At 34.9% G+C, this 131825-nt stretch overlaps 2 protein-coding genes across 5 annotated transcripts; both read left to right on the top strand.

The window, feature by feature from the left end:
* Window positions 1-21936: 21936 nt before the first annotated feature.
* Window positions 21937-68995, top strand: LOC143239065 (uncharacterized). 4 transcript variants are annotated; one of them, XR_013021012.1, is made up of 9 exons: window positions 21937-22083; window positions 26140-26201; window positions 26889-27391; window positions 40929-41090; window positions 41347-41379; window positions 43477-43578; window positions 63764-63775; window positions 66372-67711; window positions 68013-68995. XR_013021012.1 is itself a non-coding variant. In XM_076479858.1 (8 exons), exons 3-8 carry the CDS (start codon window positions 27065-27067, stop codon window positions 66402-66404), a joined length of 669 nt encoding a protein of 222 aa, XP_076335973.1. In that variant the 5' UTR covers window positions 21937-22083; window positions 26140-26201; window positions 26889-27064; the 3' UTR covers window positions 66405-68995. The 4 variants fall into 4 exon arrangements, 3 of the variants coding, with proteins under 3 accessions (XP_076335973.1, XP_076335974.1, XP_076335971.1); XM_076479858.1 differs by having other exon boundaries at window positions 66372-68995; XM_076479859.1 differs by lacking the exons at window positions 63764-63775; window positions 66372-67711; window positions 68013-68995 and adding an exon at window positions 47403-51219.
* An 11611-nt stretch (window positions 68996-80606) lies between these two features.
* On the top strand, window positions 80607-125425 carry LOC143239064 (uncharacterized). Its single transcript, XM_076479855.1, has 8 exons — window positions 80607-81331; window positions 86241-86330; window positions 98223-98295; window positions 105676-105765; window positions 117804-117839; window positions 119542-119687; window positions 120242-120327; window positions 121337-125425. Exons 1-8 carry the CDS (start codon window positions 81218-81220, stop codon window positions 121392-121394), a joined length of 693 nt encoding a protein of 230 aa, XP_076335970.1. The 5' UTR covers window positions 80607-81217; the 3' UTR covers window positions 121395-125425.
* The last annotated feature ends 6400 nt before the right edge of the window (window positions 125426-131825 follow it).

Below are 131825 nucleotides of genomic sequence, written 5' to 3'. Positions count from 1 at the left end.
ATTCCCCACCCAAAGGGTCGCGGGGGACGAAGAGGAACTACAAAGTTCCTGAGCCCCAGTTGGAGAGAGAACTCTTCGATTCTCTCTCTCTAAACTGAACCCTGCCACGTTAGTTTAGTTTTAGTTAGATAGGCCTGGCATGGCCTAGCGCGTAAGGCGTGCGACTGGGTCGCGGGTTCGAGCCCGCGTCGCCAAACATGCTCGCCCTCCCAGCCGTGGGGGCGTTATAATGTGACGATCAATCCCACTATTCGTTGGTAAAAGAGTAGCCCAAGAGTTGGCGGTGGGTGTTGATGACTAGCTGCTTTCCCTCTGGTCTTACACTGCTAAATTAGGGACGGCTAGCACAGATAGCCCTAGAGTAGCTTTGTGCGAAATTCAAAAACAAAACAAACAACAAACAAATGAAGAGATTTGTTTGTTTAATTCTTGTAAAGTACAAAGCTAGACAATGAGACATCTTTGTCCTGATCATGGCGGGTCAGAGTCGTAGGAATTTTTAGTTATCTCAGAAGCTTCAGGTTAAGTTCGTGTATTAGCTCAAGTGAAATAAATGTCTGACAAAATGTTATAACTTTCTAGTTAGTAAGGATACTTAATTTTTTTTACAACTATATGTATGTGTGTGTGAGAGAGCTTTAGCTCCCTAGCTTAGTGCAAACGAAGAAAAATTAGTGCTTCCAGGAAGAAAACAAAAGAAGAAATTTAATATGTCTATAAGTTTACAACTTTTCGAAATTAATGAAATATTGCCATAAATTAACAATTACTAGGACTTCTTCTTGTTTTTGATGTTCTTGTTTTTTTTTTTTTTTTTTTTCTTGTTTTCATTTTGTCGTTACAACGAAAACGCTGGACACACACGCAATATATTTTGCAAAAACAAAAGATTAGGCAAATCCTATAAAGTAAATATAATTTACTCGCATGTTTTGGAAAACATTTTTTTTTATTAGAAAGGTGAGTGTATGTTTTATTTTAGCGAAGCCACATCGGGCTATCTACTGAGTACACTGAGGGGAATTGAATCCCCTGATTTTAGAGCTGTAAATCCATATGCTTATCGCTATACCAGCAGGGGGCGTTCTTAGAAAGGAGAATGAGTATCAAGTTGACTACTGACTGAGAAATCAACACGTTACAAGTGACAACACATGTCATATTCCAAAACATAAAGTTTTTGTGTACTTTTCATACTTTTAATACAACAATATTTTTCTTCAAAAATACTTAAGTAAAATAAGAGAAACGTCTTTAATTTTATTGAAAATATCGACAGGTTAAGTTAGAGCAAAGATGTTTTTTCATATTACCAGCATCTAATTACCTTAGAAATTCATTCTGCACACTTATTTACATATTTAAATAAGTGATATGTCATTTCTATTTCCATTAATTCATATTGATAAATACCTATGTGAATATCTGATGTTATTCATCTTGATAAATAGCTGTGTGAAAATAAGCTTTTATTCATATTGATAAAAAGCTCTGTTAATGTATGTTTTTATTCATATTGTAAAATAGCTGCATGAATGTGTGCTTTTATTGGTATTGATAAACATCTGTGTGAGTATGTGATTTTGTTCTTATTGATAAATACTTGTATCAATATGTGATTTTATTCATTTTGTTAAATAGTTGTGTAAATATCTACTTTTCTTCATATTGATAAATAATTCTGTGAATCTGTGATTTTGTTAATATTGGTAAATAGTTGTGAAAACATGTACTTTTATTCATACTGATAAATACTTGTGTGAAATATGTGCTATTGTTCATAATGAAAAATAGTTGAATGAAATTTGTTCTTTTATTCATATTGTTGAATAGCTCTGTAAATGTATGATTTTATTGATATTAATGAACAGCTGTGTGAATATGTACTTTTATTTGTATTGATCAATAGCTGTGTGAATGTCTTTTATTCATATAGAAAAGTAGCTGTGTGCAAGTGTGCTTTTATTCATATTGATAAATAGCTGTGTCAATATGGGTTTTTATAAATATTGATAAATAGCTGTGTGAATGAGTGCTTTTATTCATGTTCATAAACAGCTGTGTGCATATGTGCTTTAATACATATTGATAAGTATCTGGGTGTAAGTATGCTTTTATTCATATTGATATTTAGCCATCTGAAAATATGGTTTTATTGATATTGATAAACTACTGTTTGAATGTTACCTTTTATTCATATGATAAACATCTGTGTGAATGTTTGTTTTAATTTATATTGATAAGTAGCTGTGTGAATAGGTGCTATTTTTCATAATGATAAATAGTCATATGAATTTGTGCTTTTATTCATTTTCATAAACAGCTGTGTAAATGTGTTCTTTTACTCATATTGATAGGTAGCTGTGAAAATGTCATTTTATTCGTATTAATAAGTAGTCGTGTGAATATTTGCTTTCATATAAATAGCAGTGTAAATATATGTTTTTATTCATATTGATAAATTTCTAAGTCACTATGTGTTTTTGTTCATATTGATAAGTAGCTCTGTGTATGTGTTCATTTATTTATGGTGGTAAATACCTGTGTGAATATCTGCTTTTGTTCATATTAACAAATAGCTGTGTGAATGTGTGCTTTCACTGATATGATTAAATAGTTGTATGAATATGTACTTTTATTCAAATTGACAAATGGGTGTGTGAATTTCTGATTTTATTCAAATTGATAAATAGTTGTGTGATATATGTGCTTCTCATTCATGTTGGTAAATACTTGTATAAATCTATACTTTTATTGATATTGAAAAATAGATGTGTGAGCTTTTATTTCTAATGACAAATAGCTGTGTTAACATGTGCTTTTCTTCATATGGGTAAATATTTGTGTGAATGTGTACTTTTATTCAAATTCGTAAATAGCTGTGTTAGTGTGGGCTTTGATTCATATTGGTAGATAGCTGTGTAAATATGTGCTCTGATACACACTGACAAGTAGCCGTATGTATGTGTGCTTTTATTCATATTGATAAATACCTGTGTAAGTATGTGCTTCTATTCATTTTGAAAAATAGTTGGGTGAATTTGTGCTTTTTCCATATTGATAAATAGCAGTGTGAATGTGTGCTGTTATTCATATTGATAAATAACAGTGTGAAAGTGTGTTCTTATTCATGTTGATAAATAGCAATGACAATGTGTGTTTATTTATATTGACAAGTAATTGTGAAAATGTATGCTTTCATTCATATTGATAAAAAGCTGTGTATATATGTGCTTTTAGTCATATTGAGAAATAGTTGTGTGAATGTGTGTTTTCATTCATATGAGAAAACAACTGTGTGAATGTGTACTTTTATTCATATTTATAAGTAGCTGTGTGAAATATGCTTTCATTCATATTGATAAGTAGTTGTGTGTATGTATACTTTTATTCCTGTTGGTGATAGTTGTGTGAATATGTGCTTTTATTTATATTGAAAAATAGCTGTATGAATATGTGGTTTTATTCATATTGAAAAATAGCTGTGTGAATGTGTGCTTTTATTCATATTGATAAATACAGTGTAAAAGTGTGCTGTTATTTATATTGATAAATAGCTGTGACAATGTATGCTTTCATTCATATTGATAAATAGCTTGTATATATGTGCTTCTAGTCATATTGATAAATAGCTGTGTGAATGTGTGTTTTCATTCATATGAGGAAACAACTGTGTGAAAATGTACTTTTATTCATGTTTATAAGTAGCTGTGTGAAATATGCTTTCATTCATATTGATATGTAGTTGTGTGTACGTATACTTTTATTCCTGTTGGTGATAGTTGTGTGAATATTTGTAAATATCTGTGTGAATGTGTACTTTTATTCAGACTCATAAATAGCTGTATAAGTGTGGGCTTTGATTCATATTGGTAGATAGTTGTGTAAATATGTGCTCTGATACACACTGACAAGTAACTGTGTATGTGTGCTTTTATTCATATTGATAAATAACTATGTGTATGTGTGTTTTTATTCATATTTACAAGTAGCTGTGTGAATGTGTGTTTTCATTCATATGAGGAAACAGATGTGTGAAAGTGTACTTTTATTCATTTTCATAAACAACTGTGTAAATGTGTTCTTTTAATCATATTGATAAGTAGCTGTGAAAATGTCATTTTATTCGTATTAATAAGTAGTTGTGTGACTAGGTGCTTTTATATAAATAGCAGTGTGAATATATGCTTTTATTCATATTGATAAGTTCCTAAGTCACTATGTGTTTTTATTGATATTGACAAATAGCTGTGTGATTGTGTGCTTTTATTCGTACTGATAAATAGCAGTGTGAATGTGTGCTTTTATTTATATTGGTAGATAGCTGTGTGAATGTGATTTTTCTTTATATTAAAAAATAGCTATGTGAATGTGCATTTTAATTCATATTGATAAGCATCTTTGTGAATGTGCACTGTTATTTGTAATGATAAATATCTGTGTGAATATGATCTTTTATTCACATTCATAAATACTTGTGTGAATATATGCGTTTAGTCATATTGATAAATACTTTGTGACATACATGCTTCTTATCCACATTGATAAATAGCTGTGTGAAGCTGTGCTATTATTCATATTGATAAATAGTTGTGTGAGTGTGTGCTTTTATTTGTAATGATAAATAGCTGTGTTAATGTGTGTTTTTATGCATATTGATCAGTAGATGTGGGTAGGTGTGCTTCTATTCACATTGATAAATAGTTGTGTGAATGTATGCTTTTATTCATATTGGTAAATAGCTGAGTGAATATGTGATTTTATTCATATTGATAAATAGGTTTCTGAATGTATGCTTTTATTCATATTAATAAACACTTGTGTGAAGGTGTTCTATAATTCATATTGATAAATAACTGTGTGGCTATATGCTTTTATTCATTTTGGTAAATAACTGTGTGAATATATGCTATTATTCATAATGATAAATAGTTGTATGAATTTATGCTTTTATTGATATTCATAAATAACTATAAATGTGTGCTTTTATTCATTTTCATAAACAGCTATGTGAATGTTCTATTTTATTCATAGTGATAAGTAGATGTGAAAATGTCATTTTATTCAGATTAATAAGTAGTTGTGTGAATATGTGCTGCTTATTCATGTTAATAAATAGTTATATGAATCAATACATTTATTCATATTGATAAATAGTAATGTGAATGTGTGCTTTTATTTGCAATGATAAATATCTGTGTTAATGTGTGTTTTTATTCATATTGTTAAATAGCTGTGTGAAGTGTGGTTTTATTGATATTGATAAACAGCTATGCATATGTGTGTTTTTATACATATTGACAAATAGCTGTATGAATTTGTGCTTTCATTCATGTTGACAAATAGCTATGTCAATACTTATTTTTATTGATATTGATGGATAGCTGTGTGAATATGTGCTTTTATTCATATTTACAAGTAGCTGTGTGTATGTGTGTGCTTTTATTCATATTAACAAGTAATGTGTGAATATGTGTTTGTGTTTTCATTCAAATCAGGAAACAGCTATGTGAAAGTGTGCTTTTATTCATGTTTATAAGTAGCTGTGTGAATTTATGCTTTCATTCATATTGATAACTAGTTGTGTATATGTATACTTTTATTCCTGTTGGTGATAGTTGTGTGAATATGTGCTTTTTTTCATATTGATAAATAGCTTTGTGAACATGTGCTTTTATTCATACTGACAAATAGATGTGTGAATGTGTGCTTTTATTTATATTGGTAAATAGCTGTGGGAATGTGTGCTTTCATGATATGGATAAACAGCTGCGTAAATGTGATTTTTTATTCATATTTATAAACAGTTGTGTGAATGTGTGCTTTTATACATTTTGGCAAATCACTTGTGAATATGTTCTTTCATTCTTATTGATAAATAGCTGTGTGATTATGTTTTTATTAATATTGATAAATAGCTGTGTGAATATATGCTTTTATTCTTATTGATAAATAGCTGTGTGAATATGTGCTTTTATTCATATTGATAAGTAATTGTGTGTATGTGTGCTTTTATTCATATTGATAAATAGCTGTGTGAACGTATGCTTTTATTCATATTGATAAATAGCTGTGTGAACGTATGCTTTTATTCATATTGGTAAATATCTGTGTGAACGTATGCTTTTATTCATATTGATAAATAGCTGTGTGAACGTATGCTTTTATTCATATTGGTAAATAGCTGTGTGAACGTATGCTTTTATTCATATTGGTGAATATCTGTGAGAATTTGCGCTTTTATTCATGTTGAAGATGAGCTGTGTGTTTGTGTATTCATATTGATAAATAGATTTGTAAATAGTGTAAATGCTTGCTGTCGTCAATACATTTATATTATAGTGGTTTCTTTGTTTTTTCGTTTATTCTTTCTGTGTGTAAAATCTAAGTTATCGTCATGATTCGTTGGTTGGTTGGAATTAAGCAAAACGCTATACTATTCGTGCTGGCGGGAAGCCAACTTGAAGTAAAAATGTACCTCATCTTGAGGTTAACTTTTTCTTAACCTGAAGATAACGTAAGAAGATCAAAACGTTGATATTTACTTTGTTTTAATGACAGTTTTAATACCCATACCAGCCTTTTTTGAGATACAAAGCTATACAATAATCTGTCTGTGCTGTTTACACCACGGGTATTGAAAACCTTTTTCTTGCGATGTAAGACTGCAGACATACCGCTATGCCATTGGGGAGCATAAGTCATGAAGCGAATGGAATCTGACTTTTTATTAAATTTTGAGACTCAATATTATTTGAAAATAATAATATACTTCTAAAACCTTGGAGCTAAAGAATAATTGTATTATATATTGTTATCAGTATTTAAGAGTATAAATCGTACATCTTTAACTGGGACATAAAAACTTCTTGGTAGAATTAGTGATGGTAGATGAAAACTAAACCACAAAAATTCTTTTGGCTGGAAAGTAGGTGAAAAAACAAACTAACTAATATGTTTTCAAAGAAACTGTAGTAACGAAAAATATTGTTTTCACCAGGACTTGGAGTTGTGTAATAAGAAAAAAGAAAACTTTTTAAGTGACTGGTAGCTAAATAGTCCCTATAAAAACTGATATCTTCAGGACTCAAGAATGCACTGCAAGATAAAATAAAAGGTTTTCCTCAGAGCTTAAGGTTAGTGGTAAATCAAAATAAAAAGTTTACTCAGAACTCGAGGCTAGATTGTAAGTCATAAGAAATATTTCTCCTAAGGAATTAGGTTGAAACTTAAGGCAAAAGAAAATATTATCTTCAGGACTCAGTACTGTACTGTATGTAAGTCGAAAGAAACAGTTGTCTTTAACACGCTAAGGTAGACTGTAAATCAAACCAAAACAGGACTTGAGGATGACAATAAATTAAAAGAATTATTCTAAAGACTTCAGACTGGAACATAAGTTAAAAGAGAATGTTCTCCTGAAGACTTAAGGCTGAATTATGAGTAAAAGAAAAAAAGGTTTGCATCGCGACTTGTAGCTGAATGTTTTATAATTTTCGGTTCTTTCATTCAGCAGTGTAGGATCTAGACCTATCAACAACTGGGTGAGAAGGATCCCGCGAGCAAGTGCTTAAGGGGATGTTAGGGAGTTGCATTGGCTTTAATTGGCTTCTGACCTCTTTCTTCAGCATACATTTGGTAATTAGATTACAAAATGAATGTAAACCAAAGATCAATATACAAATATATAAAGTGGATATTTGCACATAAATTGTTTTTATTGTGGCCAAAAGGGGGAAGGGAATAAGGCCATCTGAATTAGCCACTGCTAAAACGTTCTTATTGGTCCAAGTACAAAAAACATTTCCGTTATTGAATGAACGTTATGATGATGAAGCTTGAAGTAAAACCAGTGAATTCAGATTAAGGCTTGAAGTTAAACGAGTAAATTTAGGTTAAAATATGAAGTTAAAAGATTGAATTAAGATTAATACTTGAAGTAAAATCACTTAAAATAATTAATTTCTAACAGCAATCAATTGTTGTATAATAAATCAAAAATCTTTGCCTAAAATCTTAAAGATTATTAAGGACAAAATGCTCCTAACAGAACTTAAGAGGGCCTGGCATGGCCAAGCGCGTAAGGCGTGCGACTCGTAATCCGAGGGTCGCGGGTTCGCACCCGCGTCGCGCTAAACATGCTCGCACTTTCAGCCATGGAAGCGGTATAATGTGACAGTCAATCCCACTATTCGTTGATAAAAGAGTAGCCCAAGAGTTGGCGGTGGGTGGTGATGACTAGCTGCCTTCCCTCTAGTTTTACACTGCTAAATTAGGGACGGCTAGCACAGATAGCTCTCGAGTAGCTTTGTGCGAAATTCCAAAACAAAACAAACAAACAAAACATAACTTAAGATTGATCAATAAACAAACTGAGGATGACAAGTAAATAAAAGTAATCTTCTTCCCAACAAGATCTTTAGTTGAAAAATAAAGATAAAGTATTTCTTGGGAAAGATTTGATGTTGAACAATAAACAAAAAGAAAGTTTTTCTGAAAAGGAATTGAGGTTGAACAATAAAGTGGTTATAATAGAATTTGTGTGGAATCATGAAGAAGAAGAAAGTAAGCGGACATGAAAAGAAAAGTCAACGTTGCTAATAAGATTTAAAATTGAAACGAAGAATGAAGTATGTTTTACGCACGCATGTAGTTGAGATTTTAGAAAAAGTTATACTTAATTTTGAACAACTGACAACTGAAAGACAGCTAGCCAACAACGTCCACCTCTATACGTATAACACGCCCATGGCTAAAGGTATGAAATGTATTCCTGTCTTGAGGCCTGGACTGTTCGAGCTGCATCTCGGCAGCTGACCACTAGGCCGTGTCTAGCTTTATCTACAGACCGAATCATATCTCAGCTGCAAAGTGGATAGACTGAAACTTAGAAACAATTGTTTGTGGGAATATGGCATTCAAAGTTTGTAAAGTAAATAAAGAATGACTGGAAATTATGCGATACACGGAAATACAAAAGGATAATTAACGTTAACAAAAGAAGTCATTATCTATGCGAATCATTAATGGACAACTAGAAGACGTTGCATTCATATGTATAATATCATTTTCAATTACACTGTAAAAAACAGTTACCTTTCACACTAAAACGAAAACAGGAACATGATATCACAATTGTATGTACAGAAACCTTTAAAGATGGAGTTAAGAAAAAGGCATTGATTACGCCTGTTAAGAAATTTAATATAAAATTTTATGAAAAAGAAGATAATTCAGCTTAGCCATAGCTGAAAGAAGTGAAATTCACTGTAATTCCTTTGTTTCAAAGCCGTAATATAATTACATTTTTACGAACTACTTTATGAAGAACCATGTCTAAAGAAGGAGAACTAGGCTTAAAATTATGTTTTTAAAATATACCAACTCATTTATCGTGATAATTGTCTTGGTATTCCTTTACTAAAGAACTTGTTGAAATAAAAGTTACTAAACCTAACGCCCCCTGGCATGGCTAGGTGGTTAATGCGCTTGACTCGCAATCTGAGGGTCAGGGGTTCGAATACCCGTCGTGTCAAACATGCTTACCCTTTTAGGCTTCCCTATAGTCTCTCACTGCTAAATCAGGGACGGCTAGCGCAGATAGCCCTCGTGTAGTTTTGCGCGAAATTCAAGAAACAAACAAATAAAGCCTAATGTCATTCTCATGGGCGTAATTTACATTTGGAATATGTTCCCTCACATGTGACAGTAATGGGAAACTGATCCATTCTTATTCCAACAAATATAATACTAAGCATTGGATGAATTCTTCCGCAGTATGTAGAACAGTATTTCCTCTTTTCCCACACTTTAGAAACCAGAACTTAAACCCCGGTTATCGTCAAATACATGCTGAATTGCATATTCTTATTACACAAAGGTTTTGTATTGTTTTTTATTCAAAATAAAACATCAAATTTGTATATCATAATAACTTACAATAGATATAACGCGAAACTTTGATTTCATACTGGCATTTAACTCATTCTTGTTAAATAATTAATAACTGTTGTCATGTACACATTTTAAACAAACTTCACAACAAAGGTTTTGCTTCTTGAACGCTGTTGGGTGTTTCTTATAGAGTTTTGGCTGCTGATCACGAAAATCACATCCAAATTTGCCCATAACGTATCGTTTCATCGAAATCTTCAGTTTTGTCATGTTTTTCCTTATATTTGTGTCCAAAAATTTTTGTTTCTCCAAGAGACTTATGAACAATGTTTTGTGCAGTCTGGGCATGTCCAGGCATGAAATCAGGCTAGGTTGGAAGCTGTTTTGTGGAAGTATGCAGCCCGGGCATGTCTGGGCATGCCGTAGCCAGCTTGACACTGTCTCAGCAGGCTATAAAGTGGCTTGCATACACAGATGCTGCTCATTGGATTAATATAGACCTTACAGTGTGTACGTATTGTTTCAGAATATAGCATTGCCTCAGTAGCACTGTAACAAGTAAGTTAGATGTTATAGACGTTTTACAGGACGATTGGTGTCGATCAATATGTCACATCAATGTCGTAACAGCCGCAATACATTCTGCTATATATGTGGCAAGTATACGCTTGTTCATCAGAGACACTCATGACTGCTTTTGTGAAGAAAGCATATCATCTGTACTTCGGTTGTAAAATTGGTGATCAAGACCAGGAATGGGCGCCTCACATTTGTTGTGCAATATGTGCTGTCTGTCTGAGAGCTTGGCTCAGAGACACTCGAAAGACAATGCCGTTTGCTGTCCCGATGATATGGCGAGAACAGAAAGACCATGTGACGGACTGTTACTTCTGTTTGACTAATGTGTTTGGTTCCTCTGCCAAAAACAAGAAGTCAAGTGAATACCCTAATCTGCCATCAGCAAGGATACCCGTGCCGCATGACGACAGTCTTCCAACTCCGAAACCACCAGAGGAATGGACCTTAGACGAACCAGATGAAGAAACTACAATGCAGGGAACTGGCAGTGACATTGATCCGGATTTTGAACCGTGCTCCTCAGGCGATCCACATTTCATAACACAGTCAGAATTAAACGATCTGGTCAGAGATTTGGGTCTGTCAAAAGCAAAAGCCGAATTGCTGGGTTCGAGACTGCAGGAATGGTGTTTGCTATCACCAGGTACGAAAATTTCTGTTTTTCGAAGCCGCCAAGATGATAAACCAAATTCTTTGCACAAGTTGACAGTCTCTATTTATGTGTTGACATCGAAGGATTGTTCTCTGCTTTGGGTTGTGACCATGACTCGCAAGAGTGGCGTTTCTTTATTGATTCATCAGTGTTAAGCCTCAAAGCTGTTTTGTTGCACAATGATAACGTTCATTCTTCAATACCTGTTGGCTATGCAGCACACATGAAAGAAACTTACGAGAACATGGAAATGTTGCTGAAGCACATCCAGTACAGCAAGTGCAACTGGAATATCTGTGGAGATCTGACAGTTGTTGCTGTGTTACTGGGACTTCAGCTCGGATATACAAAGTACTGTTGTTTCATCTGTGAATGGGACAGTCGTGCCAAAGAGTCATATTATTTCAGACCGAGCTGGCCACTCCGTAAAAAGTTAATTCCAGGACAGAAAAATGTGGCGCATGAACCGCTTGTCGACCCGGCAAAGATTTTTTTGCCTCCTCTTCACATAAAATTGGGACTTATGAAGAATTTTGTGAAAGCAATGAACAAAGAAGGCGAAGGTTTTCGTTATTTAAGACAGATGTTTCCAGGAATAACTGAGGCCAAGATCAAAGAGGGCATTTTTGTTGGCCCTCAGATCAGACATGTTATTAGTGACAAGCGGTTTGAAGATCTGTTAGTTGGGCTGGAAAAGATTGCCTGGAAAGCCTTCAAAGATGTTGTTGACAATTTTTCTGGCAATTACAGAGCCCCACATTACATTCAGCTGATAGACAAACTTCTCAAAGCATATAAAACAATGAAGTGCAGCATATCACTCAAGATTCATTTCCTCCACTCACACTTGGACTTCTTCTCCGCAAATCTCGTTGCTGTCAGTGACGAACATGGTGAAAGGTTTCACCAGGACGTTGCTACAATAGAGAAACGATATCAGGGCAACTGGAATCCGTCAATGCTTGCTGACTACTGTTAGATATTGCAACGTGGTGCACCGGACATTGAATACACACGAAAATCAGGAGCAAAACACTTTTAATTATGTTGAACTTAATAGCGTATTAGAAACATAAACGCAATTAAATACGTTATTGCCGGTAAACAGTTAACTGTCTATTCCTCAGAGTTCCTACGTGATGAAGTAAAACCAAAAATATATGTATGCATACCCACCAGGTACCTGTCACAATCACCAATAACTTTTCAGGAAGCAAAACTCTTCAAAAAAGTTGTTGTGCAGTGCAATCAGTACACTAACTCCTTTGGATATTAACTTAAACATGTTATAAAGAAAGTAAATAGTAGACGTGAAAGTTTTAAGAATGTCGGGATATTCTGTAAAGCTTTTGAACCCGTAACGAATAGGAAGAAAATATTCTTAAATTTTATCACAGATCTTTGTGTTGAAATACCCAGTGAGGAAGTTGGTTAGTTAAACATGCGTACCAAGAAAATAACGGCGCAAAGAAGTCTTAATTTGATCGCAAAACTGAATGAATTTTGTAAGAAAATTTTGTTAAGATCAGGATGAGTTATGTCTGTGAAGTTTTGTAATGATGAACAAATTCCATAGTATCTAATTAGCTGTAAATAATAATACGACCTGTGGCCCGGCATGACCAGATGGATTAAGGCGTTCGACTCGTAATCTGAGGGTCGCCGGTTCGATTCCCCGTCACACCAAAATATGCTCCCACTTTCAGCCGCGGGGGCATTATAATGTTACGGTCAATGCCACTATTCGTTGGTAAAAGAGTAGTTCAAGAGTTGGCGGTGGGTGGTGATGACTGGCTGCCTTCCCTCTAGTCTTACACTGCTAAATTAGGGACGGCTAGCGCAGATGGCCCTTGAGTAGCTTTGCGCGAAATTCAAAACAAACCAAACAAAATACGACTTGTTTGTAATATTTATAACTTCAAAATTAAAAATGTTTGTTTGAGTGAAAACTTTGAACTTGGCATTACTGATACCTAAACTTAGGTAACGTGATTTGTTTTTAGTGAAAGAATGACCTTCGTAGACACAGCTATATCAAGAAAACCTTGGTAATTAGCTATCGGAGTGTTATCAATATGTCTACAAGTGCGACTGTTGTACAAAGCCTTACTATAGTCTTTCTTACTAAGATTTGTTATGTATGAACATTCCGGTTTGAAAAAATATAAATATGCAACATGCAGGCTGAACTTACTCCATTGGAGTTCCTTCTATTTGTTAGAAGACAACTTGTACAAATGTGTTGTCAAATAAAAATAGATAGGTTGCAATAATTCATTCAGATTTTAAAAAAGTTATAATTTTTTGTGAGTGGCATTTTCATAGAAATATCAGTAACTCCTGGCCTAGAGCATTAATTTGCCATAATTATTAAAATACCTTGAATTACATATATATAATATAATATAAAAGAACACAACGCTAAAATAATTACACAATAAATAACTTATTAAAACAGAAACCAACCTTAAAACGATTCTATACACTTTGGTGTTGTTATGTCACCCAACATCTTCAGAAGTAAACCAAAGTCATGACCAAATTTCAACTCTTACACCACCAACTTCAGAAGCAAGAGTTGAAGTTTAGTCATGACTTTAGTTTACTTCTGAAGATGGTGATGTAATAACACCGAAACACGTAGGGTCATTTCAGAATTGGTTCCTGTTTTGATAAGTTATTTACTGTGAAATTATTTTAACGTTACACTGTTTTTAACTGTTCATATGTTGAATATTTGATGAAAGACTTTTTTTAATAATTACTGAAATCAAATGTTTTCATCGATTTAGCCTTAAAGTCTCTAACCTTCTCTTCATTTCAAGGTAGTGTGTGTGTGTTATTATAGCAACGCCACATCTGCTGACTCCACCGAGGGGAATCGAACCCCCTGATTTTAGCGTTGCAAATCCGTAGACTTACCGCTGTATTAGCGGGGCCTTAAAGTAGAAAGGGAAAGATGGTTAGCTAAAACTAAACACATTTAGCATGCATGCAAGTAAACCATCGGATTATTTCATTTTTATTTGAATGCAAAGGAAATCCCTTATGAAGTAATTATCAGTACAGTTTTCTCTTGTCGTAAGTACTTCAGTATAAGACCTTTTCGACCAACGTCGACCGTCTTATTTTAGAACATTGAGTGTTCATCTATTTACAGATAAAATATTCTTATTGCTCCTTTAAAACTATATATTGCATTTGCTACGAATAATGTACTTCAATATAATTCTTGCAAAAATCACTTTTTTTTTCTAAGTTTGCAAGTCTTATAAATCTTTTAGATCAAAGTAGTAATGAATCCGATCACCGCGGTGATTTCACATTTTAGAATCCCAAAACCTCAAGGACTGATCCCTGTCACAGTGCAGACAGGTCACCTGTATGTAGTTTTGCTCTCAACAACAACAAAAAAAAAAAAAAAAAAAAGAATAACGTAATTGTGGGGAAAATGTGTTAAAGTGACAACTCGAGCTGTTCTTGTCTGATCGAATAGTGGGTTTTGATTATCACTTTTACAGCACACTAACATTCAGGGACGTGTTTTTAGGGCAAGACTCCATGACTCGTGAGCCGTTAGATTCACAGTCCGAACATGATAACCAATGGGTCACGCTTGGCATTGTAAATAAATCCCAAACATTTATATGTAAAAAGTGTTATATACGTGTTTTATACTTCTCGTGAGCAGTATAATATCAGACCCTCCGTATTAACGGTTTGGTTTGAATTTCGCGCTGTGCTAGACGAGGGCTATCTGCACTAGCCGTTCCTAATTTAGCAGTTTATGACTAGGGGGAAGGCAGCTAGTTGTCACCACCCACCACCAACTCTTGAGCTACTCTTTTACTAACGAATAGTGGGATTGATCGTCACATTATAACGCCATGATGTCTGAAAGAACGAGCATGTTTGGTGCGACTGGGATTCTAACCAGCGACCTTCAGATTATGAGTCGAATGGATTAACCACTTGGCCACCCGTATTAATGGTCTCAAAACGCTAAAATCCGAGGTTTCATTCACCGTGGCGGAGAGAATACATATGGCTTAATGTGTAACTTTCTGTTAGAAAACAAACAAATTTCTTATAAATAACCATCTTAATGTAGAAACTATTGAACAACGCTAGCTTAAGAACGAAATCACAAAGTAATATTATCTTAAGGTATTAACTACTGAAAGTTATAAGTTAAAAATATAAAACTGAACATTGGCAAATGAAAGGAAGAAAAAGGAAACGAAGCGCTGAATATATTAACAACTGGTTATTGTCAACTTAAGATAAAACGTTGAACACTCCCAGTTGTATAAATCAGTAAATAACACATTCCGGTATAACTATTTGTTTTAGTATTGTTTGCTTCATATATTATTTTAAAGCATACGAATTGGACGTTTGTTGACGTATAAGTTTATCATAACGTTTGTACATTGCCCCATGACTTATTAGACTTTTAAATTTGTACCTGTTTCCATTTAAGTGTGGAGAACGTTTGGAATTTTATAACTCGCGTTTGTGTATCAAGAATAAGGTGTTCGTACAAAATGACTTTTCTTCACCTTCTTCAGCATAATAAAGGTGTCGCTGTTTTTCGTTTGTAATGTTCTTATTGCTTGTATAATACATATCCAGGCACGGCATGGCCAGGTGGGTTAAGGCGTTCGACTCGTAATCCGAGAATCGCGGGTTCGAATCCCCGTCGTACCAAACATGCTCGCCCTTTTACCCGTGGGGGCGTTATATTGTGACGGTCAGTCCCACTATTCGTTGGTAAAAGAGTAGCCCAAGAGTTGGCGGTGGGTGGTGATGACTAGCTGCCTTCCCTCTAGTCTTACACTGCTAAATTAAGGACGACTAGGGCAAATAGACCTCGTGTAGCTTTGCGCGAAATTCAAGAAACAAACAAGCAATAAATATCCAGTAATTATCTCCATACTACCATATTCTTGGAATACTGCTGCCACCTATAAATATGTTGATTTGGGATTTTTAAAGTTTTTTTTTTTACTTTAAATAGATACCTCATTACTAATCAGAGAAAAAGTCGATAAATGAATTCGATTGTTTATTTGTTTTGTCGTTTTTTTTTAATTTCGTTGAAGCTACACGAATACTATCTGCACTAGCCATCGCTAATTTAGTAGCGTAAGACAACTAATCATCCCCATCCACCGCCAACACTTTTACCAACGACCAGTGGGATTGACTGTACATTATAATGCCCCACGTCTGAAAGGACGAGCATATTTGGTGGGACAGGTATTTGAAATTGCGCGTCGATCACCATAATGATATGGCCATGCCGGGTCATTTAATATTAAGATAGCTGAAAATAGCTCACCCGTTCGTCAGTGGCTAACTTGCCAGATTATTGATTAAAGTGTTTAGGGTACGAGGTGTAATGGTAATTAAATAAATACCGCATTTGAGCAGGAAATAAAAGTTACAGTCAACTTTGTAATTCGATTGTGAGAACCGACTCTTAGTCTTCGTGAGGCGTGTGCTACTGCTGGTTTACTGTTCTGTGGTTAGTAGTTCAAAATTAAGAATGATTCCATTTGAACCCTTTTTTAGACCACGCGCATATAAGATGCCATTCCGCAAACATAGTAATCTTTGTTTAAGAGGTTGTTTGTTTGTTTGTTTGTTTTTTAATTTCGTGCACAGCTACTCAAGGGCTATCTGCGTTAGTCGTCCCTAATTTAGCAGTGTAAGAGTAGAGGGAAGGCAGCTAGTCATCATCACCCACCGCCAACTCTTTGGCTACTCTTTTACCAACGAATAGTGGGATTGACCGTGACATTATAACGCCCCCACGGCTGAAAGGATTAGCATGTTGGGTGTGACGAGGATTCGAACCAGCTACTCTCAGATTACGAGTCGAATGAATGCCTTAACCACCTGGCCATGCCGGGCCAGCATGTTGATAGTCATAGAACTAACATACCAGAAGTCTAGGGGTTTACACAAGTTATCGAAGTAACTAAATATTTCATTGGCCACAGTAAAGTATTTAGGCTAATCTCAATGATTTTTTTTATTCTTATGGATCAAGTTATCACTTCAAACTTTCATTCTTTTCTCACTAACTTCATCAGTGACTTTTTTTTACAGAAATTATAGTTGTTTCCTTTCTCCGTTTTTAAACTTTCATTAATTTTTAAATGGAAGTTGGACTGAAAATAGATTAAGAAAAACGAATATTACAAACAATTTGCAAGATATCTAGTTTTCTTAGAAGAAACTGTTTGTCATTGTCTGACGTTACTTCACAGCATTACATAAAGGGCTATGGTTTTGCTTGCCATCACTCTGGACATGTTTGGCTGTATTAAAATGTAAGCGGTATATAGTGTAGGACGTTTCAAGTAACTAGTAAAAACGCGTAAGAAAACATGTGTACATCAATGAGTACAAATTCAATTGTCATTATTTTATTGTGTCTTTAAGCCTCTATATATGGTATTGTTTAGATAATTCTAAATTAAGTTAATAAGATAGCGTTTTAATTACCCTGTCTGGCCCGGCATGGCCAGGTGGGTTAAGGCGTTCGACTCGTAATCCGCGGATTCAAATCCCGGTCGTCCCAAACGTGCTCGCTATTTCAGCCGAAGGGGGGGCATTATTATGTACGCTCAATCCGTTATTGGTTGATAAAAAGTAGCCCAAGAGTTAGCGGTGGGTGGTGATGTCTAGCTGCCTTCCCTCTAGTCTTACACTACTAAATTAGGGACGGACTGCTAGCGCAGATAGTCCTCGTATAGCTTTGCGCGAAATTCAGAAAAAAAACAACAACCCTGTCTTTACTAGTCAAATTACTTACTATGTACTAAACGAAATAAGTGATTAAATTGTATTTAGTAATGAAAATTCCTTGTCTACTAAACTTACTCTATGTACTGGAGAATTACCACAACAAGAATAAAACGTTTATTTTAATGGATGATCTAAATCGGAGCGAGAGCGACATGTATAAAAATACGTCAATATATTAAATGATTAAATAAAATAATTTTAATTTATAAGGGTGTCATCTAGTGACAAATATAATAATTACAGAAATATTTTATTGCCCATAACTATACATAATTCTACCTTTCCCAAGCATATGTCATCCAAGCCCCTGTTCAATAAACATGATTTCTCGCGAACTCCCTCTCTGTTTGTAAATGAGTGATAAAGTAGGTTAAATGACGAGACATAACACACATATACATATTAAAATGCTATACGTGTTGTAGTAATTACTTATTATTATTTAAAAATATATTCAAACTCTTTATTTTCTATATTGCATTATATTCCAAGAGATCACTTGCGCCACCCGTGTAGGGAGGCACCTACACTTTAGAAGTGCTACATATTTATTTATACGTAATCTAAAATTAGACCAGTCTCTTTTTTCCATTGAATTTGTACTTAGTTACCACCAAGAAAAGAAAGTTCATCAAAGCACTAGCTTATCTCTTTGAATTGATGAAAATTCAAATACTGATATGGATAAGAATCACACATATATATAGTTTGTTTTTTCTACTGATGAAATGAACTAGTGATTTATTTCACCTGATATAGCTCTATATTTTGCTTATTAGGTATGTAAAATATTCTTTAGCTTATAAAGAACCACAAAATTTGTACGAGACTAATAAATCTGTGACGTAATTTGTTTCGTGAAGTCTTTCGTACAGCAGGTATGACCGTGTGAAAATCTCCGAAAATGGATTCTTTAATGTATTCTTTGGTTTTTAAGTGTTATTGTTACTCAGAACGATTTGTTTGTTTGTTTGTTTTTTTTCACTTTCGCGCAAAGCCACATGTGGGTTATCCCTAATTTATCAGTGTAAGACTAGAGGGAAGGCAGTTAGTCATCACCACCAACCACCAACTCTTAGGCTACTCTTTTACCAACGAATAGTGGGATTGACCATCACACTAATAGCCCCTTAGATTATGACTCGAGCGCCTTACCCACCAAGCCATGCCTGAGAACGAATTACATTATTATTATTGAAAACAGATGTCCAAATACACAATCTCTCAGTAAATCTTCCCCTTATACATTATTTACTGACACATATTGTTATGTTAACATTATTTACCGACATATATCTTTGTTATTAGAAAAGATTGTTTGTTTGTTTCTTTTTTGAATTTTACGCAAAGCTACACAGGACTCTCTACGATAGTCGTCCCTAATGTAGTAGTGTAAGACAAGAAGGAAAGCAGCTAGTCATCACCACCCACTGCCAACTCTTCGGCTACTCTTTTACTGACGAATAGTGGGATTGACCGTACATTATAACGCCCGCACGGCTGAAAGGGCGAGCATGTTTGGTGCGACGGGGACTCGAACCCGCGATCCTCAGATTACTAGTCGAACGCTTTAACCCATCTGGCCATGCCAGGCCCTTTTAGAAAAGAAACCGATGTACGCTTCAAGGTTTGCCGCAAAGAAACGTTTTCGTTCATTCTAATAAACTGAACACAATCAAGTTTTTTCTAAGTTAAAGTTTTAAAACTTTCTCATACTTAGAAAGACAGTAAAATTAAAATAAGCACTTTTATAATTATTATATATCTCAGTCAGTGGCCAATTAAATATATACTTATCAGATTACGTACGTCGTGTATTATGTTATGTCATATACTGGTGGTGAGAGTGGGTCTGTTTTGTCGCTGTCTTTCAAAATTTGTTATGCATACTGTAGGGATTTACAATTTTGATAAAAGTTAGAGAAAAACTACTTTTACACTCCAGATAAATATAAAATAATATATTTTTATTTAAACCAACGTTGCTCCTCAAAGGATAAGAAGTTATATAAATAAGGGTGACGCAAAATAACTTCAATGACGGTGTTTTTACCAGGTACGACTAGACCAACCTGTGCAAAAGTATAGTGTTACAGCGCATTCACGTGTTTGTTACAATTGTTTGAACACGTTGGTAGTCTGTTAGTGCGAATTACGTAACAGTTTGCTATACGAGTACTTTGTCCTGTTTGCGTGTTTGTTGTTAAGTGCAAAGCTTTACAATGGGCTGTCTGTAATGTGCCCAACACATGTATCGAAAACTCGAGTTTTAGCGTTATAAGCTTTGTTTGTTTTTTCAATTTCGAGCAGATACACGAAGGCTATCTGCGCTAGCCGTCCCTAATTTAGCAGTGTAAGACTAGAGGGAAGGCAGCTTGTCATCACCACCCACCGCTAACTCATTGGCTAATCTTTTACCAACAAAAAGTAGGATTGAACATCACATTATAACGCCCCCACAGCTGAAAGGGCGAGCATGTTTGATGCGACGGGAACTCGAACCCGCGACCCTCAGATTACGAGTCGAACGCCATAACCCACCTGGCCATGCGTTATAAGCCTTCAGACTTAACTACCGCTAAGCCACCGATACTAGTACTTAGTCATGGATATTAATCTTAATTATTACATACATATATTCTCATCTTACAGTCGTGACGTTATGATAACGTAATAATATGGCCTCTGATATTATCTCTATATACAAATCTGAGTTTACAAATACCATGGCCACGCAATCATTATATATATATATATATTTATTTATTTATTTTATTTTTTCAAATACACAAATCTATGTATCTCCCCATTAATCACTCTGTTTAAAATGTGTTTTAACAAAACTCTTGTCCCCCTCTAATGCAGTGGTAACTCTACGTATTTACAATACTAAAATGAGAGGTTCGATTCCCCTCGGTGAACTCAGCAGATAGCCTGATGTGGCTTTGCTATAAGAAAAAACACACAAACAAAACCCTTCTATTTTTGTAGCAAGTTTCACGGAAAAGTAAGATCCATTTTATATATTCAGTTAGCTATTCATTACTGCTAGAGTCCCCTATGTATTTTGCAAAGAAAATTAGTAATTTTGTGTTGTTTGTTTTGTTTTCGAAATTCGCACAAAGCTACTCGAGGGCTATCTGTGCTAGCCGTCCCTAATTTAGCAGTGTAAGACTAGAGGGAAGGCAGCTAGTCATTACCACCCACCGCCAACTCTTGGGCTACTCTTTTACCAACGAATAGTGGGATTGACCGTAACATTATAACGCCCCCACGGCTGAAAGGGCGAGCATGTTTGGTGCGACGGGGATGCAAACCTGCGACCCTCAGATTACGAGTCGCACGCCTTAACACGCTTGGCCATGCCGGGCCTAATTAGTAATTTCTCCACATTTTTAGGTAATGTTCTTTACATTATTTGTTTGGTTTGTTTTTGAATTTCGCGCAAAGCTATACGAAGGCTATCTGCGCTAGCCATCCCTAATGTATCAGTGTAAGACTAAAGGCAAGGCAGCTAGTCATCACCACCCACCGCCAACTCTTGGGATACTCTTTTACCAACGAATAATGGGATTGATCGACACATTATAACGACCCCACGGCTGAAAGAGCTAACATGTTCGATGCAACAGAGATTCGAACCCACGACCCTCAGTTTACGAGTCAAGTGCCTTAACCATCTGGCCATACTAGGTCCCCAAACGTTAGGGAACAGCATAAAAAAAAGTGAGTAATTGGGGGTTAATTTTTCGAAATATCAGAAAAATGTCTTTATGATTACTACTATAAATGATAAATTTATATTTACTATAGGAAACGTTATATTTATCTGTCATTTATTATTATGACATTTCAGTAGTTTTATGCTACATAGTACCACAAAACATCACCAAAATAAAGCGTTATATACCATAAAATTCCTTTCTAATTAAATAACGATTTTATAAGGCATAAAGCGCCCTCTATAAACAAACGATAGATTACACGTTTATCTACAATTTTTATAATGGAGGACAATGGGGAGTTAAGTATCGAAGCTGTTAGGCAATATTTTATAAGTAAAGGTGGAAAAGTAAGAAATCAAGATTTAGTGAAACATTTCAAGAAACACTTTTTTTGTGAAGATCAAGCAAGACAAAGTAAGTGGTTTATTAAATCCATAACATTGTAATGGTGTTACTACTAATTGTGGTATAGTGTAAATTGTAATGCTACTAGTGAATTCACACTGGCACAGTAACTAAGGGATACTGGTAGTATTACTATTAATGGTAATAGTAAATAACTAAATTAGTGTTACTAGATAACATAGCAGTTTTTGATTAATGACTATGTTATTAATTTTGACAATTTTCCTAATCTTTCTAATATATGTCACTACTGTGCTAGTAGTATATTATTATATATATTTTTACACAAGTATAATTTAAATTGAAATCAGCAAGGAACTGTTTTTCCGCCTAGGCTGTTCCAATTACTCGATTATATTTTAAATGAAAATAAGACACTCAAAGCCAGTACTTATCATTTGGATATGTTCACACCTTCATTTAAACTGTGCTCACTACCTGTAAAGCAATTTATTCCAAAGGTCAAACACACTAATATTCTCATGATAAAATATGAGAAACTATGATTTATCAACACTTTAACTCTTGTTGTTCAAGAAATTTTCCTCCTCTGAACCATTTTTAATAATTTAGTGTTCTTTATAAGGTAAAATGTCTAAGAATGAGCAGAGCATAATTCTCCACATTTGGTCTAATCAATGATCTATATTAATGTGTGTTTTATGGAACTCTGGGGATTCTGTATTATATATTTCCAGAGATTATGCAAGAAAATTTTGTGTAATGTATTCAGACTAAAAGAGTAAACCAAATACAGGTATGACTTAAAAGTTTGTTAACCCAATACCATACTGTATTCTCTTTGTCAACGACTATTTTGTTTATGGACAGGTCTAACTGATGACTCGCTGTAAGTTAGTCTTTAGTGGTAGTCAATGCAGTATTTCAAGGAAACAAGCTAGTCTTAAGTTTGTGAGTATTTTGTAAGATTACAGTGATTTCAGATATTGATATTTTTTAGCCATGGATCAGTGGCTAAAAGAATAAACTTTAAAACAAAAAATAAATTATTCTGATGATAATTTTTCATGGTTTATCTTCTTAATGCAAGGATGTTTCTTAAGGTTTCCATCAGTAGTTTTAGAGTTCAAAAGTGTTCTGCCTAAAAAGTTGGGAAACACTAACCTATAAAATGATATGATAATATCTTTAGACATATATTCAGCATGTGACCTATAAAGTGATATTATATCTTTAGACATATGTTCAGAATGTGACATATAAAATGATATTATAATATCTTTAGACATATATTCAGCATGTGACATATAAAATGATATTATAATATCTTTAGACATATATTCAGCATGTGACCTATAAAATGATATTATAATATCTTTAGACATATATTCAGCATGTGACCTATAAAATGATATATCTTTAGACATATATTCAGCATGTGACATATAAAATAAATATTATAATATCTTTAGACATATATTCAGCATGTGACGTATAAAATGATATTATAATATCTTTAGACATATATTCAGCATGTGACCTATAAAATGATATTATAATATCTTTAGATATATATTTAGCATGTGACCTATAAAATAATATAATATCTTTAGACATATATTCAGCATGTGACCTATAAAATGATAATTATAATATCTTTAGACATATATTCAGCATGTGACGTATAAATTGATATTATAATATCTTTGGACGTATATTCAGCATGTATTATAAAATGATATTATATCTTTAGACATATATTCAGCATGTGACGTATAAAATGATATTATAATATCTTTAGATATATATTTAGCATGTGACCTATAAAATAATATTATAATATCTTTAGACATATATTTAGCATGTGACATATAAAATGATATTATGATATCTTTTGACATATATTCAGCATGTGACGTATAAAAGGATATTATAATATCTTTAGATATATATTCAGCATGTGACGTATAAAATGATATTATAATATCTTTAGACATATATTCACCATTTGTAAATACACATAAAATCCTATCCACCCTACCACTAGTAACAGCACCTTTATTTGATGGCTTAAGAAATTGTTCAATTAGAAGATCAAGTCTTTTTTCTTCCATAGTACTGATAAGGATATTTCCATCAAAATTTTACTTATACATAAAATTATATCTTGCATGCTTTACCTTTCATTTATTATAATTCAAGTTCATCTGCCATTTAGTTGTCTAACTTACCAAACAATCCAAATCCTTTTTTTATAAGGTAGTAGCAACCCCTTGGCATCCAGCAATACTAAAATCCATAGTATCAGCAAATTTAAATAATGTGTTGACCATTCCTTCATCTCTGTCAATGATGTAAAATTTAGCAACTAGTTTAACTAATTACATATGCTCTTCTCACATTATTACTTATATTATAATGCATTGTTTTGTGAATTGTGTACTTTTGCTGTTGGCAATAATTTTGGCTGTAATCCCAGTAATGTCTCATAAGGCTTGGTAACTGTAAAATGTTTTGGTTAATCCTAAATCCACATGCTAAGTGAACAGTACTAAAAAATCTCTACAATAAAAGTACAATAATAAAAAATTACAAATAATAAAACTACATATATCAAACAATATGATTGATAATGCTGATGGAAGTAACACTAAAGAAGTTTTTCATGCAGTGTCAAAGATTTAATGTTTCATGAAAAGCTAAGACATCGATATATGACAAATCTTCCTAATAGTGTTTTGTGAACAATGAAAGACCTATAAATAGCTTTGCCAATGTAACTTTAGAGTAGCTTGACAACCAGGAGAAATGTCTATAACATTACTATTCAGTTATAAACAGTCAGATAGCTAGAAATTACAGGTCATACATCAAACAATCTAATATTTATGAAAATAAACAAATAATAAATAAGAGTATCATACAATAAAATGCAATGATACTGAAATTAAAATACAATAAAGTTTAACTGTAATGAAAAGAACAGTAGTAAACTAAACATATAATAGTGTATGTGTCTAACAAGACATGCAGCTCTAACCTCTCACTTTAAGTTAAACAAGGAGTGGGCAGTAGAAAGTAATAATTAAAGTGTAATGAGAATCAAAAGAGCTCGTAGTGTTAATAAGATTTAGAATAGGACGTAATGACAGTAATTAGCAGAAACTAGTGTAACTTAATTAATGATGTAATGTTATGCTACATAGAAAATGGTTTTACAGGTTGTATTAACTGTAGTATAGTGAGAGCTTCAAGAGAGAGATAGAACAAATATTAGTCACCATGCAATAGCAGCTTGTTTTACAAATCTCTAAGTAATTAAAGTAGAGGTAAAAAGGCTGATAAAATGATTTGTTTTGTTAAACTTGTTATCCCACAATTGGTAACATGAAGATTGTTGAAATTCTCACAAAAATTAATCTTGTGTTTAAAATACTGTCAGAAAACATTTATGAAAATGAGAGTGAGTTTGTGAGCTTCATCTATAAAGTCTCATAACTTTGAACAAATTCTAGAAATGACTAGATTAATAGGCTTTTTATCTTCATTAATTTGGTAATTTCTTAAGTAACATTATCATAGGAACATTTGTGTTTATGAAAGTAAAACATTAATTTAGAGGAATGTTCAAAACATCTAGAAATGGCTAGATTAATAGGCTTTCTATCTTCATCAGTAGGGAGATTCTTGTAAGTATTACTAAAACTGAAAACTTAAATTGTTTTTGCCTTAAAGCTTTTTAAATTTCTCTTTACAATCTGTGTGAACAATTTTAATGAACAGGTTAATAACAGCTCTTTTATTTATAATATCAACATATTTTTTAAAATTCTCTGTACGATATTTTAATACAGTACCTCATAGAATTGACAAATCTTAATGTTGGCAATACATCTGTATTTTTGTATGTTGTTTTGTGTAGTGTTGTTTTATGAAATGCTTTCCACTATCTGATAATACAGGGATGTGTTCCTATATCTTTAGTAGATGCAGGTCATTTTCATTCATGTTTTTAAAAAAAAAGATTGCTCCATGAAATGGTTCATAGTATATATGTTTGCCAAACTTACTTGTAATTCATTGCACTTTATTTTTTTATTTCAGTTGAAGCTAGAAACCACTTTAAAGATTATGTCAATACTTTGGCCACAATTAAACAAGAAGAGGTAAACACACTATGATTTCATTGGCATAAAACTTTTCTAGTTACTTTTAATCCACTTATTTGATAATAATGGTATACTGTCTCTTTTTTATTGATATATTTGTTGTATCTCAAAATATAAGATATTGTTAATGATATTTTTATGGAACTTTCTTAAAAGTTCTGTGTAGTATGTAAGGTGTGAATTCAACAGATTCTGTGAGCTTTATTAAAGACAATAAAAATAATAATTATAGTGAAACTAATTTAAAACCAGTGTTAGAACAAATTTTTAAAACATAAACTCATTTATTAGTTTTATGTTTGAGTTCTATTTGCAGGATAATTCAGTTATTGTATCATTGAAATATTTATTACTCAGCATATTAAGGCCTTCAACTTTCTTACACATATTATTGCTACATATACCAGCCTCTCAGGGTATGTTGTGTTTCACTGGGTAACTTTGTAATCAGAAAATAAACCAGAGCTCTAAGTGAATTTGACTAAAGTACAATATTGTATTAACCACAAAAGATCAGTCCACATGTATGTGTATGTATATATGGTGTTGTATAATGTAAAAATGTAATGAAAAATTGAAATCAACATTTTCACCTAGTCGTTACATGGTTATATTCAAATACATGTAATAGATTCTTTATATATGTATATATGTTTTAATGTGTTATTTTTTTATTTTTCGTAGGGTGTAAAGTATTTGACATTGAAGAAAAAGTATTGGGACATTAAACCTCTAGGTCAAGTATGCAACCAGTTAAGTTCAAGTTTTGAAAACTTGTCATCATTTCAGTCTCCTCAGACATTCAATCAGAAACATCATGAAATCCTGCCAGGGATCCTACAGAAAACAAGAAATATCATATGGAAGTAGAAGAGATGTCTCCTGAAGTTTCAGGAAGTTTTCATTCTGCTTGTAGCCAGTCAAGTCCAAGGTTATTAGAAACTGTGAAGTTAAGTACCAATACAGCCGTTAGTGGACCTCCTTCAGGAAGTCACATGCATCATTATGCTGTTGATAGCCCTGGTAAAGTTGTGACTCCACCTGTTACAAGACTTCAATACAACGACATGCCACCAAATCAACCACCACGTCCTCCACCACGACAGAAGAGTCTTAAGAAGGAGAACAGAGGAACTAAAATTGAGGAACGAGTTAAACAGTTTAGTGAAGAAAGGCAGCTAGTTCAAGTATGCTATATCTACCCATTAAATTAATATGTTATGATCATTTTGTGTTATTGTTTTTTGGTATTTGTATCTTTAATTATGGGGCAGATCTGAAATTAATATTCAAGTATGGCAAAGATTAGTTGTGCTATTTCAACTACAATACTTTTTGGTAAAATTACTTTCTCTCTTACAATACTTTAATTTTTCATGTCTGCTTTACTGTACTTTATATTTTAAGTTGGATAGAAAGGTTATGATAAAACAGAAATTGTAAGAACTGAAATATCTTGCAGATGGCATCAACCGATGGTCACAAGAAAATACATGTTTTAGGTCTCCTTCCCTCATAAGAGTTTAATATATCTGCAGAATTATAATTTGCTCTAAGCTCTAATGCTCGAATATGATGAGTAGTAATAAAAGTCATGAAAAATGACTTTCCTATTTGTGGTTAGGGAAACTGAAATCTAAATCATTTGTAACAAAATTAAATATTCAAATTAATTAAATAAATGGGTAATTGATTGAAATGATATTAAATTACCAATGACTTAAAATCGGTATTTGATGGAATCTCTCAACTAGAGCTTTTGTTATAAGTTTTTTAGTTTGGCTGTTGTAGAACATGAAGTGAACACACACTGCTGCTTTTACCTGACTTCTAACATTTACTTGTTCACTGATTTCATCATGGATGTAATCTGTTTCTCATCAATAGGCTTTTTTAAATGCTTTTTCTATCACATTACCTTAAATTAAATCTTGCCCCATCAAAGCCTATGTTTCCTATTTCTATCAGTATAGGTTTGGTACACTTCATAAGTTCTTTAGTTTTGGACTTTAAGCTGTTAGATGGTTTCCTTTAATAAATAATTTTGATCTGAGACATCCTGTTATCAAAGGACATTTTTTACAACTTGTAACTTAAACTATTTTTACTTTAAGTTTGCTCCCATCAGAACTAAACTTCAATACTGTGTCCCTGTTTTTCCACATAGAAAATACTAGGACTAAAAAATCTCTAGCCTTCTATTCTAAGATAGTTTTAGAGTAGAATTTTGCTTACATGTTTTTGAAAGTTGTAACAAATGCATAGACAACTTGTTTTAAGATACAGAAGATTTGACAGATGTCTGTATCTTATTTTAACCATATGGATGATGAATATAGATAGTTGTATAGTTTACCAACAAATATGTTTTGAATTGGACGGCATAGTTGTAGTTGAGTATTTTCCTTTCCTGGTTGTTCTATAACTAAGTATGGTTTTATTGGAGTAGCTCATTTTTAAACATGTTTTCATCATAATATGGCATGGCTTGCTCTTTGTTGGTTGATATTCACTATTACATATGTATGTGGACAATTGTTATCACCTTTCCCAAAAGATCTTTCTCTTGGGCAATTCTGAAATGTAATTGGATATGTTTGTAAATTTATCCAAGCATCATCTACATCATGTTTGTATTGTACCAGTATTTATTTAGGTTGTACTAATATTCTGATAAAACAGATGTCTGATATTCAGACCATCAAGACATGCATCACACACTCGTACTGTACAACAGTTCTGTCTGAAGAAGTTTTAGTTCTCTTAATATATTTCACATAAAACATCAACAGTAGTGTGATACAAATCAGAAACACTGGTACAGTATGATTATTTTACTTCTTTGTATCTTATAATCCATCTTTTGGTTACAAGACAGGTTTAATATTGAGTCTTTTTATTGGCTAATTCATCACTGCTTCCTGTGTTACAAGTAGTTTCTTTGTGAGTGAAAACAAATTTAAGTTATAAAAAAAGAGAAAGTATTCTTCGTATAATTTTCCAAAATTGTCTCATAATAAATGAAATGATAGAAAAAAATAATCAAATTATATGAATTTATATAAACTTCAAATACAAATTATTTAATTATTTACTGCCCCTGCCAGTCTAATGGTTTCTAGTACTGGACCAAAACACTAGTTATGGCAGGTGGAGTGGAACAATATATTAAAACATTCTCCTTTACTTTCACTCAAATATTCTTAAAATCCTGTTGAAAGTTCGTCCTAATTCTTCTCCAGTAGAAATTCATCTCTGAATTGAATTTTTAAGGTTTGCTTCGCGTACTTTTTACATCTTTTTTGTTCTTTGTTGTCATGATCGTGTGTGACTGTTTTTTTAAATTGAAAAGTGACTAACATCTGATTTCACAGTTCCTTGTTATCTAATATCTAGTATTTCTGGTTAGATCATTTAGCCTTTCAATCTTCATGTTGCTAGTATGCGCTTGTCTAATTTTGAATTCAGGGTTTGCGTTACCGTTTTTGTTCATGCATTCCAAAACAAACGTACCTTAAAATTTGCGTTTGTGTCGCGTGAAAATATATAACTCCGGTTTTTTTTTTTTATAAAATTAAATCTTGTTGTTTTTGCCGAAATAAACGGTTTTAAGCATGTAAATATAATTGTAAGTAACTTCATGATATGTCAGTATGAATCTGATAACTTTGAACTGAGGCTATCCTAAACCATATACACTGCTGGCCAAAATCTTAAGGCCAATGAACATAAAAAAAAAAATATATTTTGCGTTGTTAGACTAAACCACTTATTTGAGTAGAGCTTCGAAAGGTGAAAATAAGAAAAGCTCTACTCAAATAAGTAGTTGAGTCTAACAACGCAAAATGCATATTTTTGCTTTATGTTCATTGGCCTTAAGATTTTGGCCAGCAGTGTATATCACTCAGGGTATATGTTTTATCACGTACTGTACGATAAATTACACAGATGAATCAGTTATTTGAAGGTTTTTAGGCAATAAGAAATTGGTACGAGTGTAAATTTCGTTGATTTATGAACAGTTTGTCTAGAAGGGCGTCACGGATTAATACTTTGACCCCATGTTTGTGCGCATGCGAGGTACCTGCACATTGATCTGAAAAATTCACTGATGCTAAGTATATATGTTCTCTAGATCTCGTTCAAAGTTAGTAATAGGTTACGTTGCTCACCAAAAAATAATACGGATTAAAATTTTAAATTGTGTTGAACAAGTTTGATTCATAACTTGAAAAACTATTGTTTTAATAAATTATACATTGATTTTTAACCCACTTTAAAAATTGTTACTTAATAAATAATTTTAAATAAAATTCTATCAGGTTTAATTTATTTAAGTTATAGAACTGATTTTAATTAAAATATTTTTTTTTAATTTCGTAATACATTAAAGCTATTTTTCACTATTTGAAGTCAGGTTAAAGTAAGAAAAGTAAATTCCGAGCGCCGAGATTTGGATTGTATCTGATGTACAATTTGGTTTCATGATCGCTACAAAAAAATCCCGAAACAATTAACAAAATTATTAACACTGTATTATTTTGAATATCTATTTTCAGAAAAATTTAACGAAAATCAGTTTTAAAATTTAAAAAAAAAATTAATTTAGCAAGTTTAACAAAACGGGAAATGTTCACAATATTATTATACTCTTTAAAGAACAGTAAGACCAAACATGCTTCCATTTTCAGTCATGGGAGAGGTACATTTTAATGTGATGATTAATCCCACTATTCGTTCATAAAAGAGCAGCCGAAGAGTTTGCGGTGGGTAATGTTGACTAGTTGCCTTCCTTCTAGTCTATCAGTTCAAAATTGGGGATGGCTAGTTCCAAATAAACACAAATATTTCTTTATTATTGCATCCTGTTCCTGCTTCTTTTTTTTATAATTGATTTATGTTGCATCCAGGACTTAAATTTTTGTGTTAAAAGAAACCACTGTGAATAATTTTCTTTCTCCCCTTTTTCTGTTTCTTTGGACACCCATAGACCTTGACAGACTGATGATAGAGTTGCTCAGATTTATCTGAGTTTTTGGTTTTCTTTTTCATACTTTTTCTGGTATTGTTGGGTGGAATTTCTGTTTTTTCAGTGTTTTCTTTTTAAACAAATTTCGAGTTTTGTTTCATCATGTCTAAACATAACAATGTGATATACTGCATCTATGAGTTTCCCTTTGATAGATATATTTGAAGTAGACACATAGGCTTTTACAAATGCATTGACATACTGTGTGTCCTAATTTCTTTGTCCTCTGTATTAATTCTTCCTCCTAAAGAAACTTCATCTTCCTAATTAAGAGGTCTTAAAAATTAGTTGTTTTAGTTATTTTCTTTATGGTTGCCTAGATTTAAGTCCTACCATTATTATGTCCTGGGATTGATTAATTCCAGTTTGTGTTTCTGTTGAGTTTTCTCTATCTCATTAGATATTTTCTAATTGCCAAGTGTTAAGATAAAATGTCAGTTTATTTGTATCTGTTCTAGTGATATTTATCCCTGGTTTTCCCATCTTATCTGTTGTTTATTTTTGAAGAAAATGTTAATTTTGGATTTGTAGCTTGACACTGGATTGGCCTGGCTGCAGAAGTAACATTATTCATATATCTAAAAAACTAGGCTTTCTCTGTTGTAAAGTCCTCACAAGCCTTGAAATATTATTGTACTACATATTTGAATAAAGATGGAAATTACTGAAGTTATTAACCCATGAATTTAAGATGGTGCTGAAAGAAACTGTGAAAAAAACTTTTAAAATGAATGTTTTAGAATATAACTTATTGGAATTATGCCTGCAAGTGTATCCTGGTTATCAAAATCTATTTGAATTATGAAAATTTTGCTCATGTTGCAGACATTAGCACCTTGATATTTGTCAGTTGTGTTTGTCACAGGAGAATGTGTGTGTGTTCATTTTTAATAGAAATGATCTTTTCCAAAAGGAAGACATTGAGATTGTTTTAGATAAAGAATAAGAAGTTTACGAGGGCTGTTCAAAAAATACGCGGACTGATGTCATAAAACAAAATGTACTTTATTTAGAAGAACAGGTCTGGGACCCCTTCAAAGTACTCTCCTCCCCAACGCACACACTTATCCCAACGGTGTTTTCACTTGTTGAAACAGTCCTGGTAGCTTCTTTTGTAATGTCCTTCAGCTCCTTCGTCGCATTTGATTTAATCTCGGGAATCGTCTCAAAAAATCTTCTTTCATTCAAGGGTCTTTTGAGTTTGGGGAACAAGAACAAATCGCAATGAGCACGGTCAGGTGAGTAGGGGGGTGGGGAACAACAGTGATTGAGTGTTTGGCCAAAAACTCACGAGTTCTGAGGCACACATTTCGCAGCAACGCTGTGCATCTTCAAATTTTCGGTCAAAATCTCGTAACAAGATCCAACTGATATCTCACACTCTTCAGCAAGCTCCCTGACAGTCAGACGTCGATTTGCCCGCATCAGGGTATTGATTTTGTCGACGTGTGGGTCGTCAGTTGACGTGGAAGGACGTCCAGGACGCTCATCATCTTCAATGGACTGTCGACCATCCTTAAAACGTTCATGCCACTTGAAACATGCCGTACGCTTCATAGCAACATCACCGTAAGCCGTGTTAAGCATAGCAAAAGTTTCAGTCGCAGATTTTCCACGTTTAACACAAAATTTTACAGCAAGTCGTTGCTCTTTCAGGTCATTCATTCTGAAATCCGCTAAACGAAAAAATCGCACTTCACTTAAAACCGCGTATCTAATACACAAATGAAGATATCTGCAATCGGGAAATGGTGTCGCTAGGTTAGCACAGATCAGCTGATTACGACGCCATTTCCCGATTGCAGATATTTTCATTTGTGTATTAGCTACGCGGTTTTAAGTGAAGTGCGATTTTTTCGTTTGGCGGATTTCAGAATGAACCAACTGGAGCCGCGCAATTCAAACAGTTCGCGTATTTTTTGAACAGACCTTGTACTATCTGTAGTTACCATTCCTAAAGATTAGAAGGATAGCACTAGGTTATGTTTCCCCCTGTTTTATATTTCTATTATTTTTAGTTAACATAGTTCAATAATTACTGCACCTTCTAGGTACACAGTCAAGTACTTTTTTAAAGGAATGAGTTTTAGTGGTATAAAATTTCATTGTGTGGCAGTTCATGAAGGTTTTAAAATCTCAGAATAATGAAATTTCTACTATTTATTAGTCTTCTTTGTGGGACTACAAGTGGCATTGTGTATCTGGTAGATAATTTAATTTTACCATGATCATTTAACTGTACAGATTGATTCTAGTAAGTAGAAGACTGAAGTTCTTTGTAAGATCTAAGATGGTCATTCAGCTGAGATCCTAAAATACTTCTAATTTAGTTGTTGGTTTCTGTTGTCATGGCTACTCTGAATCAGATTCAACTACTTCTGTTTTTATAAATTTGAGGTTTATAAGTCATTGGGTCTGCAGTATCTTTCCTTGAAGTTCATAACTTGTGATATAACAAATAATCCAGAAAATTTTCTTGTTCATTAGAAAAAAGCCCTTGTTTATGTGCACCAATTTCTTCTCAAGTAGTATTCTTCAAAGATATCTCTGGTCATTTTTGTCTCATGCTATTTACTTTATAAATTAATATGCTGCCCTTACAGATGTCCTTTAAATAACTACGGTTTGTCCACCTTGTTCAAGATTGGCTTTCTCTTTCTGTGCAACACACGTTATAAGAAGAGCACTGTAATTTACTTTCTGTGTACATGGTATTTATCTTTTTCACTCAATTTCTTCCAACAATCAGATGGATTATGAAACAAATTGCTTGTTCCGTGTGGCTCTCAAATTCCAAAAGGTTGAATTCTGGTGTCCAAACAAATCTTTATTTTATGACAGTCATTTTAATGATGTTACAGGTGCATCAAATCATGTGATTTTACTTACCTGTCAATTACTGATTGTCATATTCCAGCCCAGCTAACAATTTGCTGGCTGTTATATTCTATCCGTTCAAGTTTATCAGTTGTGATGTTGAACAAAAGACCCCCAGACAGTGACTTTTGGCAGATAAAGGAGAGATCTCAGCCACAATTCTTTACACATCCATTATTTGGAATTAGTAATGGAGTAATAAAGACGAGTGTGAAAATACAGCAAGCAGCCAAGTGTATTTTTTTTATTGCAGATGTTAAACCTGTGATTTATTTTTAAGGGTAAGCTATATAAAGTAACTGTTGGACATGAGTTTTTTGGGGCCAGTTTGCTCAAATGACTGCCAGAAAATATTGTAAAAAATTCAGCCATGCAAAACTTAGCTGACTCCCAAACTATTTTACATCTTTGTTAAAAGATAGAACTATTTGATGTGCATTTTTTATGCTCTCAAATCGTGGTTGTTATTCTGTGTTTTGAATTTAATTATGAAGTTCAAAATAGGCTTTACCTGTTTCTGCCTCTAGTTTAACTTGTATACTTTCTTACTGAAATAATAATTTCAAGTTTGTAATAAGTAAAAGCTGTAATCATTTTAGCAATGCTATGGAGTAATCTACTTATTTTAGTTTCTCAGTTGATTAACAAATTGATCAAAACATTTATATTTGGCTTCTGAGAATAATGCACTCACTTAAGAGGATTAAACAGTGTGAATTAGTAGTATCATTGCAAGTATTTTTATTGTAAAGGAGTGTTGTGATATAAAACTATTCAGTGTAGATAATCATTAATTATTTTGTGAATGAATATTTTATAATTGCTCAGTTTTGCTCATATTATAAGAGTTAAAAACAAGCAACTATTGGAAGTTATATTTGTAACTCATAGATGTCGAGGATATAGCGAGCAGACGATTTAGTGATAAACATATAAATAGTATGAAATGAACAAGAAACAGCAGAAATACAAAGACAGTAGCAGAAGAGACTATGCTTATCACACCAAACATGCTCGCCCTTCAGCTGTGGAAGCATTATAATGTACAATCAATCCCTTTATTCATTGGTTAAAAGAGCAGCCTAAGAGTTGGCAGTGGGTGGTGATGACTAGCTGTCTTCCTTGTAGTCTTACACTGCTAAATTAGGGATGGCTGGCACAGAAGCCCTCGTGTAGGTTTGCACAAAATTAAAAAAACAAACATAAGAGAGCAAAGTCACAACAAAGGTAAAGTTCAATGTGAAATTAACTGATGTAGAAATGATAAGCCTAATGTTTAATTTGTCAGAGTAAAAATAACAATAGAAGAAGAGATAATAATAATAATTTAATTCCATAAGAGCAAGATTCTAAAGCAATTGAATCTATTTGAGAGCACTTTGACAAAAGAAATGGAGGATATAATGAAGAAAGAAGACCAGTTGATTGCTGGAGAACAGTATATGACTGCAGTAACCCGTATTACAGTTGTAAATGAATTATACATGGCATATTTGTTCGATAGAAATAGGGAAAGCTGGTCCAGCTTGTCTATTGAAATTCTTAAGTAATTGAATAGGCCTATGTGGACTTTTGACAGGAAGAAGAGAACTATATATATAATTTTATGATATGCATGTGATCTCTATATAACATCAAACGTTTGTTGTACATTCGTTTAACAAGTTCTAATATATATATATATATATATATATATATATATAATAATTTTGAAAGCAATTGAAGAACGTGCTTACGCTTATCTTTGAATTTATCACCAACATATCACGTACACCTACTTTATAAGAATTCTATATATATATATATGTATGTATACTTTAGTATTGCTCAAAAATTAAGTTTTTTGAAAAAGAAAATATTAATTTGGCCAAGTGTTTATCTGGATTTTGTCACGTATTTTTTGTTGTTGCTGAAATTCTACAGTAACACTGTTTCAACATCTCGTGTTTGCTATCACTTGATGTATATGTATGTCTACATGAATCATTTTCAATCCTATACTGTGAAGGTTTTTATTAATTAAGCTTTTTAACACTTTCGATTCCTCGTCCCTCGTATATAAGTGACATGACATTGAGTGACGCGCAATATGTTGTGTAACGCATTTACTGTTATATATTTATTTTAATATCGATTTTTGTTTCAGTTATATAATTATTATGTAAAGCATGTTTTACGACAGCACTAGTATATCGTTAAGTATTTTTGCTAACAGAAAATTCGAGAACTTCGCCTGACGTTTATAAAGCGACGAGCCAAAAAAACAGTATTTATTTTTGGTTTATTACAGTTGCTCTACTATAAATTTTGGAAGCTATAATCGGGAAACTACAGATATTTAACCAGGGAAGTTAATAGATTTTGAACATTAAAAACCGTTTAACTTCAGTGATTTCACATCGGACAACAATATTTTTACGAAAACATTACATAACTTCAGCGGCGTGAGACCATAAAAAATAGAGAGCTAATTAGCTCCCTGTTAGTTATATTCATGTTAACTCGAAATTAATTCCCTCATCGTGAACCCTCAGTAAGACATCAAGGCAGTTCCAGGCCGGAAGGGAGACTTTATATTATTACTTACGTTTGTAAATCCTTCATATTAACTATTTATAATAACCGTTAATATGAATTGTACTATTGTTTGTATATTAAAATATATTTGTATTATAAAAAAGACTGAATGCATCAATCTTGTTGGTAAATATTACAAATTTGACACATATCGACGTTTAATTAACCTTTAAATTAAAATTAAAATTTAATTCAGATATAGGGTGTTTGAATTAGTAATACGTAATCTAATAAATTGGAGGTTCGGCCGAGATAAATCATAATACATAACAGTTGTTAAATCCATATCACGCAAATGTGATTCGCAGTACTTTATATTTATAAGGGGTTTTGTAAGTCTAGGTTCGTAAAGTTTATTCTTAAGCTTTCGTTATGGTTGTAAAATAATGTTTAGTCAGGAAAACACTTGTATATACATGTATTACATCACAATAAAAAAAAGATTGTGTGTGTGTGTGTGTATATATATATATATATATATAACAAAATGAACACTTGAATTATAAATCCTTGTCAAGAATAATGTTTTTTTATTTCTCAACTAGGTTATTTAGTGCAAAAGTAAAATATACCTCTTATTAGAACAAGAACGATGTGAGTAACATGGTTCTGGTAGTAAATGGACTTTCACAAAATCCCAAATTACTCATTTTTTTAAAATTAACAAGCTGCCTTCCCTCTAGTCTTACACTGCTAAATTAAGGACGGCTAGCGCAGATAGCCCTCGTGTAGCTTTGCGCGAAATTAAAAAAATGTAGCCTTAAGTTATTTGTAACTTATTAGTATAAGGTAAGACTGAAATATCTGAGAAGCAACTAAAATATAGGATTAATATTCATAAAGTAATTTATTACAACACAGAAACAGACGTGTTCAATGGCTGAATTTCTTTCCAAATTTGTACCCCTCTTAGTGGCACAGCAGCATGTCTGCGGACTTACAACGCTAAAATCCGGGTTTCGATGCCCGTGGTGGGTAAAGCACAGATAGCTTATTGTGTTGTTTTGTGCTTAACTTCGAAACAAACAAATTAAAATTCGTATTCGAGAAACTTACGTTTGACAAATTTTGAAGTTTGCAGATAAATATCGGACATTCTGCACATGACGATCCTGCTAAAATCGTGCACCCAAATGCACGTACTGAAAGAAACTGACGACATATTGACATATTGTTTGCATTTTAAGGTGTCAACGAACGTATTATCAACTTAAAGCACGATTGGCAATTTCACAAAAGGCCAGTTGAGGTCATGCTCTTTGACGTCGATTTCATTTTCACGTGCTTTCTGTGGTGACACGGGAGCGTGGTGATGTTGATTATTCTGATGTGTTAAGTAAAACTGCCGTTGAATTGAATATCATACACTGAAATAAAACATATTACATTAACCACTTTTATTTATTACATTTCTGTGAGTAACTCTTCCAGTCTTCTGTGTCTATATACATGGCAGACAATACGGCTTATATTGAGTTAAAATCAAGTGTTTTGCTTACATTTGTAGTGCTGATATTTTAAGTATTTTATCTAATTTTAATCCATTTTTATCATTAAGTTTTTTTGTGTGTGTTTTATAGCTTAGCGATATACGTGTAATAAAGTATTTGTTTTTACTCAAATTAATAGATTATCCTTCCCCGTGGTTGAGCGGTAAGTCTGAGGAATTATAACGTTAAGAATTGGGTTTCAATACCTACAGTAGGTAGAGCTGACATAACCCATTGTGTAACTTTGTACTTAATAACAAATTGAGTTACCAGGGTAACGAATTTAATATCATAATCAGCTCGCCCTTTCAGCCGTGGGGCGTTATACAGTCAATTCCAGTATTCGTTGGTAAAAGAGTAGCCCAAGAGTTGGCGATGGGTGGTGATGAGAGCTGCCTTCCCTGTAGTCTTACACTGCAAAATTAGGAACAGCTAGCGCAGATAGCCCTCATGTAGCTTCGCGCGAAATTTAAAACAAACAGTTGGTGGCAGAAAATGGCGACCATACTTTTTTTGTTCCTCAAGTGTTTTCACATATTTTTTGCTATGTAATTATGAACGTCTGGATATATATAAGTACTTCTAATATACATCAGATGTGATGTTATGCATGTGTCTCGATGTCTATTAGTGTCCACGTGCTTTCGTTATTTGTAAACATTAGTTTTGGAACACATTCATATTATTTCAAATAGAATATTGTTCTATGGAGTATGGAATAAAATGTATTTGTAATGGTTTATTTTGACACTTAATGTATTTACAAATTTAATTGAGAATTTTCTTCACGCGTGTGGTGCCACGGTGCAAGAGATATTTCCTTGTGTTCATGAAGCCTACGTAGTAAGCGGACATTACGGAATGAATGATACCTTTTCGTATGTTCTCTGAAAATAGCAAAACAAATATAACAATTGAGTTATTATAACATGAATAATAAACAACTGGAAGTTGTAAATCTCTCAAAAGACGAGATCGTAAGATAACTTTTAAGTGCGAGGTGTTATCGCTTTACAGAATCGTTTGGCAAAATTGCTTCAGATGATTAATTTTTTACCCAGCTATTAATCAAACAAATTGGTTTTCATTTTTGCCAATATCTTTCGTTGCAATTCAGTCACAAATTTTGTTGACCGCTGATATCATATGTGACCGGAAGTAGTCCACATTTTAAACGTGAAAACGTTATTTTTAGAACTTCTCTTCTTGGTATTTCTACCGGTATAACCAGTATGCATGTTTATAGTTGACTTACCTTAAGTCCCGGGTTCGATCTTTGCGGTGGACACAGCAGATAACCCAATGTGACTGTGCTGTACAAAATTAATAAATATTACATGTACATAAAGGTCGCATTGCTAATATTGTTCAACAAATATAGATCTAGTTAGCAACCAGTCATGCTGTTCAGTAGCGGAAACGAGCAGACCCTATAGACCGGGAATAAATTATTTATCTGTTCTACACACTCCAAGTTCATAAACAGTTTTATAAGTTAGTGTTTCCGTTTCTGGAAAGAAGTTAACTATGCAAATGGACCTTTATTTTCATGTCGATTTTCTTCTCTTTCAGCGGAATGTTTGCGGACTTACAGCGTTTGAAACTGGGTTTTGATACCCGTGGTTGCCAGAACACAGACAGCCTGTTGTTTTGCTTTGTGCTTAACTTTAACTCTGTCTCTTTCTAGTGGCCACGCTTACTACTTTCGCTGACCAGCCAGATTTTAATGTTTAAGATTACCAGTTGTTTTACTTGGTACACACCAACTTATCAGCATCAAGTGCTTACTTACTACGGTGATGGGGTGAAACGAGTGTTATTGTAATAGATTATTCCAGAATTGCAGGATTTGTGCTTAAGTTACTTTAATCGAAGTTCTGTTTGTGTGTCGTAGTTTATAACTAAAGTTTAGCTCAGTATTCTTGCAAGTTCCAAACTTTAGCCGACTCATAGTCAACGGTTTTTACTTCTAGCATCGCTTACATGAGTTGGGTTATGTGGTCTGTATGGTTATTCACAAATACAAAAGTCACAAATTTTTTGTTCACGTGATAAAGTATGTAGAGAATCCGTTTATTCGCTACACTCGAGAAGGTCTGGCATATAATGTGTTACAATTTTTACATGGTGTTTGGTTGTTCTACATTGTTCTTTTAGTAAAAGTTAAAATCGGCGAGGCTTGGACAGTCACTCAACTGATCAAAAGGATTTTCACCTGAGTGCGTCTGCGTATATATCGGATAGTGTGTTCTATATATTAGGTTCGGTGGTGCAGGATGTCAGGCGATATTTAAAAACCTGCTCTGGTTTTCCCGTAACACTATCATTTTACATGTACACGAGATATATTGCAAAGCATAGGGCCTACAGCGACAGACATAAGCAAACAGGATATGAAGGATCACGTGCGGCACACGTTCACGAGTGGTAACGTCCTCCATGAGTGTCAAAAATGCATATATCCGTCAAGTATCAAATTAAAAGTATCAGGAATTGCAGGTCCGCACACGACAGCATTTACACATTTAATACATGAAACTACTGTGCCATGTCGTATGAGTACTTTAAACAATATCACAGAAGTTGGTCTATCTTAAATTGCAATTGGCATAGGTATGAAATAGATACAATAAATTTGAGATTTTTGTATTTATTGAGATATTCGGCTGAAACGTCCAAGGAAGGAGGCTGAAAATTTCCATGAAATTATTATTAGTTGAATGTTAATATTTATTTGTTTGTTTGTTTAAGGAAAGTTCCAAGGAAAGAGAGCTTAGTGATTTGACCGTGAGTCCAGGAAGTGTAAAGGAACGAGCTCAGAAACTGAATAAAATGGCATCTGAATCGGAACTCTCTAATAAATCCACACCGACGTTAGGGTTAAGTGCAGCAGCGAGAAAACGAGAAAATAGGGTGAGTTTCGTGATTATTTTAAATTATAAGTTATTCGTGTAACATTTTGTAACGTCAGACTAGTACGAAGGATGAAATAAAACGAAATTGTTTGAATTTAACACGTGCACGTGATATGAAGAATACACTTTTCCTACATGATATATATTTGACATACGATATTAAGCATTGATTTAATAGGGTTTTCAACGTTTAGTCTGATTGTTTTTGTTTTTGCAGCATTTTATTTATATTGATGTTTTTCTTTTTTTTGTAGAATTTGGAATACGACGATTCATCAGTGAACACGGTAAGTAAACAGCTAGTTTTTGTTTAAGGCTAAATTATGATCATTACAAATCATTGTTTGTTCAGCGAAATTTTAACCGTGTATATAATTAGATTAGAAAAAGATATTTGAAATATATTCATTAATATGAAAGAAATAGAGCGAGCTGTTTTTCAGAACCAAAAAATGTTGGTTTTAATAACATTTACTCTAAGCTGGAAAAATGTATCTTTCGCAATGGACAAATCAATATGAATGTTAAAAAAACATTGTTCTCTACAGCTTAGAACACTAATGTTAGGCTTATTCATTTGAAATGCTCTGCTAGTTTTCCATTATGCTTACTGTTAATTAGGTTAACGTGTATAAATAACCATCATTAACATTTTTGTCTTTTCAATTATTCAAAATATATTTACAAATAAGGTAGTTATAGTATTTATAAGTAACGTAGTTAAGATTGTAGGTTTTTATACATCTGTTGATTTTGGCATTTTTGCAAGGAATAATTAATAAGAACGTGTCCTGGCCATGGTCAGGTGGTTAAGACACTCAAATCGTAATTTGAGGGTCGCAGGTTCGAAACCATGCTGCACCAAACAAACTAGCCCTTTCAGCCGTGGGGGCGTTATATTGTGATGGTCAATCCCACTATTCATTGATAAAAGAGTAGCCCAAGAATTGACGATGGGTGGTGATGACTAGCTGCCTTCCCTCTAGTCTTACACTGCTAAATTAGGAACGGCTAGCGCAGGTAATCCTCGTGTAGCTTTGCGCGAAATTCAACAACAACAATAACAACAATAAAAATGTATTGTTACGTGTTATATATATTCAACTTAACTAAATGTAGGCTTAAAAAGAGCTTATTAATTACCATGTACGTTATTGTAAACCCCTAATATACACACAGATACTCTAAATTATTTACCACTGAATTCGCCATGAGGCTGCGTAACGCCATCAAAACGCTTTACCAATCAGTGTGATTTTTTATACTAGCTTTTAAAATACAAGAAAAAACGGAGTGCAATGAGCAAATAACCACACTGTAGAACAGTTGTAAAAACTTGTCTCACAATAAAATTTTAACAAAATGAAAATTAAATGGTTCCAGTGGGTGTACATTAGGATACTGTTCCATTCATTAATTTTATTCGGTATTGTTTTCTTGGCACTACTAAAATAATAAATAGCACACAACTTTAAAGTAAGGTGTAGAATTAAAAAGGTTTTTAATCCAGGTCAGGCTATAGCCTCATGTACATGTTTCAATACTTCATCCAAATGACGACGACGTTTGGAGGCCAAAATGTTTTTAATTGTGTTTCTGTTATAACCTGGACTGACATAGCCATGTGGTTAGGGTGCTTGACTCGTAATCTGAGGGTCGCGAGCTCAAATCCCCGTCGTACCAACTGTGTTCGCCCTTTCATCTGCGGGGACATTATTTTCTATCGGTCAGTCCCACTATTCGTTGGTAAAAGAGTATCCCAAGAGTTGAGTAGTTGCTTTACCTGAAGTCTTACTCTGTTAAATTAGGGATTACTATCTCAGATAGCCCTCGTGTAGTTTTGCGTGAAATTCCAAAAAAACAAACCATTTTTGTAACCTTGTGGGTTATTTATCAAGTTATTCATTTTTTTTTTGGTTTAAGTTAAAACTATTGACTCAGTTGTTGTTGAATTGATCAGATTTATTAGTATAATGTTTTTAGAGAGATAATAACTTCCAGAAAGATGTTATCTAGTGTACCTTCTCAGTATTGGTAAATAATGACAGTAATTCGACAGATCAGAAACCAAAACGTTCTGATTTTGTACAACAGTTAATATTTACGATGTTAATTTTTATTGGTTATAAAAAAATTCTTGCAAACCGTACTGGTAATTTTGTTTACTTGTTTTTAACTTCTTACAATTTATGAACAGTGGTTACCCGATCCACAGTAATGGGATGTGTTGTGTAACCGATCCTATTAGTTAACATAATTGCCTTCCTAAAAACAACATTTTCGAGTCGTATATATATATGAGGATGCGTAGAATAACGTGTAATTTTTCAGTGTTAATGTGTGTTAGCTTACATGTATTTCATCTTTGTATTAATATTTACAAGCTTGACCCGAGGCGAAGAGACTGGATCCTGAAAGCAGCTCAGTGCGACTATCATTCGTTAGTCCGTCTTCTTAGGGAAGAACCCAAGTTGGCCGTTTTCAGGGTTTGTATACCTGTTTGTTTTGTTGTTGTTTTACTTTTTAGTATTGCAACTTGATATTGACACGTACTTTCGTTTCTTTTATACTACGCATGCGCAAGTCTTATGTATTCGCCATTATCAATTTTGCGAGTCTCCTTACAACGCTTTTCGTTAAATTTCACTAAACAATTTTCTGTCTAATTATGCAGGCGCTTAGATACTGCCCAAAGGAATGCGCTGCGGTTTGTTTTGGTATCTGCTTGTCTCTTACGATAGGGATGTGTAGGGTATATGGAAACATTTTCACTGTGTGTTTAACATTCAACAATGTCAACCACATATAGGTATACTTAGAAGTTCACTAATGTTTGTTTTGTTGTTGTTTCTAATTGAACTATTTGTACTAGCGCATAGCAGTATAACTTAAGAAACGTTCACTGAATTAATCTATAAATATTATTATAAAAAAATACAGTCAGGCCTTCTAGCGGTAGAAATAAATAGGAATACCTGAACTAGTTCTTCTCATTTATTACGTTTCATAGTTTCGTTTGCTTTGTTTTATAATCAAGATTACCTTGTTGACTGCCGACTGTTTTTAATTTTTACCATAATTCTAACTTGTAAACGACTCGTATACAATTTATAATTACACTTCACCGAATAATCTGGTTCACGCCATAACAGTGATTTCGGGCTGTTTTGTAATATAAATAGCGTCTTGGTTGCTACTGTGTTAGTCCTATCATAGTTTAGGACCTACCATGGCCTGGTGATTAAGACGCTCGACTAGCAATCTGAAGGTGACAAGAACGCATTTGTTTTTCCAAATGTTTTAGATCCCTCAGTAACTACGTCAAATATCCAATAAATTACATCCACCTATCAAGTGTGGTTAGTTATTAGCGTGTTCTTCTTTCAGCTGCTGTAAATGTGTTATAAAAATGATAATCAGTCCTGTTATTGGTTTCAAGAAACGGGACAAAACCATTGTAGCAGTTAATTCAAAATTAGGGATGGATGTATACACATATATTACCTAAAAATTAAGGGATTCTGATCTGGTGGTTTTAACAAAAGTCCCAATATAGATAAAACGGCCCCCTATCCTAACTCCACAAGTGTAATGAAAACTGAACATCGTTATCTGGTTGCTTGTTTTAATAGCACCTATTAAGGCGTCTCTTTATAACTTTATGGCACGTTTAGGGGTTTATAGCTTACAGTATGAATGATTTTCGTTCGTTTGATATGAGTTCATATCGACCGAAAAGATAATATAACACTTGTGTACTGTCCATGGTAATTATAAAATTGTCATGGTGGTGTGTAAAATCTCTAGCTCTTAGTCGAAACTGTGTCCGGTCTACGTAGCGTGGGGGCGGTACTTCCTAATGATCCTATGGGTGATTTATAATTCCAACTAAGTGGTCAACGTTTTGAGATGTCGTTATATGAATTTCTATGATACAGGAAGAGGTGTTATATCCAGACACTGAAAATTATTGCCAGTAAACTCGTCATTCTTCATGAACGTGGATATTTTTATTGAAGTCTGTAAACGAGACACAATATCAGTATCATTTTCAGTCGTTACATTATCAGTAAGACTATGAATACAGACAAGTTAGCTCGTAATACGTAGGATTAACTGTACAATTTACAAAACCAGAACATTCTGCTTCATGCCATGGCAACATTTAGAATTAGGAACATAATCCGTTTGTAGGCATGTTGCAACCTGATCGGCCCGGCATGGCCAGGTGGTTAAGGCACTCGACTCCTAATCTGAGGGCCGTGGGGTCAAATCCCCGTCACACCAAACGCGCTCGCCCTTTTAGTCATGGATGTGTTATAAAGTTACAGTGAATCCCACTGTTCGTTGGTAAAAAGAATAGCCCAAGAGTTGGCGGTGAGTGATGACTAACTGCCTTCCTTCAAGTCTTACACTGCTAAATTAGGGACGGCTAGCGCAAATAGTCCTCGTGTAGCTTTGCGCGAAATTCAAAACAAGCAAACTGACCCCATGCTGAGAACGTGTGGAGTGGCATCACATTTGATACACTCTACTGTTCTTCATTTGGCTAGTTCTTTATATCCTTCACGAGCCACGAAGCACCATTAGTGTTAGGGAACAGTTTCATGTTACAAATGATTAGGAGAGTCACTATGAAAGTTATCTAACGATGTCAAAATTAAATTGTCGTCTTCTCTTTACTTAAAAAAATTTCATACGTTTGATGAAAATTTGGGAGACATAAATTTTGATAAAAAAAAAGAATGTAATTCTCATGATTTGAAGCGAGGAAAACATACTGCACTTAATAATTAACATGTTTATAACAATACAAATCGAAATGACATTCGTTGTTTCTCAATTTTTTAATAAGCTGTTGTTAATGCAGTTAGCGAGCCAATTATACGAGTGTACGTGCAGAGTACAGTTGATTTCTATCAAACCTACCGCTAGGATCTCTACGGTTGGTTTTGCTACCTTTATAACTGAATGAACTGTCATAACGATCTAAGGTCCATGGTTTAACCCACTTGTGTAATAAGGGGACGATCACATTGAAAATTCCAGTCCGTTTCTGGAAAGGCCGGTAGAGATGTAATGGTTAGCGTCCACCGACTGTTAATTAGAAATTTCAAGGTTCGCATCTCGTTGCTACAGAAACACGTACTATGGGTACGCTAACAGTAATGGTGAACTACCATTATATAAATAAAGTAGCCCAGGAGTTAGGAATAGGTCTTGCTGACCAGCTAATGTTTTTTCTAGTCATTTCAAAATTAAGAAACATTACTTGCTTATGTATATCACTAGTATGATAATGTAACTTTCTTCTTGTTTAATTAATTCTAGAAAACAAACCTCGTATGACCGGATATTTAAGGTACTTTACTTAATAATCAACATATCGCGAGATCGAAACTTGTCATCATATTCGTCTTTTCACTCGTGGAGGTGTTAAAATGAGACAACAATTTAATAAAAGAATAGTCTAAAACTGTCGGTGAGTCCTGTCACCTAATTGCCTTTCTTTTTGTCATAAGTTCAGGATTAGGGACAGTAGTCAAAGTAGTTTTACCATTAAAAAACACAAACAAACAAACAGTACTAGAATCCTGAAAACCTACTGCTGCTAAAATAAATTATTCATTTTCTTTACAGATCGAGTAAATTGTATTTAAGTACAAACTGTGCTGTTAATACGTTATATCACACCATGAGATTGTGGATAATTATATGCATAGTTTAATTGTAGCACACCAACATAAAGTAGTAAAACTATTAACATAGTCAGCTACCTCGAATCATCAACAATGTTGCTGATAAATTAGTGTAAGCTCTGCTACAATGTAGTAAACAAGTTAACAATGGTTAGTGGCAGTTAACAAGACAATAGTAATTATTACTAAAAAAGGTTAACAGTTGTAATTAGTAATAAACAAGTTTACAGTGATTATTAGTGGTAAACAAGTTGATAAGGATTATTGGCAGTAAAATAGTCAACAGTGGTTATTAGTAGCAAGCAAATTTACAGTGATTATTATTAGTAAACAGCTTAGCAATGGTTATTGTTAGTAAACAAGTTAACAGATTATTAGTAGTAAACAAGTTAACAGATTATTGGCAGTAAACAAGTAAACAGTGATCATTGGTAGTAAAAAGCTATCTGATTGTTATAAGTAAAACGTTAATAGTGATTAATATTAGTAAACAGTGATTATTAATGGTAAACGAATTAACAAGGAGTTTTATTAGTACCAGACAAGTTAACAGTGATTAGACTGCACAACAGAGTATTTGCTTCTTGAACACTGTTGGGTGTTCCTTGTAGATTTTTGGCTGCTGATGACGAATATCACATCCAAATTTGCCCATCATGTACCGTTTCTTCGAAATCTTCAGTTTCACCAGGACATTGTTACAATGGAAAAACGATATCAGGGCAACTGGAATCCATCAATACTTGCTGACTACTGTTGGACACTACCACGTGATGCGCCAGAAATTGAATACAAAACGAAAATCAGGAGCAAAACTTTTAATTATGTTGAACTTAATAGCGTATTAGAAACATAAACGCAATTAAATACGTTATTGCCGGTAAACAGTTAACTGTCTATTTCTCAGAGTTCCTACGTGATGAAGTAAAACCAAAAATATTTGTATGCATACCCACCAGGTACCTGTCACAATCACCAATAACTTTTCAGGAAGCAAAACTTTTCAAAAAAATTGTTGCGCAGTGTTATTGGTGTTAAACAAATTAATAGTGATTATTAGTGTTAAATTTGCTAATACAGATTATTAGTGGTAAACATGCTAATATACAGTGGTGTATTTAAGTAGGGGCTAGAGGGGGCTCAGCCCCAGTGCCCATGGTTTAATAGAGCCCATTATACTTTCATTCTGTGTAAAAGTACATGGGATGTGAGGCCCACAAGAATTATTAGCCCCTGGGCCCACCAACAGTAAATCCACCACTGCTAATACAGATTATTAGTAGTGAACAAGTTAACATGGATTCTTGGCAATAAATTAAGAATGATTATTGGTTTAAATAGAAGGTACGAGAAGGTGGATACTGTGTTTGTGCTAATTTAGTAAAAATATTTGATTGACTTTAACGAAACATTAGTCTAGGTAGGCCTACCACTGTTTAGATGTAGACACTAGAGCACGTGTTTACGCGCCTTCTAGTGTCTACGCACCGTCTTGTGTTTGGATAATTATCCTTTGTTTTTGTTTTGTTTTTATAAACAATGGAAGGTGAAGATATAACAAGACAATGACTGAAATAGACTGATGAAGTAGTTCTGGAAATCTACGCGTTACATGAGATTATATATACAACAATTTTCAAGCTAAATTTATAGACTCCACCCTGACAGGGGAGTCACCTTTATGTACAGAACTAACAGGAAAAATGTTTGTAACCAGGTTGGTGACATACGTTTCCACTAAGAAGATTTTCTACATATGTGCATCCAATTAACAAGGTTTAACTTTGGTGTTGCGTTCCTAAAGGTTATTTATCATTTTCGGCCTAAAATTAACGAGAGCACGCATTCCAGTTACGGCTGTCTTGTCTCGTTAGAGAATATTTGGTCTTAGGACTTTTGTAGATAAGCCTAATGTAAGTGATAGGACCAGCCGAGTGGTAAACTCAGTCAGTTGAATGCGTTGATTTGGAGTTATAGACTAATATTTGGAATTACTGAACATAATCAGAAATTATCTATATAAACTTACCAGAGTCATTTTTCAATTGTGGAGAAAACGTAAAAAAAAAAAAAACAATCTTTAGGTGTAGCTCCGTACTGTATTTATTCAGTACAATGTTTTAAGGTCATTTTATCTCCTTGTTTCTCTAAGTTTAATAAAACAAAGAGTCGGAAAGCTTGAAGTCAGTAAATATCTTGTGAAGTTGGACCTAGCATTTATTTTATGTGTCTAAACGCTGCAAATATTAAAAGATCATGAGAGCTCGAATTCTATATATATAGTGGAAACAGTCCGAAACTTTATATTATTCTTTATCTGATCACTGCCACTATTAAATGATCCAAAAAGCTTGAAATCAGTACAAAAGTTGTAGAGCTAACCCTAAGTTTTAATTTGTTGTGTATATAAATGTCCCTCTGCAAGTTTTAATCTTGGTTTTCGTATTTCTGTTGAACAGGGCATGATGCACTCAATAAAGAATAGTTCATTTTCTCAAATACGCGACTGTGCTTTCAGGCAAAGTTACAATTATCATTAGTGTTCACCAGAGGTCAGGTGCCTTTGTATCATTGTTTGATTGTTATTCTACTTCGTAAGGATGTGTTTAGATGGTGAAGATAACGTTAATCCTTACAATGGCTGTAATCACTTTGCTTTTGTGTCCTGGAAACTTCGTTAGTTTAAATCTCTGAAGGCCTAAGTGGACTGAATACTTCGTTAATTCGCGTCTCTGACGGTCTTACAAAAGCGGAATGAATTTATTCGATACAAAGGCTCCCAAAACTCCCTTTACAAACTGAACATAAAATCTTATACAAGTCTGTTACAGCCATCCATCCATCCCTCAAAGTATTCCTAGTAATAAACTAAACTCAGGTTAATTCTGATCGACCAGTATTCAACACGTAACAAACGAGGGTATTATATTCTTCTGAGAGGATGGAGATATGATGTTATCCATCCTATCCATCGTAACTCTAAGGCCCTGCATGGCCAGGTGGTTAAGGCACTTGACTCGTAATTCGTGGGTCGCAGGTTCGAATCCCCGTCACACCAAACACGGTCGCCCTTTCAGCTGTGGGGGCGTTACAATGTGACGGTCAATCTCACTATTTGTTGGTAAAAGAGTAGACCACGAGTTGGCGGTGGGTGGTGATGACTTGCTGCCTTTCCTCTAGTCTTACACTGCTAATTTAGGGACGGCTAGCGCAGACAGCTCTCGTGTATCTTTGCGCAAAATTGAAAAAAAAAAAAAACCATCGTAACTCAGGCTACTTACTGGCTAGTGTTAATGACTAAACGTGCCGCGCGTCTCTTCTAACAGCATTGATGACGACAGTGATTCCACTGTTTGTTTCTTCGAGATGTTGATGTCAATTCTGTAAAAAACATCAGCACCTGGTTTTAATTATAGCTAATTAAAGGACCCATGTATGTCGATTTTAACTAGCTTCCTGTTAGAAACAAGTCGAAACGAACGGTGTGCCATATACAACAAGAGTGTAAAGTTTTGAAAAAGTAAAGTTTAAGAAAGCATGAAACAATTAATTATTCCTATTTTTTTTTCACATCAGAACATTAATAAATCTAGTATTGGTAACCATGTAATTGTAGAAGACACTTAAGTATTTTTTTCGTGATTAAAAACTTAAACTTAGCCCTGTAACCGTCAGATATATATACATTTCAACAGCAACAATTTAACTATTAAGAACAGTGCAGAAGCTATAACATGACTGTAACTGTGGGGGGTGGATAAGCACGTTTACAGTAATATTTTGACGCTAGGAATGTGAAGCTAACCTCTGTAACCGTGGAATACATAAACATTTTTACAACACTAGTATAGTATGAACGTGGAGAGACTATAATATAACAAACCTCTGTAATTGTGGGCCAGATTAGTATTTTTACAGTAACAGTTTAACACTAATATGAACATGGAGAGACTATAACATAACTAACCTCTGTAACTGTAGAATAGTTACACAGTTTTAGAATAATTGTTTAATATGAACCTGGAAGGATTACAACATGGCTAACGTTTGTAACTGTGACAAAGATTTTTACAGCAAGTTTATTGCTATCGGGAACATTAAGTTTGTCAACGTAACTCTTCAAACTATGAAAATAATAACGATTTTTATGTAAACAAATTATATAAAGTCGCTATATGCCAAAAATGTTTAAAAAATGATCACGTTTTTGAGAAGTGAACTTTGTTCAAACTCAGAAACATGTTATAGTGGTATGTACTCAGGAATGGTACACGTTTACTAGTTTGGAAAGACCTTTTAAGAAGTTAATAATTGAAAATGTTAATTTTGAAAAAGCTGTAAACCTATGTTTATTCTTACCCATCTTGCTGTAAATTTTATTTTTATTATATATGTTCTAATTTCCCCATGTGAACAGTTGATTTTGATATTGTGCATATATATATATATATCCTTATTCTCTCATGTGAACTATATAGTTTGATATTAAAAACACACACACACACACACACATATATATATGTATATGTATTCATTCTAATTTCCCAAAGTTGGGCCCCCAGTGTCTACAGACTCACACCGTTAAAAAGCGTGTTTTAATACCCGTGGTGGGCAGAGCCCACTGTGTAGCTTTGTGCTTAATTCTAAACATACAAACAAATCTCAAGGTCGGTTTTTAAGAGTGTAAGTTTCATGATGAATTATCAAGGTTTTGGATTCGCTCAGCTTTATGTAGAGAAGAGATGCAAGTTTTCTTATCTTGACTGACTCCTAAAAAATGTTTCTGTCAGTTACAGTAAAGAAAAAGAAAGTTCTAATATCACAAAAACATCACAGTAGAGTTCAGAAAAAAAATTGAACATCGTTCATAAAATATGCCAACAATCTATGCAATATATTTACACATATACACACGCTAGACGATTTCTGTATCCATTTATATTCATCAAAACCAATCTAAAACCTTCTTTTCTTGACATAACTTCTTTTAACAGACAAACGATTGTAATATATATTTGTCTATTCCTTCTATTATAGTTTGTTCCTAGGGCTGCAATTATTGCGTTTATGAAGTGTGTTTGTTTTAAATTAAGCACAAAGCTACAGAATGGACTATCTGTGCTCTACCAACCACAGATATCGAAACCCAGTTTTTATAAAGTGTGTCCGAATATTATGTTAATTGATTACTTGTATCCTAATATTTGATAACATAATTTTCGGAAATCTCTACGTTCGTTAGAAACTGATAATAGGAGTTTTAATGGAGCAAATATGCAAATTTCTATTCAAAGCGTTTCTAACAGTTTGACGCTATTTACAGAATTCAAAGCCCATAGTTTGTTACACTAACAGCAGAAGTTATTGTCCCAGCCTTTTCATGTTGTACATGTTCAAAGCATAAAACATCTGATAAATTCCGTTATTTTGTCATTTTTAAAATGTTTTGCTTTTTTTTGGTTTCGCTTTTTGTTCCTATTTAATTGGGTGAATGAATTACTAATCGTTAGTTTTGTTGGAATTATGAAACTTCTTAAAATTTTTAAGATTGTTCTAGCACCCATATTAACTTGCTCCCTAGTGGCTTATGTGTAAACTTAAACAGAACATGTCACCATTAAGTAAGCAAGTGATTTTTGCTTATAACAAATTTATATGGTGCCACTTGACCAATACTGAAATAAACGGAAATTTGATCCTATACACAATACAAAAATTTGTCACTTAGGACAACATCCAAGAACCCGTACTTTGATTATAACGTTAATTGTTTGTACCGAAAGACGAGTAAGCAAATCTTAAGTTGTATTTACTCCTTGGATTAGTCCTCAGTGTTGGACTTCCTTATCTCCCTCGGTCAGGCAAAGTATTGGTCCTCAGAAGCTACTCGCCTATTCTGATTTTCTCTGGATATTGGCGAACTAACAAGCTCACTCTAATTGTCAGGATATTCTTTGGCACTCGGAGGAATGATGAATTAGTTTGTTCTGGCACGTGTTGTTTCTGGTTTACATGTCTGAATGATTGGAAAGACGAACTACAGATGCATGTGCTGTAATTTATCAGTTATTGAAGGATCCATACACTTGAACTTCGTAATTGTGTGTCATATTTCTATATTTGTTCTCTCAGTTACGTAGACAAGCACACATATAGAAACGTGTGTATGTATGTATCCATCTGTGTATATTATTATTATTGTGTATTATTTCTTTAATCTCTCATAAGGTTTCTAGCCTTTATTTTGACTGGTACTGTGTACACGACAGATATTAATGAGTACATTAAATTTGTTCTTGGCAAGGTATGTTTTGCGTTAAAAAGGGGAGAAGGTTTGTTGCCGGCTTAAAACAGAATATTTGATGCAGGAACTTATGTTATTCGAACCGTAAAAGGAAGTTATAATTACATACATAAGTGTATAACAGAAAGGTCGTTATTAAAGTGCATGCATTAAAATCGTTGAATACGCTTTTTAGTGATGAGCGTCAAAGTTTATAACATTAGAATTATGGGCTCGATCCCCTCGTTCGGCTGTTTTCTGTTTCAAAACTTGCGCAAGCTCAACATTCACTTTTGAAGTGAACAGTAGAACAGGCACGAATAATGTTGTTGCCAAATTTTATTTCACAAGCGGAATATTCTGTGTTAAATCATTATGAACTAATCACAGTATCATTCACATTTCAAAATGTGACGTAATAAAAATGTAGGTTTACCGCATGTTATTGCTGAGTGGTTGTTAGCATGACTGAAATACTCTACAGTTCCTTTCCTTGTGAGCGGTACAAGAAATTAAGAGGTTTGGTTTTGAGTAAAACCAAGAGTTTAACACAATTTAAGTCCATTAAGTAATTTAAATACGTATATTAACCTATACTTTTACTGTCACTAGAGACGGATACTTTTGACATTCACAACCAATATAATGTGGCATCACACTGCCTACGAAATGTCAAAATCTAAGTCGATGCCACCGAAAATGGTTCCATGTTTTGGAAGTGTATATAATAGCCCTTTCTGCACCCAGGTTATGAAAGTGTGTTTAGATCATGAATTTACAATGTTCATGACTGATACAACCCTTTAATGTCATTGGGAAAAAAAAAAAGAAGACGTGGGTCACTTAGGGAGCCAGAACTATCCAGAAAGAGATCTACAAAAAAAATAATAATACCCCACCCGTGGCAGGCATAGTGTATCATCTTCTAACATTTAGAAATCTGTGAACGCAAAGGTCAAAGGGAGAAAGTCATCCAGTCGCCACAATAAAAGTCCCGTAAGTAATCATGAAGGATTTTCTTCTAGAAAAGTGACACTTACGTATTCTTGCTATTCCACATGAAGACCTACTGGTTAAGTCAAATTTACCGCGACAGATGGATTTCAATACAATTGGTCTGTTGAAATGGCTGCTGGGAAACCCTTGTCCTCGTACACTAGATGGTCTGTAGAAAAAAAAGTAGAAAAGCTCTGTGTTTAAACTATGTCAGCCTTACAATGGAGGCTTTTGCAATGGAAACCACGCTGCAGGATCACTGCCAGGATGCACGACCGTCGGATAGGGCATGACCAAAGGTGGCAATAAGGACTTTAACAACGTTGTAAGACACAGAAATGGTGTCATTATAACGTACGTAAGTTTTCTCTCTCCCTTTCTAACTGTGTAAAAGTGTTAGCTTCTCCTTACGAAGATATTTGTTTGTGATGAAGCACACAGCTACACTATGGGGTATAGTATCGGTGTCTGCGATTATAATTTTTATATTTTTCTAGATATTCTATATTTAAAGAAGTAATATTACAATAAAAATACTGTTTTGACTCTAGATGTTTTACGAGACCCATCATAATAAGTCATTACGAGCGTATTTACACTTCATCATGTAACATCAAATGACAAACTAGGGAGACTGTGAAAGTGATGTAACATAAACCTCAGCTGCACTAAAACTTTGTGTATAACGTACCCAGATATCATTTGCTATAAAAGTGGGTCGAAGTCCACTGACTGAACCACTCGAAAATAAATATTCCATGTATTTTAGTTATCTCACATCGTGTGAAAAAATACGCATTAACTTTTCTCTCACAATAAGCACACGCAAATCTCGCATTATGCACACGCAAATGTTTTCTAACAATGTTACTAAGATTAATAAAGTTAACAAAATGAATCTGTAGTAACTGGTGGGACTTCTTCTCATGTTTAGGACTTTCTGCATTTTTTCACATTTCTGCTGACATTTTGGATGACTTGTTGAGCAGTACAGCACACTCGTGGATGGAGATAACCATGAGTAGGTTATCTGTCTCTAACTGCTCTCTTTAACAAGTCATACACGTGCTTAATTGGATTTTAAGTCCGATGAAGTAGTTGGCCAGTCCATTGCCTCTGTTCTTCATCCTAAAAACATTGCTGCATGATCTTGGTGGTGTGAGGACGGACATTATCCTGCTGTTACACAAACTCGTCCCGCAAAAGGGAGGGCGAATGAAGGGTGGCAGAATCTCGCCCACGTAACGTCTTGCTGTCAGGGGCCCCTCTTCCACTGTATAGGAATCTGTATGTTCTTGCATGTAGATGTCATCCCCGAAAAACATCATGTTGGACAATGTTACGGATCCTCACGCGTCGATCACTTTCAGGTACACATAACCTGTTCTCATCTGTTATAAACCATATGTCTTAAAGAAAGGGAATCAAAGCTAACTGTTTAAATGTACCTGAAATATTTCGCGACATACATGGGTAGGAGTTGCGTTCTCCAGCGATGATTCTTTGTGAAAAATTATTTTATCTAACGTGATGAACATATCCACTGTTCAAATACCGTTATTTTCAACAAATAAAATAGATATACGTCTCGAATAATCTACGACAAATTGTTATATTCAGTTTGGTTAGAAGTAAGAACTGGAAAAGTGCATATTTAGTGATATCTGTATTGCGTAGCAAATTGTTTATTACTCATTAGTAAGGTAATGAACCCACTTATTGATAACTATTTAAAGCATAATGGGTGCAGTACCAAGAAATACGATGGAGAGATTAATTAACGTGAGCAAATTACACGATTACTCATCTCGTGGCTAGTATACCGAACTGTAAATCAGAGGGTCCATGGTTCGCGTCTCGTTGAGTCAAATTTGTGCTCTGCACCATAAGTCCATAAATGCGTTATAAGAATGACGGGCAAATCTCGCTATTTGATTAAATAGCCAAGGAGCTGGTCATGGGTAATGTTGACAAGCTGACTTCGTTGTAGTTTATCTGTTCAGTATGATAGTAGCTAGTGTAGATAGGCCCTGTCTCGCTTTGTGCAAATATTTGAAACAACAACAACAAAAAATTGTCAGATTACCAACGATACACCGCAATCTAAGAGAAATGTTCTAATTATGAAAACAAGATAGATATACCGTTCTGAAACTATAAATCCCTTTATATTCCCCCCCCTCTTCCTGTTATGTCTACATGCTAATTAAAAACGTCTTTTCTGGCATAACATTTAATTTTTAAAAGCATACAAAAAAGACCTTGCAATAATTTAAGTCCCTTTATTAGTAGTACACGTGGTACGCTGGTTTGTTATTCGAAACCCATATTACGTAATAACCAAGCTGTAAATGTCATTCAGTATGTATACGTGTATAGAAACATGAATAGCCCTAACAAAAGACAACTGACTACATCATAACCAGAAGACAAAACGCTGAAAATATTTTTGGTTTATCATCTGAATAGTTTGAAGCAAGTGTTGTTAACTGAAAATGGGATACTTATAAATGATTGTGTCAGTAAGGAAGTTGTTTATCTTAAGGCCTTACGACCTTTTTGAAGTTTTACGTTTAGCAAGCCACACAACGTCAGATTTCGCTCATTGCAGTCAGTTATTTTAGTTAATATCATAGAATTATTGTGGAGACAGAGGCAAGCTAGTTCTTTTGAATCCTATTTTGTAGAGCTTACCAACAAAATAATAGCACAGGAAACTTGGGCTTAACAGTACTGTGTGATTGTAACACAAAATAACAGTGAGCTAATTTTTCCGGTAACATTATTTTACTTCGAACTATGGTTGATATCCTATCAACAGATTGATAACTTTTGATAAATGATCTGGAAATAGATTTTTTTTTAAAACCAAAACGTGGCTTAGTAGACATCATTAAAATTATTTCGCAAAAAAAATCACTGATCAATCAAACCTGTTGTAACATTCTTGGTTATTCTAGCGGATCCTGGTATGGTCAGGTGATTAGGGAGTTCAGCTCGCAGTGTACTGGTTCGTGTCCCCGTCCCACTAAACATGTTCGCCCTTTCAGCCGTGTGGACGTTATAATGTCACAGTCAATCCCAAGAGTTGGCGGTAGGCGATGACGACTAGCTGTTGGCTCCCTTTTAGTCAAACACTAGTTAATTAGGGACGGCTGGTGTAGTTAGCCCTCGTGTCACTTTGTGCCTAACTTCAAACAAACGTACTACTTGCTCATATGGCATGTATCAAATTATTGTAATCTCCTAGCGGTATAGTCTGTATACCATATTTCTCCCAGTTTATACGAAACAGAATCATCACTTCACAAAATGTATAAGTAGAACCATATTCGAATATCATATAAACGAGAAGAAATATTTAAATATAGAGGTCATTGTTGACACTAGATCGTAGTATCGTGAAGGTCACAGTAGCTAAGAACATGTGTTTGTTCTCCTTGTGTATAGCAATATGAGAAAGGGAATATTAAATGAACATTAAAAGTGAAAATTATCAGAAACTATGAAAGAAATCAATAACTTGCAATAAACGTACGTGCCAGGCCAAGCCTTCCGCAGTAGCTCGAGCTACATCTGCCTTTAGTTAGGTCTCGACTATGTGACGCCCCCATTCATTTCTTGCCCGTTTGGGCTTATTGAGGAGGGTACTGCACACTTTTTTTTTTTAGTAAAGACACCCAATATCTGCACTATTAAGCTATCTGCACTCTTCTGAACGTAGGAAATCGAACTTCGAATTATACCGTTAAACCACCGTGAGAACGTTTAAGAGCGCTGTTTTTTCTATATTTAATAAGAAACGGAAAATTAATATTAAGTGATACAAAAGTGAAAAAAATGTAATCACGTAAAAAGAAAAGCCCCTACCTGTCGGTTGTAGCAACGGTCAATATTTAAATATCTTTCTTTGTGTGCGTTTGTTTTTGCTCTTCTGATTAAAGTATGTTATCCAAAGTGCGTTCAAATAATGTTTCATAGCCATAGAGTTGTGTGGATACGTTTGGCAGATATTGGTAATGAAAACTTGGATACATGTCCAGATACATGGTCTAAGGAGTGCTCCTCCAGCAACTTTTGGGGAAGAACCGTAGCCTCAAACTGCATTTTCATCAGTTTAAGCCTACAATATATGTCAAACAAAAACAAACCTGTAAAGTTTAGTAATATTATGAAATAAATTTTCTCGGTTTTTATTTGAAATAAAAAAATAACAATTCTTCAAAATTGCCAACTTTGATAATTTGATTCACAGACGTATCTGAGCAGAACTTAAAGGCTGAGAAACTAAATTTGTATTACACTTTCATGACAAATTCTACATTATATGCATGGCTTAATATGTTATTGGGTCTACTGTGTCGTCTTTTGTATCTCGTTACTGCAGAAATATAAATGGCGCTCTGCACTTTTGAGCAGTTCGTGACAGTTACAACCTACTTCTCGGTCAGACAAGGGTAACCCAAAGGTTGGCGGTAAGTTCTGTTGACTAGCTACCTTTCCCCTTATCTATCATCTCAACAGAAGGCACGAAACGTTAAGATTATGCTCCTCAATTTTTTCCTCGCGAGTTTGAACTTGAACAATAATTTAAAAATATTTTAATGACAATTTCAAGTCACACAATCTTTTTATTCATCATAAATTACATGTAATAGTTTTTTACTTGGCACAATGGTTTTGAATTTCCAACCCATGTTCCAGAAAACCATGACGTATGATTGATAGATAGACAGACAGACATCAAGCATAGTGAAATGAGAGCCTACACCCTCAATTCTAGAGAAACACAACTAAAAAGAAAATGGTCTGCTGCATCGACACGATATTAATTTAATAATAGAGGAAGAAGACTCAAGTGCCATCTGTTATACTTTTTCCAGATTAAAAACTCACTCATATAAAATATATACAATCGTAATTTGACAGAGTTGGTGTAGTCTCTTATATTCATCCTTTAATATAACTTTTACGTAAAATAAGCGTGAAAATTATGCCCGTTTTTATATCCTAACAGGGAGATTAAGCCTACAACGTTACAACTGGAATTTATAGTAAAAACTGGTGCTACAATGGGAAAACTAGACCGATGGAGATTATGGATGCTGACAAGCGCACCATCTGTTGGTATTTATTGCAATTTTTAGTGTGAAAGGGGAGGAGATAATATAGAAAAATAAATTTTTACCGTAATTTTGATGTTTTGTTAATTAAACAGTTTTTATTTTTGAAATTGCATTTCATCTTCTGGCCGAGTTCGAACTGGGACGTTTATTTAAAAGCAATTCGGTATTGTAAGCAACATCTCAACTACGACTACGTTTGGTATGCCAGCCAGGCGTAAGAACCCTAGTGGCAGGCAAAAGATACGAGATACAACAGATATTGGTGTGATTCATGTACACACCCTCAGAAATTCTCACGATAATTGTTACTGAATGATAAATAATCCTGCAATGCATTAGTACTGTTCATTAAAAAAAAGCCAACATTCTTGATAATCGATTGTGTTATATAAAGATATAAAAAACAATGTTTGAGAGGGATCGTTTTTATATCACGGATCCAGAGGGCGCTGTGGGTCCCGCTGTTCAACATCAGTGTTCCTCAGCCGGATTTTTCAGACAACTCCTGCTTTCGTCATCGTCAATCCCCTCCTCCAATTATCTCTACAAGGATGAGAAAATTCTTCATGTTTCTTTCCATAATTCATAACGAAGGTGACATGTGCATCTATCAGACACCTCGAGGAACCAAACAAATATGTTGACTCAGTGCAGAAGGCTAGTGAATCTCAAGGAAACGTTTGGGGGTCGCGACAATCCGTTTAAGAAATAGTGTTCCGCACACCAAGTTATTTGAGAAACCTTTCATATTTTCTGTTAATTTTTGGAAATATGTATATTTAATATTTTTCTGCCAAATTTAGTTTTTTAGAGATTCAGATACAACATCACGCGTATTTGAGGTGTTCCTTGGTGAGAACGTAAACGTATAGGGGCTAATCAATGGGTTTCATTTACATACCCATTGCCTTACCCTGTTGTAGAATGTGTTCAAAAAGTCATTCCCAATCAACTTGTATTTATGTAAACCATTACTTAAGCTAACTAACCGTCTTGTAATCATCCATTAATAAAACGTTTCGTATTATCACCGTGATGACGAGAAACCCACTTGAAGTAAAAATGTATCTGAGGATGGCTGATATGGATATTAACACTTACTAATAAAGCAGGGAACAACGTTTCGATATTTTTAGGTCATCCTCAGGTTAAGCTGATGACCTGAGAAAGTCAAAACGTTGTTCCCTGATTTATTAGTAAAAGTGTTAATACTAATACCAGCCGTCCTGAGATATGTTTCGTATTATGTATTACGCCAAAACAATGGTATAAATAAGTCAAACTTTATAAGAGCAAGTGCAGATTAAATCACCATTATTACAATTTCTATACTTTGTGATGTCTTCCCCAATGTAAGTACATTTTCAATGACTAATTATATTTTACACCCTGCTGAGTAACTGTAGTTCTAATATCCGTTGACTCAGCTGTAAGCTTAAAGACTTATAACCTTAAAATTCGATCTTCGCGGGAACACAGGGCGAATTGCTCAGCGTCTACTTTTTTATTAAAACATTCTCATGTTTTTTAACGCTTAGAATATCAAAGAAACATACCACTCATAGAATATCTTTCAGTGGGTAGCTTTGAAAATTAATTATTGTTTAACTGTTTAATTCATTTGCCGTTAAAGAAAAGTTTGATTACCGAGTTCATTTGTTAATTAAAAATAGCACATGTAATCGAGGATTCTCAGGTTTTAACGCTGTAAGAAAATACTTATATATGCACACACACACACACACATTTATTTTAGAGAAAGTTAATACTGATAAAGTTAAGTAAACAAAATCAAAAGGAAGGACTGCTAAAAATCAGCAAAAATCTGTTAGTTTGGTATTACCTAAAACCAAGCCGAAATAAATAAATTTTAAAAGATAAACAAAAGTCGCTGCACTAATTGAAATGCTCCCAGAGTACAAGCCATCATATGGGATATAAAATGTACCGTAGGTTTTGGAGGTGACTAAGGAAGTAGGACCCACATTGCGGTGGGTATACGCCGTCTGTCAATCTTAACCTCCATTCGCCAGTTTCATATAAAAAATGATATAATGGGGTAGCAATAGATATACAAATAGAAATTAGGGGCGCAAGACGTGGGTACTTAAACCCACAACGTCCCTCATCTATATCACCGTTCACTGCCTGCAGAGAGTTGTGGGAAGTTGACTGACGGCTCTTCAAAGTAAAGAAGAAGAAAAATTAATTGAAAATAAGAATAGGAAGAATAAAGTACAACAATATGTAGTAAGTAAATAAGTAAGTTAAAAAAACCTCTTGAAGTAAGCATTCTAGCCCCCATTATGGTAGAAGGCACTAACTGGTAGCTTAGTAAACAAATTATACTAGTATGAAGAGTCCCCCATCCGGTTATCTAAGTAAACTAGTAAAACTCCCAACCACCACTCATTTATTAAGTCTCCTGGGGCTGTCATGCTCTAAACAAGCCTCTATATGCGGCAAGGTGTACATCCGCATAAAGTAGTACGAAATTGTTAAATGACCTTATTCATAACTAGAAATAGTTATTAGAAATTTTCAGTAAAATTTCTTTAATTTTCGTTTCTTTATATTTATTTAATACATTCTTATATTTGTTACAGAATAGTTTAATAATATTATTTAAAGTTTCTTTATTAACTCCATTAAGTATTAATTTTTGTAGCAATACTTCAACATTACTGATAAAATATTGTAATTTGTTACAAATTTTACAATATCTGAATAACTGCAAAGTTATAATATTTATAACAGAAGGGTATGGTGCAGTACTACTTAAAGAGGGTAAACCATAAATTGGAAAGGCAAAATATTTTCTTTTATCAAAACTATTTATATTGATATCCTTATTAATTATTTTAATTTCTAAATCCAAATAATGTGCTTCTGTATTAGATATTGAAGTATTATCAATTTCTAATTCTACTGGATAAATAGTGATAATAACATTATTTATTTCAGGATGATTTATACTAATTAAATCATCTATATATCCATAAATTAAGATAAAAATATCTGGATTTGTGTAGTTTTCAATAAATCTATTCTCATATTTGTAAATATATAAATTTGCTATACAAATAGAATAGTTACCTTCCATTGGAACTCCTATCGTTTAAGAACCTGGTTATTGAAAAATATATAATTATTGTAAATACAATGTTTTTTGGAGCTAAATTTCCTTTCATCCTGTTCTATAAAAGGATAACAGTACCTTATTTTTCTTCTTATTTTTTATGTTTTAATTAATTAATTTTTTCTTCTTTACTTTGGAGAGCAGTCACCTTCCCACAACTGTCTACAGGAAGTGAAGGATGATACAGATGTGGACTTGAGCACCCACATCTCGCTCTCCTAATTTCTATATTTATATTTGTTACTAATACTTATTTTATATCTATATGTGAGACTGGCAAATGAAAGTTTAGACTGATAGACGGTGTATCCCCATCGTAATGTGGGTTCTAATTCCGCAGTAACCTCCAAAACCTAGAGTACATTTTACATTCCACATTATAGCTTGTACCAATGGATCTTCTCAAATAGTGCAGCGTTTTTTGTTTTGGTTTTTTTTGTTTCGATTTGTTTTTAGGTTATAACAAGTTAATATGTATACATATGTGTTCATTATTTTAGCGATGCCTAACATGACGATTTAGTAAGGTCGTTCTGCTCGCATTTTGTGGGTTATGAGTTTGAATCCCCTTTCCACCAAACGTGCTCGCATTTCAACCGCGGTGACGTTATAATGTCACAGTCAACCCCACTTGTTCGTGGGCAAATGAGTAGCCCAAGGACAGACGGTGAATGGTGATGACTAACTGCCTTCACTCTTCTGTTTCACTGCTAAATTAGGGACTGCTAGCGCCCTCGTGTAGTTTTGCGCGAAATTCATAATAAACACACTCAAAATATTGGATTACAAGCATTTATTAAGAAATTTCACCCGAAAATGGGTAATGATGTAACATGTGCAAGAAAGCGCATGCGCCAGGCCTCTCTCGACGCGTATTTTTTGATTTCGCACATCCTTACGTCATGGCTCTAGTAGAAAAAGCCCCCCTCTAGTACAGCAGTAAGTCTGCGGATTTACAATGCTAAAATCAGGTGTTCGATTACTCTTGGTGGGCTCACCAGATAGCCAATGTGGCTTTGCTAAAAGAAAACACACACTAATAGAAAAAGAGCAGCTGGTGCCTGTCCTTTGTAATGTAACTATAAACCGTAACGACGGAATTTGTAAATACTAATTCATCATAATTTCAACAAAGGTGCCCTAATATTAGTTTTTATACATATATATACACACAAATTAAATAAAATTAATTTGAAATGGAAACTCACTTTTTTGTGTGATACCGCCTACGACATCATATTACCATTATCTGCATTGTGCACCTTTATTGTTGAAAAAGAAATCGCATCAACTGTTTAACTGCTATAGGTGTTAAATACAGTTTTTAATAATTGTGATAACTTAGATGTGTAAGACTTTATCATTCTGATGTCTAACTCTGTACTTTTTTCTCATATTTTTCATGTGTGTCTTCCTTTCCTCCATCAGGACTTTATCACCGTAAGTAAAACCGTTTGTTTAAAAGTTTGTTTCTGCCGTATTTATTTGTTTAAACTGTAAAATTTTATTATCAGGAATCACTTATAAAAGTTAAAAGCAGTGTGTAGCCTTAAGACATCAGAATATTCAGATAAATAATGTTCAAGTTAATCCTCTGAACCTGGAGACTTTATAACGACGACTACACCTTTCTTGTACAAAACTATTGTCTATATTAATTCGCATTGTGCATTTTTCCACGATCTCTTCCCTCATTTTTGAAATTAACTAGATCACCCAGGCATGATGAGTTAAGTCTAGTAGTGGATTTTCAGTGTCGCTGAATTCAAATCTTGCATCGGATTTTGTGTTCCTGGATCTTTTTTGTGCACCGAGGGCGCCATGTTTGAAACTGTGTTCATATCCCCATCATAAGTCAGTAGTACTGACGCAGTGCTATAAATATTCACCCAAGGTGCGTGAGTCTCATGTTAAATGTTTTGGTCAAATTAGGATCTTTCTGTAACATATTGTGGTTGATTGACCAGTTGGATCCACGTCAGAGTCAACATCCAGGAAACATACCAGATGGCACCATTTTGCTTCACGTAATAAAAAAAAAAAAAAATTCCTCAGGAACATGTCTCGCAGATTTCGTGAAGCGACTGCCTAAGGCGCTCGCAGCGCTCAATTAACCGAGTGCGAAAATTTTACGTTTTACAGATTTCTAGAAGGTGAGAACTCTGAAAACGTGGTTTACAGGCTTAAAAACCACGTGTGAGTGTCCTAACGAGGAGTTACGGACCTACCCACCCCTTTGGATCGCTATAGAAATTGTTGGAGATAATTTGAATACTATATTAGTGTGAATCTTTAAAAAAGTATTGGTAATTGATTGTGCATGTTTTATCCAAGACTGTGTTGATATAGTATCAATCATTGCAACCATTCACTTGTCATGTCACATTGTCTGTCTGTCTTAGTGTTCTCTGTTATCAGGTGATTGATGAATGTGGACAAATACGATAAAATATTTCGTGATTATAAGCAAGAACGCGATAAGAATTGCTATATACCTCGGGAATAAACATGGTACTGGCGTATGTCTTATCTTCTAAGAGGCTTGGCATGGCCAGATGGTTAAGGCATTCGATTCGTAATCTGAGGGTCGCGTGTTGGAATTCCCGTCACACCAAAAAAGCTCGCCTTTTCAGCCGTAGGAGCGTAATAATTTAACGATCAATCCCACTATTTATTGGTAAAGAGTAGCCTAAGAGTTGGCGGTGAGTGGTGATGACTAGCTGCCTTCCCTCTAATCTTATACAGATAGATTAGGAACGGCTAGCGCATATAGCCCTCGTGTAGCTTTGCGCAAAATTAAAAAACAAACAAATTATCTTCTGAGTGTCCTTGCCGTATGAATACTGTCTGATTATTGATGCACTGGCATACTGCGAGATAAAACAGGTCACATTTGACAGACGTATAAAATTATTGGTGGTTGATTTGAATGTTATCTACAAGAAAGATATTACCTGTGAAATGTGTGGCATAATTCTCGTTATTGATCTAATCATTATTTATCTCACGAAATTACTCTGAACCTATCGATACGCTGGATGTATTCAACAGTACAGCTTTACAACAGTTTTACCGAGTTTATTCAGATAGCTTTGATATATCACTGTTAATTACTTACAAATAAACTTGATAGTGGTAAGCATCCCGAACTGTGGTTCCAAAGTTCCAGTTCGCATCCCACACCACAAAAAAAAGCCTCAAATTTTGGAAACGCAGATGCGTTATAAAAGTAATTGTCAAATCCCACTATTTGGTCTGGCAATTGGAAACGCAGATGCGTTATAAAAGTAATTGTCAAATCCCACTATTTGGTCTGGCAATTGGAAATGCAGATGCGTTATAAAAGTAATTGTGAAATCCCACTATTTGGTCTGGCAATAGTAGCTACAGAGTGTGATGAGAGCTGTTGAAATGCTACTTCCCTTTTAATGTGGCCCGGCATGGCCAAGCGTGTTAAGGCGTGCGACTCGTAATCTGAGGTTCGCGGGTTCGCATCCCCGTCGCGCCAAACATGCTCGCCCTCTCAGCCGTGGGGGCGTTATAATGTGACGGTCAATCCCACTATTCGTTGGTAAAAGAGTAGCCCAAGAGTTGGCGGTGGGTGGTGATGACTAGCTGCTTTCCCTCTAGTTTTACACTGCTAAATTAAGGACGGCTAGCACAGATAGCCCTCGAGGAGCTTTGTGCGAAATTCCAAAACAAACCTTTTAATGTATTAGTTCATAACTAGGAACGGCTGAAGCAGATATTCCTGGAAGAGTTTTGTGTGAATATCTCCGAAATGAAACAAAAAACAAATAAATATAGACATTAAACAGTACTGCACATCACAGTTGTTGTTGTTGTTTTTTTGCGTCCAGAAACTGGACAAGATAATTGACTTTTTTCTACATTTAAAATCGTCTTATTTTTCAGTAATTTTATAAAAATCGTTAATGTATAAGTTAATTTTTAATTGTAGTATTTTGATAACTCATATTACTTATTTTTTTCTGCTGTGTCTCCTGATTGTGAAACCGGTTTCGGACAATCAAAGGGGGTAAGTGAAACCAGTATTTCAGACTTTTAACAGAACGTAATGCTACGATTAAGATTTGTTAAATTCTGTTGTTTTGAGTTTATTTATTTCAGATGAGATCTAAAATTATGAATTTTATCATTTGTCAGTTTAAGTAGTTCTATCCACATTAATCTTATGTCATAAATACGTTCTTGTAATGAGTAACGTGATACTCTGTAATGTATCTCATCAAAATTCATTAAAACCTACCCTTTCCCAGAATCAGCGTCCCTAATAGTCTCTTACGTCCTTGAATCGGGACTTTATAATCTTCTTACATGTCTCGTTTTCATTTCTCGCATATAAATGACAATTTATTAACCATTTTTTACTATTATTGATCACTATACTTATGCAGTTAATTCTGTAGCGCTGTTTTATTTCTGTTTAAAATAATACTACCACGTGTAACCGCGGACGTGTAAGCTCGTGCGCAACGGTGTAGATGTGATAGTTCACTTTCCTTTATTGTAAACAACTACGGGTTGTATTACTAATAATAACCGTTAAATAAATCTTGGCTGATTATGTATTTATATCGAATTAACATTGAATGTAGGTTAAAGAACTGGCGGACAGTAGCTTTTATTCTGCGCCATGCATACATCATAATTAGTGTAAAGTAGACAGCAGAAGCCTAAATCATATCAAATGACAGTTATTAACAAGCGAACAGGCTACAGCAGTCATTAGTTCATATATCACAGAGTCTTCAGTAGTTAGCAGACAGAATCACGTTTATTTCTTTTTTTTTCAAAAAGATAAAAAGGCAAATGTTGCTTTGTTATAATTAACTGACAGTAGACAATAGCTTTATCTCTTACCTGAAAAAAGATAGACTTGTGTTTTCAATAGTTCTTTTTTTATAATTAGCAGACACTAGACAATAACTTTATTTTGTAGCAGAAAAAAATACATTTTATTAGATATTTATGTTTTTTATAGTTTTTTTATCATTAACTGACAGTAGACAAAAGCTTCATCTCTTACCAGAAATAAAAGATAAAGACATGTTTTCTGTTTTGTTACAGTTAACAAACACCAGACAATAGCTTTATTTCGTACCTGAAAGATTTCTTGAATAAACAAGCAGTATTTTCATTTCAAGTGTAAGACGTTTTGATATTTAGCAAAGAATAAATAGCAGCTGCTATTTTATAACAAAAAAAAAACACCTCAGTAATTAATTCATTGTAGCCTTTATTTTGGATTGGAGAGATTATTTTAATCATTGTGCAATACAAAATAACCTTTAGTTGGTACAGGAGAGGTGTTTTAATCATTGTATAATACAGAGTAATCTTTGTACAGGAGAGGTGTTTTAATCATTGTATAATACAGAATAATCTTTGTACAGGAGAGGTGTTTTAATCACTATACAATACAGCATAACCTTTAGTTTGTACTGGAGAGGTGTGTTAGTTACTATACAATGCAGAATGACCTTTAGTTTGTACAGGATAGGTGTTTTAATCACTTTACAATACAAAGTAACCTTTAGTTTGTACAGGTGAGGTGCTTTAATCACTATACAATACAGAATAACCTTTAGTTTGTACAGGAGAGGTGTTTTAATCACTTTACAATACAGAATAGCCTTTAGTTTGTACAGGAGAGGTGTTTTAATATCTTTGCAGTTGACAAATTGTGTTATTGTGGTTTCTTTTAATTGGTAGACAGTGGTTATTTATTCATGTAAAATATTTTTTGAAACTGTTGGCATTAGTTATTCAAATGTTTCATACCAGAGAGGTCTCTTTAAACACTGCCCCCCCCCCTCCAGTGGCACAATGATATGTCTACAGACTTACACTGCAAAAAACTGAGTTTCAATACCCTTGGTGCACATATAGTCCATTGTTTAGCTTTGTGTTCTACTCCAAACAGTCCCACAAACTTTAAATAGCAGACAGTAGATGGGATAGCCTTCGTTTCATCCCTAAGAGAATTCTTTAAATAGTAGACAGTAGAAAGACAGTGTAGTTTTTATTTCATGTCGGAAAGGTCTCTTTAAATAACATATAGTAGACAGTATTGCTTTTCTTTCATACCAGAGAGGCCTTTTTAAATAGTAGACAGTTAACAGTAAAGCCATTGTTTCCTACCAACAAAGTCTTGTTAAATAATTGACGGCGGATACTATAGCCATTGTTTCATACTGAAGAAATCTCGTTAAATAGTTTACAGTAGACAGTATAGCAGTTGTATCCTACTGAAGAAGTCTCATTAAATAGTAGACAGTATGGCCATTGTTTTATACCAGAAAGACTTCTTTAAATAGTTGATTGAAGACAGTATAGCCATTGTTTCCTACTGAAGAAGTCTCATTAAATAGTAGACAGTAGATGGTTTGTTCTTTGTTTTGTATTGGAGAAATTTCATTTATGAGCAAAAATAAACAGTGGAATTTACTTCCTGTCAGAGATATTTTATTTCATCTTATATTTCAAAAAGTGAGTGAGCCAAATCTGAGTTGAACTCATAATTAAGTTATCAATATTTTCTTTACCTTGTTTTTGCAATACACTTTTATGCCAACATGGTTGGGAATGCAACATTTTAAACTTTACCATTGCTCATTAGGCCTAACTTAGAGAAAAGAACGATAAAAATGAAATAATAAAAATCACACACTGCACTATAGGATGGCTGTCAAACCCCACTATTCAACCAGAGTAACATATAAGTTGGTGCTGGGTGGTGTTACCTTCCTCCTAGTCCTTTTTTTTTTTTAAATCAAAATTAGGAAAGTCTAGGACAGATCATCCTTGAGTAACTTTGTAAGAATTATGCATCATCACTCCCCACCCCCTGCCTCTCAATGGCACAGTGACATGCCTACAGACATAAAACTCTAGAAATCGGGTATCATAGTTTGCAGAGCACAGATAGCCCATTGTGTAGCTTTGTGCTTAACTTTAAACAAACAAACAAAAATCACCCCTTCCCCCAGTAATAGTGTGAGCTTGGTTTTTTAATTTAAGTTAATAAATACTTTTAATGATTAGTTTTATGTGATTCTGTCTTATTAAAAAACTGCTCACAGACAGAAATAAATTATGTCGTACAATAATTTGTATATAATTTTAAGTCTTAGAAACTCTGTAAAACTATTAGACAGTAGCATACGAATATAATCATATGCTTAAGAATTAAAATACATTGTAGTTAAGATCCAAAGTATAATCTGTAAAAACACAAAAACTGCTAAAATTAAAAAATGTGATAAAAACTTTTATATAAAACCAACTACATTGATTATGGTTTAAATTTTCTTTTAAACGTAACGCCTTTTTTCGAAGCTTGTTTTTTATTATTTCAAAGGATCTGAAATATTTTTAGAGTGTAAATATCAGAAAGTAACAACTGTACTGTAAAAGTGATAACATCTTCCTATTGAGTTGTTAAAAAATAAAATACTTAAAGCTTATAAGTAAAAGTTGTGTAATGATTTATTTTCCTGTCCTCATCTTGTTCAAACATTTTCCTTGTATTTCAACTTGCCATATCACACATCTTCATGATGCATTACTTCTTGCGTAATGGATTTACTCTGTGCTTCAACTCTCAATCTCCACTGATTTCGATCACATCTGATTGGACTTTTTCTATCAGTTTGTAAGTATCGTCTCAGTACTCAGTATTTTTACTTTTTCAACAGCTAAACAGATGTGTGTAATATCATATTGTAATTCATGTAACTGGATATGAACTGTTATTTTATTGTTTTGGATCAGTAAATATGTGGGTTAGTGATCTAGGTTTATTATAGTAACAAAGTTGTCAATAAATTAATTTGTTTGTTTCAGGAAAAGTTTCACATCAGGTTTAACATTGTATTTGTAAAGACAGTCTTGTTAATGTCTTCCTATGGTTAGTTTGAATGCACATGTACCCCTCAGTGGTTCAGCAGTAAGCCTGAAGACTTATAACTCTAAAACTCAGATTTTGATACCCATTGTAGCCACAACATAGATATCCCATTACGTAGTTTTGTGCTTAAGTGTAAACAAATTCCCCTGTGGAACAGTGATAAGTTTCCAGACTTACAATGCTAAAACCTGGGCTTTGATTCCTCATGAAACACACAACAGGTAGTACAATGTGGCTTTGTTCTAAAATAAATAAACAATAAACAAATAATTTTTGTCATCATATGGTGGAAAGAAATAGGGCCAGTAATAAATGTTATTGTTTGAACAATAATATATTGTTTTTGGAAAATAAAAATAATGATTTAACATTCTTATGTAACAGTTTCTGATTTGAAGTTAAGCTTATATAAAATGCAAGTATTTCTTTCTTAAACAAGAAAAATTTCTTCAATAGGAACAAAATACTTTAATGTTGAAAACTAACTTTTCTGTATTAAAATAGAATATTGTCGTTAAATATAAAGCATTTTTGAGCTAAGAGTAAATTTTCCAATGTTATAAATGTTTCTGGTAAAAAAATGGAAAATGTCTGTGGTTTGTGATTGTTAAATGTAAAGTAATTCTGGGTAAAAGATAGAACTTTTTAGTGTTAAAAGTGACACAGTTTTGTACCTACTTTTCACCCACCTAATTTTTCAAGCATGTGTGCAGTTTTTACAAACATTTATTATGCAAGGAAGCCCAGTATGGGCAGGTGCTTAGGGCATTCAAATCGCAAACCCCTTGACCAAACATGTTCGTCATCCCAGTTTGGGGAAAGTACGTTATGATATAATGGTCATACCATTATATGAATGGTCCCACTATTCATTGGTAAAAGAGTAATCCAAGAATTGGAGGTTAGTGGTGATGACTAGCAGCCTTCCCTCTAGTCTTATACTAGATAGCCCTTGTGTAGTTTTGCACAAAATTTAAAACAAAACAAACCATACAAAAAGCGTAAGAGAATAGTTTTCGTGAAATTTGTATAATAGTACTGAGTGTGACTAGTATTTAACATGTCAATATTATGATTCTGAGAATTTGTGGTTTGCGACCAGTTGTTTTAAAAAGAAAACAGTCCATGTCTTGGCTCCTTGGATGCCCTCTAAGAGTGATGGTCAAGTCCTATTATTCAATCAAACAAAAATAGTTGGCAGTGGGTGCTTTTTACTGGCTGTCCCCCCTTTAGCTTATCTACCATTTCGATATTTTAAGAGCTAAATGCTCATAACCCTTTTATCGAATAGCTTTGCACAAAATTACAAAACAAAACACACAGATCAACCTTACTATTTCTGAAATTAAAATATACATACCAAAGTATTTTACACTTTATAGAAAGAATTTTCAATGAATATGTAAGTCCATTGTCATTTTGCTGGTGCTTCATATTTGACTAGTAGTTAAGATTTCTGATTCCTGGTTTGACAACAGGTTCAGTTTACAATTTATAATTTTAATGTAAAACTTACATTTTTCAGCAGAAACTTATAGAACACATTGTCATTTGTTACCCAAATCTCATGCAAGTTCTTTTCATAGTGCTTCATGTATTCATATATTAAATAGTTTTGAATCAAAACTAATTTTAAAAAGGAAAATACCACTTGAATGTGGCTTGCAGACATTTATTTAAGGGCTATCTGGTGTATCAGTGGAAAGCTCTAGGGTTTATGATGCTAAATTTTATGATTCAATCTTTGTGGATGGCACAACGTAGGTAATTTCCATCTCAGAGCAACATCATATGACTGGAAAAGGGTTTTCTTTTTACAGTTGCAAATATCGATTGGTACAGAGGTAACAGAATGCTACATTATTTGCAACCATTTTTCTGTAGTTGGATAACTTTATTCAAGCTTGAAGAATGTAGTTTTTCAAACTATGAATGATGTTTTGATGCATTTATACTTCTGTAGGATAAACATTTGAGAACAACTGCAAAACCATAGTTAGATAAAGTATTTATTTATAGAGAACTGAGATAATCTTTTACCATCAGTTTGTTAGACACGTATGTTTAATGTATAGAACTGAAATAATCTTTTACCATCCATTTATCAGTGTTACATATTTTGTAAAGCAAAGTGAAAATACAATTAACAAGTATGGCTTATTTTTTATAAAAATTGGATGTTGTGTCAAGTCAGGGACGTTTTAAACACGAGATCTGTACAGCTGAAAGGAAATATAAATAAGTGATGAGTTTTTATTTTTTTATAGTATGAGGGTGATAAAATATTTTATTGGGAAACAATTTTATTGCTAATTGTACAGTGAAAAAAATTATAATTTTATAATTACAACATAGAGTCAGTAACTCCACCCACCAGTTTCTTGTTATGCAGATGATAGAGTGTCAATCATGTGAACTAACTTCAAATGATTGGTCGTTTACTCCGTGTTATGAATATATGGTATCTTCTAATCTTGGTCCAGATATAGCTTTGAAGTGAACCACAGAGTTTCAAGCTCCTCGCTTTATTGTTCATATTTTCATTTATTTTTCTCTTTCCTTCTGAGAGTTTGTGATGCAAATTAATAATTTCCAGAGAAATATTTATTTGTCCAGGTGCTTGAAGATTGAGCAATATTCCTACCTTGACTAAGCCTTTAAGAAACTAACCTGCCATGGTAGACTGCTTTGAATTGGCTACTCATTTAGCAAAGTGTTTTTAATTGATTGTGGAAATGCTTTCGAATGGATGGTACAGGTTCTTTAAGAAAGACTATCATCCTTGGTGCAAACATATAACCACTAATTTTCAATTCTGGTCCATCACAGTGATAGGGTACCTGTTTGAAATTAAATCAGATGTTCAAAGCCAAGACAGAAAGCAGTGTCAGCATCCAGACAATTAAAAACAGACCTTCCCTGTGTGCTAGTGTCCAAGTGTAGCATATTTCACTTACAAAAGGACAAAATCCAACTCATCTACAGTGGCACCAGAATACATTCAGTGGATCATCACCTTGTAAATGAGGTCCTCTTTACCCTGCAGCCACAAAGCAGATAAATATTGTTTGGAGAAAATCCAAACGAAGATGTAACCTCATTTTCTTACCATAACATATAGCAAGATTAGAAGTATAGTTTGAACAGAAATAATTACACATCGATGAAAACACAGACCTTTCTCTACATTCTGTCAAAGGTTACTGTTAATCCCACACATTACTGGAACCATGTTTCAGTTGTTCTCGATTTCAGCCTTGTAAGTAATGCCCCCCTCCTTTGTGCTAAACTGTTCAGCTAGATTATTGGACTTCAATCACATTTCATCAAGACACTTCAAAAAATAAAGATGTCTCTTAAAACAGTTCTTTCAGAGAATTGTTTGAGCGTAACTCAGGACTTTAAAGCTCTATGGATGCAGTCTAGGTGTCAGGTTGCCATTGCTTTTCAAGGCAACTCTTCTCCATGTTGAATGAAACGTTATAAACTGGATGATTACCTGATTTCTGGTTAAACTTACACGGGTTGGCCCTGTGATAAAAGTTTGTATTTTGGAGCTGACGAACTACGTTCGAATCCGTGCGATACCAAAAAATATTCCCTGTACTCTGAGTTGTTGGTTGTAAGAGTGACAGTTACTAGCTTAGTGTAGATTGTGGGTGGTAGATTGCTGCTTACTGGCTGACCTTTTCCATGACAGATAACTTTAATTGCTTTGCTATAAAACTACAAGTATCCCAGTCTTTAGATTTACAATGCTAAAATCAGGGGTTCGAATTCCCTCGGTGGACACAGCTGATAGCGCAATGTATCTTTGCTATAAGTAAACCCACACATTCATAAATTTCAAAAATAAAAATAGATAAAAAATAACTGAAAATGAGTGGGCGATTGACATTACAAAACAAATGTTATCGTTCCACCCCCGTCTTAGCCAAAATATTATAAATTATAATATTTATTCATATGGTGGCTCAATGTGTCTCGCACATGAAGTGCAACATGTCGTCAGTTTCATAAAGCATTAGCTGTTTTACCACACACTTAAGCACAAAAGGAAATCCAAGCTATGAATGTTATAAGTCCGTCTAAGTGTGTATTTTGCAACTGCATTGTTCATTAAGTTTTATATATGTAACTAGGTGAGAATAGTGAGGTACCGAAGAAAAGCGTTTCGTCCCATAATAATGGAACTTGAAACATCTTATCTTAAGATCTTGTAATGCCTTTTACTATACAGTTTAATTTCTTAGCATCCTCACAGTGGGATGACTGGTCGGACATTACATCTTGACTTTTATATGAAGCGACTTAATATACTTCCATTCTCCCGCAGCTTAGACAGTTGACACGAGACTGAGGGGCACAGCAGGTCTCCCATGGGTAAGGCCTAAGTCATCTTAACTCGGTCTGTTTTGTTAAGTAAGCAGTTCAGACTTAGATAAAATGTTTAAATCAAATTTACCCCTTACCCTCCACATGATAATCTCTTCTACTTTAATTCAGGAAGAATGAAGTTTCGTAAAATAATGTTGTCCTCAAAATAGTCCTCCAAAAATTACTATACTCTGGAGCAGTTGTTTCCACCCGTTGGTTCATAGGAATGTTTTAGCCGGTTCTCAAGACAGTTAAGAAAACAATGTTTCTAAACGCGGTTGCTAAAATATTTTGTTTTACAATGTAATTTTAAAATGCATAAAATTTAATATCTGGTCCTCAGTTGTAGAAATGGTTGACAACCATTGTTCTGGAGTATATAGTAATTTAAAAATCTGTTCCCACAATCAACCAGGTTAAAGTGGATTTTGATGTGTATCGACACGAACGAAAATGATCCCATAAAATTTGAAGGAAAAGACAATAGATGAATTGCCTGAGTGAAATTACATTGTTTTGTGGTTTGCTGTCACTTAACAATAAGTATGTTTGTTTGTTTGTTTGTTTGTTTTGGACTTTCGCACAAAGCTTCTCGAGGGCTATCTTTACTAGCTGTCCCTAATTTAGCAGTGTGAGACTAGAGGGAAGGCAGCTAGTCATCACCATCCACCGCCAACTCTTGGGCTACTCTTTTATCAACGAATAATGGGATTGACCGTACATTATAACGCCCTCACGGCTGAAAGGGCGAGCATGTTTGGCGCGACGGGGATTCAAACCCGCGACCCTCAGATTACGAGTCGCACGCCTTAACACGCTTGGCCATGCCGGACCAATAATAAGTATGTCGCCACAAGGAAAACTCTTGTAAGACAACCCTAACTTTACAAAATATACTGGGTGAATCTGAATGTACATGGTTTGTCCCGCAAACACAAAAGATCGTGTTACTCACTTTTCAGGTCGTGGATGCATTATAAGGATGACAATTAAATCTCAGTATTTGGTCAGACACAAGTAGGCCCGGCATGGCCAGGTGGTTAAGGCACTCGACTCGTAATTTAAGGGTCGCGAATTCGAATCCCCATCACACGAAACATGTTCGCCCTTTGAGCCGTGGGGACGTTATAATATCACGGTCAGTCTCACTATTCATTGGTAAAAGAGTAGCCCAAGAGTTGGCGGTGGATGGTGATGACTAGCTGCCTTCCCTCTAGTCTTACACTGCTAAATTAGGGATGGCTAGCGCAGATAGCCCTCGAGTAGCTGTGCGCGAACTTCAAAACAAACCAAACCAGACGAAAAGTGACCGAATAATTTGTGTTGAGTGATGGTGACCGTAGCTTTTGCCTACCAGTTCAAAGTTAGGAACAGCTATACGCAAATTCTATTGTTCTTGTAAAGTCGTGCATAAAACATCTGAAACAGACAACCGACATTTTGTCACAGTATCATAAAAGCCATTATGTTCTCTTTAATTGTCATAGAATAAGTGTTTACTTGTCACAATCAAACGTCATGTCAAAACTAAGTTGATTTTCAACAATGCACTTGAACCTGTGGACAGGTATTTTGACTAATTGACCTACCACGAGCTAGCGGGGAGTCATTCCATCTCAGCGTAGTAAACTTCATCACGTATGTGCCAACCTCACCTTTAAAACCAACACACAGTCACGTGCTTGGCAGCGTTACGAATGTTTTTTCCCCTCCCTTCTACAACTTATCATTTCTGACACCAACTTGTATAGGCCACCAACCAGCTATTTAATATTCCCACAGAACATGCCTTACGTAACATACTGTATTTATAAGGTCAAGCCTAAAAATCATTTATTAATTTTACCATGAAACATAATTCACTCTGGACTTTCCAAACCTTCCAAAAATAGAATTAACTTTCTCTGGTGTTTTTCATGTATTGTGGGGGATGTACAAATATTCAAACTCGTAGAAAATAAAATTACATTTAAGACTTTCCCTTATGAGTCGCTTCAACAGTTGAAAAATCTTAGTGTAAAACTAGGGAAAAAAACCAGTGTGTCTAAAACGTTTGTTGTTTTTTTTGTTATTGAGCACGCAGCTACACAAAGGGCTGTTTGTGTTCCTTTCATCAGGGGTATCGAAACCTGGTTTCAAGCGGTATAAGTCAGCAAAAATATCGCTGTGCTACTAAGGAGCGTGTTTAAAACGAATATTCCGTGATATCTCCATGTGATTCGGTAGTCAGCTTGAGAACTTATAAAGATAAAATTCGTGGTTCGATTTCTGTGGTTGGCGTAGTCCATCGTGCAACTATAACCTTAACAACAAAGGTTTCATATTGGCGTGATTCATTTAATTTCACCAGTTTTTGTTTTCTTTTTGCATTTTTCGTTCATATTTCTGTCTGTTTTTTTAACTGTCCACCCATCTCATTTCCTTGACATGGAATTTCGTTTGATGTCGTATTATATAACGTTAAAGCTAAAAAAAAAAATGCACTTGGAAAAGCGACACTCAACGCGTGTTTCATTTTCGACATCGTGTACGTGGTCGTTATTGGAAACTGCCCGCACGCGCTAACATTTACGGCTCTAGTTGATCGGATGTTCTTCCGGTATTTATTGAACGGTGCCGTTTTCTTCGCTCGCCAGCTGTGTCCTCACGGCCATAACAGGTTACTGCCAAATGTACCTCTGTTTTCATCCTTATACAATTTTCAAGTTGGTTTTTCAGTCGAAGCCTGTCGTTTTATTGAAGTTCTAAAGCAGTTACAGTGGAATTCTAAAACACGCTGCAAGAACTAGTGTGCCATATGGACACGTAATCCATCATTCTTTTAAAAATTACATTGTAGGAATAGCTCCAGGCTTTAAATTCCTTCTCGGAATATTAACGCGCCACAGCGTGGGGGTCAACGGCAGCCTCGAAAGTTATGAACTGGTGGTAACATGAGCATGCGTTTACAGCTGGTACACGTGGCGACGTCTCTTAATATATTTCCGATACGAAGTCGACTTAACAGCTTAGAGATGCTTATTTATGTATTTAGTTCAGCTGTTATTTTTCCCTCCGCAATTCGAGCACGAATAAGAAAGTAATTTGTTCTTAAGTTTGTGATGTATTGTCTCGATGTACGTCAGTTTCGTGTTTTACGTACAAAACGGGTTTGTAATGTGCACAGAAATGTTTAATATTTACTTTTAATTATTCCAAATGTTATCGATATCGCAGTACAAGTGTCATATGTTTGATGCACATATTACGTCGCAAAACTGATTGAAATTTACACAGGCTATCATGAATACTATTACTTAACCAATCAAAATCAGTCGAAAATATAAATCATTAGACACAGATTACTCGAAGGTTAATAGTAACCTAACAAAATGTAAACGATAAGATATAGATTGGTCGTAAATTAATAGTAATCTAACAGTAATGTAAACCATAAGACATGGTTACTCGTAAAGTAGTAGTGAGGACAACTAAGAAATACAAACCAAGAGAAGTCTAGTAGATACCGTACCGAACTGTAGATCTATCGTTCTGTTTCCTCAAACAAAAAGAAGTCACTATGAGTAACAGTCAAATCCTTAGTTAGTGGTGTGTGCTGAGGTTCTTAATGTGATACAGGATCTCCCTTGAGGACACTCCCAGGAAATGTTACACGTTAACCGAGAGGTATCAGAAAAGGTTACACATTTACTGAGAGATATCATGAAAGGTTACACAGTTACAAAGAGGTAGCAGGAAAGGTTACATTGTTAGAAAAGTAGTAGAAAAGGTCACACAGTTACCGAGAGGTAGCAGGAGAGGTTACACAGTTACTGAGAGGTAGCAGGAAAGGTTACACAGTTACCGAGTGGTAGCAGGAGAGGTTACACAGTTACTGAGAGGTAGCAGGAGGTTCACAGTTACCGAGAGGTAGCAGGAGAGGTTACAGTTACTGAGAGGTAGCAGGAAAGGTTACACAGTTACCGAGTGGTAGCAGGAGAGGTTACACAGTTACTGAGAGGTAGCAGGAAAGGTTCACAGTTACCGAGAGGTAGCAGGAGAGGTTACACAGTTACTGAGAGGTAGCAGGAAAGGTTACACAGTTACCGAGTGGTAGCAGGAGAGGTTACACAGTTACTGAGAGGTAGCAGGAAAGGTTACACAGTTACCGAGTGGTAGCAGGAGAGGTTACACAGTTACTGAGAGGTAGCAGGAAAGGTTCACAGTTACCGAGAGGTAGCAGGAAAGGTTCACAGTTACCGAGAGGTAGCAGGAGAGGTTACACAGTTACTGAGAGGTAGCAGGAAAGGTTACACAGTTACCGAGTGGTAGCAGGAGAGGTTACACAGTTACTGAGAGGTAGCAGGAAAGGTTCACAGTAACAGAGAGGTAGTGGCAGCAAGTTACGTTGTGGTTCGTCGAGTTTAAAAACACAGTATCCCTCAAGAAGATTCACAAATAACCAAAAACAAATTAACCAACCTGCTAATAACCACCAGACCTCGGATATTTGTAAATTAATACTAAATGTAACACAACAATAATGTAAGCCTCTAAGATAGATTACTTGTTACGTAATGCTAAGAACAACTCAGTAATGATCTAAACCACTAGACATAGAATATTCTTAAATTGATATTAAGAATAACTCAACAATAAACCAATATACAGACTTCTCGTTAAATATCAATAAGAATAGATTAACAGTAATGTTAGCCTTTAAACATATATTATACTTTGTAACTAATATTATGAATAACTCGACAGTAATCCAATGTACATAGACTTCTCGTTAAATATCGGTAATATGTAAATTAGAGTTAAGAGCAACTTGATACTTCTCGCACATAATTCTCAAATCGTCTGATATTGTAAATGTTAAGCCTATAAATGTTGCACACACACTTTTTTGAAGTTATTTGTTTGGACGGAATTAGTAGGTAATGTCTGTTGTTAGTGGTAATTTGTAGACAAGTAAAAAATGAGTTGTGAATATATATATATATATGTGTGTTAATATCCAATGTGGCCACCTTAGAAGCTTGAAACACTATATTTCTTTTATCATACATTAATTTTAGAACGACAAATTTTATAAAAAACGATAATAAAATGAAAGACAATGTATCTCAGAACAACTGGTGTGGGTATTAACACTTATTGATAAGGAGAGAACGTTTCGACCTTCCTTGGTCATCTTCAGGTTAACAGAGAATTTGCAAGTGACCGTTGTCAGACACATGTCTTAGGGACGAGAGTATAAACAAGTACAGGATTGTAGGGGGCGATGCAGTTGGATGTTAAGTTATTAATTAATATAGGTATAAAGGTGTTCCTTTATATTAGTTTAATTTTGGTTTTAGTTGCTGTATAAGTAGGGCTTCTTTGATTTTGCGTTTTTTTTATTTGTTTCCCTACTTAGTATCTGGTAGTTTTCTATGGTTATGTTGTGTTTATTTGAGTTGCACTGTTCAAAAACGTGTGAAGGTGTTGTGTTGTGCTTTTTTTTATTCTTTGAATCTAGTTTTCATTTTTCTGCTTGTTTCTCCATTATAGAGAAAAATGGAAACTAAACTCAAAGAACAAAAAGAAAACGCCTTCACATGTTTTTGAACTCTGCAAATCAAATAAACACAACACAACCATAGAAAACTACCAGATATTAAGTAAAGAAACAAATATAAACAAACGTAAAATCAAAGAAGCCCAACTTATACAGCAACTAAAACTAATTAAACTAATATAAAGGAAAACCTTTATACATATACTAATTAATAACCTAGCATTCACCTGCAACGCCCCGTACAATCCCGTACCCGTTTATATTCTCGTCCCTAAGACGTGTGTCAGGCGACAGTCACTTTGAAACTCTCTGTTTCTTAACCTAAAGATGACCTAGGAAGGTCGAAACGTTGTTCTCTCCTTATCAATAAGTGTTAATACCCATACCAGCCATTCTGAGATGCATTTTTATTTCAATTGGGTTTCTTGTCATCAAGAAATGAAAAACCATCTTTATCTGAACAAGATAAACATACAATTTCCTTAACTTGATATTTCTTTTGAACACGTTATAATCATTAAATTTTATATTTCGTTTATCATATACATAAAAAAAATTAAAACAAAAAGTTTCGTTGAGAAACAAAATGAAGCGAAACGTCCGACACCTGCTATCTCTTGTGCGTGCAAGTCCGATACTGTTAAATTATTATAACCTCGTAAATAATAAAATATTCGCTTAGAGTTTACACATCACATGCCCACTTCCAGCTGTTCTTGGGAATTTAACACCATCTTCCTGTATTGCTTACGCACCACAGAGTTCTCAAATAGCGTTTCGGAACATCTTGTTTCTCTGTAATATGCCAGAATCTCTTTCAAGGTTCTGTTTTGTGTGTTTATATCAAACGATCGGCGACATGCCCGTTGTCGGGACCTCTCAGATAGCTAACCCTCTTGCGTGGTAAAAACAAAGATCTAACCGTAACAGCCTTACCCTGCTGGTGTCCAACAATTAAAATGTTTTGTGGTGATAAATTACGTTTATTTCGAGTTCTTGACTCAGAGTTTCTCTATAAACCTTCCTTTTCATGAGAGTGCACGAGACATTTAGGCATCCCGACATCTGTACTCGCTTCTCCATGTTACACGTTTCTTACAGCTTTCTATCCCTGTTGCCTTCAACCATTACACTGGTTGATGTGGTGAGTTTTACGTTCTTCCATCGTGAAGTGTGTTACTTAAACCAAACATAATAGTCTTGGCTTTCTGATAACTTGTCGCACGTGATTTCTCTTATAATTTGCTATATAAAAAGTTTTCGATAAAGACGTGCTTTAACATTAATATTTCCTGAAGGACAAATAAGTATTTCAAGCATTATGATAAACCTTTAAAATCTCTAATATGTTGTACGATATATAAGGCCCGGCATGGCCAGGTGGGTTAAGGCGTGTGACTCGTAATCCGAGGGTCGCGGGTTCGCATCTCTGTCGCGTCAAACATGCTCGCCTTTTTAGCCATGGGGGCGTTATAATGTGACGGTCAATCCCACTTTTCGTTGGTAAAAGAGTAGCCCAAGAGTTGGCGGTGGGTGGTGGTGACTAGCTGCCTTCCTTCTAGTCTTACACTGCTAAATTAGGGACGGCTAGCGCAGATAGCCCTCGAGTAGCTTTGCGCGAAATTCAAAATAAACAATAAACGATATATAATGTCGGAAGTTGGATGTTCATTCGTTCGTCTTAGTAAGCATTAACAATTATTAAAGTATTACGGAAACCATCTTCTTGTTGTTAGAGTATACGTACATATTTCATTGATATTGTTGTTAGTGTATACATACAGTCATGTGAAAAAAGTTAGGACATCCTATGAATGCCTGTGTATTTTTATAACATTTTTGGATATATAGATATTTAATCTCAATTTTAACAATACTGAGAGATTATAGGAATATAACTAAACAATTAAAACTGAAGAAAAGACTTTTCAAGATCTTCTGTAAATGTAATTCTACAAAAATGCATATTCTAACTGAAGAAAAAGTTAGGACACCCTATCCCATAATAGCTAGTGTTACCCCCCTTTGGCTGAAATAACTGCAGTGAGACGCTTCTTGTAGCCATCTACCAGTCTCTGACATCGGTCTGAAGAAAGTTTGCCCCACTCCTCAATGCAGAATTCTTTCAGCTGTGAGATGTTTGAGGGGTTTCTTGCATGTACAGCCCGTTTCAAGTCACCCCACAGCATCTCAATGGGATTAAGATCTGGGCTTTGACTCGGCCATTCCAGGACTCTCCATTTCTTAGTTTTCAGTCAATCCTCGGTGGATTTACTGGTATGTTTTGGGTCATTGTCGTGTTGCAGGGTCCAGTTTCGCTTGAACTTTAATTTTCGTACAGATGGTCTCACATGATCCTCAACCACCCTCTGATACACAGTAGATTTCAAGGTGGATTCTATTATTGTGAGCTGTCCCGGTCCTGCTGCAGCGAAGCAGCCCCAAACCATGACACTTCCACCTCCATGCTTCACAGTTGGTATGAGGTTCTTTTCCTGGAATGCTGTATTTCGTTTACGCCAAACATGTCCTCTGTTCTGGTGTCCAAATAATTCAATTTTGGACTTATCTGCCCAAAGAACATTATTCCAGAAGTCCTGGTCATTGTCTACACTCTCTATGGCAAAATTCAGTCTGGCCTTGATGTTTTTCTTAGAGAGCAAAGGTTTTCTCCTTGCACACCTCCCATGCAAGTTAAACTTGTGCAGTCTCTTTCTTATTGTAGAGGCATGCACTTTCACATCAACAGTAGCCAGAGCCTGCTGTAGGTCCCGTGATGAGATGTTAGAGTGTTTGGAGACCTCTTTTAGCATCTTGCGGTCTGCCCTCGGGGTGAACTTGCTTGGACGACCAGACCTGGGCATGTTGGCAGTTGTTTTGAAAGCCCTCCACTTGTTGACTATTTTCCGGACAGTGGAATGGCTGATTTAAAAAATCTTTTGGGATCTCTATGGTAAATCCCTTACCATACTCATAAGCTGCTACAATTTTCTTTCTAAAGGCCTCAGACAGCTCTTTTGCTCTCTCCATGGTGCTCACTCTCACTTCAACAGTCAGGAGCACACTAAACTAAATGTCTGAGGTTTAAATAGAACAAGCTCCATTCAAGATGCTGAGTAACAATCTTCTAATTATGTGCACCTGGTGTGATACACCTGTGTGTGAGTTGAGCCATTTTAAGTGGGAATCTAATCCGGAACTTTTTTGATATCTTATCGAGGGTTCACGACAACGAATTAATTGTGATTTAGTATAGGTACAATTCACTTAACAGAGAGGTTTGGTTTGTTTTGAATTTCGCGCAAAGCTACACGAGAGCTATCTGCGTTAGCTGTCTCTAGTTAGCAAAGTAAAACTAGAAGTAAGAAGGCTAGCCATCATCACCCGCCACTAACTCCTGGGCTACTCTTTCACCACTAAACAGTGGGATTGACCTTCACATTATAATGCCCCAACGGCGGAAAGGGCGAACATGTTTGGTGTGACGGGGATTCGAACTGGCGACCCTCGAATTACGAATCGAGTGTCTTAACCACATGGCTATGTCGGGTCTTAACAGAAAGCTAGCTAGCTTCGTCAACGCGAATTTTACACAGTTGAAGTTATACAATGTCTTCTAGAAATACTAATGTCCGAATTTAATTCACTTATGTTAAACGGTTTGTAATGTTTGAAATCTATAAACGTTCCTAGTCAAATATCTGAGGTTTCCCTATTAGTATGCGTTAATCACACTTACAGCTTCCGAATTTTATAGTATAACAACTCAGCAAACCAAAAATATATACTGAATCTTCGTGTTGCGTTGATTACCTTTTATAAGATTGAGAGTAGAGTTCCTAGAAATTTCAAATAAAACAACAATACTGGTAATCACTAATATACTCTTAAAAAAAAAGAAACGCAAAAGGGATATTTTTGTTATTTTAAAGAGAAATATATTTAATAACGTTACAAGCTCAGAGTATGTGATGTTACACGTGTTAAGGCACTAATTGTCAGACCAAAATGACAATAAAAGTTGTGCACTTTGAAAACGGAGGAAGACATCGGATTTTTCGCCAAAACGCATTCGTGTCCAATAAATTTGTTTGAGAGATCTGCATGTTCTGCAAGTGCAACATGTGCAAAATCCCTATAAAAGTGACGGGTTCTCGGTTTCCATCGCTCAGTGTTAAGCCACCGACACGCAATACAGTTACGCCAAGACTGACTGAAGCACAACGCAACAACGCCATTGTTCGCTTGAATCAGACGAATCTCGATCAGATGTTGCCAGAGCTGTGAATGTCCACCCAAGCACCATCACAAGGCTATGTAATCGTCACCAATAACATGGATCAACTTGTGACCGTCCACGATCTGGCAGACCTCGTGTGACCATGCCCCCACAAGATCGCTACATCCGGTTACGTCACCTTCGGGATAGGACCACCACTGCGACGTCTACTACCTCAACCATACCAGGGCTGCGTAGGATTTCCGATCAGACCGCACGCAACCGTCGACGAGATTCTTAGGCCCCATGTGCAACCCATCATGGTGAACGTCAACGACGTTTTCAACATGACAACGCCCGTCCTCACACACCCCGACTCACCATTGTCTTCTTGAGACACCACAACATCAAAGTTCTTCCCTGGCCCTCCAGATCACCAGATTTAAACCCCATCGAACATCTTTGGGACGAGTTGGACCGACGTCTGCAACGGCGACAACCTCAACCACAGACTCTACCTCAGCTTTCAGCAGCTTTGCAGGCTGAGTGGACAGCCATTCCACAGGATGTGATTCATCATCTCATCGCTTCCATGGGCAGGAGATGCCAAGCAGTTATTGATGCTCACGGGGGGCATACTCGTTATTGACGTTGAGTGACGTTAAAATTCAACTAGTGAGCGTGGACTTCGTCTTTGCAGACTTTGGATGTTTAGCAGTGAATGTGCAAAGTTTCACACATGTCATACAGAACTACCCGGAATAAACTTGTTAACAATATGTCTCAAATTTTGCCTTTTGCGTTTCTTTTTTTGAAGAGTATATTTACATACCCACAGAGTACATTGTTGATTCTTGCACTCGATAATCTACAAATTCAGAGAACAAGTGGGAATTTTGCAATACAAGTTTAACAGTATAAGTTGCACGCGTTTCTAAATATATATTTAATTGAAATGAACGTCTATATAAAAATATAATTAAGCACTATCTAATGAATAGCTTGTAAGCTGGATAGGATTTGAGAGTCAAATTGGTGTCATTTTATTATTTTCAGTTATTTACTATTTCTCTAAAGCCTTGTGTCTGAACTGTGAGAATAGTTTTTAGAGAAGTTAGTATTCATGTACTTTTTTGTAATAACAAATAAGCACTACTTGATGAAAGATCCAGATTTGAAACGCTCACGACATTAGCAACAAAACGTTTTGCAGTAATTTGTCCATTTATTTAGTGTTAATTAACAATAGTTGAGCACTTTTCGCAAAAGGTTTGGGCCTAAAACGTATTTCACATAATTCCGTTTAAATTAATAATTTTGTTGCCTCTAAAGACCTCTATTTTTTAGAGATTTTTTAATTACGAGTTATAGACATATTAGAAGACCTTGAAGTTTTTTCCGGTCTTTGTCCCCTCGTTTGGAATTCCTTCTCTAGTTTCAAAGCCTTTGTTGTTTGTTTTTGGTTGGGATTTGCCTTACTTAAAACACTTATGAATGATTCTCGATATTTTATAAGTACTAGTTATTAAAATATAGCCTTCCGCTAGTACAGCGGAAGGTCTACGAATTTATAACGCTAAAATCAGGGGTTCGATTCCCCTCGGTGGGATCAACAGATAGCCTGATGTAGCTTTGCTATAAGAAAAAAAAAACGCACGCACACATTAAAATATATAAACAAAACTTAATTTTAATCCGTGTTGCCTTAGTTTACTTGAAGAGTAGGTTTTGTTTGTTATTTCATTAGCTTTCTACCCACCTTGTGATCCTTTTGTTGTTTTTTACATATAGGCTGTATTTATTTGATAAAAATTACATTATTTATGTTTTACAGACTGCTTTACATTGGGCTGCTAAACATGGGAATGCTGATGTTATTAAATTGATTGCAGGTACACATCGTGTGGATGTCAACGTTCGAACTGTGAGTTATTTTTCCTGATATTACTACAGAATCGAGTACCCTAAACCATATAGAACTATGAAGAAATGTAGAATATATATGACATGACAACTAAGCCTAAGCTGTTTGTTAATATATTTAATGCAAATATATGTTAATTATTCTTTATTCGTGCATTAATTATATGCACGTAAACTTACGATAATTTCATAAGAATATTTGATTATACTATTGAAATGTTCATGTCTTTTTATCTCTACTAATTTCAGTGTGATTAAGTTTCCCTTTCAGAATTTATAAAAGTTCTCAAAGTTGATCATATAATTGATAAAAGAATCAGAAAAACAATTTGCTGACGTATTTCTACTGTTACAATACTACTAGAGAACTGACTGGATATGTCGGATCATTGACATTGTTGCAATAATAGTGTATGATAATGTTGGTACAATAGTAAAAGAGCAAATATTATTACTGTTTGAGGGACAGCTTTTCAGAACGAATGATAATGGCACAGCACTGGGAAAATATAACAAGCTTGGGAACTTCTTGTCAAAGACTGACAAGTATAGTGCCTAGAGTTTTTTCTACTTTTTCTTTAGGTGGGAGCTTGTTTTCTTAATATATAGTATTTTACTGCACTCAGTAAGTTATTTTCTGACTTCATTGGCGTGGAAAATAAAACGAATTTAATTTACAGTCACGACTTTTTTTTAATGTATATGTTTTGATTTCTTTATTATAATTTCAGTTAATCATGTATTATCTGTTAAATTCTTTAAGGCTTAAGAAAGTTTGTGGTTCCAGTTACGCCTTCAAAAAACATGGATATGTTAGTCAGAATTTGAAAAAGAATTTTCTACATGAGACCTATATGTTTTTATACTTTTACGTAGGTACAAATGTATGCTCTTAAACATGAAATTTACAATTAAAAGGAAAATCGAATTAATAGAGATAGTAATTTTGCTTCTACAATTTTTAACTCAAAATATTTTGAAATTGATATGTTTTAAATTCTAACGTTTATTTAATGTAATTTGCAAAGAAGGATGAACAAATGTTAAAACTTGTATTTCAGCGTAGAACTTAAAGTTTTTTGTTGTAATGTTTTTGCCCATCATGATAGGTGTATTACTCGCTTTACTTGAGAATAGAACCACACCTGTTTTGTTTCCTTCCCTTCTTCTATTTTTATTACTTCTCGTCCCGTTTACACCCTTTATGATCTCATTCTTGAGATCCGAAGAACTGCTAATAAAATTCGGTTTTGAAAAGAGCTATAAACACATTTTAAATATCATTGGATAGAACATACTGTAAACTGTTTACATCAATTTAGAGTATGTAAAATGGTGAAAAGTAATTTATAGGTTTGTGGAAAAGAAATTGAATAAGAATTTTTAGAAAAATTGGAAAAAAAAACTCAGAGATTTCTACAAGTTTCTTTAGATGTTCTTTTCGTTCTTCGAAGCTTTCTCGTATCAAGTTATATTCGTTTGAAAGTTACGTAAGTTTGTTAAGCAGTCATTACCTAAGCCTAATGTACTCGCTAAATACAGTTATTTAACACGGAATGACGCCATTTTGATAGGTTTGTTACGTTTTGATGTTACGTTTTTTAGAGTTGTAGCTGGAGGTGGTTACTACTAAAATCATTAATATAGCTGTGTAACCCCAATCAAGTTTAAATTTACTAGATTTTAGTTCTAATAATAATCTTTTTTTTTTCCTTTTCAAAACAACGTATCCCATGAAAACGTTGGAAATTTCCCGATATTAGAAATTATAGAAAACTAAATCGAGTTCTATACATTTAAAGCCAAATTTTGAATCCAAATAATTATTTGTTTAAAATTCACGCATTGTTTTGTATGTCCTGTTTATAATCTCAATAATTAGAAACGAGAAGCGCCATGACACTTATAAGTCAACGACATGAGAGTAGTACCTTTAAAGTAACCTAAAATACCATCGTATTTAATGTATGCAGTGATATGAATCTTTAGCATACCAAAGTTCAGTAGTCATGTCGGAGCTCTACTAAATACCTTCGTTCAAAACTGAACAGCACATTGGTATAGGTCTGGTAATTAGAGCGCCGGATTTTAAATCTACAAGTCACAGCGTTGAACGTGCTCGCTCTTTTAGCCATAGAGTATTTGTAATGTTATAGTCGATTCCACTATGGATTAAAAAATAGCCCAAGAGTTAGCAGTGGGTGTTGCCGGTTAGTTAGCTGCCTTCCACGTGTTACGAATTTCTAAAAAGTAAAGCCGTTGACAGGTAGGCCTAGTAAACAAACCAACCATTGGTCCGTTAACCCTTATTGTTGTTATTATATTAAACTACGTATTGTACAATAAGTAAAATAAATCATTCAGCTGAAAAAAAAATGTATATTTATAAAAATATTTGGCACAAATCATAAAATTTCACTAGGTTTATTTGCTTCTCATTACCAGTAAACACAGTTTTGTCCCTTGATAGCTGTGATGGATTTTTTTGTGACGTCATACTTTACACGTAATTAAATTTGATTTGTTACAGTTTCTTATCCCTAAATATGTCGACGTGATTCAGTAAGTTAAGTAGTTTAAAAGCTACTACACTGCCATGTCGTTAACCGTGTACTAAGATGTGTGTCTTGTCGCTAATTAGTGAAACCAACACGTTGACAAGGTCTGGAAACAGCTAAATGGCTATGACCAGTTTTGAGACACAGTTTAAATTGTGCTGTGTTATCCTGTACAACCACTGTTATCGCGTCATAATTTTGAAGGGTCGATCGGGTAAACGGAACCACGAACATTTTTTAGGCCTAACAGATTATATATTTCAACAGTAAAGCATCAAGTTCATTTACTTGGAGCATAATTCTGCTTATAAGAGTTGTGTATACGATGTGTGGTTTCTGACAAATAATCTTTACTGTTTCGTATTTTTCCTCTCGTTTTCCTTGATGATTTGTGTCCCGTTTTCATTCATTTCCACGTGGGATCTGTGTTCGATTTCACTGCTCAGCAAGTAAGTAGTCATACTATTTATACGTAATTAAACTTACCTGCTGATAGGTTCATTAAGCTGTACCCTTTTTCCTCAACAAATTCAAATTGAGTATTTTATTATATAAGAGAATTGTACTACAATGCTGATAGGCTTATGAAGCTGTACCCTTTTCCCTCAACAAATTAAAATTGAGTATTTTAATATATAAGAGAATTGTACTACAATGCTGATAGGTTCATTAAGCTGTACCCTTTTCCCTCAACAAATTCAAATTGAGTATTTTAATATATAAGAGAATTGTACTACAATACTGATAGGTTCATTAAGCTGTACCCTTTTCCCTCAACAAATTCAAATTGAGTATTTTAATATATAAGAGAATTGTACTACAATACTGATAGGTTCATTAAGCTGTACCCTTTTCCCTCAACAAATTCAAATTGAGTGTTTTGCTATATAAAATAATTGTACTACAAGGTAGTTGTATGTTGTGAAAACTAAGTTTATTGCATCGACACATCAGACCTCAAACAAGTTGTTTGTTGTTATCTTTGGAATCCAACTTAATGATAGTGGGTTAATAAGATTCTAAATACGGGACTGAATTTTATGCAGCTATTCCTCATGTCAAAAACAGTGTGGTAAGTTATGGTATTTATTTAGTGATTTTTTTTCAAATTATTAAGAAAATCTTTTCATGGGAGTGTTTCAGTATGTTTTGTAATAGTATTGGATGATTTATATAGTGCTTTAAGTATAATTCATAGGTTGATTTTTTGTCACTTTCTCAATTGGAGGGGCATAACTTTTATTGTAGAAATTTCCATTTCAGTTAAAGAGACTAAGTTATAATAGCAAGATATCTTAAAAATGAATATCTATTGGTTCTTATAACCGACCTAATTATATGTTATTATTCCTTAATAATTCGGTTATTAACTATCCCCCCCCCGACATGGCCAGTTGGTTAAGGCGTTCGATTCGTAATCTGAGGGTCGCGGGTTCGAATTCCTGTCGCACCAAACATGCTCACCCTTTCAGCCGCAGGGGACGTTACAATGTGAAAGTCAATCCCACTATTTGTTGCTAAAAGAGTAGCCCAAGAGTTGGCGGTGAGTGGTGATGACCAGCTGTCTTCCCTCTAATCTTACACTGCTAAATTGCTAAATTAGGGACGGCTAGCGCAGAGAGCCTTCGTGTAGCTTAGCGCGAAATTCCAAGAAACAAACAAAACAAACAGTCCCCTTCACCATGGTTTTTACCACAATTATTAAAGCTTGTTTAAAATATTAGATTTATTAATGTGAAATAAGCCCTAAATGTCTATATATCTTATATGCACTGCACATATTGAAGGGGGAAACAAGTACTGCAAATTTGTAGCTGTGCAAAACATTTTGTCCCCCGCTGGTACAGCGGTAAGTTTACTGATTTACAATGTTAAAATCAGGGGTTCGATACTCATTGGTGTTCTCAGCAAATAGCCCGATGTGGCTTTGCTATAAGAAAACACACACAAAAACAGTTTGCATTTGTTTTGGTTTTAATTAAAGGATATTCTTCTTACATTGTCAAATTATCAGCATATATCATACCACAAATAGCAACCGAATTATTAATAACCGGTTATCGTGGATTTATTTAATCCAGTGCATTTATTTGACCTTTACGTTTTCTGGAGTTGTGTACAAAAGAAATTTCACTTAGAATATTTTGGATCAGTGTTTGATAATTGAAAGTTTACTTAAGTGATCTTGATTTTTGAATATTGCACTTTCCTAAACTCGGAACTCCTCGGCCAATCTCGGCCACTTATATCAAACCTCGAGTAAATGACGTAAGCATCCGAGTTGAACTACTCACAACATGCCTTTCAGATCTACATCGAATTTAAGAATAATAGTCTTGTTGCCTTGGAGAATTTATACTCGTATTGAAAAAGATCTAAGAGTCTAACGGAAACATCATATTCTACCCTAATACTTGTGGAAACTGTTGAAGAGTGTATCGAGAAAACAGTGGAAAAGTTACGTAGATTAAATTTATGTTTACTAACCGTGTATACTAATTTATAATTGTACGGCTTTTCCTCTCGTAGAAGTGTGAAGAAGTTTTACGTCTGTTGCGTAATGTAATAATGTCAGCTTAGGATCTACGGATGTCAATGCGTATTAATAGTGCTGAGATAATTTAATGTAACTTTTAGAACTTTAAAAAGAAAACTGAAAACCGACCCGGCATGGCCAGATGGTTAAGGCACTCGACTCGTAATTTGAGTGTCGCAGGTTCGAATCCCTATCACACCAAACATGCTCGCCCTTTCAGCCGTGGGAGCGTTACAATGTGACTGACTGTCAATCCCACTATTTGTTGGTAAAAGAGCAGCCCAAGAGTTGACGGTTGGTTGTCATGACTAGTTGCCTTCCCTCTGACCTTACACTGCTAAATTATGGACGGCTAGCGCAGATAGCCCTCAAGTAGCTTTGCGCGAAATTCAAAACAAACCAAACTGAAAACCTGATACTGTTATTCGACACTTTTGAAGTTTGTATTTATTTATTATTATCAGGAGGTGATCAAATTTTTTGTATTGAGTAAAATATAACATTGTTTGTTTAACTTCGCACATGAGTTACCCAACACTAACTGCTTAAAGTTTTAAATTTCTCCGCTACAAGCAAACCTTTTCTTAACACGCGCTATTATTAACCATGATTCAAGTACATTATCGAACCTGTTATAAAAATACCTTTTAATGAATAAATATTGCGTGTGATGACCAAGTAGTTATGAACGTAAAATGATCCCCCTGTGGGTTAGCTTGAAGAACACGGACTTACAATGCTAAAATGCGGGGTTCGATTCTACGCGGTGGTCAGTGCAAAAGTAGCCTATCGTGTGAAAATCCGCAAAAAAACCAACATCAGATCAGATAAAACTATAATCAGAAAAGTATTCTGTTTTAACTATAACAATGCTGTTAATCTTTCTAGTTTTACTTTATTGAAAACTATTTCTGCAGTAGGTCATTCCAGCATTGTTTGTTTGTTCGTGAATTTTGCCCAAAGCTACACGAGTGCTATCTGTGCTAGTCACCCCTAATTTAGCAGTGTAAGACTAGAGAGAAGGCAACTAGTCATCACCACCTATCGCCAACTCTTGGGCTACTCTTTTACCAACGAATAGTGGGATTGACTGTCACATTTACAACGCCCGCACGGCTGAAAGGGCGAGCATGTTTGGTGTGACGGGGATTCGAACCCACAACCCTCAGATTACCAGTCATGCTCCTTAACCACCTGGCCATGCCGGGCCCATTCCAGCGTTGTACGTTCGTCACCTTGTCCATACGGTGAGTCAACAGTATCTTTTCGGACTTAACAAGTATAAAATGCGAAGATTAATTCCCTGCGGTGGGCAGAGTGCAGATAGCCCATTGTGTAGGTTTGCGCTAAAAACATTGTCTCTCAAACGCTCAGTATTTTTTTTCTCGAATATCGTGATTTAAAGTTGCTTTGCTATTTATGGTGTCATCCAAGAGGCAATGTCACTTTGAAGGATAGCCTGGTGGTTAAGGAGCTCGAATTGCAATCTTAGGATAGTGGGTTAGAATGTCCATCACCGAACAGGCTCACACTTTCAGCCGTGGATGCTTTATATTGAGATAGTCAATCCTACTATTCGTCGGCAAAAGAGTAGCCCAAATGTTGTCAGTGGGTGGTGTTAGCTAGCTGTCTTCCCTTTAATCTATCCACTGCTAAATTATGAACGATCAGTGCAGATAGCTCTCGTGTATATGGCTGTGCACAAATTCAAACGAAACCAAACTATAAACGACAAAGCGATATTTTTAGATAAGACAGAAATGAATGATCATTATATTTTCATTTTACTATTAAAACTGCATGAAAACTAAAAATGATTTTTTTTCTCCATGTCCGGTTCCTGATTGACTACTATCGTTTCGCCGTGTATCTCAGGGGGTAAGTACAAATCCACTTGTTTTTAGCTAAAACTATTCACCATAAATTTCGTTTCAATTGTTTATCTGATTGTATACTCATAAACCATGCACATGTCACACGGTCATGTGATCCACCACTGTTTCTCTCCAGTGATCATATACGTTTTTCAGATTGTTTTAAACAACATATTGTAAAATCGATTATTGACAGAAAAATTTTCTCTCCTTTCTTTAACGTGTAATTAATGAGTTTTATTTTTAGGTATATTTTGTTCTACGGTCCCGCAATGCCAAGTGGTTAAGGCGTTCGACTTGTAATCTGAGGGTCGCTGGTTCGAATCCCCGTCACACCGAAAAGTCTCCTACTGTTAGCCGTGGTATTCGTTGATAAAAGAGTAGCCCAAGAGTTGGTGGTGGGCGGTGGTGACTAGCTGTCTTCCCTCTAGTCTTACAATTCTAAATGAGGGGCGGCTAGCGCAGATAGCCGTCGTGTAGCTTTGCGCGAAAATTTAAAAAAACAAACAAAAGCTTTTGTTTCAAGGTAGGTAACCAAAAACATTTATTATTTACTGGCTTACAACACTAAACCCTGTGGTTCGATTCTCCGCTGTTGACAAAGCAGATAGCATATTGTAACTTTGTTCTAAAATAAAGAAAGGAAAAAATGACTCCCGCTTGGATAGCGTTAGGTCTCGGACTTACAACGCTAAAATCCGTGTTCTGTACTCCGCGGTAAACGCATCGTATATAACTCGATGTTTCTTTGTTCTAAAGAAACAAACTTTGAAATAATATTACTTGCAACATATAAAATACAATAATAAACTCTTGGTTGATACTGGAAATACTTTTATTAAGCAGACAAGAAATAAAAAAATTCAACAGATTACCAAACAAAGCTGCAAATTGCTCATAGCAGCCATACAGTCATCTCTACCAACTGCTGGCACTCCAACTGAGCAATGTCGCCACGGGTAATCGGCAAGTATATATAACAGTTATTGTCTTTTTTTGAGGCCCATTTATTTCATTGCGATCAGTAACAAATAATAAAAAACTAATAATAATAATTAAATAAATACAAATCAGTTCATAATTATTTGTGTGATATGTAAAGTTTTGTACAGGGCGGTGAAAGTAATCCTCTCCCTGATCCTAAAGGAACACGGTTTGGTTATTCCGTTTCGATTCTTCTTTATGGGTATTTGGATATATTGTAAATTTTATACTCAGTAGGGTCAGGAGAAAAAAGACCTCTTATTTCGTTTGCGAGATTCTTTTGTTTGTTTAGAATTTCGCGCAAAGCTACATTAGGGCTATCTGTGCTAGCTACCCCTAATTTAGCAGTGTAAGAATAGAAGGGAGGCAGCTAGTCATTACTACCCACCGCCAAATCTTGGACTACTCTTTTACCAATTAATAGTGGGATTGACCATAACATTATAATGCCCCTATGGCTAAAATGGCTACCATGTTTGGTGTGACGGGGATTCGAACCTGAGACCCTCAGATTGTGAGTCGAGTGCCCTCACCACCTAGATATGCCGGACCTGAGGTTCTTTTATTGTCCTCTGTTTTCCCTACACCGGTGGCTCAGATGGAGATTTTATAAAGCTAAAAATCTGGTTTCAATATCGCCCATTATAAAGCTTCAAAAACACAATCTTAAGGTTATGCGACGCTTGACACATGTCTAAATTATTTCATTACCGGGATTTTTTTTAATATGTGTGGGTTTACGTATTTCTTTCATTAAATGATCACGTAGTAATTAACTTTTTTTGTCTATAACCGAAATTCTGTAGAATGTTACTCGGTAATTTTCCAGTGTCTTTATGTGTTGTTGCTAGGCCTGGCTTAGCCTAGTAGTTAGGTCGCTTGATTCATAATCTGAGAGTCGCGGGGGTGAATCTCCTTCACTGAACATACTTGCTCTTTCAGTCGTTGGAGCATAATAAAGTGGCAGTCAAACCCACTATCCGTTGAATGGTGTTGACTAGTAGCTATTTTCCCTTTAACGCAGATGGCGCTCGTATAGCTTTGCGTGAATTTTAAACAAAACCTCATCGCGTTTGAACTGTGTATACACTATCATAATCATAAGGTACAATGTAAAGACACATTTTACTTCGATAATAGTGTCACCTACTTTAACCATTTACATCACTATACAAAAAGTATTGTCTGTCAGTCATTCGGTAGACATTAAAATGACGGCACATGAGGGATGCTTAATGTAACAATTTGTACATTAGTAAAACGTACGCGTTCCATGAATCGCGAGACAAATTATGAATTCTGTAGACAACAGCACAGCATGGTGTATGACTCTCAAAAGTAAGAAACCAAAATATTCGTTACCCTTAACTTTGGTTTTACTTACTCTACAGACACAACATTTTTGGGGGGATCCTGTGGAAGTAAAGCTATTAATACGTTAATTTTGCCTGTTTTATTTCTCGATTACCTTATTCTGCTAATCATTATCAAGACTTTTACTGTTTCCTTTTGGTATTCCACTGTTCGTGTCAGTATTTTACTGTCTTATAAAATATCTTTCTCTTTGTCTTTGCGCGACATGACGACTATCTGCGCTAGCTGTTTGTAATTTAGCAGTGAAAGACCAGAGGGAAAGAAGGCAGCTAGTCATCAACACCCACCGCCAACTCATGGGTTACTCTTTTAACAACGAATAGTAGAATTGATCGTGACATTATAACGCTCCCACGGCTGAAGTGGCGAGCATGTTTGGTAGTGCGAAGATTCGAACCCGAGACCCTCAGATTGCGAGTCAAGTGACCTAACCAACTGGCTGTGCCAGACCTTCTATTTGGTATCAGTATATTATTGTCTGATAAAATAATGTTCTTTTCTATTTGAGAGTTTTACTGTAATGAGATATCATACCCTGTGGTATCAATATATTACTGTCTGATAGAAATAATCTAGTATTTTACTGCCCATTATCTGTTTGTTATAATTATGTGTGTATTCTTATAGCAAAGCCACATCGGGCTATCTGCTGAGTCCACCAAGGGGAATCGAACCCATGATTTTAGCGTTGTAAATCCTTAGACTTACTGCTGTACCAGCGGAGGACTTGTTATAATTAACGTCAATACACTAAATATATGAATTTAATCATTTCTCTACAGCTGTACTCGAATCGTTACATTATTTCTTTGTCATCAATATTTTTTACAGTGATGCCAAATGCTTGTATTCTTATCTTTACATTTTTTTAAAACAGAGTTAACATAATACCATTTAATACTTTTAAAGTGCCGGATACTAACCTTGTCATACAACTATCCGTAATTTCACCCTAAACAACGAATTTGTTAAAAAGCGGCACCAGCCTAGAACAACATCCAAACTTGTACAACCGTTAGGACGGAGATCTACCAGCACCTTTGGTCCGGTTCATAATATCTTTTGTGGACCTAACAGCTGTTTGAGATGCAAATGCAGTGCATGGAAGGGTTAACTTGATTAGAATGTTACTAGCAATAGCTCCCAACCTTTACGTGTCACGTTTTTGCTGTTACTATAGCTTCTAATAATAGACGGCTGAGCTTCTGATGGCTTCCTTGTGGAGTAATGACGTCATCTGTATTTATATCCTAGACACGGTGTCAGAATGTCACGTGACTGCTAATGCGAGGAACAAAATTTATCGAAAAAGAAGTTTTAACATTTGAACAACCCTTGGGAGCCCACTCGATCAGACATGCATACCACAGTCTTGTTATGCCACATTTTTAACCTCATAGGAGCACCAGCCAAGTTTAGGAGTGCCTCTTGGGGGAAGGCAAAGGACAGTTTTCTCCTCCTTCCAGTGCTTCTCACCACTTTTTTTTGGAGCAATAAACGTGAGAAAATGTGCAGTGTGTGCAGCCTCTGTCATTTATCCAATTCACAATTTATCCGAGTATCAGTAGAAAGTTTGCGAGCACGATCTACACTTGTTTAGTTATATCATGGTTTATAGAGAAAAAAAGTATTGGAAAAAGTCACACTAAATGCTCCTATAATAAATTAGTGTTTAATATTTAATTCGCAAAAAAAAAAAAAACCGACAAAAACGTAACTCCCCCACCCCTCTACCTTATCGAAATGTTAAATGGCGTCTCGGATCAAATCGGTTAAGAGAAAGTTAACACGATATCTGGTCTATGAGACACTGTAAAAGCTGTAATTTTCGTGACACGAATAAAGAATATTTCGCTTTAAAACATACGTGCATGTGACGTGTGTTGCAACCATGTGTAACTTGTTTGTATCAAAGTCCCTGGCTCCTTCCAGTGGCAAAGCGGTATGCCTGCGGACTTACAGTGCTAGAAACCAGGGTTTCGATACCCATGGTGAGCAGAGCAAAAATGGTCCATTGTGTCACTTTGTGCTTGACTACAAACAGACAAACAAGATCCTTGAAGCTTTAGCAACGCAACTACCATTAAAATATTCAATTGAAGGTACTGAATTAGAATTGAATTTCTTATGACAAAAAGAATTGCACGATTTTGAATATCGGGCGTTTTTCATTTTATTAATGAAAGTAATACACTATTAGCTGGAATTCAGTTTTCTGTAAATTAGATAACTTGTTTCTTTAATTACTAAATCTGTCTCCTCGTATTTACATAGACTCCTTTGTGTATGTTCGTATTTAGGCAAGGATTTCTTATTTTATTATCATTTATAGTGTGGTGAAATAGCACAAATACTGAATGATGCAGTTTCTTTTACCGATTAGAGGTAAATTTTGTTTTCTTTTGTCTTGATAGAATGCTCGAGAAACTTGCTTCATTCTGAATTGACATGTCAAAACAACAATTACATAATGTTATTATATTTAAACGATCTCCAAGTATTGATATAGGAACTCCTATGAATTTATTTTGGAGTAATAGAAACATTCCATATGTTTTTAATTTCAGGGTTACACAGCACTTCACATTGCAGCAATGGCTGGACATGAAGGTATTATGGAGCTACTGACCAGCACATATGGTAAATTTACTTTATTTGTCAATCTGCCCTTTAAGACTGACCCTTATCTTTACATTCTATAGTTTTAATGTCTTCAATAACTTACATTATCTACTTACTAATACAGTTACGACAGAAAGTGTTCATACCCCTGCGTCGTGAGTAGTTCTTTTCTTATAACTTAAAAAGTATATATAAAATATAAATATTATACTAATGTAAATTGAACGACAAATAAACTGTTTATAAACAAATAACCAAACATAGGAGGGGCAGAAATTGTTCGTGCGTCTATTTTAATGGTCAATTGTGTAGCCTTTCAGGTGAATTACTTGGCAAAATCTCTCCTCATAGCCCTCCATGATCGTTTGACAATACTCGACTGGTATTTTCTTCCATTCTTCTTTACAAAAGGCCTCCAACTCTTGCAAGTTTTTCGGATGATGCTGATGAACCCTGGTCTTCAACTCATGCCAAACGTTTTCAATTGGGTTGAGATCGGGTGACTACGATGGCCACTCCAGAACACTTATATGGTTCCTCTGCAACCAGGATTGCACATATTTCCTGTGTGTGCTTAGGGTCATTGTCGTGCTGGAAGATCCAACGACGCCCAAGCCACAAGTTCCAACCATCATTCTTGATATAAGTGCCTAATATATCAACGTACTCTTCTTTTTTCATGATTCCGTTGTGCGGTGAAGGCTGCCTACACCAGAAGAGCTGAAGGAACCCCATAGCATGATAGAGCCGCCTCCGTGTTTAACTGTAGGGATGGTGTTCATTGGAAGATTTCGTCTCCCCTTCTTACGGAAAATATAGCGAACATCATTGTGGCCAAAAAGCTTGATTTTAGTCTCGTCTGACCAAAGAATACTCTTCCAATGGGTAAATGGTTTATCTACATGCTTTCTTGCATACTTCAATCGTGCTTCTAAATGAACAGGCTTTAAATATGGAGTTCTACGAGGACTGCATGCTTTGAACCCAGAAGAGCGTAACATGTTCCTAATTGTAGAGGTGCTTACTTTAACCAGTTTCTGTATGTCATTACGTGTTAAACGAGGGTTCCTACTAACTTCTCTGAAAACCTTCCTCTTGGTTCTCTCTGGAATTTTGGTGGGGCGTCCGGAACGAGGGAGGTTAGCAGTTGATCCTGTAAGCTTAAACTTGGCAATTATGCTTTGAACAGTAGATTTCGGCATATTAAGTTGTGTAGCAATACCGGAAAGAGACGCACGAGACTTGTATTTTACTATAATTCGGTTTTTTAAATCACTGGACAGTTGTTTCCTGTTCGCCATGATGACCAAGCAGATAATGACGAAGACAGCGCTAAATTACCGGAAGTACATTTTTTGCTGACTAAATTCCAAAATTCATGAACCCAGTGTTTAGTTCTGGAATGGTATAATGTAGTTTATTCCCCAAACTAAACAAAATTTTTACGGTAATATCAATTTTTTCACACGTTCTGAAATGCACGAACACTTTCTGCTCCTCCTATGTTTGGTTATTTGTTTATAAACAGTTTATTTGTCGTTTACTTTACATAAAAATTTATGTAGGTGTGTGTTAGTATAATATTTATAATATATTTTACTTCTATTAGCCTACTCATGATACCTTTTAAGTTGTGAGCAAAAAACCACTTGGGACGCAGGGGATCAAACACTCTTCGTCATAACTGTAGGTGTCTAATTTTTCTTTTAGTGTTTGTTTTTCTCTAATTTTCCATCTTTCTGTTTATCCAAGAATTATGTGTTCGTGGGCATTCAAAATGTTTTTCTAAACATTCATTTGTTCTATGTGTATACAGAATTTTATTTTATTTTTGGCTTGTGATGTATTATTTTATTTATGCAACTGACTATTAAACACAAATCCTTTAGAGAGAGATCTGTGACACGCTAGTAATGAATTGTGTTGATTATTGAAATGCACACCTCAAGGTGACTTTTTTTTCATGTAACAAACAGAAAGAGAAGACAGTAATAAGGTACTTGACAAGTGAATAGTAGAGATGTTATTGGTTTACTAAGGTCATATTTGAATATATAATGAGTTATCTAGCCTTTTTTATTCTAAGCTATAGACAATTTGAAGTTCATTAGGTCACTATGGTTATGTTAAATACCTAATATCATCTAGCCTTTTCCTAAGTTAGTCAGTTTGAAGGCCATTAGGTCACTATGGTCATATTAAATATTGAATGAATCATCCAGCCTTTTTCAAAATTACAGTCAAGTCTAAAGGCCATAGGTTCACCATAATCACGTTAAATACCTAATGAACTAGCCAGTCTTTTTCTAAACTATAGTCAAATGTTAGACCATTGGGTCATTGCAGTCATATTAAATACCTGGTGAGTAATCCAGCTTTTTTCCTAAGCTACAGTCGAGTATTACACCATTGGTTCATTGCAGTCATGTTAAATAGCTAATTAATTGTCCAGCTTTTCTTCTTAGCTATAGTCAAGTGTTAGACCATTGGGTTATTGCAGTCATGTTTAATAGCTAATGAGTCATCCAATTAAGTGTAAAGACCTTCTAGGATTTTTTTACATCATAAATACAAGTAACCAAATTTTCAAACTCCCACACTTCTCTAGAATAATAAGTTGTTGTGGCTGGGAAGGTCAAAAGCATTGTTATGAACTGTAAAGTTTGTGTGGGAAATTGTGAAATGTAAGTATTGCGTTCGGCAAATCTCCAGACTTCACTCACCACTCAGATTTACCCACAAGGAGAGCACGAATTTCAGAATATTTTTAATGAAAAATTAAATCTGAATTTAAATTTTAAACATCAACACTCGTACACTTAAGTAAATAGTTCTTTATTGAATGTTTAAAAAACATTTTTGTAACTGTCAATACGCCAAACTACTTCAAGGTTTGTGAGTTTGGTCATTAACATGGCCTCTAATAACAATACCAGGGATGGTTTTATTGTTTTAAAATTTTTACATGTTCTACAGTAATTCTTGTATGCTGAATTTGAAAATGATATTCATTTCTCTCCATCACGTATATATTTCCCACAAAACCAAGGAAACACAAACACACACTAGTTGTTGGCTTGAACAACTGTCGTAGAAGAAATTTTTGTTGGTGGTTTGCACACTTTTTTGTTCTTTATTTCTCTGTTTTATTAAACATTGGTACTTTTTTATTTGTTATATCTATGTTTTGTTAGGCCTTACACTTTTTTATTTGTTATATCTATGTTTTGTTAGGCCTTACACTTTTTTATTTGTTATATCTATGTTTTGTTAGGCCTTACACTTTTTTATTTGTTATATCTATGTTGTGTTAGACCTTACACTTTTTTATTTGTTATATTTATGTTTTGTTAGGCCTTACACTTTTTTATTTGTTATACCTATGTTTTGTTAGACCTTACACTTTATTTGTTATATTTATGTTTTGTTAGGCCTTACACTTTTTTATTTGTTATATCTATGTTTTGTTAGACCTTACACTTTTTTATTTGTTATATCTATGTTTTGTTAGACCTTACACTTTTTTATTTGTTATATCTATGTCTTGTAGAAAAGGCAATGAACATATAAAGGGAAGGTGTGTATGTTCCTTGTAAAACTGTTTATAGCTTCGATCCCTTAATAATTTCCTTCATCTATTCATCTTATGGTGAATTTGTGAGCGAAATCATGTTAAGCATAAACATGGAGAAGTAACGAAACTAAAAGTGAAAGGGGAAATACTTGGGTTTCAAACATCCATTACACACTTTTGGGGACACATGTAGATAGTTTGTGACTGGATATCCTGCATTTTTTTAACCTGTCTGTCACTTTGTGTATAACTTGTATACGTATTTGGTTGTCCTGACCATGCACTTGCCTTATCGCGTATATCTGTTTGTTATGACAAGATGTCAGTGGAAGGATCGATCACTCGCAGTTTATCAGTTAGTTTGACAAAATCGGCCTTCCCTTTTCAACAGTAAACAAGCCCGCTTTCTTTACAACGAAGTTAGAACAGCTTCATTTAAGTAGGGGTGTAAGTGAGAGTATATGTGCGTGTTCAATAATAGTCATGCAAGGTTTTTTTTCATCTATCACGAAAGTGGGTAAGACCAACATTGCTTAAGAAGAAATTTTGGGCCTTTTTTTTTCTTTTATCGTTTTTTATGAAACATTATAAAAACAATAAAAAACACCATCTTAAAACACCTACACAGATTAACGTACGAGCTTCCAGAAAAAATAATAAAAGGGAAGTTAACAATAAAGAGCCTTAACAAGCGGACCTAAAATTTGTTGCTACTGTTACACACTTTGAGTGCGAAACTCTATGGAAAAAAAAGTTTGAAATAGTGAAGTTCATTACAGTTCCCATTGTTAACATCAATGTCCTTTTGTGGTCTTTGTATTATTGTTAACTTAGCCTTCAGCAATTTTTGCATATTGCAGTTGGTAACGTTTTTCTACAAACCTGGGGGTTCGCTCCTCTTGCAATTTCGCTAAAACAGGAACACAGGATACTCAGAACAAGCTAGAAATATTTTTGAAGGTGCCAATAAAGGGTGTTAAGAAATGAATTGACTACTGACCTACGTACTTTCTCATGTTTGTATTACTAGAAGAGTTTGTTTTTGCTTTTTTTTAATTTTGCGCAAAGCTGCATGAGGGCTGTCTGTGCTAGATGCCCCTTGTTCAGAAAGAAGGTAACTAGTCATTACCATGTACCGCCAACTCTTGTGTTACTCTTTTACCAACGAATAATGGGTTGTTGTGACGGGGATTCGAACCCGCGACCCTCAAATTACAAGTTGAGCACCGTCACCACTTGACCAGGAATTAAACACCGTTATATAAGTGCATTATTAAATATAATGTACAAGAATTGAATTGTTTAGGGAAAGAACGTATAAATACAATATGATGACCTTTAAATCAATCTTAATACCTTTTTGTTACTGGAATATAAAATAAAAAGTTTTTACGTCGAGAAATGTTTTGTTTTCATTTTTTACTCTGCTTTATAAAAGTGAAAAAGGGTAAGAAATTATATTCAAGCTTCAATGTTTAAACATCTATAGTAGTTAATGAGTAAGAAGATCGTACTGACCCCTGGTGGGAGAGCAGTAAATCTTCGAATTTAAAATCAAGGGATCGGTTCCACTCGGTGGACACAGCAGATAGCCCGATGTGGCTTTGCTGTAAGAAAACACACACATAAGATAATGCTGTTTATGTTAAGCCTATTGCTGGAATTTAGCCAACATTTTACGTTTTTTCCATGGGCTTCCACTGCAAAAGATGTAAAGTTCTTTAGGGAAGTGACGTGAATGTTTAATTTTTTCAACATTACACGCTCTATACTTCACCAAAAGTTCATTGTATCTTTAGAAAAACTTTAAATTTTCCATGAATATGGAACCTGTGATTTATAATCAACATGGCAGATTGTGGTCCTACATATAAACAAAAGAAGTTGTTCCGCTTTTGGGCATTTAACACGAACAAGTAATTTTTTTTATTGGCCAATGTATTATTTATATAAAAAGTATATGTTAGTGTAACATGAACTATGTATTATGATCCTAAATCGTACTCATCAGTTATTCGGTCAGCACCATTTTAACAAGTTACGACGTAATGACGGGTCAGTGTTTGTTTCGTTAAGACGTACTTATGCTAGGCCTATATGTAATCGAAACAAATAGATCTTTACGCATGATGTGTCGTTGGAAGAATCCAGACTTATTATTTCCTGCAAGCCTGACAGAGGGTGATTTATTATTATTCATGCTTTATGTGTTGTTCATATCAGTTGAAATTCAACAGTTTTTGTTCGTATATGTAAGATGATTCAGTGTATGCGTGACGAAACTGCTTTTCCATTGATGGGCTCACTAACTTATAAATAGTACCAAACGAATATTCTCAGTCCCAAAATGTGCACAAAAGTAAAACTTTTCACTCCACCACTTGGGAAAAAACAGGGGATTTCCCGAAAAAATCCTTCACCTAACTCATTGATTCATCAACTTCTAGAGCCCGGCATGGCCAGGTGGTTAGGGTGCTCAACTCGTAGTTTTAGGGTCGCGAGATCAAATCCATTTCACACCAAACATGCTTGCTTTTTCAGCCGTGGGAGCGTTAGAATGTAACGATCAATCCCATTATTCGTTGGTAAAAGAGTAGTCCAAGAGTTGGCGGTGGGTGATGATGACTAGCTGCCTTTCCTCTAGTCTTACACTGCAAAATTAGGGATGGTTAGCGCAGATAGTCCTCATGTAGTGTTTCGCAAAATTCAAAACAAATAAACACCAACTTCTAAGTGGTACCTAACGAATGGTCTCGGCCTAGAAGTTTGCACAAAAATAAAACTTCTCACCCAATCATTCAGGGAATCCGGGTGTTTCACAAAAACACTTATAGGGATTCTCCGAAAGCGTACCTCAGCTTTAATAAATAAACAGGCCTACTAATTACCTTTCGTAACATGGTCAAAAAAATTAAATTTGTATCACATCAGCAATAATCATTAAACTAAAAATATGCAAAATAGTGAGTAGTTCAAACAGTACATTTGTATTATAGACGCCACATAAATGTGGGTCATAGGCCCACGGTTTCGCTAGTGGTACTGTAGATTAGTAAGTACAAATTTAAATGTTATTAAGATTTAAGTGTAAAAGCAGTACGTAGAAAAATTATTTTTATAGACATATAACTATTCAATAAAAGTTTTTTTTTACCCTGAATCTTTTTATAGACGTCACTACCATACGCATTTAGCTAACTTACTTTATCAACCTTTGCCCTCTTACATGCAGAAATATGACTCGCTAAACTAAAAATAGGATGCAACATATAAATGGATCGATATTGATTCGAGGTTTGAAATCCAAAATGGCCGTCTACAGTTTTACTACTTTTATGAAAGCAAACTGTTAAAAATAAAGGCACAAAAGTATCATAATTACGAGTGTTTTGATACTTGATAAGACCAATAAATTATATGGGATCTATCTTTTCAAAGCCAGAAAGACCAATAAATGAAAATGTGGTTACATGTGACCTGTTCATAGCTAGTTAAACCACTAAATAATATCGTGTTTTCGCGAGATCTGTTCATTCTAAGTCAACTAACTCAATAAATAATAGTAATGTTGCCCGATATCAATCACCCATTCAAACCTGATAATATCGTATGTAAAAGTTCTGAAGGATAAAAGAACAAAAGATGATGCGTTTAACACAGGTGATTTCATAGGTGGCGCTGTTTTGTTAAAAAAAGAATTATACAGCAGTGATTTTGTCCACATCGCTTATATTCTCCGGTCATTAGTAGCTGTAAATTTATAATATACTATTCTGTATTGTTTGTTTAGACAACTTGTATCAATTACAATGTCTCTATTTCAGAGGCCGACCCTTCCATCCGAGATTATAGTGGCAGAAAACCCCACCACTACCTCACCAAGTGGCAAACCGCCAAGAACCCCTTCGGAACACGTAAGCAACTGTCTGAATCCTCTATTGTAATTCCACCCCCCGTGGAACGTACTCTATCTCGTTCTATTTCACGAACTAAGAGTTTGCGACACACCCCTTTCTTCCGTAATGCACTGCACCAGTCTTTTCTTCGTACGGCTAAACCAAATCACTTGCGGTCGTCCACTCGTTCGAAACACAGTTCCGTTGTATTGTGAAAGGGGAGCTCGGTTATGGTTGGAATGCACTGGAAAAAGAACCTCTAATTTTGTTTTAGTTTTAAGAAAGCAATTCACCGTGTGATTATTGATTAGGGTTATTTTGTGATTTCGTATTAACATAATTTTGACTTAGCCAGAGTAGAACAAACTACATAATGTGATATATATCGTACAATAGCAAAATCGTGGAGATGTTTAGCTACTTAATATGCCATTAATTATTGTTATTACACACTTATTATAAACATTGCAACATAGATGACTAAATAGATGTATAGGTCACTGATTTAAACCTTGATTTTTATTGGGTGTTTTAATTTGCTGATTTGTTCCCTGATTTCTTCCAGCGAGTCTGTGCTGAGAATCACAAGAATGCAGTTGCTTGGGATTGAATTATTCAACTAATATTTATGTAAAGACTATAAAATATGCATCTAACACTGGGTGGCATGTTGTTATTGGGATGATCTCTTGCTAACTCGTTTTAATTGTTGTCATGTGGTTGTTTTTGTACGTTTCTTGGGGGAGATTCCCGGATGAAGTCTGGAGAATTTAGAAAATTTTATCAACTAAAAATCACGTTTCATTTTGAAGACCAAAGAGCTCTTATGTCGATCTTTATCAAAGAAATGTATTTCATTACTGTATATCAAAAGGGACCCAATTCTTAATGAGCATAAACATGATCAGCAGACACGTTTCTTTCTGGACTTTTTATAATTACCGAACATTGGACAAAAAACTTGTTAGGGTATTTCAGTGTGAAATATGGCGTTGTAGGACCATGCTGATGTGACGTACCTTCAGTCTGAAGTATGTAGCACCAGGATTACTCTAATGTCTGGTAACTAATAACGTACCTTCAGTCTGAAGTATGTAGCACCAGGATTACTCTAATGTCTGGTAACTAATAACGTACCTTCTGTCTGAAGTATGTAGCACCAGGATTTCACTAATGTCTGGTAACTAATAATGTACCTTCAGTCTGAAGTATGTAGCACCAGGATTACTCTAATATCTGGTAACTAATAACGTACCTTCAGTCTGAAGTATGTAGCACCAGGATTTCACTAATGTCTGGTAACTAATAATGTACCTTCAGTCTGAAGTATGTAGCACCAGGATTACTCTAATGTCTGGTAACTAATAACGTACCTTCTGTCTGAAGTATGTAGCACCAGGATTTCACTAATGTCTGGTAACTAATAACGTACCTTCTGTCTGAAGTATGTAGCACCAGGATTTCACTAATGTCTGGTAACTAATAACGTACCTTCTGTCTGAAGTATGTAGCACCAGGATTTCACTAATGTCTGGTAACTAATAACGTACCTTCTGTCTGAAGTATGTAGCACCAGGATTTCACTAATGTCTGGTAACTAATAACGTACCTTCTGTCTGAAGTATGTAGCACCAGGATTTCACTAATGTCTGGTAACTAATAACGTACCTTCTGTCTGAAGTATGTAGCACCAGGATTTCACTAATGTCTGGTAAGATTTCTTCAGTGTGAGACTTGACACACCAGGATTATACTAATACCTTGTGGCGTATCTTCAATGAGAGATGTGGCACACTAGGATTACACTAACACCTTGTGACGTATCTTCAGTGAGAGATGTGACACACCAGGACTACCCCAACGCCTTTTCTGACATATTTTTAGTAAGAGATAGAAACAATGTAAAATTTGACAACTTGTGTTCACGCTAATTTCTTATGACGTATCTCAGTGTAAAATATGACCGTCTAGAATTGTGCTAACATTCGATGTCATGTCTTAAATGGAACAGTCCAGAATGAGATTTGTAACTCATTTCTTCTTTCCACCATCAGATACATGGTAGTTTAGGTTTACGTTATAACATTTCTTGACATAATGTAGGTGTAACATACGCTTTTTAAGGTCGCAGTAACCACAATAGTATTTACTGACTACATTCTTGCGCGCATGAATGAGTCTGAACTTGCCAGTTAATTGACATGGTTTGTTAATGTCGCATCTAATATGGTCTTTAGAAAGTGGACCCGAACTTGGTAACATGCTCATGTTACTTATTATATACATAATAGTCAAATTGTATTTTTAAAAAAACCAGGACTTATCTCTGTCACCCGTGTTGTGAAATATTTTAGACTGTAGTACACCAGTTTTATTTTGATATGATCATTTCAACTTATTGTCACAGCGCCATCTAGCGGCATCTTAGGTAGAATAAACTGTTGCTGTTGCATTATTGAAGCCATTAAATTATTTATACAAGGTTATGTGCACAGAATTTCGCGCATGGTCTCCACCCCTCTTTCCAGCATGTAAGGCATGTGTGGATTTGGATGCCTCACACAACAGGTTAGGAATGTCTCATCAAAGTGTTTTGGTAACCAGAACTGTTTCTGCTCATGTTTCTCACAACTGTAGGTCACAACCGTTGGTTTACCTGCTGTATTAAGAAATTCCATCATGTCGTTTTTTCCAGTCCAAAAGAAACTGTACACGCATGTGCAGAAGCCCTTCTACATATTTTTCTGTGATTTATTTCTTTTATATTTGGTAATGTATCCGAAAATAAATATTCTTTGTTTAAATGTTTTACGTGTTTTTATTTCGTTCTAATTTTCGAATCGGATAACAACATCCTGCATGGTTTTCGTCAGAGGTTAATTTTGCTTTCTTTTGCCTGAAATATTAATATTGGAAACCTGTACTTTATCATTGTTATTACTAAATCTCTATTTAACCCTCTCTTTCTCTTAACTGGCTTAGCATTATTAACCACATTCTAACCTGTGGGGGATATAGTCACAGAAGACGTGATGGAAATCTCTTATGGGCTTGTTAGGGTTAGCGTGTATATAAAACAATTATTTGGAGGAATCAACATTATCTAACAAACACAGGATAGTTTACAGTAAACAAGTGTCACAAACTCAACTGAACTATTTTGTTATTTAAACCACTGCATTCACGGTTTATTGTTGTTGTTGTTTACCTTGCATAATAGTGAAATAGAATCAGAGCATTGAAAACAACAGAAAAGTTGTGTTTTGGGTTTCCACGAGATGTTTGATCTATTAAACTAGATTACAAAGTTTTCTTAACATTATGCATATGTGTGGGTGGGTGTGTAGTGTTATATTTTTAAAAGAAAACTTTCATAGCCTTTTGACTTTTTGCCACCTCCCTTTCACCTTTATAGTAAAACCACGTGATATTTAGTAGAAGTATCAACATTTTAGAGGGTACTCAAAAAAACTAATCTTCTATTGAAAAATTTTTGGAACGCCAATAATCTTAATACTGAGTTCTTTCTTCAACATCAGACTTACCTTACCGAAGGATCAGCTAGAAGTTTCAAAATTTGAGATCAGACTATAAAATTCAGTGGTGGATTTATCCAACCGAGCGTCAAGGCTAATACCGAACGATCTATAAGCCTCGAAATATGAAATCAGACTAAAAATCTAGTGATGGGTTTATCCATCGGTTTCAAAATGTAATAGCGAACGATCTAGAGCCCCAAATTATGAAATCAGACGACAAAATCCATTCATAGATTTATCCATCGATTTCCAAATCTCATAGCGAATGATCAAGAAGCCCTAAACTATGAAACCAGACTATAAAAATCAGTGTTTGATTTCTCCACACATTTATTTTTCAGAAATTCATATTGTCGAAATAGATATTTGTTTATGAAACGTTGTGAAAATTATTGAACTCTAACATTTTTAACTGTTTGTAATATTCAAACGATAACTAATAATAATTGTAACAACATACCTTCCGAAGTACGTAGGTCCGGCATAGCCATATGGTTAAGGCACTCGACTCCTACTCAGAGGGTCGCGGGTTCGAATCCCCGCCACACCATTGTTACGATCAATTCCACTATGCGTTGGTAGAAGAATAGCCCAAGAGTTGGCGGTGGGTGGTGATGACTAGCTGCCTTCCCTATAGTCTTACACTGCAAAATTATAGATGGCTAGTGCAGGTAGCCCTTGTGTAGCTTTTACGCGAAATTCGAAACAAACCAAACCTTCAGAAGTACCGTATATAAAAACGTTTAATAATCTTAGACGAAGTTCTGTATCAAGTTTTAACAAATCTTTCGTTATCTTTTGTTATTAATCCCATTATTCATATTTATTACGTGTAGATGTACAAAAACGATTTCTTAATGAACAAGTATAATAAATAAATTGAAGTTTATTAAACGTTAATAGTATTTTTTGTAATTAACAAGTGTTACAAACTGCAGTATAGAAAACAATTTAATCATTACGTTTCAATTTTTATTATTGCCATCTAGTGGTAATTTTTGATAAATATTTTTGTACTCGTGACGTCGATTTCGTGTAAAATAACTATATTCAAAACGTAACGAAAGTTTGTGTCACGTGATATGAGCTTCGATGCATATAAGCGCCATTTAGTAATTTATTAAAATTCAACGGAGATATCTCGTTTCGGTTTAAGGCATAAAGTCTCCATTGAAATATTGGTTAACACAAATGAATTAACTTGTAATAAAATAACATTACTAATTATCATAGTCATTTAAAAGTTAATTAGCAAATATATTAAAATATTCAAAATAATAAGAAAGGAGAAATCAAACTATTCGTTTACCGACACATTTATTTAGTGTATACGTATATATATATACATAAGGGCAAACAGTGGTTTCAAACTTTTCTACGTTCGTAAAATACTTTAATTATCACTAACAGAAAAACAATAGTGTAGAGATAAACAAGTCCTGTATCCGACCCAATATGGCGAACGTTCGACCTGTTTTTGTAACCTTAGTATAATCAAGCAAAAGTCTGTTTCAACAGGCGTGCTAATGATGATGCGGATTTAAACAGTAACCCGATTCACCGATTTCTGAAGACCCGGGAGACTGTGTTTGTGTGTAGTGCAACTCGATCTGCTCGTCCATCACTCCGGCTGACAAACACTGTAGTTAGTAGTTTGCATTTGAATCGAGTGGCAAGGAAGTGTGAGACCCTCGGCGCCGAGATTACCGGCTGGAGACGTGAATTCGTTTGTTCTTCTGTTCCGTGTTATGACAGTGGATGCCTTTCGAGAACGTTGTGTGCCGAGAACAGAGAACTCTTGAATGTGCCATCATTGTCGTTATCGTGGAGGGTCGAAAGAAACAATGACTAGATGGTGATTGCTTAGGTCACAAAGTGCTGTTTAATGACGTGTTTGTACATGTGTAGCTGCACGATCAAGAAATTTTGTGTTGTTTTCTGAAATACGCTGGTATTCAACGTCAGTACTTTTAAATTCGAATTTATTTAGAGTTGGTTTAGTGGGGGTATAAACAGTACAACATCTATTTCGGTGGGTTGGGGTATAAGACATTAAATAGTAGACGATCTGATTTAAGGTATTGCATTATTTCACAAGCATACTGCCTAAGATTACGTGGCAATACGTTAGAAGTAAAAGAAAAATCAAAATCTCTACTTGAGCTGGTAAACAGAGGGCTAAACGTTAGCTTTGAGTTACTTTTTATTAACCACATTGTAGTTTTTATTATTTTATCATGATTCACAAAACATGGATCTGCAATTCAGCAAATATTGTATAATATGTGTTCACGTCTAATGTGCTTGGAGTCGGTGTTTACGTAATATTAACAGGCAGGTTTATTTGTTTGGTGCGTGAGATCCAGACGAAGAGATTGGATCTTTAAGTCGCTAAAATAACTCACTATGTAGCTTATCTCGAAGAAAACCATAATTTCATGACTGCCTACGCTGCTAGAATTGAAAGCTTCAGATTCTGATAAATTGCAAAAAATAAATAAACAAATAAAAATTAAAATTGCAAATTGTCGCAACTTTATTCGTCAAATAAAGATAGATACAGTTTAAAGAATATAAGAATGCCCAGTAATATTAAACTCGTATATTTCTTTATTCGTTTGACAAATATAAATAAACGATTTCTAATTACAAATCAATTATTGATACTGTCTTTTTCTCTTTTTTTTTCATAATAATAGTTCCACACTTAGACCCTGCATAGCCAGATGGCTAAAGCACTCAGGCACCTAATCTGGGGTCGTGACCTCGAATCCCCGTCACACCAAACATACTCGTCCTTTCAGCCGTGAATGCGTTATAATGTGACGGTCAATCCCACTATTCGTTGGTAAAAGAGTTGGCGGTGGGTGATGATGACCAGCTGCCTTCCCTCTAGTCTTACACTGCTAAATTGGGGATGGCTAGCGCAGATAGCCCTAGTGTAGCTTTGCGCGAAATTCAAAAACAAACAAAACAGTTCCACACTTCGTTTTTTAAACCTGAAGATGACTTAAGAAAGTCGAAACGTTATTCTCTGCTTATCACTAAATATGTTAATACTCATACCAGCCATTATGAGATACAGAAAGTATAATACATTTTAGACTGGTGCTAATACCTTAAGTAGATACACTGTTCAATAACATCTGGTTTATATGGAATAGATATGTTTACATGAGAAAAAAAGTAACTGATTAGGTTTTATAAAATAATAATTTCGATAAAACTACATCATTTTGTCATTTAGTGTTAAAACAGTAGCATGCTTTTCTGTTTTAATAAAAACCTGTTATAAGAATTTTTTTTCGATAAGGGTAACTGATAAGTGAAGCCTTAGTGTAGTGTTGTAATTAGCGTACCAGACTGAAGATCGAAGGGTCCTAGGTGCGAGACATAGTGCTACCAAGTGTGCTTCGCACTTTTAGCTATGAGCGCGTTATAAAAGACGCAGTTTCGCTGTTCGATTGAATAGATAGTCGATTCAGGCGGCGGATACTACCATTTGTTTGCCTTCTTTCTAATTGACAATTTAAAATCATTGACTGCTATGCCTGAACCACAGGTGTCTTTGACCCGATGGTTAATCTCATTCCATAAAATGTTCATCTGAACAAAGTGATAAATTAGTTTAGAGGGCGCTGCATGTTTACCACGTAGATATCATGACGTTTTAATGTAATCACGTGTTAAGAATGACGCTATCAGAGTGTAAAAAAAAAAAAGTATCTTGATTTACAATGTGCAAGTTGGACCACTGTATAATATCAAATAATAAATCTAGCGTAATCCCACAGTATTAACACACTTAGGTTGCCATATGATGAGTTAAAAGGACTTAGAAACTTCATAAATAACAACATACTGAAGTCGTAGGTTATGTTTTAACGACAATATAGTTAAAACTCTATAAATATTACATACAGTAACATTTAAACTTATTCATGCTCCATATTTAAAACTAAAAACAGTGGCGCCATTTCAGAAGCTTCGTAGGGACGAGGGGCTAAATCCTAATGTATACAAAATACATGAACTGTTAATGACGTATCACGGTTTATACCTCAACTGTTATAACCAGGGAGGATTCCGTGCGTTATAAGAAAAGTAGAAGCAAAAAAACGTTAAAATTTCAACTTCGTTTTTCCTGTATAATAATATTAGTAACTCCCATAATCACAGCCAATTAACATTACTACTAAAAGAAGAAGAATAATTAATGTTTAGACGGTGCAACTGTCCTTCCCTCACCCCTCCGGCCTTGCATGGCCAGCGGATAAGGCACTCGACTCGTAATCCAAGGGTTGCGGGTTCGAATCCCTGTCGCGCCAAACATGCTCGCCCTTTCAGCCGTGGGGTGTTATAATGGTACGGTCAATCCCACTATTCGTTGGTAAAGGAGTAGCCCAAAACAACACTGCTAAATTAGGGACGGCTAGCGCAGATAGCCCTAGTTTAGCTTTGCGCGAAATTCAAAACAACCAAAGCAATCTTACAACTCAAACCTGTCTGCGTTCAGTGTTCCGTGATCACGCGTTTCTTAAACGTTTATATTCACTTTGACCGTTATTCTCAGGTTGCCAGTTTTCCATGTGTACAATAGTTGGTAGTGACATAAGTTGTGCCAGTGTCTTCTGTAAATCTGTTAAGTTACTGATTGTTTATGGTATGCCATTGGTGTGGCTTACCTTTATACTGTTTTTGTGATGTAATTCTCCCAATTAATTTATGTGAAAAATAACATTGAGATGGGGGATTATGGGGCTATTTTGTCAATATATAACCTCAATTAAAATTGAACCTTGAAAAAATTTAAGGTATGGATTTTCTTTTAACAATTTAGGAGACGAAATTAAGATATTAACACAATGTTCCTATAAATAAATTATTGGTAGGCGAAAGTCAACGATTTTATTATTCAATAACTGAACAATAGCAGAAGTTCCCGGCTGAGGAGGCGGTAAGTCTTTGGATTTACAACGCTAAATCCAGGGGTTTGATTCCCTCTGGTGGACACAGCAGATAGCCCGTTCTAGCTTTGCTATAAGAAACACACGCACACTACAGCAGAAAATATAGTCATTAACTCTCGTTTGTGAATTACTCCTTTTAGGAAATTGTAATACATATTATAGGGTTGAGGTGTAACTCAGTATAACTCATTGAACACAGTTACAAATCTAGTAATTTGAACTTTAGTTAATTGTAGAGATAACATATAGTTCTGCTTAACTGAAAAGATAAAAGTGTCAAACATTTTTAGTTGAATCATGTTCTAGTTCTTATACATCAAATTCCACCAAGATGGCGCAAATTACTATTACCAGTAAGAAACGTGTTTTCAACAAATTTTGTGTAATTGTAGCCGTAATTTACATTAAGTAAAATAAATAGTTATGCTTTTTATGAATAATGTGGAGTATAAAAACGAAGTTAGTAAGTTCAGTAAAGTTGTTTTTCAAAGTACGTCTTCGTTTTTTCATGTTTTACTTTGTTTTTGTAAATTGTTGCTTCCGATTCATATAAAAGATTTTTAAATATGTATGTGTAATACATGTGATCGTTTATTGTTGAAATCACTCTGAGGAGGGCAATAGATAGACTTTAGTTCTATTTAGTAATAATGTATATTTATGCCGAAAGAGGGCAGCACCGCCCAAAGGACATGTCAAAGTAATACCGCGAGGTGTAATGAGCTTTAATAGTACTGACTCACTAGCTAAATATGTGTAAAAAATTTGAATTTGTTGAAAAATGAACAACGGGGAGTCTAGTGGGGTTTATGAATTATATTTTTCAAAAGTGATGCTGGCAGTCCCTGGGGTTACAGTGTTACAACACACTATATAAAGACCCAATATGCGATAGTTAAAGCTGAGGGAGAAGAAGGAAAAAAGCCCGCCACGAATTTCTGCTGCTAATGTTCTCTAGTTTTACTTTACTGGAAACACATTAGCCACAGCAAGAGTAAACGAGTACATTATCAGAGAAAATTGACGACCATTAGCACCCAGCCACTGAGCAGGAATAACGCTAGGGTCTTCAATATTTTATTGGATACCACCTGTCAAATACACGGTCCCCGAGCTCTGCCGAGGTGGTCAGTTGGAGATTGGGGTTAACATCTCCATGGTGTAGAGCATTACTCACCAACTAGAAAAATAATAGCAATGAAAGACGTCATAAACCAGCTTACACTATAGTTAATTATTTATTCCCTCCGCACTTCCCTCCATCAACGCTAGAGTATTTATAACGCACCTTAGTAAATAAAAGAAAATGCGTGTATTATTTTAGGAAGGATATGATGCTTTATCTCATAATACTCCATATTCTATTAAATTGTCCCAAGCATTGAAGCAACGAATATCCAACCACTGCTTACTTTAAAACAATTAAAAACACAACAACAAATTTATATGTATTTTAATTACTAGCTGAATGACTCACCGTATGAACAACGGTGCACGAGTTTTCAAATTGCAAGCATCCATTAGTTCGGTTCGTTAAATTAACATTGTCTTCAAATTCGAAAGTCAACGATATATTTGGAGTATCTCATCGTGATTTTACTTTTGTTTTTACAGTGATGATATATTGCGGTCAGGCAGACCAGTAAAGGTAACACGTGTACAGTTCGTATATCGTAAGCACGTGTACAATTTTTTGTTTGTTTGATGGTTTAAATCTATGACTCAGTAATGTATGAAATATTTATTCCCTTAAGGCGATGCACGTGTCTCTTGTTTAGAAGCTAGTAGTAACCTTTTCACTTACAGAGAGGGAAAGAGCGTAGAACTATTTATTCTGTTACTAATGTCTCATAATACAGTAGCGGTATTAGAAGATGGCTGCTTTCCTGAAATATGAATGTAGTCTTACGGAGGTTATTAACATTCTCACTATAGGATGATGACACGTGGTTGTTCTTTACAATGGATATTTTATGCGTTAGAAGCTGATTTTGTTAGACAGAGTAACTGATATTTCTTGCGATTTTGTTTACTGTACTTCAAGTTATGAACACGTTTTATGGTTCGCGTACCATTATTGCAAAACACGTTTCGCACTCTGGGGCCGTAGAATGGCTCTGAGAGTGACCGTTCATTGTTTGTTTTGAATTTCGCGCAAAGCTACTCCAGGGCTATCTGCGCTAGCCGTCCCTAATTTAGCAGTGTAAGACTAGAGGGAAGGCAGCTAGTCACCACTACCCACCGCCAACTCTTGGGCTACTCTTTTACCAACGAATAGTGGGACTGACCGTCACATTGTAACGCCCCCATGGCTGAAAGGGCGAGCATGTTTGGTGCGACCGGGATTCGAACCCGCGACCCTCAGATTATGAGTCGAACGCCTTAACCCACCTGGCTATGCCGGGCGAGTGATCGTTGAATCCCACTATTCCGTCAGCCCAAGACGGAATAGTGGGTGCTATTAACTAGTTATCTATCTCTAGTCTAACACTTAAAAATTAGAAATGTTATGCGAAAATACAAGAGCAAACATACCTTAAATGTTAAAGGTAATATACATATGTGTATATTAATTAAAGCATTATCGTACGTTCCCCGACCAGAACAATGATCGCAGAACTTAATAATAAAACCTTGTCTTTACTGAATTATTAGTTTTAGTTTAAAATTCTCAAAACTCGACATTATAGATGAAAGTGTAGTTTTATTGTGTTTCCACACACAAGTAAGTAACCATGATACTAAGTAACAATTTAAATTTATGTTCGTCGTTTTTTTATTTATATAAATACTAGTTTTGTATGATTGTTATGTTGGATTATAAAATAAAAATGCATTTTATTGTTTTGTCAAATATACCAAATGTTTGGTGCTCACCAGAACCGGAAATACAAGTCATGACTTTTGTATTTTTATAATGCTTTGATAGAGTTATCGGAACCAGAAATATACTCATGGCTTCCATATTTTGATAATGTTTACATAGGGTTTCCAGAACCAGAAATACAGGTCATGACTTTTATATTTTAATAAAATTTAGATCGAGTTACCACAACTAGAAATAAAATGTTAATAAAGTTTAGGTAAATTTATCAAAACCGGAAATGCAGATTATGATTTTTTCATTGAGATAGTTTAGAGTCACAAGAACCAGAAATTAAATTCGTGACGTCTGTATTTTGAAAAGTTCACACAGTGTTCTGAAAATAATTAAATACCCTTAATGACTTATACTGTCCTTGAAATTTTAGAAGAACAAAAATCGATAACGTTATTACATTTTCCAGGTAAAAGTAAGTATGGTTTGGAAAGTTTAAAATAGGAAGAAATACTTTACTTTTAAAAGAGTTTTCAAGTAGAAGATTGTCGGTTGGTTATGTTAGAAAGATAAACTTCGTTGAACGTTCAAGAGTTGCAAATGATTTTATTTAACATTATACTGTATATATTTTGATTTTTTTTCAGGGTTATTTCAATAGAAAATACTTTCCGCCTGTTTGTTTTATGAACAGTGTGGTAACTTAACATTCTGTTTCTCTTTCCACAGCTAGTGTACATCATCAGCAGAATACTAAACACAATGGTAAGACCATATACATATATATATACGTAGTACATCAAAAATCATATCTTAATCTGCACTCACTACACTGACTTTTCTCATTTAGGTATACATGGTATTTCACAGAAGGTAAGATGTATCGAAACAAATCTATGAACACCACAAGTCAATGTAAGCTTCCAGTTATTCTGTGAGGTGTGTCATCACAGTCATTTTAACAAACAAATGAATCAACTTACGCTGTAGATAAGCATTGTTCTTTGCTCATAACTTATTACAACACTTTAGGGCTCGTTTTTACACTCGCTTGCAACAATCGAACTTCAAATTACTCTCCCGAAACTCGTCCTAATGAACTACGTGAATGAACGATTGTCTTTCAGGCCTGAAATGAAACTTTGGATTTAATGTTCATATTGCACAACTAAATTTGTGAAACGTTTGAAACCTCGCAGTCTCAGTAACAATATTATAATGTCATGGTTATTTTTTATAATTAGTAACTCGCTTACACTAGAAAACTAGCAACGTTGAAATCTTTAGGGAGGTGAGCTGTAATTTCAGGTTAATTGCTATAACCGAGTTTTAAACACACACCACAAAGCGGTATCTAACACATTAAAACGTGTCTTCAAACAAACGTAATATGTTTTATTAGTCCACTTGTGTCAGTTTCACTCTACATGACTAGAGTTTATGAAACATCGTTCTGATTGGCTACATACGATCATGCTATTGAAATTAACACATCTATGTGTAAACACTTTTTATCACACCGAAGTAAGTTGGTTGTTTTCTCTGATTTCCCTAGATGCGTCATGATTAATTCTGGTTCGGTTTCAGATTAACAAATTACTTTATATTTATTTATTGTAATACTAGAAACCAGCACATTTATGAAGAGGGGTTTAGCTTTACCTTTTGTCAAGTGAAAAAACAAACCAGGAAGTTGATAAACTTTAATATAAGTTATGAGTTATCCTAACCCTTGTTATTTTTTTCCGTACTTGGTTACATTAACAATCATCTTCCAACATAACTATTCAGTTCGACCTCTTTTGGACTATCTCGTAAATGTTGGACTTTTACATTCTATTACTGTATAAATAGTAACGTGATTCAGTTCGGTGCTTCATATATTCTATTACTATGTAAATTTGTTTGTTTTCTTATAGCAAAGCCACCGCGGGCTATCTGCTCAGCCCACCGAGGGGAATCGAACCTCTGATTTTAGCGTCGTAAATCCGGAGACATACCGCTGTACTAGCGGGGGGTCTACTATGTAAATAGTCACGTGATTCAGTTTGGTGCTTCATATGTCTATTTATTAAGTTACATTAGTTGACTTACGGTTCTATGTTTGTGTAGCCCTCTGTTCTACGTTTCTCATTACCAGGTTATATTAGTTCCTTGGTTTTATTACAACACCTGTTTATTTGGATAATTCTGGTCTGTTAATTTAAAAATTAACTTTATTTTCAAGTATTTGTTTTCCATCCATCTTACAGCAATTAAACTGCTGTATTTAAACACAAAACATTATGTATTCAACACGCCGTAAAAATCATTACACGATGTTACGTACAAAACAGATCCGTGAATATCATTATTTGAGTCGTGTAGATAACCATACCATACTGTCATTAGTATTAGTTACTAAGATACAATTGTATCTTAGTATCTTTGTGGTTTCCTTTGTGCTTATGTTATACCTTATTGGTAGTGTGCAAAATGTCCGACAAGGAACTGAGCTTCATGCGGATCGGTTCTCTCAACAGTCGTGTGAAGAAAACGGCAGCAGCACTAACAGGCGGTCGAGGGATGGTAAGGTTGAAAAGTTGGGGCTCAGCCGACAACCTCTCAGAGTTGGTAAGTCAGTAAATTATTAACTTAAACCTAACCTCTCACGGTTACTTCTACAGTGATATTTCAATATTATAATATTTTAACGACTAATTTAATGTTTTTAATTAACTCAGTGATGTACATTTTTCCTATTTATAGTACATCTACAACTAATATTAACACTTTTTTTCATGCTCGTCCTTTCAGCTGTGGGGGCGGTATAATGTGACGGTCAATCCCACCATTCGTTGGTGAAAGAGTAGCCCAACAGTTGGCAGTGAGTGGTGATGACTAGTTGCCTTCTCTCTAACCTTACACTGCTACATTAGGGACGGCTAGGGCAGCTAGCCTAACGTAGCTTTGAGCGAAATTCAAAAAAACAAACCAAACTTTTTTACATCAAATAAATGCAATAAAATTAAACCTTATCCACTTTCATTTTTCTCGTATATTTTTTCATTGTATTTGTTAAATTATTTTGTGTATAATTTCACAATCAAAACGTAGTTATACATGCTTGTCAGTTAGTAATAATGATTTTATTTGTTTATTATTTTGTGTATGTGTCTCCAACAAAGCTTGAACGACAAGTGATGCCACCTCCAAAATTAGGACCGATGAAGAAGAAGAAATCCAAAAAAATTACCAGTGCCGAATTTTATGGGTAATAATGAAAACTATCCCTTTCGTAGCTCAAGTTTTATATGTCTGTCAATTGAAAATTAAGAACCATTATGAGTAGATAGTCTCGTGTAGCTTTGCGAGAAAATTTTGAAAAAATAAGCGTCTTGAGGTTGGAGAGATACATATGTATGTGATTTGTCGAAATTTTAAAATAAGTTTTCCTCTTTTCTGGGGAGCTTTCATTTTACACATAACCTGCCTTTTCGAGGTTTATGAATACCCTTATTTAGCAGAATCGGTTTGTTTTGTTGTATTGCATATTATTGTATATATATACATAGAAAAGTTTTTTACACAAGCGTTAAGCCTTGTTACGTCAAGTGGACTAGCAAGCGTAATGGCAGAATGAAACGAATTATTAGTAGCGAAAGGGAACTACTTTATTGAGCGATGACCACATTAACAAAGGTGATTTAATTAGAAATTTAAAAAGTTTAACACATCCCGGTAGATCAGCAGTAGCTTGAAGGATTCACATCTCTAAAATCAGAGGTTCCATTCTTCACGGTGGACTAAGTGTAGATTTGCTCTAGAACAAAGCTTAGCTTAAGCTTTTCTTAACGTGCCTTCTACAACCACTTGTTTCGCCAATATCTGGCACTGACTTGACAGCAAACAATAAAAAGAAACTTTATTGAAAGCTCTTTAATGACGACTTTGCAGAACTGAAAATGAGCGCCCTCTAACGCATTGTACCGTTGTGGTATAGGTTCTCATGTTTTGCATCTTCCAAGTCGTTATGACAACACTTCATGTTCGATTTCAGACCTCTAACTATTTGTACGCCTATTGAATAATATGTACTAAATTCCAAAAGAATAGCTCGCCCCAAAAAATTGTGGTTTATGTTGTTGATTTCATACTGTATTAAACCGATCAAACACTACGTCACGTTGTTAGGCCTTCTCATAACGTTGTTAACATTGTTAGACATTCTACTCTGACGTATATTCTATATTTAATGTTTGTTTGTTTGTTTGTTTTAACAGCATCAACACTGACAAAGGTGACTCTGATTCAGACAGCGCCTATGGATTTCGTTCTTAACTCCCATCTCACCAAGTACAATATTATTCTTTGTGATGTGAATGCAAGACAAATTATTTATAGCTTTTTCTTTTCAGTATAGAACAAAATATTGTACCAAAGACTGAAGTTTGTCCATTCATAAATAGAAGAGAAGTTTAGTGGTGTTATTTCGTTTGTTTCAGAGTTGCTAAGTTACAGGGGGTATGTGTGTGGTATATATAAGTATCACTAGATGGCACGGGTGATAATATATTTAGAAATTTTGCTGAATAATAAATAATTTTTCAAGATGCAAGGTTTAAAAATAAGGTCACTCAGTTTAAGTTCTTTCTAATAAAACAGTATTCACTTTTCTTTACTACTGACACATTTTAAATTATAAATATATTTTTATTATGGCCTTTTTGTTTTGTGTCACATTTACAACGAATCTTTACATTGTTTTTAAGAGCAGTTTAGCTGCGTGTCATCTGCGGATTACGGGAATTCCCGTACCACCAAAGATGCTCGCCCTTTCAGCCGTGGGGACGGTATAATGTTTCGGTCAATCCCATTATTCAAGGGTAAAAGAGTAGCCCAGGAGTTGGCGTGGGTGGTGATGACCAGTTACCTTCCCTCTAGTCCTTCACTAAGAAATTATGGACAGATACCGCGAACAGTCCTCATGTAGCTTTGCGCAAAATTCAAAACAAACTAGTTGCATGACTAGCTTTGAGATAAACATCTTTAAAGACTTTCATTTTATTTTGGCCTGTGGTTAGTATTACTCATAATTCCCCGAACTAGTGACTATGGGGGGAGGGTCATTTATCGTGACATTTTTATCGACCAAGGATTTTAAAAGTGTTTACATCATTGGACCTCTGGTGTTAGTTTTATCAGTATTATTTTTGTTGTTAGTTAATGCTCATTTTATCAGTATATTTTGTTAATGAGTCAGGTGAAACTGTTATGAGCTCTATCACCTCATTTATCTGTTTATATTATACTCAAAACGTTAGTCACGAAGAGGTCTTATCCGGCACACGATTATATCATTGTTTATTTTAGAGAAAACTCATATTAAACTTTATTCTATGATCACCGAGAAGACTCGGACCCTGGATTTTAGCATTGTAAATACATAACCTTACCATTGTCCCACTGCTCACATTTTGGTTCACAACAGTGACATTAGAAATATTCTATTACAGCAAATCAGATTACGATACCATGTTATTCTGTGACTTTCGTTTTTGTAGCATACGTGCGTAAAATGTTCGAATTATGATCAGTGTGTTTTCGTTTCTATAGCATATCTGTGTAAAATGTGTCAACTACGATCAAACGTGCTGTACTCCGTTACAGTTCGTCCTCACACGAGGTTTTTTTTAACCCCAAAATTAACATTTTAATGTAATATTATGTGATTTTTAAGTAAATTTATATGCCCAATTCAACAGTCTTTTGCCTCCCGACTTTTTTACTTAGCGAAAGTGTTCTTTGAGATTGGTAATAAATATATTGTTCGTATAATAACATTGTGTAACTTATTAATCAGTCGACAAGAGAATTTGCACTACCTAGTTGCAAGTAGTATAAAAGATCGTTGACACGTGTAATTCTTTAGTTGTCTTTTATTCTCTGTTATTGAGAACGGAACACGTTATGGAACAATATTTCATCATTGAAGTGAGTGATATGTAATGTTGATTGACTGGTTTTGAACCCGAGTAGCAACACGCAGTCAGTCAACATCATGGGAGGTCTTTTGTTTTTAAATACAGTAGAGCCAGCGTTACTTAGACTTCTGTGTAAAAATAGTTTACAATTAACCCTAAACTTCAAATAATTTTTATGCAACTCGAGAGTTTTTTGGAGCTGTAATAGTTTTCTCAGTGTATAAATTACAATAGATAAAGCCCTCTGGTGGCTCAGCGGCACGTCTAACGACTTCTAACGCTAAAAACAAAGTTTCATTACTCATGGTGTGCACAGCACAAATAACCTATTGTGTAGCTTTGTGCTTAACAGAAACAAATAAATAAAGAAAACGTATCCGAGAAATGAATTACAGTTCAAATCAAGTTGTGACCCAAGACATCCTACTCCATAACGGAGAGTCTCATTACTGAGTATGCTCGCCCTTTCAGCCATGGCAACATTATAATGTTATGGTAATTAATAAACAGTAGCCCAACAGTTATCGGAGGGGGGGGAAGAATGGGTCTTGTTGACTTGCTGCTTTTGTACCAGTTGAAACAGTTAGCCCAAAACCCTCAAATAACTTTGCATAAAATTCAACAAGAAAGATACATTCTCTCTCAACACAGTACTGTATCATCCAGATTGGAAACAAGTATCTCACGAAGATTTGACAGTGAAATATTAGCCAGTCAGTATTGATTTATCACCAACATTTACTGGAATAACCGAGATAATTTTTTTTTAATTGTCAAATTTTATAAACGATGAATTTTGCATTTCAAGAAAAATGTGGAATATTGGATTATTCTCTTATAAATGATAAATTAACTTTGCTTGGAAGTTTGGGTGGATAATTCGGTTGTAGCTCAAAATGCCTAACTGTACAATTGTTTTTTTCTCTGTTTTTTCCAGTCTTTACTCATATCACACATAATATGAATGTTACTGTCATTTCACTACAATATTTATTATTTAGTGGGTATATCAAAATTATAGAAAAACATCTAAGTTTTTACCAATAAACCATCCAATTTTTTGTACAATTACTGCACTTTAAGTGCCTTATATCAAACACCACTTTTACTGTCAGAACATATGTTTTGTACCATTACTGTACTTTAAGTGCATTATATCAAACAGCATTTCAATATAATATCTTGTGAATCTTTACTTTCAGAATATATTATTTTTGTACCATTACTGTACTTTAAGTGCATTATATCAAACAGCATTTCAATATAATATCTTGTGAATCTTTACTATCAGAACATATTATTTTTTGTACCATTTCTGTATTTTAAGTGAATTTAATCAAACAGCATTTCAATATAATATATTGTGAATCTTTACTGTCAGAACATATTTTTTGTACCATTACTGTATTTTAAGTGCATTATATCAAACAGCATTTCAATATAATATATTGTGAATCTTTACTGTCAGAACATATTATTTTTTGTACCATTACTGTATTTTAAGTGCATTATATCAAACAGCATTTCAATATAATATATTGTGAATCTTTACTATCAGAATATATTATTTTTGTACCATTACTGTATTTTAAGTGCATTATATCAAACAGCATTTCAATATAATATATTGTGAATCTTTACTGTCAGAACATATTATTTTTTGTACCATTTCTGTATTTTAAGTGAATTTAATCAAACAGCATTTCTGTATATCATCTCGTGAATCTTTATTGTTAGAACATATTATTTTTTGTGACAACATTCAGAGGTTTGTATTTCATTTTCTGAGGTTTGTAATGTTTCTTGTCTCCCACTATCTCAGAAACACTTTGTCAAATTTTCCTGAAATTTCTCTTATTTGGTCATGTTTGCAGCTAGTAAATTTTCATAATCATGTTGAACTTTTAACATCTCACAAAAATAACAACTAAGATAATGAAAATAGTAAATGTGTAATATATTTTTATGTAGAAAACAGCTCCTAGTAGAGATTTCAAAAGCTAATGGTAGTCAGGAGGTATAATTAGTTTGAAAACTTGTGTAACTGTTTATTGTATTCTGTTCTGTTTGATTGAGTTTCAGTGCAAGTTTGATCTTTGTAACTAAAGAACTGTTCGACTTGCCCACCAAAAATAAACATTCCTTCATGAATTCCATGATTCTCCACGTTGTAACTGAATTAGAGGAGTCACCTGAATAGTACAGAATAGTGAGAATTTTATTATAGTATTAGTTTTGTTCATCTGAAGCGAAAGTTCAAGTTATGTGTTAGAAGTGTATAGCTCAGTTCTTGCAATTTTGACCAATATTTCAAATTTAAAAAGGAACAAATGGGTATTTATTGTATCATATGAAAATTAATAAAAATTAGAAATTTTAACACCTAAACTATTTATTGTGTTTATTAGAAGTTTTGTAACAAAATACTATGTATCTTAAATCTGAAAACAGGTAAGATCATTAGATTGTGAGGAATAGTCATTTACAGAGTGTAATTGTTCCAGACATGTAAAGCATAGACATCTTCCCTTATAGTATATATACAGTGTCCATAAATATGTCCCCTTATGGTATATATCAATCATAGACATGTTTCCTTATGGTATATACATATAATGACCATAGACAAGCACTCTTATGGTATATTCCAGCCATAAACATCCTGTTCTGTATCCTCACTTGACATTAATCTGCTGCCTGTTATATAGGCATAAAACCATGCAGCACTTACATAAAGTGAAACAATGTAAACATGGTATTGTTCTGTTGGCTGTTGTTTAGGTATAAAACCATGCAACACTTACATAAAGTGAAATAATGTAAACATGGTATTGTTCTGTTGGCTGTTGTTTAGGCATAAAACCATGCAACACTTACATAAAGTGAAACAATGTAAACATGGTATTGTTCTGTTGACTGTTGTTTAGGCATAAAACCATGCAACACTTACATAAAGTGAAATAATGTAAACATGATATTGTTCTGTTGGCTGTTGTTTAGACATAAAATTATGCAACACTTACATAAAGTAAAGGCCTGGCATGGCCAGGTGGTGAAGGCACTCAACTTGTAATCTGAGGGTCACGGGTTTGAATCCCCGTCACACCAAACATGCTTGCCCTTTCAACCATGGGAGTGTTATAATGTGATGGTCTTGTTTGTTTGTTTTGGAATTTCACACAAAGCTACTCGAGGGCTATCTGTGCTAGCCGTCCCTAATTTAGCAGTGTAAGACTATAGGGAAGGCAGCTAGTCATCACCACCCACCGCCAACTCTTGGGCTACTCTTTTACCAACGAATAGTGGGATTGACCGTCACATTATAACGCCCCCACGGCTGGGAGGGCGAGCATGTTTGGCGCGACGCGGATGCGAACCCGCGACCCTCAGATTACGAGTCGCACGCCTTAACGCGCTTGGCCATGCCGGGCCACAATGTGATGGTCAATCCCGTTATAAGTTGGTAAGAGAGTAGCCCAAGAGTTGGCGGTGGGTAGTGATGACTAGCTGCCTTCCCTCTAGTCTTACACTGCTAAATTAGGGGCAGATAGCCCTCAAGTAACTTTTTGCGAAATTCGAAACAAACCACAAAGTAAAACAATAATAAACATAATCCAACACTTACATAAAGTGAAACAGAGATAAACATGATATTTGTTGTTGGCTGGTGTGTATATTCACATCTCCAACTGTATGGTCGAGTCTGGCTCAGTATCAGTGGTTCGGGCTGTGTATCGAAGTTCCATCGTTCACGCTTGTTGCCGCCATGAAAAAAAAAAAACGAACTCGCTTTCCACATTTTGGGGCAGTGGGTGTGTATAAAAGTGATAGTGCAAAATCCCAATATTCCATTAAATTATTGTATTCCAGGAGTGGGCGGTGGGTGCGTTAACTAGTTGCCTTTTTTCTCGTAATTCTCAAACTTTTTCATGGCGTGACCCAACGATATAGAAATTGCACATTCGTCTCGACCTATCATTAAAAACTGACGAAATTCTAGTAATAAAAATATCAAACTTGTCATTAATTAAGTGAATGGGATACAACGACACATTGAATTACTAAGTTGTAAAAATAGTATTATATAGGCTGAAAGCTGTGGAAGAAAAAATACTTTTAATGTGAGATGCGAGCATAATTTTTCCAAGTGCGGCTAGGCTCGGCGATGTAATTAAGACACTCGACTCGTATTCCGAGGGTCGCGAATTCAAATCCCCGTCACACCAAATAGACTCGCCCTTTCAGCCGTGGGGGCAAAGGCGTAGATTTTTTTACACCCGATTGGGGGGATGATTTTTGCAACCACTTATGTGGACTGTTCAATTTGCAAATTGGTAATCTCTGATTACGTGAACCTGAAAGCTGTAAACATGCAGTCACAGAGTAATATTGTTGCCACGATACTTCAAAGTTTCCATGTAGATTTGTATAAGTGAAGTGTTGTGAACAGTTTCCAAAATGTTAATAGAATGTGTCACAAATTAACTGCCACATTAATTTATTCCTGCACATTGCGCAATATAAAAGATGGTCATTACACTTGACAAGGTTACTAATAACTTTCACTGCATGAATTACGTTTTCAAACATTAATAAAATTAATAATTACCCTTGATAAGTTTATATCTACTAAAAAACTGTTCATTTCGTTTGATAAAAATAATTAAAATATCTTTGCTAACTATTGAGAATTACACATCAATACAATGTAGCACATAATTATTCATACTTTTCATTGAAGTAAGATTCATTTAGTCCTTTAGTCTACAAGTTCCCAAACGTAGACCTTCTTTGTGATGATCTGTTTATGAATTCTTTCATAAGCTTTTCTTTATTTATCTTGTCGACCTCATGAGGCGGCACTGAGACAAAGTTGACCTTAACCACGTCTTCAACCGTCTTAATGAGGAAAAGCTGCGTTCACATTCGCAGCTGGATACTGGGCATACAAACAAAATTTTCATGAGAAGAAACACTTCACTAAACATCTGCTGGCTTGTTTCATGCATTTTACAGTAAGCATCCTTCGCACCTTTCAGAGATACTACTTTTGTTGTTCCTTTGAACATGGGCAACTGAAACTCGAGCCGTTGTGCAGAGATGTCTGGATGGAAGTTTATAACCGAGTTGTCAATCTTGCCAGATGTGATCATGTTCTCAAGTGCCAGATATTGCCTCAAGTCATTGTTGTCTGCATTGAATTTAGTGGTCAGATGTTCTATGACTGCGTCCACAAATTCAAAATATTGGATTTTGTAGTAATCTCAAGCTGTTGCAGAATGGTGTGCTGAACCATCACCTGTGACCCTTCTGGGGGATCTGCGAATGCGTGGTAGTTCAACAGGCACCAGATCTAGGGAAGTTACCTTTTTCTCAGCTTCATCAAATATCTTGTTGTAATTCTCCTCTGTTCGCAATACCCGCAATTGCTCAACTGTCATTGCAGATGCTTCAATCATGCCAGATACTGTCGCTGATTTTGCTTGGAATGCACGGTTTAGTTCCTCTAATGCAGCTAATGGATGCTGAGCCATCAACAATCCTAAAACTGTCTTTCCTTTGTCAAATCTGTCCAGCAGACCTCGTGCTTTCAGTGCTACATCTGATTTTTCATTTGCTAATTCAGACAAAGAATCAACAATGTCAACCAGCGTGTTGGACACAGTGGGCGGATGTATTTAACTGGACCATTGTGGCTCTCTGACGATACAATATTTTCAAAGATTGTCTTGTATTTGCCTGACCTATGAAACAAGACACCAAGTTCATGTATCCACTGGATAGAATCTCGAACACATTCACAAGCTTCAACTGAATGTTGCATTATTAAATTAGCCTTGTGTGCTCCGCAGTGAAAAAAACAAAGCTGACGATTACTTCTCTTTTATTTTTGCCTGGCATCCATGTACGCATCACTCATGTTAGCGGCTCCATCATAAGTTTGTGCTCTTTATCCTGACAGTGGTAAATTGAGTCCAGTCAGTGCATCAAGTATAGTCGAGGATATTGTTTCACCAGTTGTATTGGAAACCAAGAAATGTCTCATGGACGTCAAGGTTCTCATCTACGTATCGTACACATATTGCTTCCTGTTCGGCACCTGTAACATCTTGAGTGCCATCAACCATTAATGCAAAGATTTTACTTTGCTGCACTTCGTGTGCTATGTTCCTCAGTATTTGATGGCTGAACATCTCCATTATTTCACTCTGAGCCTGGAATGATGTGAATGTGGTTTTCTTTGACAAGTAGGCCGTCAACTCAGGATCTTCCTCTTCCAGGAGCTTCATTAACTGCAGGAAGTTCCCCTCCGTATCAGTATGTCCACGTAATGCTAAACCTTGACACAGTAAAAAACGTAAACTTCTGAATATTTTAGCTAGAATTCTTTTGTATTCTTCCTGCTGCTTCTTTTTTCCATCATGTAGCTGGACAGTCACTGGAGTTGCATCAAGTGAACCTTCTGGAGTTATAGCGAATCTGTGCTGAGAGGAGGATTGGTGTTCGTTGAATTTCTGTTTTGCCTTTTTCCAGTTGCAACAACCGGTGGATATGAAGGTATATTCCACTGGCCTCTCCAATTTCCCTGTAAAAAGGCCTCTATTTTCCCCCTTGGCACAATGAAAGCATATGAGGTTTTGAGTCTGATTGTCGAAGTGCAGCCATGGGAACTCATCAAACCACTTGTCCTGGAAGTTGATATTTTGAGATTTTGCTTTCTGTCGTGGTATTAGTTGTGCGTATGGATGATATGGCTTTCCACACTGTATCTGTAGAATGTCAGATTTTTTATTACTGCACAAACTTGTTTCACAACTATCTGGTGGTTCATGATGTGCAATAGTTGCACAAGCATTTTCAGACTCGTCCTCTGATGAACATGGTATTTCTTCTGTATGACAAGTTTCTATTCCTTGCTTGAGGTTGTTGGATTATCTGCATCTGCATTATAACTTGTAGTACTAGTAACTGGTTTGCAGAACTGTCTAATATCGGAAAGTTTCAGACGCTTGCTTGTCATAATTGGAATATCTTTCCTGGATAACTCAACAGGCTAAAATACAGTCTTTATTAAAAAACTCTAACGTACAACGAACGAAGATAGAATAGAATTGAAGTAGGACTGAATTGTACAATGTATTTAAGTCGAACGCGCGAACCTCACAGTGACTACCGGGCCGACTGACCGCCTGGGCATCGCTGGGACAATAATGTGTGCTAATTACAATACAAGTAATTGCAAGTTTCTCGAAAAATGCTTAAACAATCACAAATATATTATATTCCTGTTAAAGCTCATCAAAAGGTAAACACGTTGTGATATAATGTGTATAAGCACATCTATTCAATAAAAACACCTAAACAAAATCTAGCAATACAATTCGAGTAGAGGCTTCAGGCCGTTGAAATCGCTCCTTTTGTGTTCTAATTATACAAGAAAATACAATATTTTTACTATCTATGATAAGAGTATATATTATTCTTTTACCATAAAGCACCAGCACTATATTTGAGGGCGGTGATAATCTGAAATTTCATGGATTAATGAGGGCCACAAACACAGGTCTAATGAGCTCTGTTGTAAAATCGAGGCTCAGACTAAGGGGAGCGGAGGGGGGTGATGTAGGGCGCGTCTGTATCCGAGCGGCCCGAACCTGTTGTTAACTGTACACTAAACGTACACTATGGTCAGCGACTTCAACAGCTAAGGAAAGTAAGGCGTTCGACAATAAAACCGGCTAGACATGCATAAGAACAAATGGCGTAGGAAAACCGCACAATATACACATAAGATTGATGCAGCTACAAGCTACAAATGGCCTGCTAGATCTAGATCACAGGAGTTTACGCTTGGGAGTAATATTTTCGAATTTCATGCTCTGTTCAATCTGTTGTGATGAAAATTTTACTCAGTCTAACACTACGTACAAGACGTAGGTAGGTTCTGTGATAGTTCTTGCAAGCCTTGCATGTATACTTAGGCCTACTGACTGATACTTACGAACTATCGCTTAGATCGAAAAGCTTAGAAGCACGCCTATATTAAAGATGTACATTTCGGCTACTGAAAAAGCCTACATCTAGGCCTAATTATGTAATTCGATTGGTAAGAACAAACACACAATTTGTAGGCCTGTAATGCAATAAAACAATTCAACAGATCAAACTGTAGGGGGGGATGATTGTATGCACCATATCCCCACCTAAAATTTAGGGGGTTTATACCCCATCCCCCAGGATTTACGCCCCTGCGTGGGGGCATTATAATGTGATGTTCAATCTCACTGTTCGTTGATAAGAGAGTAGCCCAAGAGTTGGCTGTGGGTAGTGATGACTAGCTGCCTTCCCTGTAGTCTTACACTGCTAACTTAGGGACGGCTATCGCAGATAGCCCTCGTGTAGTTTTGTGCGAATATAAAAAAAAACAAAACCAAACCAAGTATGGTTATAGACTTGTTATTTGTATATTCCTAGTTCTGGTTCCTCGCCTTTCAGTCGTTTGTACTCCCTTATCTTGCTATGCACTAGTAAGGATACTTCCAAATCACGAAGATTTTAAAATTTGATGCTTTATAAAAAACTTATAACTTTATTTATTTTATTCTTATAGGGTAAATTGTAATATAAAACACCAATAATATCATTTGAGTTTATTTACAGTTAAAACGAATACAACGTTAAAATCGTACACAATAAATAGTTATTAATAACAGGGACTTGCCCTGGAAAAACTACGTGTTCTTCGGTGTCCAGTGACACTATCTTGGATTTAAGACATTAAGCAAAG

This window comes from Tachypleus tridentatus, chromosome 13 (genome assembly GCF_004210375.1).
Source record: "Tachypleus tridentatus isolate NWPU-2018 chromosome 13, ASM421037v1, whole genome shotgun sequence".
NCBI lineage: Eukaryota > Metazoa > Arthropoda > Merostomata > Xiphosura > Limulidae > Tachypleus > Tachypleus tridentatus.
The sequence above is the reverse complement of the archived record's forward strand: the minus strand, read 5'-3'. Positions and strand labels throughout refer to the sequence as shown.

Excerpts from the sequence above, each read along its gene's own strand:
- LOC143239065 (XM_076479856.1), top strand. The coding sequence starts at position 27,065 with ATGGAAGTAGAAGAGATGTCTCCTGAAGTTTCAGGAAGTTTTCATTCT. Across the intron at positions 41,091-41,346 it reads CGAGAAAACGAGAAAATAGG|AATTTGGAATACGACGATTC; the intron begins GTGAGTTTCGTG and ends TTTTTTTTGTAG. Across the intron at positions 41,380-43,476 it reads ACGATTCATCAGTGAACACG|CTTGACCCGAGGCGAAGAGA; the intron begins GTAAGTAAACAG and ends AATATTTACAAG.
- LOC143239064 (XM_076479855.1), top strand. The coding sequence starts at position 81,218 with ATGAGAGTGCACGAGACATTTAGGCATCCCGACATCTGTACTCGCTTC. Across the intron at positions 86,331-98,222 it reads TGGATGTCAACGTTCGAACT|GGTTACACAGCACTTCACAT; the intron begins GTGAGTTATTTT and ends TTTTAATTTCAG. Across the intron at positions 98,296-105,675 it reads GCTACTGACCAGCACATATG|AGGCCGACCCTTCCATCCGA; the intron begins GTAAATTTACTT and ends TCTCTATTTCAG.